Source organism: Cuculus canorus, chromosome 4, assembly GCF_017976375.1.
Source record: "Cuculus canorus isolate bCucCan1 chromosome 4, bCucCan1.pri, whole genome shotgun sequence".
Lineage (NCBI taxonomy): Eukaryota > Metazoa > Chordata > Aves > Cuculiformes > Cuculidae > Cuculus > Cuculus canorus.
Window position 1 is genome coordinate 20,682,721 of NC_071404.1, and position 144,179 is coordinate 20,826,899.

The 144,179-nt window shown below is 40.5% G+C and overlaps 2 protein-coding genes across 3 annotated transcripts; one reads left to right on the top strand and one right to left on the bottom strand.

The window, feature by feature from the left end:
* Positions 1-5,494: 5,494 nt before the first annotated feature.
* Positions 5,495-43,156, bottom strand: SEL1L3 (SEL1L family member 3). The gene is made up of 24 exons (XM_054066074.1): positions 42,971-43,156; positions 37,830-38,397; positions 35,935-36,061; positions 33,092-33,213; positions 31,506-31,621; positions 29,486-29,541; positions 28,382-28,514; positions 27,645-27,777; positions 26,760-26,906; positions 26,132-26,337; positions 24,397-24,576; positions 23,163-23,282; positions 22,390-22,530; positions 21,234-21,296; positions 19,885-20,061; positions 18,137-18,264; positions 17,413-17,496; positions 13,676-13,766; positions 13,482-13,566; positions 11,244-11,353; positions 10,457-10,584; positions 8,299-8,401; positions 8,131-8,203; positions 5,495-6,792 (listed from the first exon to the last, which is right to left on the bottom strand). The coding sequence occupies exons 1-24, from the start codon at positions 43,016-43,018 to the stop codon at positions 6,626-6,628; spliced, it is 3,306 nt and encodes a 1,101-aa protein (XP_053922049.1). The 5' UTR covers positions 43,019-43,156; the 3' UTR covers positions 5,495-6,625.
* A 359-nt stretch (positions 43,157-43,515) lies between these two features.
* Positions 43,516-80,433, top strand: SMIM20 (small integral membrane protein 20). Of its 2 annotated transcripts, XR_008449609.1 has the most exons (5): positions 43,516-43,700; positions 47,433-47,489; positions 56,092-56,225; positions 57,736-58,432; positions 75,008-80,433. XR_008449609.1 is itself a non-coding variant. In XM_054064977.1 (3 exons), the coding sequence occupies exons 1-3, from the start codon at positions 43,592-43,594 to the stop codon at positions 48,817-48,819; spliced, it is 204 nt and encodes a 67-aa protein (XP_053920952.1). In that variant the 5' UTR covers positions 43,526-43,591; the 3' UTR covers positions 48,820-50,457. The 2 variants fall into 2 exon arrangements, 1 of the variants encoding a protein (XP_053920952.1); XM_054064977.1 differs by lacking the exons at positions 56,092-56,225; positions 57,736-58,432; positions 75,008-80,433 and adding an exon at positions 48,782-50,457 and having other exon boundaries at positions 43,526-43,700.
* Positions 80,434-144,179: the final 63,746 nt, after the last annotated feature.

The window sequence follows — 144,179 nt, forward strand, 5'->3', positions numbered from 1 at the left end:
TCAGCCGCTCCTCGTTAGACTTGTTCCCCAGCCCCCTCACCAGCTTCGTTGCTCTTCTCTGGACACACTCCAGAGCCTCAACATCCTTCTTGTGGTGAGGGGCCCAGAACTGAACACAGTGTTCAAGGTGCGGTCTCACCAGTGCCGAGTAGAGAGAGAGAATAACCTCCCTGGACCTGCTGGTCACACTGTTTCTGATACAAGCCAAGATGCCATTGGCCACCTGGGCACACTGCTGGCTCATGTTCAGTCGGCTGTCAACCATTACCCCCAGGTCCTTCTCCTCTGTGCAGCTCTCCAGCCACTCTTCCCCCAGTCTGTAGCACGGCATAGGGTTGTTGTGCCCCAAGTACAGGACCCGGCATTGGAGAAAGAGAGGCTGAGGAGAAACCCTATCACTGTTTACAATTACCTGAGAGGAGGTTGTAGTGAGGTGTGTGTTGTTCTCTTCTCCCAAGTAACAAGTGGCAGGATGAGACGAAGTGGCCTCAAGTTGCTCCCCTGGCACAGATTAGATATTAAGAAAAAATTCTTCACTGAAAGGGTCATCAGGCCCTGGAACAGGCTGCCCAGGGATGTGGTTGAGTCATCATCCCTAAAGGTATTTAAAAGACAACTAGATGAGATGCTCAGAGATATGGTTTAATAGTGGACAGGTACAGTTGGACTTCATGATCCCAAAGGTCTTCTCGAACCAAATGATTCTTTGAAGAACTGCAGCACGTGGAGAGTTTGTGGAGGACTGCCTCCCACTGGAGGACCTCTGTGCTGGAGCAGTGGAAGAGTGTGAGAAGCCCTCACCCTGAGGAGGAAGGAGCAGATGAAACAATGTGTGATGAGCTGACTGCAACCCCCATTTCTTGTACACCTGCGCTGCTGTGGCAGGGAGTTAGAGAAAATTAGATGTATAGTTAGTCCCAGGAAGAAGGGAGAGGTAGGGAAGCATGTTTTAAGACGTAGTTTTTATTTCCCATTATCCTGCTCTGACTGGTAAATTAAACTGATTTCCCCAAGTTGAGTCTGTTTCTTACCTTGATCTGTGAGCACTGCATAATATTTTCTCTCCCCTGCCTAGCTGAGAAGGGAGAGTGATAGAGGGGCTTTGTTGGGCACCTGGCATCCACCTGGGGTCAAACCATGACACAGGTATACTCCTGAAGAGACTGTAGCTGACAGAAAAGGCTCCGCTTGGAGCAGGAACACTAAGGAACTGCAGCTGGGAGAAGGAGGAGGAAAGGGAGATGTACAGAGTATGGTGTTTGTCTTCTCAAGTAACAGTTACTTATGATGGATCCCTGCTTTCCCAGAGACGACTGAACATCTGCCTGCCAATAGGAAGCAGTGAATGAATTCCTTGTTTTGTTTTGCCTGTGCACATGGCTTTTGCTTTACCTCTTAATCTGTATTTATTTCAACCCACAATTTTTTCTCACTTTTACCCTTCTGATTCTCTCCCTTATCCCACTGTGGGGAGTCAGCGAGTGGCTTTGTGGTGCTTAGTGGCCAGCTGGGGCTGAACTATAACATATGCAGAGGAGATCGAGGGTGAGGCAAACACTTAAGAGTTTTTAAATTAATTATTCTTCAGTTAAGTAGCATTAACATTGTATGTCTTCAAAAGTTCCATCTTGTAAGCCGTATTTCTCACTGTCCTAGGTGTGCAGTTGCTAACATAACATGTCTTTTACACAACATGTCTTTTTACATGTTTCAAAGAAAATCCTTTTACCTCACTCATAAGAGCTGATCGTATATATAGTTACATACTTGCAGAAGGGGCTTTTATTAAATCCAACCTCCCATCTGCAGCCCTTCAAACAGTTCTGAATTATATGAGGCAGGTACAAAAAGTGGTGGGTAGATATCTAAATTTCTGCTTTCATATACAAACGGTAGTGGGGTAGGTGGATGCCTGGGGAATTTACCCTTTATGATTTTTATAGGTGGACTTACGACCACAAAATTATTCCAGCTGAAAAAGGGCTTGTATTTTATGTATGTACCCTTTACGCATTTAATGCGTCACAAGAGAATCTAAACATTCCCAGGATAATGGTATTGAGACACAAGGTACAAATAGGCACAAAGAAGGCATTTGGTAAATAGCCTGTTTTTTCATATTTTTTTTTTTTCCTTCTTGCTATCTGAATTAGTACATGGGGTAATAAAGCCTTCTTGGAAACATACATAGGTATTTCATTACTCAAGATGCTGAACAAGGTGTTTCCTATCACTGTTATCAGCATCAGCGTAACTGACTCTGTCATATGCTCCTCCTCTGTGCAAACCTGTGTGGTGCTGATAGTACCCACGCACCAAAGATCTCCTCTGTGTTCTCACCGGATATGCCAGTTTATGAAAGTGAACCTTATTATCTCCTTTTAATACCGGAAAGGCACAGAGGCTATGTTTACACAGTGCAATAATGCAGTGCCACACAAGACAGAAGAGTTTACCCTAGGAGAAACAGGCACTGCTGCCAGACTGCCTCTGGATCCAGCCCAAGAGCCTCTTAGGTTGCATCCGCGCTAGTCATGGTTATCTCTGCATGGCTGTCACGTCCATTGTGGATTTTACCTTCTCTAAGGATATCTACATACTTTCAATGAGTGTAGGAGATCACTTTTAATACTGTTAGTCCAAGTTGGGTACCTGAAGAAGCTGGCCAGAATTTCTCTAGGCTATGGAATATTTGGATTCATGTCTCTATTTTATTGCTGCTTTCCAGGTCAGTAAATTAACTCCTAAATCTTGGCCTATTACTGCTTCTGAAGGTTGCTAGTGACTTTAATATGTAACTTAGTACATATCACAGCTAAGCAGTAAAGGTTTTAAAATATCTAGAGATAATACTTCTGATTCTCCACAGTTCCTCATATTTGTTTTATGTAGACAACTCCAGCTATTTTCATTAGATTAAGCGTATCTAGGTTTCCCCTACTGGTGGTGTAACCAACTGAATTGAAATGGTTAACTTGTTTTCTGGGACTAGCAAGCTGTTGGTGACGTGAAAATGAAATCGGAGAGCTGTCTGCATACAAGTGGAGCTGGCTTGGAAGAGCTGGAAGAGCAATGCAACAGTGATGAACAGATGTGAATCTCTAAACCTTGGCAACAGGGAAAGATGGCAGACAAGGAGGTAGGGAGGGTGTTATTGCTCCTTACCAATTCTGCAGACCAAAGGGGCAAAACTACATTTTGATCTTCCTGAAACAAGGTAAAGCATGAGTGGAGATTTGGATTTATCATTCCAGTCAGTCAGTACTGGTGCGTTTAGAAAAGTCTGTCCCGTGCTCTGCAAACACCTGCTGAGCACGCTGCTCCCAAGAAAGCAAGCCTTCAAGCCAACTCTGAATATATTTGGATAGCTGGAAGGCACACATTGATAAACAGGCTGGTGAAATCAAAGGCACTAACTTTACAGCAGTTGCTTGGGGGTGGAATGGAGCAAAGGCCAGCAGTCTTGGTTCATCTGCACAATTAATCTAAATAAGGCCTGAAGGATATGCTCGAGCACTGGCTTGTGATCATCTCAGATATTTGGTGATGTCCTTTCTGACCCAACGTGAAGCAGTTTTGAGTAGAATCCTCTTGGAAAACAGCTGGGCACCATTAAAGGAGTTTTATGGGCTAGGGCTGTTCTCCAAAAGCAGTACACAAGGCAACCAGATTTTCAGGAAGAGTTTAATTAATCACAGCCAGATAACGGAGCCCAGCCTTCATTAGTTTATTAATACAAATCTAGCCAGGGAGATTTGCTTATAACACACAATTAAAGATACTTGCTTTGTAAATCCACGAACTGGGCCATGCCATAATGAACAGATGGAAAACACCAGTCAGGTATCTTGGTTTCTGCTTGTTGGACTGTCATAAACCAATGCTTGGCTGTGCTAATGGACTTGTTCACCTGGCAGAACTGATAAGAGCAATTAGCAGTGCTGAATATTGGGAGCTATTTAGAAGGCTGATGAGTGATTAAGGAGAGGTCAATGTGGAGAAATGAAGGAAAACAACAGGAATCAGAAAATGTGAACCAGGGAGGGAAACAAGGTCAACAGGTACATTAGCAGAGATGAAAGTTCACTGAGCGGTTATAAACGAACGTGTTGCAGCCAGTTTTCTTCCAAGGGACTTTAAAGATACCCAAAGGTGGATGGGCATCTGATAGCACTTACCAAACAACCCAAGTCTCTTAAGTCAATGGCCACAAAGCACTGGTGCAATTCAAGTTTGAAACCTCAATACTTCAGAATATCTAATTTACAGCAAGTGGTTGGGGGGGTTGTTTGTTTTGGGTGGTTGGTTTTGGGTTTTTTGTGTTTATTTTATTCTTTTTTCTCCAAACACAACCAATGTTTACAGTAATGTAAGCACATACTGCAATTATGCATGGGATTTCTTCCTTTCCATTTCGGTCACTTGTTACTCCCAATCTTTTCTTGTTTTGTTGCTCACATACCTGTATGCAGCTGCTTTTAACACACATACCTTGTATATAGGTATAGACTCACTGTTACATTTTTTACTGTAATTAATAATTTGCCCTTCTGGCATAGGAATTAGGTGTCTTTATAAACATCCAAGCTCTGAGTCCCATGCCCCCAACCTCAGTGCAATGTTTTTTGCCTCAGTCTTTCCTGGCAACCACTGTCCTCACCCCTCCTGGGTCAATGAACAACAGGATGGAAACCAGGGGGGTAAAGCCTCTCCCACTATAGGGGAAGATCAGGTTCGTGACCACCTGAGGAATCCGAAGATATAGAAGTCCTGGAGCTGGAGCACCTCTGCTCCGAGGACAGGCTGAGAGAGTTGGGGTTGTTCAGCCTGGAGAAGAGAAGGCTCCGGGGTGACCTTACAGCAGCTTTCCAGTACCTGGAGGGGCTACAAGAAAGCTGGGGAGGGACTTTTTACAAGGGCAAGTAATAATAGGAACCAGAAGGCAGAGAGGAGATTTAGACTGGACATTAGAAAGAAATTCTTCACAATGAGGATGTTGAGACATTGGCTGGCACAGGTTGCCCAGGGAACTGTGGATGCCTCATCCCTGGAGGTGTTTGGGCCTTGAACAACCTTATCTAGTGGGATGTGTCCCAGCCCATGGCAGAGGGGTTGATCTTCTTTAAGGTCCCTTGCAATTCAAATCACTGTAGGATTCTATCATTTCAACACACAAGTTGCAGTCATGCTGTGCGATTAATATTTCACTAAGGGCTTCAATTTTACTACATATGTAGTACACTATGAGCAAGATTTACCATATGCATGTCCTGATAGTTTTATGTCACCATCAGATCGCAGATGCCATTTGATACCCAACATCATGACTATGTTGCAACAACTATTTGTCTTCAAAGGCTACACCTGACTTTCTGCAAAGAACGATCGTCCCGTTTGATAAGAAAACAGACATCTAAATCATGTCCTTGGGAATTTGCAAGAAGATACTATTTCACCTGACAAATGTTTTTAAAAAAATCCTTCACATACAGGCTGAATTAGAAAAATATTTTTATTTACAAGAGTAAATAATGTAGTGCAAGGAGAGTGGCTTTAACCCTCAATAATGCATAGATTGATGCAATTTATAAGCTGTGATCTACATCATTTTGCAGAGGTGCATGCACAACTGCTATAAAGGTCAGATCATTCCTACAGTCACTTACTAGACAGCTTTAAATCACACAGAAGGCATCTGCACTCCATATTTGTTATCCACATATCCCACCTAAAATTTATCAAATAAACTGTTCACTTAAAGAGGTGTCTTATTAAGAGTTACTGAAGAACATGAAATAAATATCTGACAATGTTATAAATGGAAAAATCAAAAAATAAACCGTTCATTCACTTTGTGTCACCTGTTCAACTTAAAATATTCTTTTATTTATTCATTAGGGAAGCTATTTTATATAACCAGTGGCTCTTGGCAGGGCAGGAACCATTTTGTTGTGTCTACCAGTGAACTGCTGACACTTGTGAAACTTTGACATTTCAAGGCTTAACCAGCAGAACCACTGTTATAATCACATTGCAAATCTTCCTGGTGTTCTTCTTTCAAAATAGAACACTTTTTACATCAAAAGAGTTAGGATGGAATATAAAATGCCAAAACAGTAGTTGTTATCACTGCACATACCAAAGCCCTGACGAGTGTGCCATGATGGAACCTGGAAAGAGTTAGTGGCTGGTTTTCATTTTTATGTAATTTCCATGCTTCCAAATCAGAAAACTCTATCTTCACCAGTAAATTAAGCTCAAATGCAGTAAAGGCAATTTAATAAGGTATGTGAGTAAAACTTCTCCATCAAAACTGGTGGGTGGTTTGCTCATTCTTTGATTATACAAAGACTTTGCATGTTGTCTTCCATTACTTCAACAAAATACAGTATGATCCTGCATTGGGTATAGTGAGATAACCAGTATTATCTGTCTGGAGTGTTAGATAAATTACAAGGAGGGTTTTCTTCAATAGTGGAGAAATCAGATCAGTGAATTTCCCTACAATTTTGGCTGTTGGATTGCATTACTAACGATAGTAATAGAGTTCATTGCCTGTTCTTACATTCATAGTTGCTCATATCCCATCTTCCCAATGGGTTGTCAACCATAAGGAAACTACACTTCAGCTCATAATGAGAGGATTCTGAGGGTTTGACTCCTGCTGTGCTAAATCATCTGAAAAAGTAGATTCATTTTGCTCTACTAGTCTGGTAGCATCCTCATTGCTATTCCCTAAGGAAGAAGGTTCATCTGACAATGGTTCTGATCTTGTTTCAGAAGAATTATGGCCTTTGGGAAAACATCAAAAGAAATGATTAGAAAAGACCCTACTGCACTTAGGAAGTCTATTCATCAATACTTTCGTATTATGTGGATATAAAAATCACAATATAAACATAATAATCAAAGGTTAGGAAATATTGAAAGAAGAATATCTGTAACTATATACTTCGTACACATGTAGTATGATTCCCAAGTTAAATAAACTATAGCTACTAAAAAAAAGAAAGCAGGGTTTCAAAGTTATTTCCATAATCAGCATATTCGTCACAGTTACCTGTCTTAAATGACAAATAGAAATTTCAAGAATTGAAATAAACTTTTTACATTTAATGCTATTTTGTTGAGTTTTAAATACTGGTCCTTAAAGGTATAGGCTGTCAGTATGGAAAGCAGCTTTTTCTGTATTTTACTACATAAATATGTCAAAACCCAGTATTTCCTGACATAGCCTTAAGCTGTCTACTGGGGTTAAACCACAACATAAGAAAATGTATTTAGTGGAAGAAATTCTTTTCATAACTGGTAATATGAATTTCACAACTTCCTGATCAAGATCCTGTCTTGTGATTTGAAGTTAAATACTTGGCTGAAGCTGGCAATGGTTTTTAAAGGATGACTCATTATTTTTGCATGTGATAGTAGGGTTTTTCTTCCCTTTCCTGAGCAATGTAATTTTGATATTGAAAGATATCTCTTTCAATATGGTGAGAAAGTTATTGGAGTTTTAAGGTGCTGAAGTCAGGCATTTGGTTTTCTGTCCCTTAATATTCTCTGTCCCATTGGAACAGAGAACATACAGCAAACTTTTCTACCTTAGTACAGGAGCCATCTCCAAGCACTGACTGAATGTATTTATTGATTCTGTTACTGGTCTGAAGAGGCTGAACTGCCTCCTTCTAAGTTACACCCATGTAGCAGCAATCTGCACCTCACTTCTCCCACCTTCTATCTGAATGGATCCGGTCATATGAAATGGGGAACACAGTCTGTGTTCCACCACTGTGGAAGCAATATATGAACTCAAAGTCATATAACTACTCTAACAATGTCACATGTTGAGAGATCGGAAATAATCTCTTATTTCCAGTCATAATCTCCTGCAGTTAATGTTCTTCTTAACGATGTCCTTTATAAAGGGAAACTCTCAAAAAACCAACAGGTTTAAACTGATGCCTCGCTTCATCCAGCCCTTTTTCAATGACCAAAAAATGACTTGTGTGTCAAAGAAGTTGCTGTTCAGAGGTAGCTCTACGAAATCTAGAATTCCTGCTTTTATTTCTGAAGTTTTTACTGAAACAAAAAGAGCACCCCTCCTTCTTCAGTTTTACTATGACAAATACTTACCAGATAAAGACTGAAAATACTGCACTGCAAATGCAACCAGAACTGATAAAAGAAAGGTTCCCATGAAGTAGATCTGTGACAGTAAGTTTAAAAACATATATTAGAGCAATGCAAGGCCAAGGTAGCGTTCCAAATGGACCGTGCATGTCACAAAGGAGCAATACATACCAGAGTAGATTGTAAAATATTGTTCCAGAAAACTCTCATGTAAAAATAAAGCAAAGCTAAGGAGCATGGACTAATTGATTCTTGATTGCTATTATTCCAGCACCTACAACAAGAAGATGAAAACAACTAATTAGTCCTCATCTACAATTTTGTGACATCTGTCATCTGGGAATCTCAAGTGGGCTTGCAGCAAACCTTAGTAGTCCAGAAAAACAAGCATATTATCATCACTATCTCACAGATGGTGAAGCGAAAACTCATGAAATATCAGATTAACCTCATTAAGCACAGAATACCTTACCCTAGCAGTGTAGTATTTTATTTTCTTATTAGTCAACAATGCATCCAGGCTACCCTTGCCAAGCAGTCACAGCATAAAGTTGTACCCAAGATAATTTTAACTAATCTGAGTTAAACGACTAGGACTTGATTCAAAGCTAGATTTACAATATTTAGTTGCCTGTGCAGGACAAAGGTGCCTAAACTCCCTTTAGAAACAACTTAGCACTACACAGTGTAGTCAAGAGTTTGAAGAGTGCTATATCAGACTAGCTACAAAGTATCTGTTGTGGGGTAAGCTGAGATTTCTCACTTCCATCTAAATCACAGGCATCTATTTTAAGCTACAGTTGATCTTTTTCTACCAAGATGAGGAGGGAAGGATGAGTGGAGGTGTGGTGTATATACATATCTATATATTTTAAAAATTAGATATAAAAATTGTATATAATTTATACAAATATATAATGTATTTATATAAAGTACTTGCCCTTCTGAACAAAAGGGTATGATGATGACCACCTGAGGAACCAGAACATGTATAAATCTATAGGACCTGATGAGATGCATCCCAGAGTGCTGAGGGAATTGGCTGATGTGGTTGCCAAGCCACTCTCCATGATATTTGAAAAGTCATGGCAGTCAGGAGAAGTCCCTGGTGACTGGAAGAAGGGCTACATTGCGCCCATTTTTAAAAAGGGTAGAAAAGATGCCTGGGAACTACAGACCTGTCAGCCTCACCTCTGTGCTGGGAAGATCATGGAACAGATCCTTCTATAAGCTATGCTAAAGCACATGGAGGACAGGGAGGTGATTCAAGACAGCCAGCATGGCTTTACCAAGGGCAAGTCCTGCCTGATCAACTTAGTGGCTTCCTATAATGAGGTGAACACATCAATGGACATAGGAAAAGCAATGGATGTGATGTATTTGGACTTCAGTAAAGCCTCTGACACCAACCCCCACAACATCCTTCTCTCTAAATTGGAGAGATATGGATTTGATAGGTGGACTGCTCAGTAGATAATAAATTGGTTGGATGGTCATATTTAGAGAGTAGTGGTCAGTGGCTTGGCGTCCAGATGGAGATCCGTGACAAGTGGTGTCCCTCAGGCGTCCGTACTGGGACCAGTGCTGTTTAATGTCTTCATCAATGATATAGACAGCGAGATTGAGTGCACGCTCAGCAAGTTTGCAGATGACACCATGCTGGCATTAACTGTCAACTCCTTACATATTGGAAAAGCAATTCCACAAATCCACCAAAACTGTGTAAGTTTTCCATTCCATCTGTACTTTTTCCAACATGCATTGCTTTACTCAGGTAAAGGAAACTTAAGTTCTGTACTAGAACTAGAAGACTGCAGGTCGTTTGTGCATGAACACTGCTGGCACAGGCAGTTCAGGCAGCAGGCATGTAACCTTCTCACATATTTAATATTCTGTGCCAGGCTAGAATGTCTTTGCAGACTAAATAGAAAGGTCTGCTGTTATCCAGTTTACATATTTTTAAGTTCTGTATTATATTATCCTGTATTTATCATTAAAAGATTGCTTTGGACTGTATACACATCGTCAGTGCCTAACTTAGGATATACCTATCACTGACTATATATTAATATACCAAATAGCAAAAGACCTCCTGGATCATTAAATCCAATCCCTGCTACTTTGGGTAACCACATATAACAAGGTCTCTTTAATAGGCATAGAATGACACATATTTAGGCAATTTAAGCATTTCAAGCATGTTGACCTTGTCTTGCCTTAAAACATACAACTGAACAAAGTTAATAATTGTAGGAGTTACTGTTCTCCAGAGTAAATGCTACTTGCACGGAAAAATAGAAGATGCTGATTAAAGGGAAAAAAGACTCACCTGTAATAGAGTTCCTGAAGAAGTGATGTATTACTAGAATGCAGTGCCTGATCAATTTCCAAGTGATCCAAAATGTAGGAAGGTATGGAGTTGCCCTCTTCTACGACAAGGGCCAAATTAAAGAAACCCTAGAGATAAAAAAACCCACATACTTTCTAACTATCCAATTTTCATATATATATTTCATAGAATCATAGAACGGTTTGTGTTGGAAGGGACTTTAGAGATCATCTAGTTGCAACCTCCCACTAGATCAGGCTGCTCAAGGCCCCTTCAACCCGGCCTTGAACAGTTCCAGGGATGGGGCATCCAAAACTTCCCTGGGCAACCTGTTCCAGTGCCTCACCACCCTCATTGTGAATTCAACCTAGAAATCACTCAACACCGGAAATGGGCCAGTCTTCTTATTTATATCCTAAAACAGCAGAGGATAGGACTGAAATACAACTTATCAGGCTATCAATTTTTCCCCTTGCAGTAGCGAAATACCAAGGTCACAACAGAATCAATTGTGTCAACGTAGGGTAATGCTGAATTAGGCCATTCACCTTTAGCTTTCAAAACGGCCCAATTCTAGGACTGTCCATCTATGCTAGGTTTACCTTCTATTGCCACGAAACAGCAACCTACTGACTTGACAAGGTATTTTGAAATAATTATCACTTATTCTAGCAGGTTTCTTCAATGCAGATGTAGCCAAGCAAAATAATCTAATATGAATCCTCAGAGTGTTCTAAACTGCAATGTTTTATAACCACATTACAACTACCTGTTCTAATTCACCTACCTGTGAATCTCCCTCTAACGCAGCCCGTGCGTACATACGCATTGACAGCTCAAGGTCTTTAGATTGGTTCTGGTAACCATAGTAGTAGAAATCACCCATCTTCAAATAAGCTGTAGAAAGAAAACAGTAGCAAACCACTTAGAGTATTTGCAGAAAGAGAATAAACCAACTCTTAATGTGATGGAGAATTTGGTAATAGTAATTCTATTTAAAGTAGTATATTGTAAAAGAAAAGGTACTCTTTCTCTCTGGTTTACTCATTGGCTACTTTAAATGAGCCTGCTCACTGAAAATATTTATATTCAATGATATTTCTCATGGTTTCTCTTCAAGTGATTTAGTAAATGATATTGCTACTTTAAAAAACCCTGAGACTTAAGTGACATACTGCATTCCTTCTTCACTTGCCGAATCTGTCTTTGGACAACCTGTAGCTGTATTATCCAGGTTAGCCCTACTAACTTGATAAGACTTAAATACGTGCTGAGTATTTGTTCTGCACCTGTTGCTACGGTTAGCTGAACCTACCTCAAAAGTTACAAAACATTGCTGACTATAATTTCATTAGTTCCAAACTCAACTCAACCCATGACAACGGTAGATATAGAATTTTCCTGTTCCAGCAAATATTTTCCAAACATCTTATGGTACTGCAAAGTAATAAGATGTGTCAACAGACTGGGCATAGACCCAGACAGGAATAAGCACGACATGGCACTAATCTCTGCTAAAGAGTTTAAAAACTCCCATGACAATGTCTATACTTAATGACCCAAGCTTTCCCCAAATGGTTTGAAACACTTCTACACCTTGCCTGGCATGTCTGTGGCAGCTACCTAGAAATTCCACCTGCTTTTAGAATGGACTGTAGCAGAGTTCTTTCTGGAAGCAAGTCAGTCACTGCCAATAAAGGCAGAAAGACTATGTGGACAGACTGGCACAGATGTGGAGTGGAAGGCCATGAACGCTGTAGTAAATCACGAAGAAGAGAGCTCTCCTCAGCCATGACAACTGCATCATACCAGCCCTGGCCTAAAGAGCAGTCCTGCAACAGGCAGTGGCCTTGAGTTCACCCTGTGTCACGCTGATAATGTAGCCCTTGGAATCTCTGCTACCAGGGTTAGACTCTTGGTCTCAGGCCTTACAGTAGGGCATTTGATCCTCCACTACTGCAGAGAGGGGTCTAAGAAAAAAAACCTCCCCTCTATTACTCATGTGAGGAGGAGATAAAGTAATACAATTGTTCCCCTCCTAAAGTCAGCAAGTTTTCTCTCCTTCACTTAAAAGGATCACAGTTGCATCCCATGAGTCTGACCTTCAGAAGCTTCTCTAATGTAAGATTGTACCAGTGCATCTGCCAAAGGTTCATCCAAACTGCACCTTGTTAAAACAGCTACAAAATCCTCACAAAACCTAACATGGTTTGTCAGCTCCCGTGGCTTCAGGCTGTATCAATGTAGTATTCAGTTTCCACATTGTTGTGTATTTAAATGAATACCTCGAACTACTTTTACATTTCATGTTTCCACACGCTTATTACAAAGCACTTAAACCTTCTTGTAAGACAATCAGATCAATTTTTTCAAATACTGAAAAACTCTTTCAAAGGCACCAAAATGACTTTGTGACTAAAGTTACAGATGTAGTAAAATTTAAGGCTGGAGGAATGTAACTTGTAAGTAAATAAACCTTCTCAATTTTTTTTTTTTTTAAAGAGAGAATCCTTTAGTTGCCCGAGGCAAGCCGTGCCAATGTTGATAAACTCTGTACCCTAACAGCAAAACTAATAATAAATTAGATAAGGAATCCTTTAGCCTTTGTTAGTTTCTCATGACTCAATTACTATATAGAAGTATATTTGCTTTTGGATTTTCTCTTTGATAAACTAAACAGCATGAGCTCCTAAGGTCTACTGCTACTTTTTTTTCTTGAACCTTGAGTCAATTGCTCAGGCTCCTAAATATCTAGCCAATTCTCAGAGTTCTGCTTTTTTATTTTATTCAAATTTTATCCATTTGATTCCATAGAAAGGAAATTATTAGAAAAGCTGTACTGAAACATAGCACTTAAATTCCTTTTCCTTCCAATATTCCTATCAAAACACTAAAAAGGAAATTTATGATAAGCAGGGATTACTCTTTCCTTAACTTGCTCACTTGCACAGAAGTTGTAACAAACAGTTCTTGAACTTTTTAAAAAAGGTAAAATTAAAATTCAGAAAGTATTCTTTATACATACCAAATGAAGGTGCATTGACTTGAGAAACAGAGAAATTGTAGTATCTCCAAACACAATCAGTTGCTAGGTACTTCCTTGCTAGGCCCTGGAAAGAAAATAATTCATCCATTCATATCACAGATAAGAGATTAGGATCACATTATTATTAACAAGTGTTCCTTTTAGGATAATGAGTTGCGAATACATTTACTTACTGGTCTTTCTTCACAGATGTGTGCCAAATTTGACTGTGACACTTCAATCCCAGTTTCAGCTGCTAAAACGTAATGCAGCAGAGCTTCATGCCTAATATTAGACAAAATACGTCAATGAAAACCCTAACAAAAATAACACATATTTTAATTAACTTTGAAAAAAACCAACTAAATAAATCACCTGACAGCAAAACTGTGGTTCAAGGTTTAAAAGCAAAAGGCTGGCAAACCCATGCAACAGCTACATCTCCTGGCAATGCATGGCATAACAAGCCATGTTGGATCTTGAGATTTTGCAGCATTTTCTCTCTTACACTGAAGCCAGATTGGCTCCAGAGTGCATTTACTCTATGTGCAAGACTGATGATAAGGTTGAATTGATGTTAAGCCAAATTATCTATTTAAATGTTCCAGATACAACAAGCTTAAAAGATGTACTGCTTTCACTTAAAATCATCCTTAATTAACTCACCTGTACATCTATCCATCAAACATTGATCTGAGTACTCTTCAGTATGCCTTACTCTCTTATTTTTATGACTTGTTTGTCTTGTCTTTTTTGACTATGCATTCTTTGGAACAGGAATTGTTTCATGACATTTGAATGTGTGAATAAAAAAGCCAGTCTCAGTCCCTCTATGGACTCTAGGCACCTCACTTACAAAGCAAGTAATAAAAGCTAATTTTACATTTGCAGTACAGTAATTCAGTATTGCAGTATAGAGGTACAGCACTGCTCATGATTCCAGAGGAGACCATCCCTCATGTTCTCTGTCACTCATCTACTCAATATCATGAAGCCTAAGCATTCAAAATTAAGAGGAAGCTTCCTATTAAAGGGTCACACAACCAGTAATTTTCTCCACAACACAAAGTTAAACCCATGCAAGTTTCAGGGTCCAATGGTTTGTTTAACTGGAAGCAAATATGGTTAAATAAGCATTTCCCATCTACAAGAAGGGTTGCAGGGAGGATCCGGGGAACTACAGGCCTGTCAGTCTGACCTCAGTGCTGGGGAAAGTCATGGAACAGGTAATCTTGAGTGCTATCATGAAGCACATACAAGAGAACCGGGTGATCAGGCCCAGTCAACATGGGTTTACAAAAGGCAGATCTTGCCAAACTAACCTGATCGCCTTCTATGACAAAATGACTCGACTACTGGATGGGGGAAAGGCTGTGAATGTAGTCTTCTTGGACTTCAGTAAAGCCTTTGACACAGTTTCTCACAGCATTCTGCTTCAGAAACTGTCAGTCTCTGTCCTGGACGGGCACACACTCCTGGGTCGAAAACTAGTTGGATGGCCGGGCCCAGAGAGTGGTGGTAAATGGAGTTAACTCCAGCTGGAGGCTAATCACAAGTGGGGTTCCTCAGGGCTCGGTACTGGGTCCAGCCCTGTTCAATGTCTTTATCAATGACCTGGATGAAGGCATTGAGTGCACCCTCAGCAAGTTTGCGGATGACACTAAGCTGGGTGGAAGTGTGGATCTGCTGGAGGGTAGGGAGGCTCTGCGAAGGGATCTGAACAGGCTGGACCGCTGGGCTGAGGCCAATGGCATGAGGTTCAACAAGGCCAAATGCCGGGTCCTGCACTTGGGGCAAAACAACCCTATGCAGTGCTACAGACTGGGGGAAGAGTGGCTGGAGAGCTGCACGGAGGAGAGGGATCTGGGGGTAATGGTTGACAGCCAACTGAACATGAGCCAGCAGTGTGCCCAGGTGGCCAAGAAGGCCAATGGCATCTTGGCTTGTATCAGAAACAGTGTGACCAGCAGGTCCAGGGAGGTTATTCTCCCTCTGTACTCGGCACTGGTGAGACCGCACCTTGAATACTGTGTTCAGTTCTGGACCCCTCACCACAAGAAGGATGTTGAGGCTCTGGAGTGTGTCCAGAGAAGAGCAACAGAGCTGGTGAGGGGGCTGGGGAACAAGTCTTACAAGGAGTGGCTGAGAGAGCTGGGGTTGTTTAGCCTGGAGAAGAGGAGGCTGAGGGGTGACCTTATTACTCTCTACAACTACCTGAAAGGAGGTTGTGAAGGGAGCTGGCCTCTTCTCACAAGTGACAGAGGACAGGACAAGGGAGAATGGCCTCAAACTCTACCAGGGGAGGTTCAGGCTGGATATCAGAAAAAAATTCTTCACAGAAAGAGTCATCAGGCACTGGAACAGGCTGCCCAGGGAGGTGGTCGAGTCACCTTCCCTGGAGGTGTTTAAGAGACGGGTTGATGAAGTGCTTAGGGACATGGTTTAAGGGAGTGATAGGAACGGTTGGACTTGATGATCCAGTGGGTCCATAGTGATTCTATGATTTCATCTCAAGAGCAGGTGCTTAAGCAAAGAAACTTTAAAAGAAATTGTGAAAGCAGTTGCCCTTACAGAATTAGCAGGTGTAACCTCCTATTTCCCAACAGCTTCTGCAAGTTTACAAATTCTTCCTTGTACCTGTGACAATGGAGACCTAGCACCAGAGAAGGAATCCAGGACACAGAACCTGGGAAGTTACTTCATTTGATCCTTAAATCTCAAAGGGCAATTCGAAAAAGAAACTACTTTTAAGGCCTTTAAATCAGCCTCTGAAGATCAAACTACCATAAAACTAACAAATGTGTAGAACATGCAGCTGCTAACACCTATGCCTGAGGAACATGTTACTTGGTCTGTTTGGCAGCGTAACAATTTACACCTGTGCAAGATACATGAAGAAATATTCAGAAGCAAAGACTTCAATGTGAACATACTCCTAAACCCAGAGGTGACTAGGACCAGTATTTCTAAGTAACTACCCCTACACTCCCAGTAACTGGCATCTCAGGCGGGACTCCAGCAGTGTCCTCCTCCTACCCATTGAGGACAGACCTTCTGGATTCTTTAAGTTCTACCTGTCGAGTGCACAGGACTTTCATGCAACTGTATGCAGAGTGAGCTGGACAGAGTCACAGGCTTGTACATCAGAAGATGCTACAAAAATATTAACTGAGAGTTTTTCAGTGTTGAAAAGTAAGGCCAAGTCTCAGGAGAAATGTCTGTGAGGGACTGAAAATAAAGAAACTTCTTCTAGAAATGAGTTACTCCAGAACAGTCCACTGAGTTTCCTGTAGATCTCCTAAGCCTGAAGCACTAATTAAATACTAGCCCGGTGAGGCTGCAGGATAAAGCAAACCCTTGCCTTAAACACATATGACAGCCTCATGCCTGCACGAACAGAATCTGATGCTCATGGCTACAGGTCACTGAAAAATGGAGCATTAACTTGGAGGCTATTTTGAAACCTCTTGGTTCACTCATTGGACGCCGTAACCTCCTATTATACTTTACAGAAAAAATAATATTTATCATATACAATAAAGAACAAATCTAATCCAGCAGTCTGAGTTTTCATGACATGTAATTACCAAGTTAAGAAAGCCAAGTATGGTTTTTGGAACAGGGAGAATATTAGAAGTGAAAGATGTTTGTTCCTCTGGCTAATCTAGTGCACACTACACGCTACACTACTATGGGATGAAAATCACAGGGAGCAGATACCCCACCATTTCACTGAAAGAACTCCCTCTTTTCCTCTTGATTCTATCAAAACTCTTGAATGATGCCTCGGATCAACTCCTCCATCCCTTTATGTCAATGGGTATTTTGCTACTGATTTCAGCAGTGCTGCTACTTGTGGGGTGTTTTTTTATCAAGCTATAAAGTAAGTGAAAAATACAAAATGAGATTGAAGAGAACAAAACAAACATACCATGAAAGTTCCAGATAAGCATTGAGAGCTTTTCTGATGACATGACCTAAGTATCCATTCTTTTCTGCAATGTGTTTTGCCCAGCTGTAGAGAAGAACAAACAGTAAAAAATAAACAGCTGTGCTCCAGCAATGTTATCCCAACTCACACCGACTCAAGGGACACAAAAGGATATGGGATCACTTCCTGACTTCTTTTATAAGGCAAACCATGGGATCTCAGAGTAGTTGTTGGATTAGTCTTGTAACTGTTCACTAGATGAGAACATTTTGCCCACTCATCTCTAAGCATATCAAAGACACCCTATGTTTTGCTTGGCAAAGCTATTTTCTTTTTGTTTAAAAAAAAAAACCAAACACAATCATACCTTAATAAGTGCTACAACTAATTATCTGTCTTTTTCTTGATGCAAAATATCAGGAGCTTGATATTTCTTGAAATCAAATAAGCATGGCTTTGTTAGCTACAACCTCTCAGAGTTGTTTGACACAATCTCTTCGAGTTCTTCCAGAAAAAAGTACTAAAAATACTTAGCATCTCTCAAAACCTACCGGTCATTTAAATAATGTATTCAGTTCGATCAAATTTCACTGCAGAAGAGCTTTCTGTTGAGGTAAGCACCATGAAGCACAAGATATTTGGGCTATGGACTTAAAAATAACCAATAATCAAAATAATCCCATCAGAAATACATTCTGCTTTAACAAATGGTTTAATTTCTTACATTACAGCTTTTTCTGGATCTCTAGGGAAGTCTTCCATATTTCCTGTGATGTAGTACAGAGAACATCGTAAAGTTCCTTCTATATGTCCTCCTTGGGCAGCTTTATAGAAATAACGTGCAGCAACTGTCTGTGAAGAAACATGAAACAATTAGCAACTCTGTATTATTGTTTACTGAGTTTTGTTTCCCGGGATTCATCTAATAAAATTTAATTGAAAGAGGCAATTGACTAATGACAGCAAACCAGTTTATCTACTTTTAATGTATTAAGGTCAACTGAATTATTTTCTTCTAACTTCTCGATAGTTAAGGCTGGAAAAAGTTTTTTAAAAACCTAAATTCTGATAATACATTGAACGTCACACAGAGAATTGTCTAAATGTGTAAATAACACCTAGTAGAATACCAATCTTGCATGCACAAAAGTAAAATGAGCTATTCACTAGTATAGAGATTAATAAGAGATCCCTGGAGTAGAGACAGAACAGGACTTTTGCACTGGCAATGCTGGGGAGCAGTGGCAACACTCAGAATGTCCAACAGGGCACAACCACAGCACTCAAGCCTTTGAAACTGGCTTATAAAAAATAACACAGGCAGGATAGGCAGGGCCAGAGCCACAGAAGCAGGAGGGCTGTGTGACTCCAGTTTTACACTCAGAAACAGTAATCTGAAATGTAAATGAAAGCAGCATACAGCCTGAAATAATTTATTTCAGGAAATTTTTAATCATAGATATATGCTCTCTGCGAGTCAGCATGGACTTCAGAACACCGATCACAGCCGTAACACAGTATTTCTTTCCTATGGCTTTGGTAAATAAAGAAACCTGGGTACTTTTAGGGGTAACTCTTCTAATCAGTCCACTTGAAATGTGTATTTTTGGTCCCCAGGGAAGTGAAAATGTGTGTCAAATGCAAGTGTTGGTGATATGTTGGTGACTACCGCTGCTGTTGTCAGCACAAATGCTTGCTCTCTGCAGTATATCCAGACTTCAAAACTCAAAGGCCACACTGGAAACATCTAGTTCCAAGCACAAGGTCTGCTTCCATTTACTACTATCCCACCATGTTTGCACTGTCGGTCATGAACTACTGCAAAGCATTTTTTGTAAAGTTAATTAAAAGAAATATAACCAAAGTAGACCTTTCCTGTTAAGTGAAAATAACTCTTCTCATTGTGCAAAATTAAATAATTGAACCATGCCACAGAAAGACAAATCAAAATAATGCAGTCTGTCGGAACTATATTAAGCAGTTACACATGCAAGTCTGGTCTGAAGGTGTTTTTCTGCAGTTCTGAGGTTCACAGAAGCTATGTGAATGAAGCATGGCTGTTCCTGAGTTTAGGGACAAGGTTCTGCTGTTTTCATCTATTGTGGAACCTTTCCCTATATCCCTTCCAATCTAAAATTTAGGGAAATGGAAAGGATCACATGATGTGAGAACACACACTATCCTGGCTGGTGTCACTGGAAGGAGCTAAACCAGAGGCAGTCTCTGGAGCTAAACCTGCACCTGCTTCATTTCTATATTAAAGGGAGACAAACACACACACATAAGTACGACTAAGATATCTGAGTGACACAACTCTCTAAGTAATTTAACTGAATACCCCAGCAGCACTCTTTTTTGTGGTAAAAGGTATCAAAATCTGACTTAGAGTGAACACAACAGTCTCCAGAGTGAAGCAAAAGCTCCTAAACTGGGCCCTAATATAAGAAATAGTACTATTAAATATTTACTCACTTGATTTCTATCAGGTACTCCAGGGTAAATCCCATCTAAATAAAGGACACCAAGATTGTATGATGCATCTGGATTTCCCAGTTCTTCCGCAAGTAACCAGTGTTCGGCTGCTTTTCTGTAGTCTCTTTTAAAATTGTGGTAATACCATCCTAATCCATTCACTGCCTGCGGCAAGCCCTTATGGAAGGAAAAGAGCAGACTCGGGTCACACATTTAATTCTGCTTTGGTTCACTTCACAATTCCAATCTGCTGCCCAGCTTTGGGTGCTGTTCTGAGCTTGCTGTCTAGATGCCTGGCACATGGGTTCAGCCAAAATTATGCTGCTCTGTGATGAAGGGATAAAAAGGTTTGCTGGCTTTTTCATGCTTTTCTTCCTTGTGGCATCATATTGAGAACAAGAAGTAAGACTCCAGCGTCGTCTTAGTCCACAGAGTCTTAGCTGTCTCTGCATTCAGATTTGTACTTTCTGACACGAACAAACTTCAACTGTCTTATTAGCCATCATGTCTGCAAAGCTGAAATGTGATACCTATTCCTGTGCATCTGCATTGGAACTGAGGATATGCTAAAGGCAAGAAGAAACTGGGGAAATAACTGCACTCCCAGAACCTGGCCAACAGGACTAGCAATCAAAAAACCCCACTTTTAAACTAGAACATCTAAACATCTCCCTTAGAATAAACAGGAAGCAACGAACACGGAACTTCACAATGCTGTTTTCAAAATGTATTTGACCAACACTATACAGATCTGCTTAAGACAGCACTACGTATTATAAGTTGCATCTTTGCCTCAATAATTATGGATTAAAAGGACAAAAATCTTCCCGGGACATAGTTTTTATTTTGGCTGCAATGAGTCATTGTCTCGTTCGCTAAACCAGTGGCTCACATGATGGTTGTAAGGATGCCAGCAGTTCAAATTACTCTATACCAATAAATCATCTCTACCTGACTCTGGAGAGATAACTTCATCAAAAGCTCAAACTTGACAGGCACTCCTGTGAAAAAATACACCTAGTGTGGTCTAGAAGAAAATGCTTAGGAAAATGAGGCAAAAACATATTCTGAATCAACTACTCACTCTAAGTCACTTAACTACTAACAAGCTCCAGAAGACATAAGTAGAGAGAATTTGTTTTTCTCTTCCATAGAAACTTTGGCTGATTTTGAGTAGTTTGGTCTCCCAGCTTGGGAAAATAAGGCTTTTACCACTCATGGTGAAGATACTGGGAGAACCTACTAGTATTTACACAAATTACAGTAATATGTATTTTATATAAATCAGAGTTCATTACTATTGGCACCTGGTATGGGACTTCTACGACAAAACACTCACTACATTTTACCTTGGCTGCTGCTTTCTTCATCAGTTCCAAGGCAAGTTTTGTATTCTTTTTCACACCTTGGCCCTAGAAAATGTATATGTGAAACATCCTTCATTTATAAACACAGAATACAGGCTGATAAAAATTTGCATATACACATTCAAAATGCATTTTAACATTGAGCCTATTTATCACATGTTTTTCAGCTTTAAACAGCAACAACAAAAATAAAGCAGCTTTGTGTTTACCCTTCATTCACAGCTTTACAAAATCTCAATGATTCAGTTTAGGAAAAAAACATTTCACCAGTAAATCCAAGTGATTTTTATGGTAAATAATATTACAGATCCTTAATTTTCAGCAACTAAGGCAGAATGAATAGCATGTAAAAGTGCATCGACTAGTCACAATTTGGCAATGAGCAAGAGCTCTCAGCTTTCCTAAAAAGGATGTCAGAGTGCCTCCTGAGGAAATACACAGACGTTAAGCTGATCACGTCCATATTATTTAATTCCAGAAACAGGTCAAACAGACTATGTGTTGTCAAAATTAATACAAGCAAAACCTAAGAAAGCATTTTGGGAACAGCCCTCCACTGTGAAAGCAAGAAGAAGATGACTTACTAGTTCTTCACTAGTATCTCTAACCTTTAGTACTGTTGAATGTCTTACAGGTGACACTGCTTAGCTGATATAACTTAATTTGACTCAGGTAGGGGTTATACATGAGTTTAGCATCTGCTGTCTACTGCTTCTAGCCGGGAAAAACTAATTGCATGCAGAGATTATTAATTCCTCCCCCCAAAAAAAAATTCTCAAGAGATCTCATACAGTTCATTCTAAAAAGAATCGAACTTTCACCTGCATCTCTACACCAAGGCCTATGCTTATTAGCTGGTTAGATATTTGAGGGGACAAGAAGTTAGGAAAAATTAGGATCCACAGTTTATTTTGATGCTGGACCTGGCTAGGAACACAGTGACTAAACTGCTTTTAACTTGCTCTTTAAAATTTTGTGCATATCTGGTAAAAATCAACATTAGCTTCATAACTATCGATTAATTTTCAGAGTAATAAATTTACTTGTATACACTCTCACGATGTGTCATTGCAGATAACTTATAAACATACATGTCACAGGAATGACTCTTTAAGTGAAAATATGAAACATGACTTACCTTAAATAACACAATGGCATAATCATAAATTAATACTGGATCTTCTGTTTCTATTGCACCCTTTGCATACCATTCTATTGCAGCTTCAGGATTTTTTGCTACTCCTTGTTGGCCCCAAAACAGCATCTGAGCCAATCGTTGCTGAAAGAAAACAATATAATGATGTTATAAATGCTAGTATTGAATCTGGAATTGCAGGAGCAAACTTTTGCAAGCTTAAAGGGACTTTAAATAAGTGAAGAAATTATGTGACCAGAACGGTCTGAAAACCACTGGTTATCAGAAATATTCACAGGACTTCTCAATGGTGAAATGTATTGTTATTATCTACAGCAGGGTTATAACTTACCACTGTCAGTACCACAAAAATCTGGCTTGATTTAAATACAGAGGTCAGTGATAAAGGCAGATCTGATGCATGGAAACAGCTCAGTATGACAACACATCACTGCTGGTCTCAGATCAGCAGCAGTAACTGCACTATGTCAAGTACAAACCCAGGGAAAACGACCAGAGAAGACAGTTGATGAGCCTTGATTACTCTTCCCTTTTGCCTTGCATCGCTGTTACGGCTTTTTGCGTGATGACTGGATATTATCAAATAGAAACATGGCAAATAGTTCAAGCTCATAAAAAAAAAAAAAGCAATTCTGGGTTGAATAAGGAAACAACCGTCTGCTTTGCTCTCCTTCACAACTTCCCTACACAGTCTTTATATGTATGTACCTGACGTGCGTATAAAACCAATAAAGGAGAAATGTGTTACTTTATACCTGTGCAGCTGCATTTCCTCTTGTTGCTTCATGTTTTAACCACATAAAGACATCACCATTTTCTTTTGTTTGAGATTTTAGCAGTTCATCATCCATCAGCCTTATAGTTTCAACAAATGCCTGAAGAGTAGGTGAATAAAAAAATTATTACACAATAAACTCATACATCTGTCAACAAAATGAAAATGTTCCCCATTCCCTGTTTATACCTAAAAATAAGCAATCAGTTCTGGGTATTAATATTCTCATCACCCCGCTGCTGGCCACTGCATAACAAACATCCTTATATCAGTGTAAAAAACACTTACTGCTTTGTTACAAAACTTTGAGTCCACTCTGCACTGGGAAGATATGCCAAGATGTCAACAACTGAAAAAAAAATCTCACCTTTGTACTTTTAAATGCACTTAATGGCAAAGAAAAGTGCTTTTAAGACTTTTTAGACTCTTTAGTTTTTATTGAAATCTGCCTTATAAGATAAAAAAGGCTGGCAGAAAGCTTGAAGATGACCTGCCTTATAGCACACTTATCTAGGTGGCTGCCTGCTGGGTTTTACTTCTTCAGCAATCAAAACCTCTCTATTTTTTGTATAGTAACCATTCTTTCTGACAACCTAAGATCCTAGTACCAGCCTAATTTAAGTATTCTTTACCAATAAACCTGTGTTACCTCCTGTTTAGCAGCTCATTCTAAAATAATTTTACTGAAACTTTATCTCATCAAATAGTTATTTAACAGCCAAATATTTATGTTTAATTATAGAAAAAGTGTAAGTATGGAGAGAAGAATTAATCTTTTGCATGAATTTCATGATGCTTGGCTATTGAAACAGCAGATCAGTTGCCCAATAAACATAACCAACTATATTAATAATTGAAAGTCTGAGTGAGGACTATGGTCAAGAATAAGACTTAGACTTCACTTAAAGATGTGTTGCGGACAATTCTGAGGATTTGAGCCTATCTTTGATTTGGTAACCCCCTTGCTAAGAAATGAAGTAATGATACCTACATATAATTTGGGGGATTCTGTTAACAATCATAGAATGGTTTGGGTGGAAAGGACCTTTAAAGATCATTTAGTTCAACACTCCTGTCATGGGCGGGGACATCAATCAGATAAGCTACTATTTGTGAATCAAGACAAAAATGTTCTGGACACAGAATTATTATAATATGAATATACAAAAAGTCATTTGCACACAAAAACTCAGATACTCTTAAAACTCTTTTACCTGTTCCCCTGTTATAGTGTGTTGATCCAATGACGTCTTTATTGCAATATTACTATAATAAGCATACGACAGCTCCAAATCAAGAGGATAGTTATTAATGCCTTGGTAATGTTTATAGCCAAGATTCATCACAGCAAGTCTCTCGTTCCCCTGAGCGCCAACCAAACTATACAGTAGTCCCTGGAAAACAATCAACAGACATAAACAAAAGTGAATTCACTGCATATCTCACAAGTTCAGTACTTTGGTTAAGATTTACAGGGAAAAAAATGTTCCTTCTGGTAGCTGATATACTAGCCATACCACATAAATACAGTTACAGAATCAAGCACAGTCCAAAGTAGTTAAAATGTCTTCTATATTTATATAAAAAACTTGAAAGCAAAACTAGACTCTGAATACCTTTCGAGTATTGCACTTAGTCTACCACCACTAACTGTGCAACAATTTTTCATGCCACTTTATTATAGTGTTAATTGTACTCTGATACTGTTCACACTCAGCAGTGACTTAACTACTCTCACTGATGTCAAGTAGAGTTTTTGCACTGAATGCAGTGGAAACATATGGAAGCTAACAAACAGCACTTGCAAATTTTGCCCTAAGGATCTGACAGGACTAGAAGGATGGGACTTGTGGGTAACAAGGTTTCAACAAAAATCTCCTGTGAGCTGCACCTTAATTGGTGCTAGGGATAGTCTAAGTACCACACATTTGCCAAAATCCATTTTCAGCACTACTGTTATTTTTCACTTGAACAGTAATGAAAACAGTGGGGGCCCACCTGCAGTGGATATTAAATTATTTCCTACACTATCTGAAGTGGATCCAATAAATAAATTAGCTAGCCTCCATAATTAGCAGTAGGTATATTCCATAATTAGGATATAAAAAAGGCTCCTGTTTAAGATTCCTTATGTCTGAGAAACTGGACTGAGCTCTTTCTCAGATTAGTCTCTCAGGGGTTCTTCTGATTTACTACCCTGTAACAACATTAGGAAGACCTGCTACTCTTTATGAGCATTTACACCACTACTAAATATCTGTTGGCAATTTCAGTGTAGCCCTCTTCCAGTGATATATAAACACCTCCCCTTTATTTGACTCAGCAATGCAATCACATGGAAACATTTCAGTTACTTGCAACCTGCCTGAAAGGTCAGGAGTTCACGTGTTGTGCAGTTGCTCAGCTGAATCACTGTCAGTCTTTTTTTCCAAAAGAAAACTGCTCTACTTTGGCGATCTTTAATCATAAGTATTATAGCACAATATACTCAGTGTCACTTTTTTGCACATTCTACCATTGGACTTCTCTCCTGACTTTATTTTGCAAACTTTCCACTTCAGATCTGCCTGATGTGAGACATTTTTCATGTTGATCTACAAATGACTGTGTGACTCAAGGGTTATTCCCTCATCCTACCTTCTCAGTGACTGGGAAATGCAGTATGGCCCATACTGTTTACTTTATAACCATTTTCAGGTCTTACCAAATCATTGATTTCCTTGTTCTGGATAAGCGGGATAAAGATTCCTGCCATCAGGACTTCATAAAGACTTCACTGCCATCAGCTATTTAGGAGTAGCTGTATTGGGGAATCTCTTCAACTGCAGCCCGGATCTGGGGGCCATTTCACATCTTTTATTTCTAATGATCATAAATTCATCACATTTCTGAATTGCCTTTGAAGGTAATTAATTTCACAGACATAACCAAACATATTAAATATACTACCTTTTTACTGTCCATAGGCACACCAAGCCCTGTTTCAAACATAACTGCAAGGAAGTAGGAAGACTTATGGTATCCACAGCAACTGGAATCCATTAAGAGAGGGACAGAGGAGCCCATATTGCTGAGGCCATTAGCACTGGATATATCCTTTGCAACCTTCTCAAATATCCTGCGGCCAACTTCTATAACTGTATCACTTCCATCTTCTATAAGAATAAAACATAGGGCACACAGTTATTCCAAGAGTTAAAATTAGGAACTGATTTCCTTTCCTTAACTTACTGGGACTGAATCAGACTCTGTTCTTTCTCATGTCAAGTGGTATTCTCAATGCAGACAATGAAAATTCCTAGAGAAACAAGGTACTATTGAATAGGAAAGGTGAATAAAAATCCAAAAAGACCATCTCAAACTAACTAAACACTACAAATGTAAGAATATCTCTATTTCCTTGTACATAATAAACCATTCTTCACTTGCAACACAACATATAAGCCAGATGACATGCCTTTACCAAGTTAGCTGATACGAAAAAAATGTATAAAACAGGTACTGAAGTCAAAGCATACTAACTTACACAGCAAATATTGTGGACTTACTTAAGAACAATAAAATAAAATGTGATTACCATCTGGAGCACTAAAATCCATCTCTTGCAATAGTTTGAATAAAGTGTGGTACTTTTTCCTGAGCTCTTTTTCCCACATGAAGGCATCACATTTGGATTTTTCTCCGTATTTGTGAATCTGCTCCAAATAATAGTTTTCATAGTAACCTGGTGAAAACAATGTATTAAGAGATGAAAGCTGGTTTAGCTGGTCTTTAAAACAAGCTTCTGGTAGGAAAAAAGTATTTCTAGGGTAAACCAAAAATTCATGGACAAGATGAGCACATCCCTAACACAAAGTAGTGATAAAAACTCATACAGCTAGCGCAGGCCAGTTACAAATGCACAAGATTTCTTCCACTCTCTTCCACAGCCTGGTCACACATGCGATTGAATTCTAACTGGAAACATAAGCTAGTCTTCAGCACATATTTAAGCTATGTTACTCTTCTTTCATCAAAGGGGTTGCTTTGGTATGTACTTGCCAATCACTGCACAATACGCAACTGTGGCAGAGAAATTTTGGCAAAACCCACCTATTTTTGGGGAAGGGCTTAAAATGCATGTGCCTTCAGAGTCCCTTGGGGATGAAATGGAAAAAAAGGTAACTAAAGAGCCGACATGTAAGCCTGAAGGTGTTTCTTTGTCTCTTTATGCACCTGTCTTATTAGAGTATCAAGAACATGATTTATGTTTTTTTTTCCATGGCACTAAAGTCTTTGCAGGGACAAACCCACAGTTTTAACTACCAGTAACAAGGCTAAATTCTTCAAATTGCCTTTTTCCTAGTTGTGGATGAATTTAAATTTACTTTTGATGATTGTTAGGCAGATTCTGGTAAAAGGAAAGAAAACAGGTCTCCAAAGACAACAGTTTAAAATTCATATCTCATATATCAACACTTACAATTTCTTTGTGCTCTTTCGCCTTGCTTTATGATATATCTGTACTCATAAACTATTTCTTGAATGTCCATGCATCTCTTGTAGTAGAGCTCTATTTCTTCCACTGTTTCTTTGTCATGAAGAGGGTTAGAAATCTATAAAAAGGCAAATGATAGATAAATGGCATTTATAGCATTTGTTGTCATCTGTGCTTTGCTAGAAAGGAGTGTTGTAGGCAAATAACAAAAGGAAACAGACTGTTTCAAAAAAGCTGTTCACAATCATCTTATCTAGTACATCATGCTAATATGCTAGACACCATGATGCTGGCCACAACAGACCATGACTTTAAACAGTCAGCATAATCCAAGAAACCATGTATGAACTTCCAGGACTGACCAAGCCTATCTGCCTTTTTACCACCAATTTAAACAAAAACATAAATCAATCAAATGCATTCAACAATGTATCATCAAAAACTCTGGGAAACAAAGCAATATTGTAAACAAGTCTTTACTTAAGTATAGATTTAGGAACACTGTTTTACATAGCCACATCTGAAAGTCTTATCTTGTAGCATATGAATTGGTAACTAACATTCCCAGATTTCAACAGAAAGTGAACACATTTTGGCCACGTATTGCCAGGTATCATTACGCTTCACAGAAGTTTATCACTTGGTAAGAGATTCAGTTAAGAAAAAACAAAATAGAGCTACTATAGCACATTAAAACATTTCCAAATACTGCTTTTATTTACCTGTTCTGTTTCCAACACATTAAGACGATAGTATTTCACAGGTCCAAAGAATGCTTCAATACCATTTACATATCCACTGCCTCCAAGGACAAAGTACCCAGCAGTGTCATCGTAATAGAAATCTTCCCTAAAACTTGAGAATGTGAAAGAGAATTAAGTTAGCTACTAAGAGGTGCTATGAAAATAAAAAAGAATTTCATATCTCAGAATTTCAGTAACTGACAGCCTTAAACTCATTGCCAGTATCTTTTCATTTTCTCACCTGCTTACTCTCAAAATCTACTCTGCAATTCAGTGTGATAAATTCTGGAGTATATTTAACAAATCCCTTGTTAATAGTGATTTAAACCAGCAGAGTGTTTTATTTTTCTGAACTGTAAGTATCTTCCAGAGTTCTATGCATTATTACAAAACTTCAGAGATTTCAGTTCCATCTTTCTCCTGTACTTTTCTAAAATTGGCATGTGAAAATTTAAGTTAGCTTTCTCCTGTACTTACTATCTATAAATTCACAGTTCCTGCTTTGTAAACCATAGCAGAAAAAGAACAACACTGAAGCCTGCCATGCAATTTATTGTTATATAGTTCCATATTAAAAGGGTTTTTAAAAAATAGTTGCACAAGAAAGAGCCCATCTTAAATTAGAGGGAAAGAGAATAATTAATGATTTATTTAAAAAAAAAGGCTACACGATTCAATTGCTTAGAATAATGGATTGGGCAAGAACATTTTTGGTAGAATTTCGCTCTGCCTAAGCAAAGCAGGTGACAGTTTCACTGGTGAAATCCTAGCTCCAGCAACAGCAAAACTTCCCTTGACCTCAGTAAGGCCGAGACTTCATTGGAAGACTGATCCTAATGCCACTGACCTTCCAATCAGTTTCTAGTAGGGGTTATCAAACTCCAGTACTAGATTGTGCAGCGCATATGCTCAATGTAAACACAGTAATGCAAACTGGTCTTGAGAGTGTGGAGTGGAAAGAGAACACAGACATTTTGAAAATCATTTGGAATCTCGGATAAAAACTTGTGTCCTCCTTCTCACTTTTTCTATATCCAAACACATACACACATATTACTTGGCAAAGGGGAAAATGCTGCTTACGTAAAAGACTGATGATGATGTCTTTTCAAATTCTTCCCAACACTGCTCACTTCTATCTAAAAGAACACAAAATATTAATTATAATAGATTAAAAATTACAAAGTACGTTTATTAAGCTACTTCAACTTATGGTTCAGGAGACTACAGCTTCTGCACTGAAGAAGATGATGTCACGTATCTGAGTTTTGTCTGGAGAGTTTCATGGTACACATTGGCAATGGTCTGTCCTGGTCAACCACCAGAGGTGAAAAGTAGCAAAAATAGCAGAGGTGTTGCCTACTTCATCTATTTCACTCCTGCGTTCAGCTATAACACATTTGTACTTTGCTGAAGCTCTCATTCTTCTGGTGTGAAAGGCTGTTTTGCTTTCATATAGCAGAGCACTAAGTGAAGAGAATATTGATCTTAAGAAACTGTTTCTTACTGGTGAAGAACAGACACAAACCTTCCCTTATTTACCTAGTCTGCCTAAGATAGCACTGGACTAAATTTAAGTAACCAATGGAAGTGAAATAAGTGCCTAAATAAGGAGATTCTTCTATTTCTTTTAAGAATCATAGCATTTAAAAACTTAAGACAGGTCAATGAGAAGAGACTGAACTACAGGGTTTAACTATCCCAGAGAATGACTCCAAGTACCACATTTTTAAGTTTAGTCCTACCTCCTCTTCCTTCCACAAGAGCGCTAATTAAACTCTTCCTGACTCCCTTACTTTGTCCAGGTGTAAAAATTCATTGACCTGACCACAGGTTCTATCTCATACCTGAATAATTTCACTCTGTTCTCTGATGAAAGAATATTTTTTCTTAATCTAATCACACAAGCAAGCCTCACATTTCCAACAACACAAGGCTCATACACGCTGTATCAATATTGATAGTAACTTTTACATTTGGACTGGAAGCTGAGCTTCCAAATCCATAGGCTTTTCACGTTCTCATGAACTTAAATAATCACTACAATTTAAACAAGCAGAAAAAGATAGTTTTGACTGTATAAAACACATTTTTTCCACTTGTCCTTTAAACAACATATTTAAAAGCATATTGGAAAGTAAATACGTTTCTACCTGATTTTCTTGCAAGGTAATCAGTCTGCTCACCACTTATTTACTCAAATAAGGGTGGGGTGCAAAAGGAACAGCAGTAGTTTACCCTGTACATTGCTCTCAAAGTACAGCATTGTTTCAGCTTTATTAGCCATTTAAGTCACACTTTAAATTTGCTTAGTTGTTCTTGCAATTAATGAGCAATTACTTTTACAATTCAGAATGTAACCTATTCAACTGCTTTCAAGCAGAAAGACGTTGAGAAAAAGATTTTTTTATTATTTTCACATATATCTTAACAGCTGGAGGTACAGACAAGAACTTGGGCAGGGAGACTGACTTGTTTACACAGCTGCTTTTGGAAGGTTCTTGTGAAAAAACAATTGCTATCTGTTAAAATGTAAATTATATGTATTTCATCTACTACAGAGGGATAGTGTAAGATATACTCGTCTTTTAATGGTAGTCAATATTATCCTGCTTGGTCAAATATGCAAAACTTGGAAATGACACATGCTTCCTGTTGGCTTATATATCTAGGCAAGTGGCATGCTACTGTACGGAAGCCCAGACACTTATATTTTCCTATCAGAATGTTAAAACACCTGACTCTCTATATGTGAAGTCCCTAGGGCGCACCATGTAACTTAAAGTATCTAGATAGGGTATCTAGGTCAGGAGTCCTGGTTGCCTGTACAGTCAATAAAGTCTCTGGAGAGCAGCTGTGCACCAGGATATGCACTGAATACACAGTAATTCTAGACTCTCATTTTAAGCATTGAAGTTGACTTCCTGAAGTTGGACATTCTGAATATCTCTGGCCAATTTCTGATTTTCGATTTTTCATTCTTTTGATAAGTGAGCATGTACAAACTACATCATTTCTCTCAGCCTCAGCTGCTAAAGGGTTTGTCAGAGGCACCATCAAATTAGACAAATCTCAGTCTTGATCCTGTAAATAGCATGCATACCTGTCCACCCTTAAAAGAGAGATCCAGTCGAAACCACTGTTTCAGAGGAAGGCTGAAGCTAGTTTTCACTGCAAGGTCATCTCCTCTCATGAGGTGCATCTGAATATGGACATAACCTAACAGAGCAACAAAGGATGAAAAGGGAAATAACCACCACAGAAATATCAACGTTAAGAATGGGTTTCCTAATACATTATTCATAGTGATTCTGTTTTCTTCATCCTTTTCATCACCAACAGAGATCTGGGGACTCACCAAGCCGTACATCAGCTCTCACAGAATCCTAGGAAAAGTGCTCCACATTTCAGATGCTAATGCCCAGGCTCCCACATGAAACCACAGACTCAAACACGCTAAACATAAGGCAAATAAGGAGGGCGCCACAGTTGATCTCAAACACCAGAAAGCAGATGAGACTTGCAGCAAACAGCAGAGGGGAACAGCAGGCAGTGGTATCTACACAACACTTGACTGCTAGTATGTGAAAGTGCAATGAACAAGTACAGAACGAATTTACCCTCCACTACTTGGACCTGCAGAAGCTAGACTCACGATCTGAGCTCTTAAGAGCAGAACAGGCTATTATTATAATCTAGTATAACACTGAGAATAAAACTGGCCTTAGAACCTCTACAAGAAAATCTCAGAACAAGCCAATAACTTCCAGCTGAACTGCCATTTTTGTTTGTTCTTCAAAGAAAAGCATCCAGTTTATAACAGACAGATTAATTATCTAGATGGGTTACAAGACAGAGAAAAGAGAAATAGCAAAAATAACAGAGAGGAAAAGATTAGTTGTGAAACTTGCAAAGGGGAAAAAACGTAATGTCTTATGAGAAAGCCAGGTGTGCACTTCTAAAACTCTGCACGCTTATGTCCTCTGTGAGCCCGCTGGGCAGCCCCAAGCTGCTGAATTTCATTCTCTATTAGAGGCTGAAGAGCTGAAAAGCCTAGCACGGGCTCTCCTTCTGAAAAAAAAAAAAAAAAGCTTTCCCCAGTAAAAAAAAAAGTTCTCCCCAGCAGAGTCCACACTTTAAATAGCTACTTCCTTTGGGAGGAATGCTCCTCTACTGCAAGTGTTGTGAGACTAATAAAGTGCTCTCTCTCAGTTATTTTTTGATCATGGAAAGAGACTGTGCTTCTTAAACATTGGAATACAGGCAAGACCGTGAATCATTTGAACTTTTTCTGAGGCTATCCCAAATTAAAAAAAAATTTCATGTAGTATGTATATGAGAACAATGTTCAAAAAATACTTCAGTAATAATAATGGAACTGGTTCATTGAGATAAGACTCTTTAATCCCAGTGTATGTTCCTGACCTGTAAGATTCAGTCTATTCTCCCGACAAAGCACGTTTGCTGATGTTGTCCAACATTAGATGCTATGCAACTATTTCTCCATCTCACGGTATTAATGTACCCTATTAATGCCCTTTTCAGACACTAGAATCAAAAAGAAGCATTTTGCAAGGGATCAGTTTCACAAAATAGGTCCAATAAAACGCTTAAAAATGTTATTCCTAAGCACATATATATAAAGACTACATTATACCCCTTCCGAACGCTGTTGAGAATATCTCTTACCTTCCTCATTTAGAAATACAGCAGGAGTACTATACATTTCTTTCCGGTCAATAAAATAGAGTATACCACACAGATCCATTTCACAGTGATGGAGTAAATATAGCCAGATTGAAACGGTGAATCTGTATGAGCAAAAATAAATAGAAATTCCACTCCTGATGAAAAATGTCCCTATATAATTTGCAAAGCAGGCATTTCACTCTAAGTTAGCAAACCTGTTTCACATGTCATCTGCAGAACAAAACACATCCTCCACAGTGAAAACCACTGTGCACTTTTGTGGTATTGACATGAAAGGGAAGTAAGAGAATGCTATCTGAATCAATTCCAGAATGCTGGGTCAGAGCTACTGCCAGATCCCACATCAACAGTGAACTGAAAACACAACTGAGACAACTTGGAGCCAACTTCCAGCATGCAGGCTACCATACAAAATTCCAAATGCTGGTCTTGTAATCTTGATTGTGGAAGCCAGCAAAAATTAAGCTGTGTCTTCTATACCAAATGGCAGTTGTGAAAACGTGCTTGGGAGAAGCAGTCAAAAATGAAGCCAGCCTCTGGGTAGTACAGACATGTACAAATATCTGCAACAGAGCTCTGACAGAATAAATAAAGGTGGAGTCTGTGCAAACCATGGAGCAGTGCAAAATAAAAACCCTAAGACCTGGTAACATTATCTGCTGAGAAATTTCTGTACAAAGATGGCTGAGGCAGTAAAAGCAGAATTTATACCACAGTATTTAAGAAGTGTGCCAATCTGTTTTGTTGCTGTTAACAGGAACATGACCACTCATTTCCATAACATCTTCATAGCAGTTAAGCCAATGCTGAATGCCTTTGGAAACTCTACCTCCAATGCACAACTCAGCAAACATGACAAGTATTACAATCTCTCATAATTAAGTTCGCGTTTCCTAGTGACTTTCACAAGGAGATATTATTCAAATTTTCTATTTCTATAATTAAGAAAAAACGTAAATATTTGCTTATAATACTGTAGAATTGGGTCAGCTTGCCTTGCTTCACTCTCAAGAAGTTGCTAAACATACAGTGTCTTCTGTCTTATCATAAACTAAACCAGTGTAGGCCTGGAAGCCTAACACTTTCCCTCTTGCTTAAAAAAAATGTAAGAATGGTGACGTTTTACCTAATATAGTCTACACCTTAAATAGCTAATAACACCTTATTTTCCACAGATGGTACATGAGTGAGGTAGAAGGGTTTGTAAATCATTATAACTTGTAAATTGATTATTATGGCCTATAGGCAAACACTGTGCTTCCAGAAACACTCCTTATGCTTATATATTGCTCTTTTCATCTGTCATCTCTGGTAATATAGCAAACATATGCTGCAGTCTCCATTTAATCCTTGATTGCCAGTCTGAGTACATAACTGTTCTGTACAAATTTCTTAGGACAGTTTGGAACAATGCTGACTCATTTCACATCCCCCACTACTGCAGAATGCCATACAGCACGCGTCATCCCTTACTGTCCCACTCTGTCTTTGCTGCAGGCTGTCCACAGCCTCAAATGACAGTTGTCTATCCCCAGGCCTCTTTCTCTACAAATCCCTGACTGAAGCCAAACAAGCAATTTTGGTTAGATCAGACTGCTTCTATTGGCCTTTTGGTGCAGTGGGGAATCACTGCTCATGTATGGACAGCTGAAGCAAAGCTCTCTTCTTCTTCTTAACAGAGCTACCTGAGGGTGTCACACAACCACAACACACAGGCAAAGCTTGATGTTAACACTGGAGACACGACCCGAAGGCAAGAGAGGGTGGCACTGTGTGGAGCAGGTAGACAGCTGCAAAAATTCATGTCATATATTCTCAACCAGAGCTCCAGTGTCTCATGCCAGAAGCAAAATAAAACCATGCTGGTGAGCAAAGGATACCCATCCTGAACAGGAAAGGAACTAAAAATTGCTCTATATTTATGTCTTCAGAGCTAAAGATTGAAGGCTAGTAATTTTTATGCAACTGGTGCTATCTGGCAAGTCTTTGGCATTCTGCTTGTGGTCACAGGCCAAACAAACCAGCAGGCAAGTTCCAGTTCCTGCGATCATTTCCCATTTCTGTAGCAGTGTTGCTGGGGTAACAGCATCTGGTGGAAGGGAGATATATAAATACATATCTCTACATATACTTTTTCCTCTAAAGTTGCAAAATAAGAGCGAAGAGTTATGACTATTTTGGGAAGAGGCAGAAGAGCAGAGAAAGATGATCTCCCCAGAGTGATTTCTCTGTAACTGAATAGCATGCAGGAGCTAAGGGGCTTTACTCCTCTCCAGCGAGGAGAATTTACATAGGGATAATGAAAAAAAATAGTACAAGCTCTAGCTGGAGGACTTATCTAGGCAGGGGGTATCACTAAGGGCTTGCCAGCTGCAAAATGAACTAGAGTGTGAATTCATAGGTAAAAAGCTGCTTCACACAACCTGCCCTTGCAGGTAACCCTACTTGGCACTTATTCTGCAAATGATATTTGAAATGTAGATCTCTTTGTAATGCAGAAAACCTCCATCTAACTAGTCACAATACAGCAGTCTGGTCATGACAGCATGTATAGGCTAACTTACCCTCCTAACTGTACCCAACCAGTCCAGTTACATCTACTATTGGTACTTCTTAGATATTATCTTTCTGAGGCTTAGTTTAACACCCTTCAAAACTGAAGTCAGAAAACAGAAGGAATAGCAAACTAGTTTCCTTTTAAGCCTTTTCTCAAACTAGTAGGCAGTATTCATTTAATTTGTGGTATAATCTAAGGGTTTAAGTACATTCCATAGCCTTCAATAATCAGTTACAGCCCACTTCAATTATTTACCTATACTTACAAGGGATAATCAATCTGATGTTGCCTGACCATCTCAAGTTCTCGGTTTTCAAATTGTTCGAATTTCTTTATGATTCCTGTTTTCTCCCCACTGGAAGCGTATATGAAGTTGAGAATCTGGACATCATCTGCAAAATACAATCTCTCTTAATCTGCTAAAGAATAAGCATTAATAACTAGTTAATTAGTTCACCAAACCCCAAACAATTTGTTAGCAGCTTATTTTTAAAAATAAAATTTGAATAAAATGTTATTTCCTGCTGTTTCATTTTCCCTATAACACAATCAGATAATGCATAAGAGGTTTCACACTGTTGTCAGAGATCACATTGACCAACCTAGTAGTCAATGATGGGGTGACCACAGCAGTGGACACAGCAAAACCAACAGATGTGATCTATCTGGATTTCTATAAAGGCTTTGACATAGTCCCCCACAACACCCTTCTCTCTAAATTGGAAAGATATGGATTTGATGGGTGGACTGTTCAGTGGATAAGGAATTGTTTGGATAGTCACATTCGGAGAGTACTAGTCAATGGTTCTATGTCTAGACGGAGACCTGTGACAAGTGGTGTCCCTAAGGAGTGCAGTGCTGTTTTAATATTTTCATCAATGATACAGACAGTAAGATCGAGTGCACCCTCAGCAACTTTGCAGATGACACCAGGCTGAGTGGTGCAGTTGTCACACCAGAAGGACGGGATGTCATGCAGAGGGACCTGGACAAGCTGGAGAAGTGGGCCTCTATGAACCTCATGAGGTTCAACAAGACCGAGTACAAGGTCCTACACTTGGGTCGGGACAATCTGAGACCTGAAGTCTACAGGCTGGGGGGATGACGTGACTGAGAGCAGCCCTGCAGAGAAGGACCTGGGAGTGCTTGATGAGAAGCTTGATACGAGCCCGCAATGTGCTCTCGCAGCCCAGAAGGCCAACCATATCCTGGGCTGCATCAAAAGAAACATAGCCAGCAGGTCGAGGGTGGTGATTCTGCCCCTCTACTCTGCTCTTGTACCTGGAGTATCATGTCCAGTTTTGAAATCCCCAACATAAGAGGGATATGGAACTGTTGGAACAGATCCAGAGGAGGGCCACAAAGACAAGCAGAGGGCTGGAGCCTCTCTCTATGAGGAAAGGCTGAGAGAGTTGAGGTTGCTCAGTCTGGAGAAGAAGAGGCTCTGGGAAGACCTTATAGGAGCCTTCCAGTATCTGAGGGAGGCCTACAAGAAAGCTAGGGAAGGACTTTTTACAAGGGCATATACTATTAGGACCAGGGGGAATGGCTATAAATTGGAAAGGGGAAGATTTAGATTGGATATTAGGCAGAAATTCTTCACTATGAGGATGGTGAAGCACTGGAACAGGTCACCCAGGGAAGTCGTGAATGCCCCATCCCTGGAAGTGTTCAAGGCCAAGCTGGATGGGGCCTTGAGCAGCCTAGTCTAGAGGGATGTATCCCTGCCCATGGCAGGGGGTTTGGAACTGGGTGATATTTAAGGTCCCTTTCAACCCAAACCATTCTATGATATGCAGGACCAACCCTGAAATAATGCATTAGGGGACTGAACAACTCACTCTGAAGACAAAGGAATGACATCCACTGACATTGGTAGGGTTCAAACAAAGTTGTTTGAATACACTTAGTAAATAGAAAGCAATGTTGCTACAAATCTCCAGGCTGGCTGTGATAAAACAAGCCAACTCTGAAGGACATCACAACTTCAGACACTTGCAGCTCTAACTCCAGTTATGAAGTTTACACAATGTTGGCCAAGTAAATCACTCTACATAACCTTTACTGTTTACTACAATTACGTACTTTCTAACAGCTAACCAAAGATGTTATTGGGATTCCATTAGTTTCCTTGGGGGGAAAAAGTGACATCACACCTACCGCTTTCATGAGGACACTGAGGTATCTTGTTTGCCCGGAGCATCCACAAATAGTCAGCACCCCACTGAAGACAAACTTTGTGGTCCTTATATGGGCGTTCAAAAGGTGGAACTGCTTCTAAAAAAGCGTAGTTCTTGGCAACTGCATCCTGGTAGTCTTCATTCTGCTCGATATCATAGCTGCTGGCTGCTTTGTGACTAATCCATGCATATAATATCACACTGTGCACTATTACTGAGTTTCTGATGATATAATCATCTCTGTAAACCATGGTGCTTGGAAATTTCAAATGTACTTGCCGGGTTCTGCTAACATAAAGGTTGTTCTCATCCTTCCATCTCCTTCTATACACTGGTATACCAGTCCTGAACTCAGAGGAAGCTACTGCTTCCAAGTTGATGACACAAGGCTTAGAACATAAGTACTGAACTGAAACCTCAGAATTGTTAAGAACTTTCTTTTGTAAAATGTTTAAATGAATAAAGTCTACATAATCCATGTTATGTTCAAGCTGGGGAGTAATTAATGTTGTCCGTAATGTCTCCTTTCCAAATGATGGCACGAAATTCTGAAAAAAACCCCAAACAAAACACGTTAACCAGAGAATCTAAGATTACGTGATTGCTAATGTACTCACAGCAATATCAGAACACTGCACAAGCAGAATGTTTATAAACCACAATCAAACTCCAGAATACCAGTATCCTTTCACAGTGCAAGCAGATGTGGATTACTGGAGATCTACCATCAGGTTTTGGTGGTAACAACTCCCTACATCAAGTCCTCAAAGTTGTGCATGCTTGTACAAACAAAACTGTATTTGCAGGGTGTATCCCTCAGCCCTTCCGCAAGCGGAATCCAGTCTAATACACTGACTTGCACGTCATGTTATTTACATACACTCCTACGACCAGGCCTAAAGAGTATATACTAAAATGCACCGGCATTTAGTCATCGTATCCTCGTTGACTTGAGCTGGCACAGCCTGATGGTTCTATATCTCTTTTTTAGAGTTACCTAATTTTGTTACCTCCCATGCAGGTACTGGAAGAGCCGAATAACAATGAAGGCAGCTTGCAGTGGTTTCCTGAGGATTAATTCATGTTCATAAGACATTTAGGAGTTTATTACATTCCTGTCCTGAAGACAGACTTCCAGATCTGAGCAGCAAGACCAGGAGGCAGCATTTGCTTAGTTTTTACTCTCAATAGCTAAGTACACTATAATATACTTCAAGAGTGAGTGCTTGGATATAACACCAGGATTATCCCCCATGCATAAGTTTTTGTCTTTAAGGGTACAAACAGGTTCTTTTCTTTCTGCTCTGCGGTCAATGTCCGGCTTGATGCACGGCCAAGGATACTGATGATTACTCAGCTCAGAAGCCCAGCCACCAGCACAACACTACTGCCAGGTCCCCTGATCCATCTAAAATACTCAGAATTGTCACTAAGGATTACCAGGGAACCTGGTGGTTAAGACTGCTTAAAATAAGAAGATCTGTCCTGGATGACTTTCAACTTTGCTAAACTTAAACAATTGGAACTGAAATTTATCTTGGATATCTACCTTGGACTGATGGCTCTTTCACTGTGATTCTCATAATATTTAAAAGCTTCAGCCAAGTTGTTAGCACATTTCTACCTATCATAATTACGTGTTATGCAACTGCAGGACAAGACCTTGCCCATGATCCAATATGGGGAATCAGTAAAAGTCCCAAATGCTAAACTATTTGCTTTTTATTTCTTAAGAATATGTTGGCACTTCTTGAGAACTACACTGAAAAAGCATCAAGCCAGCAAAAACTTGTGGAGGAGAAAATATTAGGAAAAGTCAAAACTAAGTTTACCTATATTACTTCCTTGTTCCTATAGATGAGAATTTTGGATTATATATGTGATGAAATGCTACTTTTCCGCTGGATCTCTGCCTCCTTAAAAGCACAAAAGAGCTGTAGGGTTGCAAGTGGAACACAACTGTCCATAGAAGAGACTATTCACCACAAGACCTTGACTTTAAGCTGAAAGACATAACTGAATGAGGGAACTTTCAGATAAGAAAGCTGGATATAATTGCTGGTAACTGGGTAACTCTAGAGAATTAGATTTCTTTATTGTTTCTAGGTCTTTCTGAACTTGTCGCTTAAGCCACTTTCCACAAGAACAACCAAGTACTCTTTCTCTTCTTATGTCTGACAACAGACAGTGGAAAGCAGATGTGCAGTGATGCTGAACACCGATAAACACGTGTGAGCACTCAGATATGCACTCTGAACACATAAAATACTATAAAAACGAAAACACTCCACAATGTCAGTATCTAGGCATTCCACAAGAGATAATCTCTTCAAAGCGACAGCCTTCCTGTCTGCCTCATTTCGCATTCTATAAAAGATACTGTAAAAACAATGGGTACTGAAGGGGCTAAAAAAGGAATAGCAATAGGAGGCTGGTGTCCATTGGAAAAGTTGCCAACATAACATGTAACAACACACATGCACAAATATCGATATAAAAGTCAGTGAGAGAATCTTAATTTTAATACTAATCTTTAAGAGCTTGACTTGTCAAAGATACTATTATTTTATATTCCCTAAATAATGCTTCTTTGGCTATAGACACCTCTAAAAGCATTAAAAAGCATACAGCAGCAACCACAAACTATTCTAAACCTCTTCTGCTTGACAGTTATCACTCATCTTCCTTAAATATTATTTTACCTTAAAATAAAGAGCACTTGTAACAACTTAATCCTTGCAATATGGGAGCTGTGTCACGAGGAAGATGGTTATTAAAGTTACCACAAAACGAATAAGTCTAAGAGGGAGGCACTATGAAGTGTTGTGGTGTCATTATGTGCTTACTACGTACACACGTTTACTGTCAAACTACACTAAGCCAGCTCTCAATTTTCTCAAAAGTTTATCCAACACAGAGATATGGGAGCTGACCTCCAGCAAAGACAGCTTGGGTCTGGCACAGTTTGTTAACGAAGCAGCAGTGTATGAATGTGGCCACCCAACTTCCAGGGAATGGCAGAAATTTTGTGGTGGGGATCCCACGGTGGTAAGCTCTGCAACCCAAATCCAGTTCGTTGTAAAACAAACGCCATGATGTTCCTAGGGCACTTAAGCACAATGTGCCGTGACTGCTGATGCATTAGGTAAGCTTCAGTTGTGATGGTCTTACTGCTTTTCCCTTAGATCCCATCCTGCTAAGTGGCTCCCACAGAGTTATTCCAGAAACATTTCTTTTTATTCTTTGGTGTCTGGGTATTAGCTGAGACATGAGCTCCAAAACCGCATGAAGCATGTTTGCGTCTGCTGCTACATCCCAACCAACAGACACTTTAGTGAAGCTCCTCCAATAAGGAGCAAAGACCATGCAAAGGCAGAGCAAGCCCACAATGATAAAGCCCTGACTGCTGCCAGTAAACTCTTTCAGATCATATCTGAGCCTGTTACCAGCTGGTTGCCTCTACACAGTGCTCTCAGTGCACTGGACAGGGTGTGTATTATCTAAATGTTTCTACTTGGTAAGGAACTGAAGTTCTGCCCTCCGCGTTATCTCAGACAAGGCAGTTAATTGTACATAATCTTGGACTACAGAGAGAAAGGATGAAAGGATTGTATGAGTGTGATTATGAGATTTAAATACAAAAGTTTCCCAGCACAGTAAAGAGGCCAGCTATGCTAGATTCAAAATGTTAACATAAACCAGGCAGAATTCAACAGGACAGACAAAGAGGTTATGTTGTTTGGAGGCAGCTGTCCCATTTAAACAGGTGAGATTCTGACAGGTGGCTAAGAAGATCCTCCCATCGAGTCATGAGGTTGAAAATGGACCCCTCCTGCTTTCTCAGCATCCCCTCAAAGAGGAGCCCAAGTGTGGCTGGATCCATTTCTAGTCTCAGACTTGGTCGATGGTTTATGACTAAACAATTATGTGTGTGCTTATATGTGTTTTTGTCACAAGTCAGAATCTCATTACCTGTGAGAATCTCCTTAGAGTCTGGTAATCACAGGGTTAATAAGCATGTCTGTTGCCAGCTGCTCCCTTTGCCAACCACTCTCTTCTGCAAAAAACAAGCCTATTTTGCCATTCACAGGGCCTAATAAATCTGTTGCACCACAATAACATAGCCACAAAAGCTGTCAAAAGTTCTTTTCTTGTTCTTTTTCTTAAGACCTGTGGAACCCGAAGGAGTTGGCCCAAGTCATAGAATGGTTAGAGTTGGAAGGGGCCTTAAAGATCATCTTGTTCCAACCCCCCTGCCACGGGCAGGGACACCTCCCAGGCTGCCCAAGGCCCCATCTGACCTGGCCTTGAACACCTCCAGGGATGAGGCAGCCACAATTTCCCAGGGAAACCTGTGCCAGCACCTCACCACTCTCATGGTGAAGGTCTTCCTTATGTCTAGTCTAAATGTGTTCCTCTCCAGATTATACCCATTGCCCCTAGTCCTATCACCACAAGCCTTTGTAAAACGTCCTTCCCCAGCTTTCTTGTGGCCCCTTCAGCTACTGGAAGGTCGCTATAAGATCTCCTCTGAGCCTTCTCTTCTCCAGGCTGAAGAAGCCCAACTCTCTCAGCTTGTCCTCGTATGGGAGGTGCTCCAGCCCTCTGACCATCCTTGTGCCCCTCCTCTGGACCCATTCCAACAGTTTAGTATCCTTCTTTACGTTGAGGATTGCAGAACTGGACACAATACTCCAGGTAGGGCCTCACAAGAGAGGAACAGAGGGGCAGAACCCCTCTCTCGCCCTGCTGGCCACGCTTCTGTTGATGCAGCCCAGGATACGATTAGGAAAAAAAACCCAAACCCATTAGAAGCAAATGCAACTGGTGGGGAAGTAACAATTTTCAGGATAACGCTATTGCAGAAGCAATGAGGAGCCGCTCTCGCACTCGCCTGGGGCTCCAGGCAGGGCTCTTCCCGAGCTCCCCCAGCTGCAACCATGGAATGGTTTGGGTTGGAAGGGACCTTAAGGATGATCCAGTTCCAACCGCGCTGCCGTGGGCAGGCACAGCAGCCCCTCCCGGGCGCCCTCACGCCTGTGCGGGAGCGGAGGGGCCCCTCTAGAAGCCGTTTAACGCGTCGCCGCCTCGGGCCCAGCCGGCCGCGGGGCCGCCACTCACCGTGAGGAGGAACAGGAGGAGTGCGGGGCTCACGGCCGCGGCCCGCATGCTGTCGCCGGGTGGACGCGGCGGACCCGGGTTCCTGGGGGCGGCACCGGGCAGGTGCGGGGGGCGGGGCCGCCGCGGCCCTCCCCGCCCCGGCTGAGCCGCGAGGGGCCCACGGCCGCGGGACCCGCCGCGCCGCGAGGGGGCGCTGCGAGCGGGCCGGGCCGTGGGAGCGCTGAGCCGGAGGAGGCGGGGTCAAAAGGGGAGGGGTCTTCATTGGGCGGTACGAGAAGGGGAGGAGTCAGAAGGGGCAGAGTCAATAGAGGGGCGGAGTCCGAAAGGGGGCGGGGGCTCAGAAAGGGGCGAGGCCAGAAGGGGACGGAGCCAAGAGGGGCGGAGTCAGTAAGGGGCGGGGACAGATGGTGGGGCGGGGCCACAGGGGCAGAGTCAGAAGGGGCGAAGCCAGAAAGGGGCGGAGCTCAAAGGGGCGGAACCAGAAGGAGGCGGGGTCCTCATTAAGCAGGATCAGAAGGGGCGGTGTCAGAAGGGGCGGGGTCCACAGGTGCCGTACTGTTCTGCTTCCGGCGTCTCCCGGAAGCGCTGCGCGTAACTTCCGGGTGGTGGCGGGTGGCGGCGATGGCGGGTTTGTCCCGCACGCTCGGCATCTTCGGCGGCTTCGTGGCTGTGGTGGGGGCGGCCTTTTACCCCATCTATTTCCGGCCGCTGCTGCTCCCGGAGCAATACAGTGAGTCCGTGCGCGGTGGGGCGGGGAGCGGGTCTGTGATTCGGCCTGGCTGGGTGTGCTGGGGGGTGGGTGACGGATTCCGAGAGGCTTTCTCCTCCGCTAAGGGCTACTTAAAGCATCAGTAATAATACTCGTAGTACTCTTATTTCAAGTTGCTGGCTGGCAAGTGGTTATGAACAGCCTTTAGCTGTTCTCAAAAGTAATTAAGGGAGTTTAGCTGCTGCTAAAGAAGTTACAATCGGGGGACTGCACCACCTCTCTTATAAGAAAGGCTGAGGGAGCTGGGGTTGTTTAGCCTGGAGAAGAGAAGAGGCTGGTGAGGCCTTATTTCAGCCTTCGGTATGTAAGGAGGGTTTATGAGAAAGGTGGGGATAGACTTTTTAGTAGGGCCTGTTGTGATAGGTCAGGGAGTAATGGTTTTGAACTAGAGTTCAGACTAGATAGAGGGAAGAAATTTTTTATAATGAGCGTGGTGAAACACTGAAACAGGTTACTAAGAGGTGGTGAATGCCCTGTCCCTGGAAACATTCAAGGTCAGGTTGGATGGGCCTCTGAGCAACCTGATCTAGTGGAAGATGTTCTTGTTCACTGCAGTGGGGGGTTGGACTAGATAACCTTTAAAGGTTCCTTCCAAACTATTCTATGACTATATAACTTGTTTGAGAAGTTTTCCAGGCACAAATAAGAAGTTAAGCTTAAAACATGGTAATGGATTCTTTACTGATTGAAATGATTTGTTAGAGCTGGTCTTGGTCCACAGTTTTCTCTGAAACTGGCCGCTAAGGAAAACATTGCTTTCTTGCCAGAAACCCAGAAAACCCACCAAAGACTTTGACCAACTCTGTAGCGAGAGAGCTCTTGACTGCTCAAAGGCACCTGAAGCTTTGGGTGTGAAGGCTCATTGGCTCCAGGCAGGTGATCCCTGATGCAGGACTGGTAGGGACAGCACTCATTGCTCGTAGATTTTTGTTAAGTGCTGACAAAAGGAGTGGGGAAAAATTCTGGTGTAAAAGTTTTATCCCCTTGCTTTAACTTTTATAAAGCTAGGCAAGCCGTTGGTGTTAACCTGAAGATGCCTGTGGTTAATCTGCTGAGGTAGCTAAAGAGATTTCTAGCAAGAAAAAAAATAAAAGGAAAAGGTTAACAAACTTATTCATCTTCTTTGAGGGACTTTAGCCTTGAATTAAAGCTGAAGTAAAATTTAACTTTCAAGCAAGTTTTTATTTCAGGAAGCTATGTTTGTGAAGTTGGAAACTGCCCACAAAGTTAGATTTTTCTACTCAGTGTTCTCATTTAAAAACATTAATCGATTTTTGTGGCTTTTTTTACTCATTTTTGCTTATGATGCACTTTCCGAAAGTATAATATTAGAAGTGGGACTCGACATTAAGGAAAAAGCAGAACTAGTGGACAGTGTCCTCTTTTGTACTTGTGAATTACATGAGCAAATGTTCCCCAGCAGGCTAGATAAGATAAGATAAATGATGCACAGTTATTGTGTTCTTAAGCTTGCTGTTTAATACCAGATTCTAAATTTTACTTACTGCATGCTCTCCTTGACCACACCTTTATTACCTATGTGCTTTTTTTGATGTTCATCACTGCAGTATGAGAGAAGCACAGTCATTGTCGTAATACTTTTGACAAGAATATGAAATCTCTCACTTGTGGTACTTTGTTTTAAACTTTGGGATACAGTGGATTTGACTTTTCAGAGTGCAGTCTATTAAGCTGCATGACAACAACATTTCTGAAGAAGCTCACTCCTCCATTGACTTCAGCTCTGGTGAATGCTCAGTACTTCTGCGTTTTGGGAGGCTGGGTCTGAAGTTTTGGATGTTTGGATTAGCATCACATGGTAATCTTGCAAAAGGCAAGAATGGATTTTAGTTCTCTTCAGTGACATTCAGCTATGTAAAAATGAAATGCTCTCTTTTCTTTCTCTTTTCTTTCTTCAATCTTGTTTTTTCCTTTGTATGTCTCAAATTCTACAAAAATGAAGCACAATATATTAAGGAAGAAGACTTTTCTGCACAATTCTTACAAATATTCAGAGAATTCCTAGTAGTTTAACAAATAAAATGGGAGATGCTTCGAAAAACTGTATGTAATCAAGTTGTTATAGTGTACTTTAAATCATGGATGCAGGGGTTTGACTTAATTTCATACAGAAATGCTATCATTTTATAGGTTTTTAATATTTCATCTTGTGGCTTTCATGTTGCTAATAATTTCTTCTCTAGCTTTAAAAAAACCCGTTTCTTCATATGAAATATATAGTTTAGTGGCTGTGTTGAAACCTTCAGCGCAGACCTCTTCTGCTTGCAGGAATTAGAACAGTGGGTTGACAGCTGCTATTTGAATTGGGACATTTTCACAGTAGATTTTGTGATTTTGCTGAACTGCGAGACTTTGCTCCTTCTTGATTTTGTGAGATGGTTGTCCTCTCATCAAGATTGGGTCTTCCTTATTGTACTTTTTTTTTTTTCCCCCCAGGCTCCACCCGTCTCCCTATTGACTATTCTGTGTCATATTTCTCATATGCTGCTTCTCTGCGCTGGTTTCTTTGCTGACCAGTTAACAGTTCTTTCTGTTGACCCCACATGTATTTCCAAACTCCTCAGACTGATTCTCATTTTGATCTTTTCCTCTCTTCTGATCTTAGCTTCCACCAAAGACTTAATGTCTTTCTCCTTTGTGCCACAGAAGTAAGTCTGATTCCTTGCCCTAATTAATTCTGTTTCCTCTGTCTGGATTTTGTACTTTCTCCTTTGAAATTAGACAGTTCCCTGAGATTTTTGGCTGCTAAAAAGGATGGAATGGCAGTTACCGTGCTCAATTAACAGCACTGGAGAAGCTGGATCTATATTTAGTGCCTGCCCCCATGAAAGCAGAATCAGTTACTGTGATATGCCTGTTAGACTCCAGCAGCATTAGGCTTGTATGTAGAGACCTCTAGTGCCTGTGCTTTCTCAGTGGGAGAGGATGCTGATAAGTTTCAGCTTTAAGGTGAGCTTAGTTCTGAGTTTCCCTGTAAACATGTGCCCTGTGCTTTTTTTTGAGACTTAGAGTTCAGTGATATGGGCAAAAGGCTAATCCAGCTAAGCTTGCACTTCCTGCTTCAAAGTACCACACTGGTAAAGCACTGAATTGAAAGGTTTTGTCCATTTTTCTGCTTGGAAGTGATTGAATCTTTTCAACAAAATGAAAAGCCTGAAACAGGCCCATTGTATGGAAAAATATCCCTCTGCTCCTTAATTTCACAAAGTATACACGTACTAATTTTGTAGGTGCTGTCATGAAATCTGCTTGTGATAAGTAGCAAGTTCTTTCAGGGCCTGAAAGTGAGGATAACCGATTCTGGGAAGAATGAATCTTGTGAAGAGTAGTATGTTGAGCGTATGAGTGACATTTCCTGAAAGTGCTAGTCCTTCCTTAAGTTATGGGATTGTGGCGGGTAGTTTGGCATCTTTTATTTAACAGCAGTCATTACTTTAAGAAGATTATCTTCTTGTTCATAATCTCTCAAAACAGACTAGCTGTTAGTTTCTCAGTGAAGTGTGTGTACTAAATTCACATTGTATAGATGGATATTTGATACTTGTAGATGGACTTCTACTGCGTAGCATCCAGAATGAATAACATTTTCAGTATTATTTTATCGGGTGCAGTCAAGATGTCTGGTATTTACCTTTTTTTTTTCAGTAGTGCCCTTTCTGTTCTGTTTTCCAGAGAAAGAACAGTCAATAAACCGAGCTGGTATTATTCAAGAGGATATTCAGCCCGCAGGTATACTTGATTCATACGTTTGCTTTGATTTAAAGACTATTTTGAAGCATGACTCGAATATTTATATGGATTTAAATAATATAGTGAAGAATGCATTCAAAGAATACGTATATAATAAACTTACCATGGATTTTTTTTTCAGACTAGTTCTTCACTTGAAAGTAGTGGATTTAAATAACTTGTTTTAAATGGGCTTAACTGGCCAAATAAGTTGCAGAGATTCTGCTATCTTCACGCTTTCTTAATCAGATACCAGTTTCCACACCAGAAATTAACTTCTGAACCAGCTTGGAACAAACAACCACCATGGGTGGACTGGGCTTTAGCTGTAAAAAAATACCTTACTTCACCCTGTTTTTGTGGAATACTGCTTTACAACTCAGCTGAGACTCAATTTATGAGTGCTTTGTCAGTACCTTCCAGTCTCATGGCTGGAGATGTAAGGCAGAAATCCACTATGCATAAAGGAATTTGGAATGCAGTGGTAATGGCTTCTTAATCCCTGCTATAGCCAGTAAAAGGCGTAGAAAAGCATGAGGGAAATAAAATTGAAGTATGGTAGACCGTCCTTGATACTTCATTGTTTCATAGTGTCTGGCCATGTGTTATGCAAGGTTGGCACTTTCAAGGGTGTTGAAAGACACAAGAGTACTTGTCTTTATGAAACAATTCATATTTGAGTATATTAAAGGATATTGTATTCATATTTTTAGAAAAGCCTAGCATCAGCAGCAGGGGAAAACCAAACAGGATTAATGCCATGTCCTTATTACACGTATCAGTTAAATCATCAGTGCAGGACTTACTTTCGAGGAAATTGGTGAAATGCTGAAGAGGAGTAGGAGGGATATTGTGAAATAGGAGTCTGATAAACCTGCCTTTTAAATTAAACGTTAAAGAGGATTGGACTGGCTTATTCATCCAAGACACAGATACTTGATGACTAGTTCTCAGTACAATATTTTCATCTAAATTTAGCTGATGATGATAAGTTAAGAGATCCAGTAGTTGAAGTTGATATAAATTCAAATGCAAGGTGCGATTCTAGATTCCAACAATATTAGAGCACCTTACCTAGTGGTGAGACACATTTTTCCTTTATCTGAAACTTAAGATCCAGGTAAGGTTGCCTTTCAAAATATTTTTGCAAGCTTAAGCAGAGCTGCGAGTTCACTGCAGAAATTGTCAAGTTCTTCCATTGCTTCCAACACAAGGCTGGAGTAGCAGACCAATTTATTTATTTTTTTTTCCAACAGCCTAGTTATGAACTGCTGGTATTCTCTGATTTATAGGGTTAAAAGTGTGGTCTGATCCATTTGGAAGGAAGTAATGTTGGCGGCTGAGTGTATTGCAAAGCAGAACTGAAGATGGACATCTTCAGCAGTTTCTTCTTTCATTGAAGTGTGTCTTTGGGTGTCGCTGGAGAAGAATTCTGAATATGCTGTGTGGGCACATGAGGAGCGACAAATGCCACTGTTTGGAATCTAAAGAGATAAAATTGTGCTAGTCTTGGCAGAGGGTACTGGGATATAGTGCACAGACAGAGTCTAGAAGTGAAATATTTATTTCCTTGAGAAAAAGGAAGAGGAGTTATTTTTGTGGATGATCTGTAAACACTTGTAGAATAAATTATAATTAGAATAAATCACGCAGAGGGCTACTGTTTACTCCCTAGTTTGAGAGTTACTTTTTTGGGTTTTATTATGAAAACGTGGTAGAAATATTTACTGAGAGAGATCAATGCAGAAAATATAACATGGTGAGTGTAAATTTGTACATTAAAATTTTGTCCTTTTAAAACAGTGTGTTTCTTCATTTTTTTGCAAGTAGTTGTGGCTGGTTAACCTTGGCCAGCTGCCCACCCAGCCACTCTCGCATGCATGTTCCTCAACAGGGCGGGGGGAGAAAATAGGACAAAAAAGTTCCTGAGTCTGGATAAACACCAGGAGATTGCTTACCAGTTACTGTTGCAGGCAAAACAGACTTGACTTGGGGAAAATTAATGTAGTTTATTGCTGATTAAAATAGATTTGGGTATTGAGAAACAAAACCAAAAAGTAAAATTATGCCTTCCCACTGCTTCCCTTTTTCCAGGATCAACTTCACTCTTCAGTGCTGTCTTCCCTCCCTGCCCCTGTCCCCCCATCCCCTGAGTGATGAATGGGGGTTACATTCAGTCTCTAACAGTTCTGCTCCTTCCTTCTCAGACTTTTTCACTACTCCTATATGAGGTCTGCATGAGCTACAATTCCTTTAGGAAATACCCAACTACTGCAGAGTGGGCTCTTCCTTGGCTGTGGTGTAGACATGGCTCTAATGTGGTTTTTCTCCATAGGCTGCAGGGCAATATCTGCTCAGATGCCTGGAGCACATCCTTCTTCTTCTTTTCGAACTTTGGTCTTCATACAGCTATTCTTCACTTTGTTCCCCTAATTCTTTTGCTTGTCTGGTGTTTTCACAAAGGTACCACCCACTTGGCTGCATGGCTTGGGCTGTGTGTCGCAGTGGGTCCTTCGCAGAGCGAGCTGCAACTGTCCATGGCTGGCATGGGGCACCTTCTGCACCCTGCCTTCCAGAACATTAACACTAAATATTGGGGTAGAAAAACAGGTAATTTAAAGAATCTTTTTTTTTTGCAAAGCACTTTTTTGTAGTGAGCTTAATGATCATTAGAACAGGTGAGTTAAGGATTGCCCTACTGAAACTGTTTACCCAAACTGGGTATCTGTCTTAGTAATAGGTCCCGAATAAACTGTGTGTTTTCAAATTTCAAAAGAAACAGTCCATAAACTCTAGTTACAGTCTATAACCTGATACTATTCTTGTGTACAGGCCTAGCATGTACATTTATCTCAATATACACTCTTCTTTTCTTGATTAATTTTTAGCACTTCATTATAGTGCATAAGATTTTAAAGATCCTTGTGTGATTATATATGTTATGAAGACTGTATGCACAGTGAGTGTTATTTAGAAAATTATCAGCTGTTAGTTTGTTATATTTTTGGGGCAGTTTTGTTAAGATGACAGATGAAAGTAAACAAGTATTCTTCCCTGAGCTGCTCTTCTCTTAATTGCTCTTCCTTTCCTACCTGTTGTTGTCATTCCCCTCTCCCTCAGACACGTTTTATCGTCTGAGTTTATTTTTTTACAATTTTCTTCAGTTTGCTTGCTGGGAGAATGTGACCATAATTGATTCCTTTGAGTTCTTGGGTGATTTTGTATAATGGCTGACGTAGGAGTGAGTGCACATATTCACTGTAGGGATGATGGTGGAGTTTTCACTACATAGCGTAGAGCAACCCTGTTTGCTACAAAAAGAAGAATCAATTAAACTGAAGATCAAAGAGATTTTTATAACTTAAACCTTTCTTCAATGAGACTGCGGAAATGAGGGTACCTTATTTTTTGTTTTCTTGAACAATACATTATACTGATGCATCAGACAGTTTCAGACAAGTTGTTTTATCTAAAGTACCTTCCCAGTGGAAATGCAATGTTGTTTAAATGCAGATACTCCATCTATAAGTGACTAGTTACAGAACAGAGCTTTAGGAGAAACTAGGAATTGTTCAGTAACACTACTTCTGTCACTCGGTGACACAAATGCTTAAAACCCATACATTGTGGTAGTGTGAAATAATCATTAAACCACTCCTTCAGGATAAATGATAGGATATTAAATTACTTAGTTTGGAGTTAGGAGATAAGACAAGCTCTGCTACTCGTCTACTTTGTGAAGTTGAGCAATTTGGCGAGTCTGGATCTTGCCTAGAAAAATGTTAGTTTCAGAACAGTGACCATTGCTGGCAGATGCCTTGTTATTACTTAAATGTTGCAAATCATTTGAGTTCATTAACTCAGTTATTTGGCATTTGTAGAACTGTACGTGTCTGTTGGTTTGTTGTAGTGCAAAAAAGCTTCCTAAGTTTTATAATTGCCTGTACAGAATTTGCAACAAAATTGTTGAATACTTCTGAAGTGAATCTAAACTCTGAAAATGGAATGGATTGGTTTTAGTGATCATCACTTCTCCCGTGCTGTGTTCCACATAATAAAATGGGCTGATTGGCTGTGTCTTTCAAGTGGGGTTAGCAAATGTCTTCTTTAAATCCTTGGTATTCTGCCTGGATAAAACTGTTAAGTCAACAAGGAACATGCTGCAATAATTCTCCAGAATTCACACTGCGGTTTTCTATGTTTACTCTGGCATTTGCCAGTTGCCTGGAGATTTGTCTGAGACTCATATGGGAAGTCCTAATCCTGCAGCTGGCTTTCTGGGCTTTGTGACAATGCTTTGTTCTGCTCATGGACACTGGACATAAGCCTCTCTTCCTCCTGGCTGCCCAAGTAACAGGTGAAGTTGAGTACAGCAAATTGTGCTCCACATGACTCTTTCCCTCTTTCCCTCTTTCCTTATCTTGCTCTGGAAGTAAGAGGTTTTGCTACGCTTGTAGCCTTCAACAACTATTATTTTTCAACACAATCACACAAAGATTTTAGATGTGTTTATAATTATGCATATATGTAATTACCAGTTCTTGGGGGACTATTCCACGTTTTGCAGAGGAACTGATTTGCTAGTTTTGGTCTGCATGTTCTTATTGTTCTGATAGAAAGGTTGGGGTAAAACATTTGATCAAAACACCTTCTTAAAATGTTTTCTCAACAGTTACCTCTTCTGTAGTGTGAATGTGTTTTGCTTATTTATTCCAGTTGGAATATGAAGAGCGAATATAACTTCAGCCTTTGGAGGACTGGAGAAAACTTTTAGCTGGGGCTTTGACATCCCAACAGAAAGATCTGGTTTACTAAGTTTAGGCCTGCTGTTGTATACTGATAAGTTTTGAAATTATTAAAACTTGTGCCATGAAGAGCAAATCTGACATTTTTGTCTAAACACAGCTTAGTTTTGAAACATTATGGACTGTTGATGATGTAATGAAACCCTCAAGCACAAACACTTCAGGACGAGCGAGTATGGCAAAAGATATCGGGCAAGTTGCCAGGTTATACATGTGAGCAAGAAAAATTTCTCTTGCTGATTATTTTCCTTCATTTCTTGAGATTGTTCCCACTGATGGGGATTTTTTTTTCCTGTGATACTCAAAGTGCATTGAATAGCCTCAACTGACTGTTGCAAATTTTAATGTACATACGCCCTCCCACAAAAACCAGTCCAGAATAAGAGTCAGTTCTCATGATTTGGAGTTTTCTAAAGCAAAATAAATCCTGTATTTTTTCTTCTTGCAGTCTAGCAATAATTAACTACTCATTTTCTCAGTACTGTGTACATTCCTACTGACCTTCTTCATGTTAACATGCAGACACAGCAGTAAATGAAAAGCTGCATTTGCTTTTTCTGTGGTGCCATACAGCCCAAATAGTATGTTTGCTAGTGGGAGGAAATTATTTTCCAGCTTCTGAGAAAGTGTTTCAGAACATACACTGTTTCCATGCAGGCAGTGTATAACAGGAGAGAGAGGGGGAAAAAAAAAGTGCAGGTCAAAGCACATTAAAGCTCTCATTTTCACATATTAGCCTATGATCTGAGGTGTATTTGTGCATAGTACAGACTGTGTGGGCCTTGCAAGAAAAATGGTGCAGTGTATAAGACACTGTGTTGGAAATTTGGACTGTTGAGGGAATTTCCCTGTTCCACCACGCTTCTGTCTGGCAGCAGGTAAGTAATTTAGCCTTTGCGCTTCAATTCCATCTGTAAAAGAGTACTTCCCTTACTTCCAAGGCATGATGAAGGTAAATACAGGAGTGAGGGCTTTTTGATGCTTTAGAAAACATTTTGATTTCTTGTCTGAGCATTATTCTTTATAGTTAAGAAAAATAGGTCTATCTTTGTATGGGAATCAGATATTTTATTTCCAAGAACTTAAAATGTTCTGAAGAGTCATTTCTAAGAGGAAACAACTCTGGAATTTCCCAGGACTTTATACTGCTGAAATATGCTCTGGGTAGGGAAATTTTATATTTTGGGAGTCAAGCAGAAAATTTGCAATATTAATGTTTTTTCAGAAGATCTCCAAATTTGAGTGTAAACTTTTATGCATAAGTTGAAACGCAACACAATATTAATGTTACTACAGTTGCACAAAAAAAACCCAGAAAATTGGTCAGCTGTTGTTACTGGCCCAGATGCCTCAGCAATTTTCAATATTTTGACTTGCCACTTCCCTTGTTTTCTGTAACAGTGGGCCCTCCCTTTTGACCTTTGCATGCCAAAAAAAAATATCTAGAAGTCTTCTAAGAGAGCTACAAGTAGTGAGCAGGGGAAGCTGAGTGGCACTTAAAGGAGGTGAGGAAGAACTGGAGGTACTGCAGGGAAAAGAGTTTCTCCTATAGCCCTGGAGGAGCACCTTGAAGGTAGGGATGATGGATATGAAGAGGAGACAGGGTGTACTGGTCAACTGAACAGGCAAGAGTATGAGGACTGTATGATATAAATCTATTAGAATACAGTCTTCCTAGGCTCTGCAAATTGGAATACTTCTTTTCCTCTTTTCTGTTTCCTCCACAGCAGATCAGAGGTAAACATTTCTGAAAAAAAAAAAAGTTCCTAGTCAAGACGAAGAGGTTATCGTGAGAATAGGGCATCTAAGAAGTGATAGAATTATACTTTGCTCTATCCTACCTTGAGAGGGCAGAAATCGTAGAATAACCTTGGTTGAAATGGACTTCATGCTGGTAAGTGTATGTTGGACTCCAGATCCAGGGAAGTGTGCCTCCTTTCCTATCAACTTCTTCCTGTGATTCAATACAGTGACTATCAGCAATACCAGTCAGGGTTGAGAAGGAAGGTACTCCCATTGCTTCAGCAGAGATTCCTTTAGGAAGGGTCCTCCTCAGCTACTCATTCACTTCTAGAACTGGATGGCTCAGGCACAGTTTAAGAATGTGTTTATTCTTCCACCCTGAATGAAGAGAAACCACTGTGGATATTAACCAGAAGCATTTGCTACCTGATTTATTATCTATTACTTTTGGGGTGTCTGTGATTGTGGCGGGCCAGCTCTAGTTCCAGATCTCCTCCCACCTACAGATAAGAGATGGGTTTACACAGGAACTCTAATGTGCCATTACTGGCAGAACAGCACCATCATGAGTCCTCTGAAGCCTGGAAAGCAGATAATCTTGGTAACAGAATCTTCACCATCTGCTTGTAGCTTCCTCTGAAATGAGCTCCATTCCCCTGGTCCTTCTTACAGTTATCCTGTGTGTGTGTATGCTAACGCAGGCTTGCTGAATGTCCCACGTAGCAATGAATTTCTCATAGTTCAGTCCAAAATCCCATGTCCCACATCCCACATTAAAAACTTGTGGGGGTATTATTTCTCCCTGCTTTTTCTGTGTGTTTTTAATATGGGTTATGTGGTTTTGTGGCCTCTGCTGCCCATACCCTGCCTACCTCTTTCTGCCTCTGAATCAGAGTGATGATGCCAGCAGCACCACTACCTGAGGGAGCCTGTAAGGACATGTGAGGATCTAAGGGAGGCATTCCCATACATGAAGTCTGTCAGTCCTACTAGTGTGTGTCAGAATTTCTAGTAGCTGTTTTCAGCTGACAAGATTTTGGTTCATTGCAAAAACTCTTGTTATTATTCCCTATTGCACTTAGCACCGTTAAATTTTGTCCCATAGATACCATTCCAGCTATTCTTTTGCACTGATATTCCCTCCCAAGTTGTTGAATCAGAACATTTAATTAGTATACTGATGTTTATGTGCCAAACAATTACATTAAATTTGTCCCATGACAATTTTTTGAGGAATGCCACCAGTAAAATTCCTTCTGGCCAATAACTTCCCATTTGTCATTTCCGCTTTAGCTACTTCCATACTTGGTTTACAGTTCCTGCAGCTGCTAATTTCTTCCCATGTCACATTATTCTAAATGCTTTGCTGAAGTCCAGGTGGAATGTATCCCTTGAATTTCTGTCATGTTGACAAGATGGTTACCTGATTAAGTAGCAAGAGTAATACTCTGACATGTTCTGCTTTGGGAATTTTCATTTGTGTCTCCACTTTTCATGACTTCAGAGTTTGCTGTGGTTCTTGCGTGCTCTTCTGGAAAGAATAACAGCTAGATAGATGTTTTTCAAGAGACACAAATGTATTCAGACATTCTTATATTCTAATACTCATTCTTATAGTCTTTCTTATACTCATTCTGTCTGGATGCATTGTAATGTATATAAAATTAAAGACTGGGTCTGTTTGGACCACCTAAACATCATGAGAGTAACCTGTCTCTCCAGCCTAGGCAGAAAGGAGAGATCTTTGCTGCTGTTGGTTCCTTTCAAAAGCTTAGAAGGTTATATTCATCCTGACTCTCTGTCATTGATTATTGGCTATTATATTGATGATTAACCAGCCCTGGCTAATAGAAAATTCCTGTAAGCAGTGAAAGAACACAAGGCTGGTTTTATTTAGTCAGAAAAACCATCACTCAACAAACTCACAGAAGAGTGAGGGTGCTTAGCAAGCCTTATTGACAAAATATGATTAAACAAATTGTTATATCTGCATTCGTTAGCAAAATTATTCAGAGGAATGCAAAAGAATTTACTTCTGGTTCTTGTTTCTACAGGCCACTGGATGCATATTACTTAGAATGGCTCCTGATAAGGCAGGTATGACATCTGGATAATGACCACTTTCAAGAAGATAAGAACTTTTCCTCTGCATCAGTCCTTTGGAATCACAGAAGACATACAGATAAAGGTAAAAATATAATGTTTCAACTGTGTCAGTAGTTTTAGTGGAAAGATACTGATGACACATTGTGATTAATTTGTGAACTGTCACATCCTTTGAGAACTACCTGGAATATGATCTGTATGATCTGTTGGATCCTAAAAATTCTAAAGATGACTTACTTTATCCAATTTCATGCCCTATTTACAGTCAGTCATGTCACCCCACCCTTTTCTAGGTAGCTTCCTATGATGGCATCTTCTAGCTAAAGTTCTGGTCACCTCTAAGTCTCAGAAGAGTGAAAGATACTTTCTTCCTGTTATTTTCTTCCAAGATAAAACAAGTTTGCATGCTACTCTCTATTGAGACTATCATGAATCTTCAAGTCCAGATTCTAACCCTAGCCCTAAATCTATGGAAAATATCTAATTTTCTAGATTATTTTTCTTATCTATGCTTGCAGCCAGCCAGTTCCAATACTAGAAGTGGCCATACTGAGTATTCTGCTGGTAGTACAGAAATGCTTAGTTGCAAGCACAGTTTTGTTCTGAAGAAGCATTTAGGATTACCTTGATTAGGAACTTGGCTCTTGGAGCAAATACTTATAAAAGGTATGAGACTCCTTACCACTTAATTCTTTCAGGGTTCAGCAATTTAGTCTTCTCTGCAGTTTTTAAGATAAATCAAGGGAAATACTGTAGTTGCTGCTTATGGTATAGGGACCTTCCTCAATTATGGTCTGTCTGTCCTGAAATAGATCCTGAGTGGGATTTTCAGATCCCAACTGTCTGAAAATATCTTCTGATATTTTCCAACCTGCCTTCTATGTGAATATCCTTTTCTGTGTATGAAACAGCTTATGAAATGTTATGTCTACTGCATACAAGGAGTATGGTAATATTTATTTCGCCTTTGCTGATAATACCTGGAAGGGAGAGAAGTTGTACCCTCTCTTCTCTTGTGTTACTTAATGTGGTTGACTATCTTGTTACCATTAAAATTTTCTCTCAGAAACGTGGCAGAGAAGAGCCCTTAAAACTATCTGCATATTCTAAGTGTGTATTCTTTCTGGTCAGCTTCATATGAGTATTTCTGAGTTGAATGCCAGCTGTTATTGAGATGGTCTTCCTCATAAAGCTAATGGATTTACCATTTTGTATCAGAGAAAATATCACACCAATCCTCTATATAACTTAATGAAGGAAGGGTCACATCCACTTAAATTTGCGGAGTCTGGGGATCTGGGGACGTAGATGTTGCTTCGCGTATTTGCTGTTGTAGGAAGCAGCAGGGAGGTTTTGAAGAGGAGTTATGCATAGGAAAGGACATAAGGCATTCCTTGGGCAGGGATATGTGCCATTGACTGGGTTTATCTGTCTTGCCAGGAGGCTCTGGTAAGCCTGCAGTATTTCTAGGGAAGTGGAGGGTCAGTGTGAAGTCTCAGTCTTTGAGTAGTGACCTTTTCAATGGACACACTTATTACATACTGATAGTGCAAAGAAAAGCTAGAGAGCTGTATTTGCTTTTTCCTCCACAGATGAGCCAACAGCAAGTGACTGTTACTGCCTAGTGAGAGTATGGATGGAACAGGCTTTCGAAGAGGTGTTTGCACTGCCAGAAGAGGTGAGGAGCTGTTTATGGGTGAACTGGCCAGCTATGCTCCCTTTTGAAGCCACGCTGGCAGGATGACTTCAGCAGCAGAATGGCAGCCATGCAGTGGGGCACAAGTGATTATCACACCTCTCTCCACCCCGCAAAGTGAGAACCACAGTCACTTTTGTGCAAACTCCTTTTACTCAGAAGCAAAAGAATGGGGGCTGCTCAGCCCTGTCCAGGAAGAGACAAGAACTGTCCCTCCAACACACCTCAAACAGTGCAAACTGTCTATTGATCTTCAGCCTAGGCAGTATTCCTGTTTCTCTAAAGGAGGGCTACTACCATTTGGAAGCCTTCCATGCAAGCTCTTTCCAAACACTCCTTTCTCATTTCCCTTGGGTTGAAAGGCATTTTAGATTTGCCAGCTGGGACTCAGCCCCTGGGCTGATTCCAGCACCTGAGCCTAGCTTTATGTCAGAGTGAGCTGGCTGATCCCGTGGGACGTTACAGTGTGCCCTGACGCAGGTGGTAGTTGGAAAGGTGCTGCCAGACTTCTGCAGCCGAGTGACAGAACGTGACAGCCTCAAAGCCGAGTGGTGGCAAAGCAACGATTTCCAGCTCGTGATGTTTATTAACTGGTGAGTGGCATGTTTAAGAATATTCTTAATGCTTGTGGTGGTAGCTGAAAGTGATATACTAGCTGCTTTGCCTGTTCCTTTTGTTCTGAATTTTAGAATATCTGTGCCTAAAGATTTAATTACCCCTGCACCTCATTAGAACCCCCCAAAAAGGGACATCAACTGGATAATTGTGCACTCCTAAGTGTCTGAATGTAAAATGAAGCTTCTGGTTTAGTATTTTCTGTGCTGCTTATTTTCAAGTGAAAGCAAATTGCCTTTTAGTATAAAATACATGATTCAGTCTGTAGGGAATCCTGTCTTTGTATCCTTCTTGTGCATTATTTTTTAAAAAAAAAAACAACACCCAACGAGTAGCCTGAGTGATCACAACTGAAGAATATAGACTTTGTTCCTGGAAGAAAGGCAAAAGAGAAGAAAAATGGCGTTCAATTCTGTTATGTAACCAAGAAAATAAATTATTTCAGAGAAGAACAGTGCTAGATTTTCCCCCTCAAAGACATTGTGTATAATTAACACAATTAATTATAGAATTATTCACAACCAGGAAGAAGCATCTTTGATTCACCTTGTTTTACTAACAAAAGGAGTCCTCAGTCTGTCAAGTGCCATGCAAATAGCAATTGAAGATTGTTTCTGAACATGGATAATGGGGCAGAAGCTGTGGATTTATGGGATGAGGAGAATTGTGTCATATACATTGACAGCAATGGAAAAAGAACAACTGAATGGTTTTATCTGCAGTTGTGGCCATAGCTCTCAGTTAAAATCTGGTTTATATTCAAAGCTCTCACCAAGCATTTGCTTTTGCCAGTTGCTGGATTATTTGTCAGCTCAGATTGATATAATAAGCTTTGAGCCTGTGATATAAGTCAGATGTCTAAATCTGGCCTCATATAGGATGTGTTTTCCCAGCCTAACAAGCCAGAACTTGGCCTGTTAAAGGTGTCTGCCATGAAGGACTAGAGAATTAATGATATCTGACCCTTTTTCTATGGAGCCTGCTTTTGAGAGCGATAGTACCCTGTGGCTAGTAAAACTGGGCCAGCATCCTTTCAGCCTCTTTCTTCAGCAGCGTCACCTCTTTCATGACTACCTGTTAGGGCTCCTTTTCCAGCAGCTTCCACCTGACCAGCTGGTCTTAGTGGATCCCCCAGGACAACAAGGTTGAAGCTTTTGCTCTGGGGTGGCTGCCTGGGGAGCTAGGTGCCATGCATCCTTGCAGGAGAGAGGAACACACCTCTTGGGAGGTGTGTTCTCTGGGTGGGTCTTCATGTGCGGGGTGTTGTGCTTGAATTCACAAGCCTAGGCACAGATGATACCTGTTTTCTTAGGTGTAAATTTTGACCCCTCTTCCATCATTCAGTATTTTATAAGCTAAAGAATTTAAATACTCATTAAGTTGTGCTAATGGTCCTGTGCGGTTGAGGAATTACCAAGGAAGTGAGGTGTGCTTAGCTGTAGGTATCCCAAAGCACCCATCCTGGAGGAAGTCAGCTTACGCTGCAAGCAGTTCTGGTGACTACCAGACATCTCTCACTGTGCACTGTCCTGGGTGACAGCTGTAAGCTGTTTGCTTCCCCCGCTCTCTAATGCAAGTATGCCAGATAGTTGTGTGCCTGGGGAATCTCTCAGCAGGGTGGTGATGTTCAGAGAACTTGGGGAGGTAGCCCTCAGGTCTTGTCTTCAACCTTGCAGACACTTTTGAACTTGGATCGTGTTTTCTCTACTTGTCCTTGCATAACTGAGGGGGCTAGCTGTTATGTGCTTCATGTAAGAAATATTTTGGTCATTTTTGTGACCTCTCTAGGGATGTCAGCTAGAAATGCTGGATCCCAGCTTACACTGCAGTTGTGAGGCTGTGCAAGCATTTGCTCCAAGACATTATCATCCATTGTTTATTCCATTATAGAGTCTTAGACTCTAGCAGTTTCAGAAGTATTTTACCATACCCTTAAGACAAATAACTCAGCCCAAAATATGGTTCTGATGATCTTCGGTGTTTTGCCTGTGCTTTATGAACTAACTAAGGTACAACATATAACTTAGCATCCAGGAGGTCTAGATCTACTGCCGCTTCTTTCCTTGTCTGCTATAGGAATGATATATTTTAAAGTAGTCATAATTGCTTCTTGGGTTTATCACCTGAGATGTATGAGCCTCAGTCGGGCTGCTGTTCCTCCTTTACAATCTCTTCTCTGCTGTGGCCAGTTTATTCTCACAGAGTTTTCTGGTAGCTAGTCATAAGTCCTTAAGATAGGTGGTGGCGCTTGTGCCTTGCCACCTGTGCTTTCTGAAGACAGTTTCGGGTGCCGCTTGCTAAGAATGATACTTCATCATTCTCTGTTGTGGTTGTGACAATAACTCCTCTGGGAACTTCTTGTCTGGACCTAGATAGACACGCTGATAGTTTAGTCCCATCTCTGCTTAGACTTTTCAAGGCACAGCAGTCCTTTGGGCAGGAGACCTTTGTGTCTTGCAGGAAGTGTAGTTACTTGCACAGTGAGTATCTGCCCAAGAAAACTGTCATAGGTGTGCTTATGGAGAGAGCCTGGCTGAGTGTAAGAGCTCATGGTGAATCAGATTGCAGATATATTGGGTTACCTGGTAGGAAGCTTGCTGCCAGGCTTTTTGGTGGCCTTTCTGTTGGCTGCAACTTCTCTCTAGGTACATCTGATTGGACCTCCAACCAGCCTGAGGGTCGCGGGGGCATGTTACAGTATGAATGCAGGTGCTGTCCTCAAAGATTGTGGATGTAAGGCATGTGCTCAAAGCAAGACATTCAACAAGTTTTCCTGCCTGAGGTAGGGTCAAAGGCTTCTTCAAGTTAACCGGAACTTCACATTTTCGCTCTAGACTCCAGCCTGCCCTCTGAAGGAACAGATCCACTTCAGAGGGACACTGCATACAGTGATGGGAAATATAAGGTCATCAGGCCTTTAGGAAATTGGACTTGCTATTTAGTAAATAAATGCTTCTAATAAAAGAAATCCCTAAGATGCTGTGCTAACGTTGTGATGATTTTCCTGATCTGCAATGTGTAGGGCTGCTTTGCAACAAGGCTTCTGCAGGCTGCATTTTACAGTGTTAAATGACCTTAGACCACTTCAGAACAAAAGAAGGATATTTATTTAATTTTTCATTGTTAACAAGCCAGTGGTACTGAACAGGCTGTCTTATGATTTTCTTTGGAAATAATACATTTTCAGAATGAAAGAAGTCATTACCCTATTTCTGCCATGATAAACAAGCAGCCTTAGGCTTCAGTTTGTCAAAGCACTTATGTCCTTGCTGAAATACTGCTGTCAATGGCACTTAGACAAATGTTTTAAGTTGGAAATGAGAATTTGACTGGATTGGCCTTTTGTCATGTAACTCCAGTCTTCCCACTGACCAGTAGATGGGGCAAGCTATCCTCCTTACACTTACAGTCTAGCTTTTTCTGCACGAGGTTAAAATGTAGCCCTCGTTGGCTCTTAGTTCAACAGCCTAGTTTGAAGGCTCTTTACCTTTGTACTGTAAAGGTAAATTACGTACTTTGACGCAACTGGACTATTTTCTTTACAAACATATGTCGTAAACAGTTGTTCTCTTCCTTGAAATTCTGAGATTCTGAGATTTAAAATGATGTTCTTTTCTTTACATAAGGATGGAAACAAATCTTTTGAAGGTTTTGTTGTGCGAAGATATGGGGATGTGTGTTCCCTCCCCAAAACTAGCCAATAGTTAGGTGTTTATAACACTCACAGGGATGCAAAGGATCCAAGTTTTTGTCTCTGATTGTCTTCCATGTGCCTGTAGGACAAGATCACCCTACATGCCTTTGGGTCTTCTCCAATTCTCTCTTCCAAAAGCTATTGTCACTTTTATACATTTATTGGGGTACCAGACTTGTAGAGAATACATCAGTGGCCATACAGTTGTTGGCCACAGTTCTTTCTGCCCATGCTTCTGTCTTCCTCCTTGTACTTCATGTGATGTACTTATCAAAGAGGCCAACTCCCAAAATAAGTCAGTCTATGAATACTGCCTGTAGTGAGGAGCAAGAAGGTGGGGTTTTATTTTGAACATGTAGGAATATAGGATCCTCAGTTTCCCTTTAGCCACAATCACACTTGTGCATGTGCTGCTACACATTAGATCCCCAAGAACGCTCTGCATTGTCCCTACTCCTTGAAGCTTAGCTTTGTAGTGTGAGTGCTGGAGCTGGTTGTGTTCTTGCAGGCAATGTGGTGGAGGTGCAAGAGCCATTTGCTGCTTTACAATGAGGCAAACAACTCCCGTGAAGTCGGCCTTGTGTCAGGTAGGAGCCTCTGCAGGTGCAGAGCCAGGAGGTGATGAGGAGCTTCTGCCTGTCCCGTAGATGAGACATCATTGTTTGGCTAGTTGGGTGTGTCTTGCCCTTATGGAAGCAGGTCCCAGTGTTCAGCCTTGTTTTATTTTAGAGTGAGGCAAGCTTCCTGAGGTAGTTGGGTGGAGGGGTGAAGAAACCTATGTCTATATTTACGTGGATAGGCCAGACAAGTACAATATGGTAAGTGAGAACAAAACAACTTGGCTAAAGATTTAAAAAAAAAAAACAAACAACCAGACTCCTCCCTCCCCGCCCCAAACCACACAACTCTCCCCTCAGACTTACAAAACATGAAATGGGGGATAGATATGAGGTTACCTTCTCAGATATGTAGGGAAAGCCTCAGCTGCTGGGCTTTGACTAGTTTAGCACATGGGTCTATGTGCCATCCTATGTCATTATCCATTTGTGATATCCAAAACTTTTCTCAGGGTGGGAGGGAGCGCTGAGGAATTCTTGGGTGGATTAGCATGACTTTGTGTTCTTGCTTGAAGCCATTACATGGTTAAAACTGAGATGAATAACACTGAGTATAGAGGGGGACAAAGTTTGAACTGGTGTAAACTGAGAGCAACTCCTTTGCAGGCAGTGAAAGGAGCCAGACTCTACAGAGATCTAAACTGGTAAGAGTCTGACTCACCTTCTCCTAAAGTATATTGTACAGCATCTGGGCACTACCTTAACCTATTCCGTATTTTGGAGGAGCAATTCATGTTGCCTTTTCCTCGTGTTACTCAAAGGTTGCTCTAGTTTCTCTCCCTTTTGCAGCCTTGTGATGACTTCAAACCTCATCTCTAACACTGCCTCCTCTGTGGTGAGCAGACTGACTCAGACTGGGCTTCTTGCGCTTCTTGCAGCCACATTCCTACAGCTTGCCACAGTTCTGCTTTTTTTACTTTCCATTCAGTCTACTGACAATCCTATGGCAAAAATTTCTTTGGCTCTGTCATATCTACTTTTGCCTTTGAATGTTTTCATTGGCTCATTATGTTTTAAATAGAATTTAAATTATTCAGTGCATTTCCAGCCAGCGTTTGCATTTTGTCCGTAGTGTGTGTCATGACCATCCAACATCCTATGACTTCACCCCTATCCTCATGGCCTTCCTCTTTTTATTTTCTCCATATCCTTCCCTGTTCCTGAAGAGATGTTCTCCTAATAAGATGAGCAGTGTTACTAGCACTCAAGCCCTGTACTTTCACTCTCCACTCCTGACTTTCTCTCAAGTGCCAGTGATTTATCTCTTAATTTTCGGCTTTGTGGATGGAAAGTACTGCTTTATAAGGAACGCATTGATCCCAGGGTAGGTATAAAGGATGGTTTACACTGTACAGGTTCTTCGGGAACGTGGGTTGTGACACAGATGCAGTGTGAGGCAGCTGGAAACACCTACAGCATGCAGCAGTTTATAGTAAGCCAACTGTTCGGTGACATACTGGCCTCTGAGGAAAGCTATATGTGCATTAGCCAGAGATATCTCGGGAGGGTTGCGAGTCTGTCAGCTATTTGGCTCCTCACAGACAGCAGATGTTCACAAGAAGGTGAAACATGCAATAAATGACTGTATTTACTTGAAGCAAATCAGAACTCAAGAAAAGGCAATCGTCCAGCCAAGTGTGTTTACTGCTGCGGGAATGCTTTTCTGCTGATGCAGTATCTTTCACCAAAAATCTCTGAACATTTTGAAAGCATTAACAAAGGTAGGCTAATGCCAGTGTTTGCAGACATATTAGAGCCAGCTTTTTACTGCCTGTTTTGGATACTACCATCTATATAGCCTACACTGAGTTTGGTACTGCCATGGCTACTTGGCTGAGTGTTTCCTGAGTGTAGCTGCATGGATGCTTTCTGCAGCTGGTGCTGAGCTCATGCTGACACAGCTACAGTTGTAAACAGGACCTGAGTGGGCCGCTGCACGGCTAGCTCAGGGAAGTGTACATGAGCTGTGGTCACTTTAGTGTAAAGATATATTTGTCTTATTTTTAGGAGGGAAAAACTTCTAAGACCTAGACTGAAGTCAAATTGTAAGTCACAAAGATACATCTCTCTTTTTTACTGCATCTTCTGAAGGGAAGGAAATGAAGAAAATGAAATACTGAGCAGAGTATCACTAGTGAAAATGGGTTCAGGCTAGATTGTGCCATTTCTACCTGCTGAGTGAGTGTTCAGCTGCTGTCTAATGCAGAGGAATGTTCAGTGGCCCAGAAGGGAGAGAAGTAGTCTCTTCATGAGAATGCATATTTTCCTCATGGACAGATACCTCTTCGGATGGTTATTTTGAGATCCAGAGGCCACTTGTTATCTTCAATGGCATGAAGGCCAGGTTGGATGGGGCCTTGGGCAGCCTGATCTCGTGGGAGGTGTCCCTGCCCATTGCAGGGAGGTTGGAACTAAATGATCTTTAAGGTCCCTTCCAACCCAAACTGTTCCATGATTCTGTGATTCTATGAAGAAGAGGCCTGTATCTTTAGCTGACAGCAGGGTGTTAATGCAGGAGTTTCAGATTATTTTTCCCCTAAAGAACGTACTGCGAAGTAAATATCACCTGGTTCTGGGTATGTGCCAGGGGTTAGGTGATGACTTAGGTCAGCAGAATTGCCATGAACAGTTTCTGGCAAAGCTCTGGAGGCCAATAGCTGCAGGGTGATTGGGGGATGGCCGTTCCTGTCCAATGTGTCCTCAGATAATTGTGGTGGGTGGCTCCTCTGCGATGGTTTAGTGGTCCTCTACTCACTTTTCCACAACATGCAAAAGAGGACAATCTTTAAAAATTCTTGGAATGAAAAACAGCTCATGTCCTTCCAACTTGTGTACTTTTTTACTGAGAAACTTGCATTATTCCCCTCTCCCCCTTTGCTCAGCTCACTCCCGGTGGTTTTCTGCAGACATTTCCCCCAAATGACCTTGCTACAACCAAAATGGAACAAAAGGCCCTACCCATGTTCTGCTCTGAGTCCCTTAACTACAGCATGTTTTCAGTCTGTGGAGAGGGGTTTTTTTTTTTCTCTCTCATTCTCTTTGCTCTCTGGCTGCCCACAGTGACAGCCGTATCTGTTTGATTTGATTTGAGGGAAGCCTTGCATGTGCTGTGCCTGGCTCCTTCTGCTAATAATTTGTTCTCTGGAGCCTGTTGCCGCATAGTATAAATAAATTTCACTGTTTAGTACTTTCCCGTTTTGTTCCTTTGCTGCTGGCAGTGAGTTAACCCACCCCGTTTTGGTTTTCAAATTTATTTTTCTTTGCCTTTCTTATATGAGACAAAATCACAAGATTAAATTAACAAATGTGCGTTATTGGTGCATACTTTTGTGGTTGTCATGTATTGCACTAGAAGTTCTGTAGAAAACAGGAATTAAAATGCAGCTGACATCCTGGAACAATAATTAGTTTGGTCCTGGGACAGGGAATATGATTTTATCCTGCTTCAAAGGCTCTAATGGTGTGTACTGACTAGATATTATAGTCTTGTCTAAAAAGCACTTTTCAGCCATCCTGCCATGTAAACTCAGTCTTTTTATAAACAGTTTTAATTTGACCCTTTCCATGCGTCTATACTGCTAGAATGACCAGGATGTTTAGCACATCAAACGTAGCTTTGCAGTGCTGAATGTAGGTACTGGAAGTTCTCCAGTTGTGGTAGTATGCATGCCTCTGCAAACTCCCGCTCTGCATAGGGTAAATATTTAGAGTGGATGAGCCCAATCTGGGCTCTGTGCTGTTTTAACTAGATTGTTCTTGCCTAATTTAAAGCTGGCTTAGGCATTTCTCCACCACACCAGAATCCCTACTGAGTACATGTACTCCTAATTGGGTATGATGAAGGCCACAGTCATGTTTTTCATGGTTCCAAGCCTGATGCTTAGAGCACTTGAAGTTGTTTTTACTGTGTGAATGTGACTACATGTGCATTTTAATATAGGGGAAAACAGACTGTGATAGCATTAATGAAGTCAGTAGAGTGGTTACATTTGCCTACTTTCTTGGAAATCTTCATCATTCCCATCTTCCTTGGGATGAATAAAAGGAATCTATCAACTTAGGCAACATTCTTTCTGTATATTTTTGAATCTTTTACAGGATAAATAGGTTTCAAATAACATAAATCAAATGGTTTTTACTTTCTCTTCCTCTGATTTTCTCCAGGCAAAGGAGAACATCTTGCCCAGAGTAAAGAAGGCAAAGAGAAACTAGCCCTTTGGCATTTGCATTTTACAAACCAGATCTTGAAAAAAATTACTTGAAGGAGGGGAAATTTGTCACCTTAATGTTGCAAATGATGTGAAACCAGAATATCCTCCCACTGCAGCATGTGTTTGTGGTGGGTAGGCGGGGGAGATGCAGGGAAGAGGTGATGATATAAAAATACCTTGTTAAAACAAATGTTTGGCTAGGGGAGAGAGTTTGTCACTTCAGCCAGACTGGGGGGGGAAACCAGACAGACAGGGGGTGGATAGGGCTGGGAGAGAACTTAAGTCACTTCAGCAAGGTAAAAAAGTTGACGAAGTGTCTCAGATATATCAGTCAAATAATAAGCATGAGAAGATCAGATATTGAACAAGCAGGTGGCTTAGAAAGTTAAGAGGAAGGAGTAAAAGCTATTTAAACAGAACAATGAAGATTGTAAGAAACAGTTAAACATGTGGCAACTACCAAGCAGAATTGTGGCAGGCGAAACCCTGCAATAAAGTGTATGGACTTGGTAGTAGTCACTCTTCCTGCATTTTCATGAACTGAGAAGTATTACTTTTCTCACTTATCCTTATAATAATAATAATTGAGATGTGCCAAGTTGAATGCAGACCAGGGACTCTATACAGTAATGACTGCTAAATGTGGCTTCATACTGTATTGCTAGTGTGGTGCTCTCTCTGAGCAGCGTGTTTCCATCCACCATGAGGAACAGTTTGTACACTCCACATCATCCAGTACCGCACAAATGCAAGCAGACACCAACATGACCACCTACAACATTAACCAGGGCAGAAAATGAGGCTACCTTGTCATGCTCAGGGGTAGTTTGTATGCTGTAGTGGGGGGTTGACATCTCCACATCTTGGGAGCTGATGGGTGAGGGAGCTGGTGGGAGAGGAGGTCAGGAGGGACAACACTCGGAACCCCTGTGCAGTTCAGGTTGGCAGTAGCAGCTGTCAGCATCGGGAGGGCAGTCTTCTTCCTCTCTCTGGTTTTTATTTGGTTTTAATTGACTTGCCTCAGTGCTCAAGAAGCCGCCCAGCCCAAGGAAGAATGGGTGAATGGGTGAGAAAAAGAGAAACAGACAGAAGAGGTGGGGAGACAGTAGGCTGGTGAGGTGCCTTTTACGTCTGGTAATCTGTTATCCAGGTATATAATGCCCTGTTTTACAGACAGCCTCATATGCTGCTTTTCCTTCTACTTCTCTTCATTCCCAGTTGCTTTAATCTCTGGAAATTTGAAAGTGACTTGAATGGATCTCTCCATGAAGAGAAGGTGCTTTGCTAAGTCAAAGAAAACTTGCCCTTCTGCTTTGCTCTCTTATTTTGTTAGGAAGAATGTCATTCTCCTGCCTTGGTGGTGACTTTTGGTGATGGGTCATTCTCCCTTCGCCGTGGTGTGGGACCTGCAGGGTATTTCAGCTGAGGTGGACAAGCAGCATGCTGGTGCTGTGCGCAATGGGTCTGTAAATCTTGCAGGGGGGCTTGTGGCAACCCACCCCTTGTTCTGACAGATTGGCTGGTGGGGCTCCAGAGAGTGGTGGAACTGCCTTTAGCGCAGGCCAGGTTTCAAAGGTGGCATATGCTATGGAAGTTCATTGGTGCCCAATTTGCAATCAAGGATGGAAGAAGATTCAGCACTCTCCTCCTCCTCTGACCTAAAGCGTGTTGCTGCGGTCTACTGCACAGGGTGGGACTTTCCATTAGTAGGTGTTCATACAAATTTGCCTATATCTGGGTATCTTCTTATACTGGTATGCAGTCATTTCATACTTGCATTCCACTGAAAAGCAATGGGTATTTTCCCTCTTCAAGAAATTTCAAAGAAAATACACTAGCAAAATATTGTCTGAGGAGTTGTGCACACTCTGATCAGTGAACTGAAAACTAAAATACCTTCTGAGACACTATCTGTGCAGCTGCGTCGTTGTTTTGTCCTCCAGGGCTGACTTAGGGTAGCTGTAGGGATTAGTAGTCTGAGTTCTCTGACTTACATGCATGTAATATTAATGAAATATTTTGGTGGAAATCTAGCTTTTACATTTCAGATTTGTTTCGTTGCGCCAGTTGGTGGATTGAAACTCCCGTCACAGCAGCTGCCTGAATATCATGTAACGCAACGTGCCTTGATGCCTTGTCATATTTCAGTATTTGCTCACAGCATGAATAGTCTCGAGCATTGTGTTGGGTTTTTTTTATGAGAGTCCAGAGTTAGTGAAATAGAGAGGATCTTTTTCCCTCTGCTTTCTCACAAATCCACAAGTTCTCATGCCTTTCCACTATGCTTTCCTTCCACTGATTTAATGATTCACCCTTTACTGTGCAAGTGCTTAGGGGTACAAGAAATGCAGTATAGAAAATCTATGTAGATGCTCCTGCTTTAATATCTTACTGAATATACTGAGTATATAATACTACAATAACTGAAGAATGGATGCTTTAATAGTGAAAGCTAGGGTGTGTACAATTAGTCAAGAACTTTTTTGCTGGAGAAGTTAAAACTAAAACTTAAAACTTTTCATGGAAATTCACTACTTGTAGTGAAACTCTTAGGAGAGTTTCTCATGTGTTGCATGCAATTTCTGATAAAAAAAGAGAAGGAGAGTTTCTCATGTGTTGCATGCAATTTCTGATAAAAAAAGAGAAAGATAGAGTAGTTCATCACAGAGCATTCAATAGTCTGGTAGCTGTGTGGTCTTTGACATGTGCAAGACCAACTTTTAAATTCTCAGAATGAATTAGAATAAAATAGGAATAGAAATCCATCTCTCTGTTATGGTAGATAAGTGTCTTAATTGTTGGGCTTTTGAAGAGGATGCATGAGACTGAATTCTGTGGTTTCTTTGCGTGAAAACTCTCAGGGTCTTAGTTAAATTCTAAAATGCTTCCCCTTTTTTTCAAAATGGAAACCTTGTTATCCAGCCAGCTAGAATAATAAAAGTTGTAGGTGTCTTGTGAATGTAAGGCAAAGTAAAAGAAGAAAATGTGTTTTATTGGCTCTGAGTGAGAGGAAAGTCTGGGCTTCATTTGAAAGTCAAATGTAAATATATTTTTGCTAACTTTGGCTTGTGAAAGATCAAGATTTGACATATTCTCATTTCTCCCTGGGAGCTGTTAAGGATCCAGACCAACTTGATAGAAATTTACCTTTGACAGATGACAGCAGGATTTCATGAGTGATTTCTGTCTCAAGGCAACTGCGCGTTCTGGACGACCAGCAAGTGGCAAAAGCATTTTAAAGGAAGGATGTCAGAGAGCAGCTTGGTTTTCTCACTTGTCATTGTTTTTTCTCTCCTGGCTGAACCACCAGAAGCAGGTTAAGGATGAGACAAACTAGGAACAAATCACAGGGTGGAGGACAGAGCATGCGACAATGCCCTGGCTATGGTGCAAGCATTTGAGCTACGTTTCGAAAGCCTGGGTTTGTGTTCAGCAGAGTCCATGAGTGAAAAATAAAAGTCTTTGACGATAACGATCAACAAGCTCAATCTCATTAGCGTCTTCAGAGAAGAGGCTGGAGCGGATCCCATCAAGCTGTGATTTCGTTCAGTGCACTGGGGAAGGTTCCTAGAAGCATTCCCCCAGCTTCTTCACACTGTGCACTGAGGGGAAAAAAACAACATTTGGCAATTTGTTGTCAATATTTGTATAACTCCTGATGCCACTAAAACTGCATATGCAGGCTTTAAACTAACAAAAACAAAGCCATGGCCAAGCTGGAGAGCTGGATTTGTTTCCATGCACAATTAGGTTTATTTGTTTAGGTCTCATTTTATTTGCTTTCAGATGACTCAGATAGGAGTATTGCAATCCTTTCAAAGTGAAGTAGTGTTCTGTGTATTTTGGGCATTGGGCTTAGCCAAATGTGGAAAGAATTGGCTGCTCAGTAGTATTTTCCTATCCAGAGGTTTTTCAAACTTTTGAGAGGAACTGAAGGAATGTCCCTTCCACGCCAGGTTTTTTTTTCCCCAGTTTCACAGCGTCTCTCCACATTATTGTTAAAGAGCACAGGAATTTTAGAACACTCCTCCGTTGAACAACTGTTAGCAACTGCTCTTATTAATTACTTTACCATTATGCTGCATGCTTAAATTCTCACTGGTGTCACCCACAACTTGCTCCTGTGAGCGCCTTTTAACCCATTCCAATGAGAATATATGGGTGGTGCACTGCTCAGAATCTTGCATCCTGCTAGACCAGCTCTGGGTTTGCTAAAAATGATTTCCTGCATACATGAAGGGATATTTACAGTTTGGCAAGTAGTCAAGTTTTCTGCTGGGAGTTAGTCACCAAGGGCAGATTATTTTCCAATGGATATGCCTGCACGCTATCAGTGTTAAGAGAATTGTCTCAAGTCTCAGTACCATGGTGTGGATTTTTTGGGTTGTTTTTTTTTCCTTATTCATGCCCTCCCACCCTCCCAAAAAACAGGAGGTTTTGGTCTTGTCGTCTTGTCTTATATGAGTAGGAGACAATGGTTTTTAGTTGGTGCTTTAGGCAACGCTGTTTTGGGGGGATTTTTTTTTTGTTTTGTTTTCTTTGTTTTCTTCTTCTGATCATTTTACTTCTGGAAACGCCTCCTTGGGTGATGTTTTGGAAAATGTCAACAATCTGAATAAATCTGCATTTATTCTTATTTCTATGAAGTATAAAGGTTAAAGGATTTCCTGCACTCGCCAGAAGTATGCGTCTGATTTATGGCCTTCCTTAATGCTCTTCCCACTCGCACTCATAAAAGAAATATAGTAACAAAGGCTAATAGACAATCTATTTTAAAGTTTGCCCTGATAAAACCAAACTGGAACTTTATTCAGTCTTAAATGTCAATTCTAAAATATGGAATGTTTTTCTAATCAAGAACAATAAACGTGGCAAGTGTCACCATGGAACAGAACTTCAGCTTAGCATGCTGCTGGCCCAGTTCTGCACACATACTTCAGGGGCAGATGGAGTCTGCACATCACGTAATCCTCCCTGTGCAATAGCTTGCTCTGCGAGGCTGCTTGACCTCAGGAGGGACTGAACAATGCTTAAGATATGTGATTTGTTGTTTTATTTTGCTTTTAAGAGGATAGGAGCCTAAAATATACTTGTGACAAATGACCAAGCTGGGGAGGGATGTAGATCTTCAAATACAATAATGAAGAAAGAAATAATATAAATTTCCAAGCATGTGTTAAAAACTAGAAGAAGATGGGCAGATAGATTGGATAGTGCCTAGAGACCTTTTTCATGCCTACGATGCTTTGTTTTCCTTCTTCTAGCTTTGGAGAACTGAGACTGTCAAACCCATTTAGTGACTCTGCTTAACATGGTATCACTTTATAACACCTTCAGGACGTTTCAACGTTGTCCTTTCAAAATCCTCAGCTTCCCTCACAACACAGTCTGGTACACAGGCTGCAGCTCTCCTGCCTTCTCTTTGCATGTACCATTTTGCTATGTGCAGTTCTTCAAGTCTAATCCAAGACTGAATGAGACTGTTGACTTCACTGGTGGCTGAGCAAAGAGACTGGACCTGTCAGAGCTTGTCTTTTGTGGACTAATATTAAATTCATAATTTGATGATCAAAGTATATTGTTGATGCAGGACACTGAATTAACTCGGTTTCTGTTGAATAGTAAATATAAAATTAAAGTTTATACACTGAAAATGTGGAGCCATTCCAGATGCATATGCTTCAAGTATGTAGAAAAATGTAAAGACAGTACAGTATGTTATAGCTCCCTTGTCGCATGAGAGACTTCCTACGTTAAACTGATTTTTGCCATGTATGGTCTCCCTTACTTGCCATGAACAACTAAGTGGTAAGACAGAGACTTTGTTGGCACGTTCTATGTACCTTTTGCCTTTTTACTTACAGCACCGCTGTGAGCTACAGCTGGGCAGGTGGTGATTTCAGTCTAACATGGTTTTACCCCTTCCTTCCTGCAGACAAGTAGTTGTGTGTAGGCAGATACTTGCTGATGCCTGGCTAGTAATTCAAGTATTGAGACTCGTGGGCTGATGACTACTTCCTGATGTGCATTGCAGGTAGACCTGTGAGGGGAAGGAGACCCTGGGGAAGAAAACCAGGAGAAAAGGACTTTAAGATTTAAAAGCATCAGCCTTGGAGCTGTGAGACAGATTCAGGACATGGAAGGAAGGTAGATTGTGCTTACTTTTCCAGGTGATGAGGGATCTGAAAAAGATTAGGACTAGTTAAATCTTAATGGTGCTGCCAAGCACGGATAAGATGGTACACACTTTAGTGTTCTGTTATCCTGTTTCTCTGTTCTGTTTCCTGAGACGTAATGAGATAAGTTTGTAGTAGTTCATTATGAAACTACTCTGCAGGGGTATAAGTAAATCTCATAGTCCAGATGATACATGCACACTTTTAATCTGTTGTGAAGTATTCCATTTTAGTTGAGGGTGGGCAGTATGTGGCTTCCAGCCATGCAGGAGCAACTTGGATCCTTTGAAAATGAAATATATCCTAATCAGTAATGACAGCACCAAATGCTGGGGAGCATAAGGGGGAAGGTGAAGGAAGGTGAATCACCGGTGATGCTCTGAGGACTGAGTGTAGCAGTTGCCAGGAAGTCTCTGAGGCCGCAGAAGATACTTTGCCCTGGTGTCCTCTGGCACTGGATTTTTTTTCGTATCTGGGGCTTGTGGCATGTAATTTGACTCAATCTCATAAGACAGAGGATAAACATTTTTCTTTCAAACTACAGGTGCTACTGTCAAACCCCACTTTTTTCCCCCCCACTAATACAGATCAAGCTGTCATCCAAAAATCTATTATTTGATTACCCATTTGATTGATTGCTTCTTTGTGATGTTTCAGTTTCCACAGATATTCTTTATTATCTTATCCTGTTCATTTTAAACAGGACCTTTGATCCAGCTATGATTAAAAACCTCGTTATGTATGGTGATGCATGTTTACATGTTCATTGCTGGATTTTGTAAAGTTAAAGTTGCCATTTTTCAACTTTATACACCTCAACCAAGTAAAATATTTCAGATAGCTGCACTCCAGCAGATTTTTGTATGTATCCTCTTATTATTCACTTCACTATACCTATATTTTTAGCAATGTGATCACTCACCAGCAGATAAGAGCTCCCTCTGCTTGTGCTTTGAGCTGTGACTTGTTAGCAGAGCACAGAGACCAGCTCATAAACCTGCAGCTGTGGCTTAACACTTCTCTAACGTGGCTACACAGCTTCCAGTCAGCCCTGAGTACCGAAACATCTGTCTGCAATGTACCTTGTAAATAAACCCTATGTGAGTCAGTGTAGTGGCTTCCTAGACAGAGGACTATTAGAGTGCAGTTAAGCAGCACATGGAAGTAGCCTGTTTATGCCACAGATCGCACAGGTTCAAATTAGAAGTCCAGTAGAGCTAAATGAAGTCATGTATGCAGGTGAAGTGAAGAAGATTTTGTTTACAATATTGAACAATAAGGCACACGTGAAGGTAAAACTGCAGGTTGTGAGATGATGGGATTGTAACTTGAGACAAACCTTCAGATATGGATGAGAGAAGATGGTACCGCGCAGGAGAGGAAAACCTCTCCTGACCCTTTCGAGCTGACATGCAAGCAGAATTGCTGGAGAAGGCTCTGATTCATGGTATTTGCCTGTTGTTCTCTCCATGACTCTGTACCATCACTTTGAAAGGTGGGGGTGGGGGACAAAATACAGTGTGAAAGTAGGTGGCACCTGTGGTATTACATTATCTGCCAGCTGCGTGGAGGAAAGACGATGTGCCAGAGAGCAACATGGGTCTGTAGTACAAAACATGCTCATATGAGAGGATGAATCTGAGGGATATGAATCTCTATGCCAATATCTGGCCACATATTGGCTAAGCTCTTACTTCCACGTGAAAGGGGGAAATCCCTGTGTTTGTACATCAGGTCAAAAATCTGTCATTTCTACCCTGCTTTCATTCCCCCTTTGCTAGCATTATGACTAAGAGTCTGTCACTCTGTTGTGTCTCCTGCTTCCTCTGTCTCACGCTTCATTTCTTCTTCCCAGGCATCCCACTGAGGAACCGTGCGGACTCTGCACACCCCTGCCAGAAGCTGCAGTACTCCTTGGGAGCAGGTGCTGTGTCTCTCTTGCCTGCCTGCTCTACACACAGTCACCTGTAAATACCATCTAAACCCTCTCTTGCACCTGCTTAAAACACCTGTGTGCTTGCTAAGGGCTCAGTTTTCCAGAGAGGCACACGTAGCAGCTTTGTCTTGCTCTTGGGAGTCAGATGTTCTCTCACGGTCTCCCTATGTCTCAGAGAGCCAGTCATCCCAAGAGCTGTTATTCTCAAATTGACCCTTTACTGCAGGGTGTCCACTGGGATGACACCTGCCGATCTTTTGCAGGGATGCTGGCCCAGGCACAGTGGACCATGACCACTGGAACGGCTGGTTCCAGCAAGCCATAGTTCACCAGCCACTCCAAAATCACCCTTACCATCCAACAAATTTCTAGCTAAAAGCAAAACCTGAGCTGTCTGCAATGAACTGTACCACTTGCATAGCAATTGCTGCATGTAAGGATATTCACAGAAATAAAAAAAAAGCCATCCTGGTAGCTGTCGACACTTTACAGCAGCTTCAAGAGCTCTTTCTGTTCTCCTCAGCTAAAATGGTGCCAGGATGTTTTTGTTGCCTGATGAGCTCCTGGCAAGAGCTCGTCTTTTGGATACTGCTGATTGTGGTACTGCTTATTGCTGCTGGGCCTGGCAGCCAGCATCCGTCCCACCACCCTAGCCGGGAGCAGGCACCCGGGGGGCACGAAGACAGCAGCAGATTGGGGCATCCGACTCCTTCCTGGGCCACAGCATGGGCCACATGGCTGTGGGGAGCTGGAGACTGCTGTGGCGCTGCTGGGGTAGAGGCTGACAGCACTGGAGGGACTGAAATGGCTTCCCAGGCAAAGTAGGGGAGCCCTGGGGGCTGGCGGGGACCCAAGGGCTGCTTTGGCTTTCCAGCACTACCCTACGCAGCAGCCCTGCTGGCCCCAGCATGTGCAGGTCATGGGCTTGATGATGAACGCACCGCCTGCTTTATGCCAAAGCTGTCCCTGGGTGCCTTCTGCAAGTCATAAACACGAAACTTAAATCAAATACCAGATTTTAATGCTTCTGCAAGAAGAAGGTGTCTGCAAGAGTCTGGCTTTTTTCCTGGATAGCTAGAGATGCCTTAGAAATGCTGATGTCTCTTGGGTGTAGCCGGACAAAATTATCATCTGGCCAGGCAGTAAACAAAACCATTTGTTAAAGGTGAGCACAAAACCTCAGCACCAGCCTGGCCTTCTGACTGTAATCAAAATGCTTATGCCCATTTGAATTAAAGTCTCCCTGCAAACTGGAGCAAGTTTATGCCATTTTTAAATGGAAACTCAAGGAGAACGTCAAGCACTCAGCATCTCAAAAGTATCTAACAGAGAGAAAAACATCTTTCAGCGGGTAAAAGGATCACAATACCAGGGTTAATTTCCAACAGATAAATAGGAGCTGAGAATAACCTGCTGCTTAACAACCACTAAGGAAAAGGTGGCATGATGGGAGAGGCTTCAGTCTATTTTGGAGGCCTTGCTTTTGCCTCCCTGCTCATGGCAATATTCTTTGTTTGTGCAATGTTTTCCACCCAAGCAACAATGCTGTTAAAGAAAAAATGATACTGTTGATGAATTATTTGGTGTTAGCTTTCCAGTCAGAAAAGTGAAAGGAGATGCATTTCTCATACTGAAATGATGTCACTTTGGGAAGGGAATAATGTTTTTGGACTACAAGATAATTAATGTCTGCTACCCCTGAGGGTTTGATTAAACTATCAAGTACCAAGTGACATCTTTGCCACATGACACTTCTTTGGAAACCATAAGAACCAGAACAGCATTTCAGTGTATACTTTGGCTAACGTGGAGCCACTGCTCCTCTCCGGGGCTCAATTTGTCATGACTCCTAGGCGGGGAGGAATCTTTGGTCTCTCGAAATAGGTTATTTCCTTTTTTGGAGAGAAATAAGAAGACACAAGCAAGGGATTAATAAATTTTTGGGTAGGATTCCTGCAGCAAGGCATTGAGATGAATATGAAAAGTGGTAGAACTGAGACCTGGGGCTGTGTTTCTTGGGAGGAATACTTTGCATTTCACAATCAGCACAGAGGGAGAAACTATTATTTTTTTTTTCCTGTAGGTGTTTTAAACACAAATAACTAATGCTGGAACCAATAGTTCCTTGTATTGAAGGAAGTGCCCTCATAAAGAGTGAGGAATACCCATCTGAAATGAGAGAGATGGTGAAGAAAAACAAAGAATAGGCAGCAAAAAGAGGAGGGAAATACAGATGACATAAGAAAGTGACATAAATATGGAAGAAAAGGAGAAAAAGCAATTGTTAGGAAATTAATCAGGGAATTACGCTAACACATTGGAATTACATCAGGTCAGTTCCACAGCCAAATGGGCCTTGCTGTGGTAGATAACACTGTCCTAGCTTCTACCACTTCACTTTTAAAAGGTAAAATCTGTCCTGATCCTCAAACACCTTCAGCCACTCTGTCCGACTTCCTGTAAGTGCTGTGCAAGAAAACCCCATGCGTACATGCTCTGGTAGAGCAGTGAATACAGCAGGTGAAAAAATGGAATGATAATTAAAACTAAATATTAGAATGCTGTTGTAATCCTATCACGGGGCTTGACATGAAATGAATTTTCATTTAAAAATAAGGGGACAATAGTTCGTTTTATGTTCTTAATTCCTATTTTTTCCCCTCCTTTTAAGAAAGACTACCACAAAATTTTATAATGTCCAGCTATCTCCACATACAAAGAACTAATTTCCTGTTCTGTACCTTCATAACTTTTAAGGGCACCACAGTCATGATGCTTTGTTGCTCCCTAAGTTTCCCAGTTGGAGGGAAGTATGTTGAGTAAGTGAAACAATAGACATGAAAATAGTAAAGGAAGAAATATCTCCGTAACTCTGCTAAACCTGTTACATGCCATAGCTGGGTAAGGTGAGCAAAAAAACCCAAACAAAATTAAATTTGAAATCTTTTGTGGGATTTTGTTTTTAAACTTTTTGTGAAAAGATTAGAATTTTCTTTTTTTTTCCCAGTCCCTAAGTGTGTTTTAGATGAAACTCAGTTTTTAGGATCCAGACCTTCTACTGGCCGTAACGTTTGGTTACAGGCTTGGATTCCTCAAACTGTTTCATTCATCTATGTCAGCCAAAATGCCAGAGAAACAATTTGGGCATGCAGGCCCAAACAGGAAGCTTTTAAAGTGTTGCCCCATCATTCAGAAACTGAAGGATTTATTTCCTTCTTTTTCACATGCTGCAGCAGAAATTGTCTCCAATTTCAATGATCTTGAGTAAAAATAATTTTGCTGGCACAATGTGGAGAACAGAAAATATGAAATAAAAGGTGTTGAGTCAAAAGCTATAGTCAACTGACCAAGTTTTTATAAAATTGTCCCTAGTATTCTCAACTTTTATTTGTTTTATTAAATAATTATGTAAGATGATACCTCTTGTTTTATTTGTTCTAAGGATTTGTGTATTTCTTAGCTTGCTAGGCTAGGGCATGGGATTGGAAAATCTCATGAAATCTCTCATGGCTTCAAGAAAGGAAGTAATTTTTTTCTGGAGTAAATTTCCATGCTTGATAGAAAGTATTTATATATTCTCTACCTAAGTGAACTTTTTTGTGTTGAAAAAGAAATGAAATAACTGTTGTGGCTTTGGCTAGAGATGTGAACTCATACTATTAGTCCGAGGAGCAATAGTGAACAAGAGCCATCTTTATTCAGTTGTCTGTGTACTTTATGTCCCTGCGCCAGTCCCTTTGCCACTATATTGCGTTATTCTCTAGCAACCTGTTTCATACTTCTTGGAACACCTCCCTGAAGCAACAGTGTGTGCTAGGTCATGGAAGACTTCAGGAAATACAATAAAGTTTGAAGTCCTACCATTTTCTGGGGGTAGACTGAGTATAATAAAATTTCTGGAGTTTTTTCACTAAAAAAAGGCTAAACCTCAAGTTCAGTGTTGACAGAAGAAGTTGCTGCTAAAGTTCTTGCAAGATAGCTGTGATTGAAGGAAGTTTTTATGCAGTACCTGTGAAGACTCAGCAATACAACGGAGGAAGCGATGGCACCACTTTGGTAGCAATGGAGTTCTAAGTCATCCAAAGAACAAGAAGACACTTGTAGCACCTGCAGAAGGAAAAATTAAAGCTCACCTGAGGAAGCACACCTTTTCACTTTCTCTTACAACTGCTCTCAGATAGGAGTGAGTTGTTTGGGGGCTTTGAAGAGTAATTTGGATTCAAGACATCGAATATACAGGGATTTGTTTAGGTACTTGCATGGCAGACTAGTCCTGTTATCGCTGTGAGCAAGTTGTCATGGCTTTTCATAAAGAAAAGAGAGTGATGGTTTGTTTTGTGGAGACTTATTTCTATTCACTGTTAAGGATGAACTGTTAAGCTAAGGATGGCAATTCCCACCTCTGGGTATCTTACCAACAGGAGGAAGAATGTGACAATATGCAAAGCTTTGTAGGAGTCCCTGTGATCATCTCTTGGCAGCCTGTTAGAGACCATTTTGAATTATTAGAATTCTTGAAGTATGAAGGAATTATTTGAGGTAGTGAGATTTCACTTTTGTACTTTGCCTGTGAAATGTATGCCTACCTTAGTAAAGCAGAAGTGAAATGCATGTTGCCGAAGTTTTTAAGAGCTCTGAATTTTACAGAATCAAACAGATGCTTGTTCTGCACGTATGGTAGACCTGAGGTGTGTCTGTGTGTCTGCTTTTGCACTACAGAAAACATTCCCAGACTTCACAAACAGAGACAATCACCTGGTCAATAATATTCTCAGCAGAAGGCAGACGGTGGGATCTGACACTGTACAGTCTAGTTGCTATGAACTGTTACTGCTGGCGACTGCGTATGTGGGATTTATAGGTGAACGTCCTCCCCACAGCTTTGGGGATTAATTCTTCTCATGCTTTATTAATAAACTGTCTTAGTTTTGCCGAAATAATTTACAGCAGTATGGATTGTTATTATTGGTACATTGAAGAACATGCAGACTTTTGAAAAGGACCTTCATCTTTTAGTAAGTGATAAAGAAGGGAATGTATGTAGAGCTGGAGTGGAAAGTAAGGCTACAAAGTATTGCATGTCTGGCTTTTGTTTTGTTATTTTTGTGACTCTTGTTGAGCTCTTTGCTGAAATATTTCCTACTAGACACTTAAATGGAAGCACTCTGGTCTAAACGGACATAGTATCTGAGTGGATCTGGCAGTTCCTATGTTAAATGTTAAGCTATTTCTAGAATATACAAATAAAGGAGCAGATATATTATAGATTATGGAATGCAATTAAAAGGATATAAATTTCTTTCTTGTAATCCTTTATAGTCATGAAGTGAAGGTACAGATATTCACAAACTTAATAGTTTATTTAATTCTGATTTGTACTTATATTGGAAAGACAAGTTGCTAGGTCAGCATTCTAATAATGCCCCCCCACCCCCCACCCCATCTGTTGATAATTCTTGATTGTGTTGCCTTTAGAAGCTTTTATTCTTTATTCTCACAATCTGGAAATTGTTTTCAGTTTCTAGACTTTGGTCTCAGATCATCTTGTTTCTGTGCAGTGGTACCTTGCTTTGATTTGTTCGTCAGACTGATAGGTTACATCAAAGTTCCCCTTGCATGGCATCTCACCGCTGCCCTGGTGTGTCCATATTCTTGGAGTGACCATCACGTTGGAATATAAGCATAAGTGAAGCTTTTGTGCCTTGCATATTGAAATACTAAAGAATATCCTGAAGAAACCGTTTCAGCTCCTTTTTGTAAAGTTCAGTGATCCTAGCCAGCCATGTCCTACTCAGACTAGACTTAGATCATAAGATACCATAAGACTAGATTTTTCAGTTGACTTGAAGACGCTTATGTTGGTACTTCATTTTTAAACAGTTTGGTTTAGTCTATTTTTGCTTTATTAGTATGTCACAACAAAATATACAAAGTGTTCATCAGAGAGCAACCAGAAACCAGGGACAGAGGGTCAGGAAGAACAGATGTGCCTTAGTAGATGCAGGTTAGAAGTTCATTCAAGTGGGAGGCAAAATACTCATGTATCTCAATAGGAGAGAGCAAAATAGGGAAGGGGCAGCAAGTCATACATGTCTCCAGAATGCCTTGCATCTATAGGATGCATCTCTTTCTGAAAGGTGGGGTTTCTGCTATTCTAAATTTCCAAAAGGCACAGAATGTGTTAATCTGAAACATGAAACCAGGCCCAAGGTCCTAAGCCACACTAAAATAGCAGCGTTGTTTCATTTTCCAGCTGAGTAATTGCTCCTTGGAGCTAGGGAGAAGGAGGGGCTTCGAATTTCAGTTAGAAATTACTTCCCACACACACACCTCCACATTTTTTAAAGACTTCCCATGCAATGAAGTCAGTGCTTAATTCTGAGGAGCACACAAATGGTGGTTAGTATCCAGTATGCAAGAGGAATACCTCTTCAGAATTGCTGGGGGACTATGTAAAAGAGAATGGAAAGGGGAGAAGCCAGTTTACATTCCAGGTTGTCACATCATGGAGACATATTTGAGGTCCATTCCAGTTGTTATGTATCACTGGAATGGCACAAAATTGTCTCATTCACTCTGGCCTAGGTACACAAGTCGTTACTCTTGTATTATTACTCTTAGAAGGGTTCATGTTCAAAGTGATAGGTTATTATCCAAAACTATGAAATTTAAATTTCATTATATCTACTCTCAAAACTGAGCAGTGTTTAGGGTACTGAGCAGAGAAACACATCTTCATAAGCTTGTGCCTCTGCCTTTGTGTTCTCACCTTCTTCTTTCCACAAGAGTAAACGTAAGCCTTCCTTTTCCTTCAGCTTCTCGTATTCTAGTTACCATTACTGTTTCATCTGACTGCTTATGTTCATGTTTTTCTTCCTTCTCAGTATCGAATTTACCTAGTTATGGGATCAGTATCACCGTCTATCACCATGATGTGCAAATGCTAGCTCTAAAAATTAGCTACATGCCCAGTAGATTTCATACTGTCTCAGGTGCATTGCCCATACTAAATTTTTTAGAAGTGCTTAGTGTAGAGTTCTTCCAGGGCAGGAAAGTTCTTGAGGTTTACTTGAGACAAGGGCCATTATGTGGTGGAAGGCTTTGCTGCATTGTGACTGTGTTGTCCCAGAGGAGAAAGCAGCTGCAGAGGCTGTTGATCAGAAGTCTTTTTACTTTCTGGGGTTTAGTCCATCAACTGCTTCAGAAATTCAAAGCAAGTTTCAAACTAGCTTCCAAAGCTTCTGGAAGGGCATCTTGACACAGTGATCTGAGTCCATGAGAAAGAGGACAGAGAAAGTCTGTTAATGCTTAAAAGTTGTTTAGCTACAGAAAACAGATCTGCCTAAATTTGGGTCTGACCAAGGCACTGGTTGATCCTCACTAAAGAGCAAGGAAGAGGTTTTCTAGCAGAGCAAGAGAGGGAAGAGATGTCCTCTGGCCATTCACACCTATCAGGTCTTCAGGCACATGACTGTGACAGCTCAACTTTAAAGATTTTGGGAGTATTTTCAGGCAGTTCAAAGTATTTTCCCCAGTCTGAACAACACAGACTCGGTCATGCCTAAGTTCAACCTGAGGCAGCCAGCTATACTTTATCTAAGACCTGAATTCCTGTATGTGTTCTGTCTTTTTGATATTAATAATAACTGTGGCTGTTGAGATTAAGTGTCCTTGCAGTTTTATCAGCTATGCTTCTGCCACCTTGGAGTATCCATCAGCAATCTTGTGTAGCTATTAAAGAAAAAGGATAATATGTGACCCTGCAGGTGAAGGCCTGGACAGAAGATAAAATTACATGCCATTCCAAGCTCTGCTTCAAACAAGACGTTACTGGTACCGCAGTGCAGGGTCACCTCTTTCAGTATCTGGCATTTTGTGACTTATTGCACCCCTATATATGGCTCTATATGGGAGTATCAGGCTTTTCCCTATGTTCCCATTCATTGGTAGCCTGAATGGCAGTAAAGGCAGTTCCTATTCTGTGTCCTCATATGAACCGTAACTGCAAGGTCTCCAGAAAGCTGGCAGTTGTATGCTGTTGGCACTTTCTGGTTACTGAGTTTTTATTAGTTTTCTCCAGAAATTAGATGGCAATTACAGAGGTCTTCAGGGGATGGTGTTTCCTTCCTGAGGAGTGGAGAAATTACTTATTTTTCAAGGAGCTTGATAGGTGAATCTCTCCAGCTGAGACACTGGCTATTTCTGTCTTTGGCAGGCAAACTTCTTCTGCATTATTACCAATACAGAAAGCTACAGAACTGTTTCATAGGTTATAGCTCTACTTTTTCACTATTTTGCTTGAGCTTTGCCATGTAGATATGGAATGATCCAGAAGTCATGAAACAGGTAATAGTATCTGTTGAAAGACAGAGCCATTTGTGAACCACGATCAACTTCCTATCAGTATGGGCAGTCTGGAATTTCTGTGTTGATGATGATTAACATCAAGCAGTTAGGCTGCTGGCTAAGGCATTAGTGAATGAGTATTTCTGTTCTTTTAAGGTAAGTGAACTATCCAGAGAGGAGTTTCTTTTTAGAGGCAGACCTGTTCTGTGAGAAAGCTCCAAAGCACTGAAAAGGCAGTGGTGAAAGGAGGAACTTAAGCTTGATAATGTCCTGATCAAACCAGAAAAATAGTATCATAGTATCATAGTATAGTTTGGGTTGGAAGGGACCTTAAAGATCACCTAGTTCCAACCCCCTGCCATGGGCAGGGACACCTCCCACTAGATCAGGCTGCCTAACCCCCCTTCCAACCTGGCCTTGAACACCTCCAGGGATGGGGCAGCCATGACCTCCCTGGGTAACCTGTTCCAATGTCTCACCACTTCATGGTGAAGAAATTCTTCCTAATGTCCAGTCTAAATCTGCCCCTCTCCAGTTTATGTTGGTTTCACTCCATCAGTCCACTCCTAAGTGTTCAATCCTATGCATAGGATCTGTAGGGCATGTACCTTGTTCAGCCAGTGTGCTTTCTCTGTTTGACCATTTTCAGTGAAAACCTTGTAGGTATTACTTTCCTATTGATTTCCTGTCCAGTAGAAGTTACTGTTTTAAAATGGCTCTGCAGCCACCCTCTATTTTCTATTTGTTCCTTCTGTGAATTGTTCTCACAGACAAAGAATTCTGTAGATTAAAGAACGGTGAGAAATTTATCCTGGACAAGGCTGGCTAGTCCTTACTCAACACTCAACCTGCCACCATATTTAAGACAATTTTTAGCGCAATAATAAGGAATTAGTTCTTGTTCTTCATAGCTTTAGGTTGGGGGACTGGTTCGCTCTATTTGTTGGTTTGTTGTTTGATTTTTTTTTATTTTTTTTTTTTTTTAGTTAGAGCAGTGACTGATTCTGGAGTGTCTAAAGCTCAGTTCTGTTTCTCATCACTCCTAATCAATTCCAGTTCTATCAAGTATTTCATAAGACGATAGCCATGCATTTTTTCCTACATCAACCACTGGAACTAAAAAATAAATAGGCGTAATAGGGCCTCAAGACACGTGTGACACTTTGTTAAGCCTATGAGTATCACAATTCACAGTGTCTGAAAGTTCTTGTTCTTTTCGCTGATTGTATTCTCAGCCACTGTTCTATTCAAGTTTAGCCCAAACCATGTAATTCTTGTTCTAGTTCTCACTAACAAAGCACATAGCTTTTAATTTTCATTCTTGTCCTTGTTAATGATGATAATGCAAAGTTACAAACCAAATATAAACAGTGAAGAACCTCTAGCTGATTGTCAAGTTCTACTGGAGTATACAGGCTTTGGGAGTCCCGTGTAGGCAGCTTATCTGACAATCAACCAGTTCTTTAATGGCTCATTTCAAACTGCTGGAAATGATAGTAACAAGAAGCATTTCCCAAATAAATTGAGAAAAATAATGTTTCACCTACCAAAAATTCATAAACTCTTGTTACTCAATACCCATGATCAGAGGAATGTGGCTGTGTATCTGCCTCTAAAATATGTGTGCCTCAGAAAGGAGTCAACTCTTCCAGAAGAAGTTGAAGACACACTGGTTCTGAAGCCCACATCCTTTCTTCCTTTTCCTTCTGTCATCTTTTTGTGTATATAAAACCAGAATGCTGTTAGTACTGCTTCCAGAGTCAGCTCTTTTATTAGTGAAGGAATGCCCACTACAAACTAGTTTGCTTACCTCCAGTGTGAGCTTGTAGATGTGGGAAAAAGATATGAATAGAAAATGCCGTCCCGACTATTGAACTCAATTTTTATTGTATTTTGGAATATTTACATATGAGACTTTAAACATAAATATTGTGAGCAATGGAATCAGAGAGTTGTTCCTTCTTATGGCCTAATTCTTGTTGTCACTACTGTACATATTATCTTATAAAACTGGACATAATCTGTGGTTTGGATTTGTGGGTGCTGCTTCTTTGGCTTTGTTATGTAACCACACTTAAAACTGTGCCAAATAGCCTGCTTGTTTCCATAAGATGATTACTTGTGAGAGGAGGAGGCCAGAGAGAAAGGGACTGAAGTGCTACGTCTGCTTGGTTTTGCAAATATGGCACCTTATACCCACAAAGCATTTGCAAACGTATAGCTAGCAGTGTAGGTGGAAGTTGTGTAGCATACTTTAGAAATAAATTCTTTTCAAAGCCTCAGAAATCTTATGGGCTCAAAAACTTCATCAGCATACTGATGTTTAGTAAGTTATCATCTATCAGCTGAGGCATGGTAAATCCAATGTGAATGCTTTTATCCCACGGAAAATGTAAGGCAATTTGACATAGCTTTGCCTGCAGGGAAAGATGGCTAAATGGAGCCTTACTACCCTGTGTCTGGCAAAATTAAAAATGTGCAGCCATGTATTTCCTGGGCCTCAACTGATTTACTATAACCTGACCCACGACTGTGAGTGCACCTTCATCTCCAGCTAAATGTTACTCAGAAACTGAAATCTGGAGGGACGGCTAAATATAGCCTTTTATTAATTTAATTCAACTGCTTTGGCATCAGAAAGCCTTTCAGAAAGCCTTTTGCTCTTGCCAGGATGCATGGAAAGAATGCTTCCCTAACGATGTAACAGTGATTATTTTATGTATTTCTACACTTTGTTGTAGCAAGCATACATGCAGTATCCCCCAAAAATCTTTCTAGTTGTCTTGTGGAGAGGAGTTTCAGAGAATAACTCAGGAAAAAGGAGTCATGCTTTTTTTTTTTGCTACCTGCCATTGAGTATTCTTGAAAAACTGCAGGGGATATTTCTGAGTTAGAAGTGTACAACTCATACTACACCCTGTGTTACTAAGTACAGTACAGTCTTGCAGGAAGTAAAGTTTGAATGTCACTCTTGGGACTTGACATTGTGGTGTGAAATGAACAAGAATTACCGTTTCATCATGTATCAAGTAACATTTTCCTTTGAAAATTTAACTTCTACTCAATTGACATATTCTTAAGGCTAGAACAGGCATGATCTCCTGTCTTGTCCTTCCATGTGACATAGCTTGCATAAACTAATTTTACAACTCGCCATTGAACCAAGCCTGGAACCCAAGCAAGCTCAACATTGCAAGTTTGTACAAGTCCAGTTTTAAGAAGAGTCAATTGGAAACCTCAGGCTGCAACACACTAACTTTAGAGGAACGTGAATTTGATTTAGATCTGACCTTTGTGCCCTGGCCTTAACTCAATTTTTTCCAAGTAAAATTAGTATCTGGCAACAATACCCCAACCCCCTTGCTTATTGGGTAACATAGTTTATTAGTCATTTAAAGAAGTGTAAGAAGATATACTTGGGAGACTGCATTCCTTTGGAAGGGTGCAGAGTACCTCATATGCACAACAGCCCCTGCTAGAGTATGAAGGGCAGCAACGTTATTTTGAAAAAAACAACCAATTACAAAGAGTTCTGATCAAAACCAAGATACAAGTAGTCCTCATCTATTCTATCTTCACTGAGGCAATGACCCATTTAGAAAAGAGAAGTTTGGATTTCACTTCTATTTTTTTCTTAATGACGAAGTGTAGACACCAAAGAAGGGAATTGCCTGTTTTTACTAGCTGATTCCCTTTCCTTCCTCCTTGGCTCATGTGTCTCTCTGGTGAGTAATGGGGAGGTTGCTCCTCTAGAACACAAGGGGAAAGTTTCAGTAAATTGCAAAAGCATGTTTGTTACTTGGAAGTCTTTTGGCACAGTTTTAAGCAAAGTTCATGGAAACCTTAAAAATGTTCTGAAGAGAAACTTAGAGGCTACATTATCAAAAAAATAAGCATCTACGCACAGGGACCTGCTTATGAAGAGTTCATTGCAAGATCAAGAATCTAAGCTGTTGCACAGTCAAACAGATGTGCATAAAATACACTGCTGCATCTGCAGATGAGACGGTTTTCCTATCATGGAAATAGAGAACTGTCGAATTTGCATGGATGTCTCTATGTTTTATACAGGTGACTTAAATACACAGCTTTATCTGAGAATTAAACTATTTCCTAACTTCTTTTCCTGACTGTTCTGTTTTTCATGTGCATAAGATAAAAGTTCTCCCTGCAGAGCAATGTAATGTTTCTAAAATACTCTGCCCTCAGAGACAGCACAATGTCAAGCAAGATTACTAATAAGCTCGTATTGGAGACTGGTATGTATATTCATACAGAATGTTGATCTCAATAGGACTTCTAAGTCCTGCCACCAGTAATGTGTCTTATTTCAGGAAAACCCATTAGAACCTAGGGATTTGTAGGGAAAATAAACAGATCCACAAGATGGCAAAGGCGGCTTGAAAGGGAGGAGAGGTTGGATGTCCTCTGGCAGGCTTTGAGGTCTAGAAGAATATGCTCACACTAGTCTTTTGGCTGCCTGGATTACATCTGCAGCTGCACATGTGCTCTCTGTTTTATATGTCTGCTTGCTGTCTTTAGTAGTCATATTCAAAAACACAGTTGATTTTTCTTTCCTTAAAATGACCATTAAAAGTGGATATTGCACTTGTTAAAGGTGTTAACTAACCATGCTGAGACACCAGGGAGACGTATGTAGGACAGAAATAAGTTTTGTGTTTCACCACCAATATCTTTCCAGCTCAGACTGGAGAAAACAACTCTAATAGGAAAAGGAAGCTTCATTTTCCATAGACCTTCAGGTCCTGGCATCCTCAACAAAGAAGTCATATTAACATCTTCTCTGATGATGACTTATGTGATCCAAATAGGCCTTTGCTGTGAGTGGAACTGAAACTATGTCTTCTTTTCATACAACCCATAAAAATAGATAGAGGTTATCATTGTCAAGTTTTTAAGTGGAGTCTTGATAGGAAAACTAGTTCATATGCCAGCATCATTTTCTTGAGCTACTCATAATTCTTTGAACCTGCATGTTTTTATTAGTCCTGTACCCGTCTCATCTTGGAGAAGTTTGCAGCACATTCAACAGGCATTTGTCTGCATGTTTGCAGTTGACTTAAAAATACTGTGCAGGTATGGCTGTTGTCAGCAGTTGGCCCTGCTGTCCTTTATCCTTTTCTGCAATATTCACATAACCTCCAACATCCTGGGAGGTTTTTCTTTTCATTGTTATTTACCTAGAATTCTTTACTTTGGCTTTGACAAGTCTTGTCAGATGTGTCAACATGGAGTTTACCTTCTGCAACACACTGTCTCAAAAAGTGAGGGAGATGACACACAAACAAACAGGGAAGCTACTGAAAAATCAATAGATGTGATTTAAATGTCCTGTACTGCGAGTGTATAAGAACATAAACCACAATGTATCATGCGGAATAAATGATATTAGCAAATGAGAGCCTTGAGAAGAGCTGACATAAGCAATCTGCCTAACATACAAAGTGTTAATTTTCTAGAAATGCCCCATACATGCTGACATAACTACCTAACCCTAAAAACATTCATACACATGATTTTAAACAACAATTCATAAGAGTAGCAGCTCTGACACTGGGTGTTGCCTTAGAATTAATGACTGCCCATGATTAATGGCCCTCAACTGCATTTAAGCCATCAGCTCCTTCCAGCTAGTCATTAATCCCTACAAACAGTTCTCAAACTCCTGTTGTCCATTTGGTATTGGACAAGTTGAAAATGCATTGTTTTCAAACACTGGAAAAGTTTGCAGTACTATAAATTTACAGTAACTCTACTATTTGCTTGAGGTTTGTGCTAGGGATATTTATATGTTGAGTTTGGCCCTGAATTACGTCTTTTACATACCTTTTGATTCCTACAATCACTGCACAGGACCGCAGGCAACAAGGACTTCCATATGCTGCAATAATGAGAAGCCTCTAAGAATGTGACTAATAGAGGAAATGTGCAGCTTAAGCTGTGAATTAATAATTTATGTGAATTGCAAACAGGGCTTTGCATATGGTGCATGTATGATTACAGATGGAGCTGTGCATGCAAATAAAAGGATCTGCAAAATAGTTGCACAACTCAGGACCCAGCTCCCTTCAAGACCAGGTAATAACAAGTCCTATGATCTGGAAAATGCAGGGCTTGGTCACGCACAACATATATTTAATCTGGGGCTGCGACTTTGTTTTAAACCATGATTCTGTTCTGAAGAGAAATACCTCATTTCATGAAGTCTTCTTTGTAGATCTTTAGTCAGAATCATGCCTGCTAACCTTGGAGACATAAATCCTGAGCAACAGTAAGTAATGAAGCAAGTGACAGGATTGGCATCAGGGCCGGGACTGAGATGGAAGGAGTCACCCACACAGTTCCTTGCTTTGGGACAGGAATGAGTTAAAAACTGGGATTTCTGTGTCATGGAATATATCATCACTTTGCAAATTGCTCTCCTTCAGAATTAAAGCTGTCTGAAATTTCCTGTGGAATGGAAATTCTGTTGAAATATTCTGTAAAAAATGTGTCACAGTACAAACAGAAGACCTCCCAATCTATAAAATAAGAAGTTTTGCCTTGACTAAGATGCAGCTGTCCATACATAAAATAAAACATGAGAAACAGCTCATAGAATATTGAAGGTTTTGTACAACATTACATGTTCTGTAAGACAGCATTGCTACACTGCTGCATGACATGGTAATAATAATATTTTTAAACCCCCTAAAAATAAATAACTTTTCATAACAGATTTCTTTTCAAAATGCTCATAGATTGTCTGGTTTTGGTTTCAGGGCAATTTGAAGTCTTGTCAAAATCAAGTTATTTTGACTTTAGATTAAAAAAAAATCTTTTTTAATCTCTTAAAGACCAGTGCTTAGAAAAGATAAAGCTATGTCAATCCAGTATGGAGTTGCAGAACTAGTACTTCACATGAACCGGTGTACCCACGTTACCGAACAAAGTGCCGTGTATCTGTTTTGAATTGGATCCTGTTGGGGCATCCATCATAATGGTGTCTGCAAGTCTGAGAATGTAAAGCTACTTGCTTTGTGGCCAACCTCTAAACACTAATGAGGGTTAGAGAGAAAGTTTTCTTGGAAGGCGGTTCATCCCTTAATTGCTTGCACAGATTTTCTGTAGCTCTTCTCAGATGAAGCTGGCATTAAGTCCTGTCAGACACAAAGGTTTAGACCACAAGGACAACAGCAGCTCCTTCTCCCACAGCCACGGCTGCTTCCAGAGCCCACACTCAAGGGAGCTGGGGGGAGCAGGCTTCAGTCAGGGCCAGCTGCTGGCAGAGGCAAAGCAGAGTGTTACTGAGGGTGGCAGATGTCTAGTGTCAGCAAAACGGCTCTGCAGCTTGCTGGGTCTGCTGGAGGTCCTGCTCCCTGCCTTGTCATCATGGTCTCTGGCAGGGATGAGCAGGAGGGCAGGAGCTGCTAAGCTTAGGGCCTCTTTCAATGGCAGGATGAGTAATGAGGGCTCTCCCCTCAGTCTTTGTCTTACCTCTGCCTTTTGCCCTCCCCTTCAATGACAGAAAGAGTCTGACCTCTCATCTACAGGGAGTCAAAATGCATTTTTGTCTTCTCTGTTGAGAATCCATGAGTCCCTTCTGATGCAGCGACCTGTAATTCCCTTTCCTAAAGAGCAAGGGCTGTGGGGAAGCGAGTTTGTGAACAGAGGTAAAAAGGGACTAGTATTTGTGAGATGCAAAATTATTACAGTGAGAGGTTTAACAATAACCATCCCTGTCAGAGATAGAGAATATACTGAATATGGCCAGGTGTGCTTGTGCTGGTGTAGACAGCCCAAGAGTCCTTTGAGCTAACTGAATATGGCCAAGCTCTGCCTGAAAGCCCTCATCCATGCTGACACAGAGTATCTCAGCATGGTTACCTGGCTTGCAGACCACAGCTGGCTCACAGCTGCTGAGGCTGGAGTACGGGCAGGATGGGCTCGGGTTCTCCTGAGTCCAGTTACCCTGGGCATGAGTCTAGCACATCTCTGGGACAGTAAACAAAAGCCTCGTGAATGCCAGGTAGCACAGCTGTTTTAGACATCTTTTGTTTACAATCATGCCTACAGTCTGGGGCTTCTCTTTCCCTGTGATCAGGCCGTTTAGAGTTGGATCTGCTGATCGCATAGATTCTAGGTGAGACACAATTAAACAAACAAAGCTCCTAACTTTACCTCGGGTTTCAGTAGCATCTTTTAAACCCAGTATTTCAAAGCTTTTCACAAACATTATACAGAAGGTCTACAAAGGTGCCATTGTCTCTGTTTCACAAACAGTGAAACTGAAGGACACTGATGTTTGAAGAAAAGCCTAAGACAGCAGAGCAGGCATGAGCATGAGAATACAGGTATGACTGCCTCAGGGTCTGGGTCCTGACCAGGGGATCATAGGGAAATGCTGTAACCACTTTAGGCAGTGATATTAGATTTATTTATATTTGTATACCAGAACTGTTACTATCACGATATAGGCTGGGACTACTGCAAGAGTATTTTAGTAGTAACTGTAATAATAGAGTTTATTAATAAAAAGCTACCATTCTGGAGATCTGAATGGCAGCCTTTCTGAACATTTTGGATAATAGGGTGGTGACAGTGGTTGAGAATTGGCAGTGTTGGGCCAAGAAAGTGATAGGGAACTTTTAAGAGCTGAATGCCTGAACTGGCAGTAAGGGTATATAAGATAAACAAGAAAAAATACTTTTGCAGTGAGGGAATGTAATGATTCCCATAAGATCTTTAGTGCTCACTGTAAGCACAGTTAAATGAAGTAACTGGCAGCAACATTCAGCATAAAATCATTCACTGTTTATTAACAGAAGTTCTAATTAATCTAAAGTCAGGTCAATCTAAACAAAAAAAATATTTGCAATCAATCTTTGAAGTATTCTGGAGCATCTGGTAGGCGTTCCCTCCTGCAATATTCTTATCTGATTACCAGGACAGAAGTAGTTGTGAGCTCCCTGGAAGAGCTACATTTTCTGTAATAACACCCAAATATGGGTAGAAACTTACAAGGTGACATGAAAACATTACAAAGTAGGAAGAAAATATTTCCCTCCTGCCCTTTGAATCGTGATCAATAAATCAAGCCAAATGTGAAACAGGTGCAAATAGGGTGAAACGATGTCTTTAAGGAGAGTGTAGGCTGAAACAACATCACCAATCACCAAGGTGGTGTTGGTTTGCTGGGGTTGCTGCTTGAGCCCAAGGGCATGATGACACCTTGATGTGCCACCAACCACTGCCCTGTGCTAACACAAGGTCAGGTACCCATAAACATTTTTAACTTGTCATTATAAAACTCATGTGAAAGAGATTTTACATTTTTTCCAGGAGTTTATTACAGTCTTCAGCTGAAACCTGTGCATGATAGCTTGCACCCAACAGTGTAAAAATGCAGCAGAACTGCTCTGGGGATCAAAAGTAGTAACTGCCCAGACCTGGTCCTGCCCACTCGCTTGACTCTTGCCTGGAACATGCTGCACTGTTCTGTTCCCCATGTTGTAGAGATGTGGCCCAGGACAGGCAGAGGAGGAGGCTGACCCTGACCTGCTACCCTTTCCCTGAGGATGGAAGAGAGCGGAGATCCGACAACAGAGCAGATCTCAAATGGCTCTACGCTTATGGTGCCTGCAAACCCTGGGAAGCAAGTTGCAGATCTGCAGGTGTTTGTGCCACAGATGGGAAGAGCAGGGTGGGAAGGTGCCTCTCCATGCATGTGCCCAGCACAGCAGGCACACATCACGAGCCACCCCTGCACGGGAGAACAAAACTGGGACCTACCAGGCTGCATCAGGTGCCAGTGCCTCAGATGAAAGCAAGGTCAATAAGCCAAGTTAAGTTTGCCAAATTATTTGAAAGTTCAGAAAAGCTTATTTGATCACAATGAAGTCCATTCAGCTCCGAAATTAGCTCATTTTCCCTCTACAAAACATCCAGAGTGTGCAAGCTGGAAGACAGGAGATTCAGAGTGCACCATACATTACAAGAACAAAGTTATGACAACTCCTTAGATAAGGCTGGTGTTGGCCAACGCTTCTTCCTTGGAAAGCTAGAAATAAATACCGTCCTTCCTCAGCATGGCCAATTATTAGGAGGTTTATTGTAAAACTTCTGCTGGAAAGAGTCCGGTGAAGGACCATGAATTTAGTGAAGGGGCTAGAGCATCTCTTCTATGAGGAAAGGCTAAGAGAGCTGGGACTGTTTAGCTTGGATCTCATCAATGTATATAAATACCTGAAAGAAGGGTGCCAAGAGGATGGAGCACAGTGGTGCCCACTGACAGGACTAAAGACAGGCACAAACAATTACAAACCCTCTGAATGTCAGGGAACTCTTTCACTGTGAGGGTGACCAAGTGCCAGCACAGGTTGCCCAGAGAGAGTGTGGAGTCTCCGTCCTTGGAGATGTTCAAAAGTTGCCTAGACATAGCCTGGGTAACTGGTGGCCCATCTAGAGCAGAGGATGTTGGACCAGATGACCTCTGGAAGTCCCTTCCAACCTCAACCATTCTGTAATTGATTCTGTTATTCTGTAAATTTTGCTTTACAGGCTTTGACAAAAGAACAGCGTTTCAGGAAATGAGCTGCTCATATTGCCTTGAGCAGATGAAAGCAAATTTCTGCAATAAGGCTGATGACTCCAGTGGAGAATTTAAGTGATTTATAGTCTTTGAGACCTCAGTGAGAGGATTCAGACAGGCCCTCTCCTAGCAATTTCAAGGATGTGAATACCCTATCCAATACAGAAAGATCTACAACATTGAGACACAGCAGGAAAACATTTTTTGGGTGTTTGATGCACTGTCTTGTACTGTTTTATTCAGCACTTCATTTATCCTAGTAACTGAGCAGACAACTGCACCAACTCCATACAACGAACACCTCAAATCCCAGTGTCATGTCAGGGTACATTCCTTGGCATCACCTTCAGTCTAAATCAAACCAAAAAAAGTAGCAGCTATAAAAGTACAAAGAAGTTTCTTGCGTAGCTGCTCAGAACTGACTCAGCCTGCGAGGTGTGGGGCCACTGCCCTCTGGAAAGGGCTTTCTGAGCCATGTTGAGATATGGGCTAGCATGAAGTGACATAAGGGCCTTTTGGTTGGTTTTGAGATGAATGACATTGAGGATCTTTTTTGGTTTTCTTCTGTGATTTACTGTCCCCTGAAGCACTTTGTTAAATTCAAACAGCAGCTGTGATTGTGGTAGCTCCATGTCAATTTCCCCTCCCTTTAAATAACTGGTTAGAAAAAGACCTTCAGCAAATTTGCTGCTTTTAGTTGCATGGCTTTCTTTGTTATTTCTTTAGCATTGAAAGATCTCTTGCCCTGCCTAAATGAAATATTTTTCTCCAATAAAGTGGAAACTCATTTTACAGGCTACTGTGTTCCTCCTATGACCCATCTATACTCATAATGCATAAGCCCCACCGATTTCTTTTTATTATGCATGAGAATGAGTATTTTACTGTTTTTTCTGTTCTTTCATTTTCTATTGAATCAATAATAAGTATTTTCTACCACTAGAAAGGATATTTCAGTAAGGCAATAACTACACTGGGTCTTGGTTTTAGGAGCACCTTGCCTTTAGGAGCTCCTTCTTGCCTAGAGCTGAGAGGGGAGGGGAAATTAAGGACATGCTTTATGCTGCCAATGGCTCCTATTTTTCCATCTGTACGTATGCTTATTTTAAAGGAGTCATGTAGAAAGCTTACTGAACTAAAAGACAACAAAGATGGTCCAGAGTGTATTTTTTCAATGCTATTTTAAACATGTGGTTATGCCTCTGAGAGACACTGTTTCACCGGCCACACCCTTCTCCTTTTCCCAGCTTCCTCAAATGGTTCCACAGTGCTAGAGCAGATTCACTCCACGTGGAGCAATTGTGCAATCTTACATCATCCTTCACTCTTTGACTCTCCATTTCCCTAACACACCATGAAACAGTTGCTCCAATATATTCAAGACATAACCAGAGCATTTTTTAATCAAAAGTCCTAAAGTAGGCATTGCTATACTCTATTTGCATTTTTCTAGCTATGGTATTACCTACAGTTTCTTTTCTAACCCATCTGCATTTCACATTGGACAAATTTTTAATACTTCTATCACTGGCAAAAAATGTAGAAGGAGGCAAAGTTTTGTGGGATTATGTACTCATACAGTATTTAATTTCTCATGTAAGTAGTTTTTGATGATCTTCTACTTTGATTTTTTCATGTATTTTAACCACAACGTGTTGAAAGAAATAATAAAAGCCATTATTCTAATAGAACGCTATCGATCTAAACACTGTATTTTTGCAATTTCCTCTAGAGAATTATGCAGAAAATTAAAAAAAACCCCTACCAGTGGGGTATTGGCATAGGTCTGCAGAAATAGTAGAGTGATCTTATGTTAGGAAGAAATTACAGGTATGAATACAGAGAGCTTTCACTGTTTGTTTCAATTAATACTGACATTTTCCTAAGTGCCATTTTATATAGCTTGTATCATCATTGTACCTGCTCATTAATGCATGTATTTTAATACTCATTCCTATGGCACAAGGAATAATAATTCTGTTTCATGGATGAGGAGTTGAGAAACAGGGATTAAGCAATATATACAAAGTCACACAGGAAACATGTGGCTAACTCTAAGTCTCTTGGATGCCACTCTGGTGGTGCAACTACAGCAGCAGCTCTCTGTTTGCCAGAAAAAAAACAACCCGAGAGTACAAGTTGTGCTAAAGCCTGGCATTTGATAGTGTAAAAAATCAAGATTACTTTAGTATATTAAGAATGATGGTATGTATGGCCCTGTATCTATCAGTTATGCATTCTAATTTACTTAAGTTCTACCAGTCATGTTACTGCAAATTCCTGAAGCTCAGACCACAGGATTTTGAAGCGAGGTCTACGAGTGTTGACACACCATTATGGCAAGAAGTGAATGAATAGTACTTGTTCCATTTATGAGATTAAGATTATTTCCTTCCTACCATTGTAAATGCAATCCTGTAGAAAACTGCTTAATTCTAAACTAACTCTAGTCATGGACTATGGTTAGAGTGTGTTTTATAACTGCTACTCATGTGAAGAGTCTTGATTACCTTACAATACCTCATATTTCTGTAACATCCTTGGATGTGTTTCAGAAACAGGCTGGTAGAATATAGATGGTGATTGTTATTAAAATGTGATTTTCAATGGCTGCAGACAGAATGCGTTGCTAAATTCAGTTGAGAAAATACAGATACTTATACAACTTATTTAGATTTAGCCTGTATGTTTCATATTACGTGGAATTGCTCATATAATAAGGACATGAGCTACTTTGCAAATTGTGTGTCCCTTGATGCATCCTTTCTGTGGCAGCATGATGTACAAGCATATTAAGTTCACCACGTGGTAGTCCCTCTGAAGACTCCTCCAAAATGTCTTAATCACTTTTGATTTCAGTTTTCTCCTTGCCTTTTTGTATGACCCAACCCAAGACCCACCAGACTGCAGGACACCTACCCATCAGTTTCTTCTGCTGTGCTTCAGCCGCTCTGTCACAGCCTCTGGATGGGATGCCTGATGGTCATCTGTCCGTCTTGACAGAGCACTGCTGCACAGCATCCACCAGCAACTGGGGTGGTTTCAGGGATCCTTGGAAGGGCCCTCTGTTTGTGGTCTCCCTCTATCTCCAAATACTGTATTTTCATTTCTAGCCTATGACCATGAAGTCTCTCCCTTTATTTCATTTGTTGCCCATTTTTGTTTTCTCCCCAGTTTTCCTTTCCTCACATACTTTGTTGGGAGGTTATGAGGAGGGGACATTCAGCTTTGTTAGGGATTGGCTAAGGTCCATTGCTTTTGGAGGAAAATCCACTAGGAACAGTGATCAACTTCAGGCACTCTGGGAAAAGTGCAGGAGCAGAGCAGGCCACCAGCAGTATTTCCCAGATAACTTTCATGCACACTCAATGATCAGTAGCCTTCTGAGGTAGGTGCAGTCCTTGTTCTCCTTTGAATGTAATGAACTTTCTTAATACTGTTTTCAGGTAAAGGTCATTCTGAAGGGATTTAGTGGGAAGGGATTTAGTGGGAAGGTATTTTGTGGATTTAGGTATGGGAATTACTGTAAGCCTGATGCTGGACAAAAGCATCAGAAGATCTTCTGAAGGGAACCTTCCTAGCAGAAAACAAACAACTTTTTCTTCAGAAGTTCTAGCTGTGTTAATGAATGTTTACCTGGTATTCTCTACAGTATGGTCCACATAAATTAGGTTTAAGGGACTTGCACAAACATCCTGTATTTAACTTTCATGCCCCAAATGAGTATTCATACAGATTTTTAAAACCCATTAGTCACCCCAAATAATTTCAAATCTAGGAAAAAAGGCTGAGGAACTCAGCAGTAAGGCATCCAATCTGAGTGTTGTTAAGCGGATAATGTCTTACTCCTTGATTCCTTAGTTAACTGCTAGGAGAATTCTTACCGTGGGTTCTTGAATATATAGGAATAGGGGACCAGTGAAAAAAAGAAAAATTATTAGGGACTTGAGAAGCTTAAAAAGTGAGGCTGCCAGCAAACAGACAGAGCGAGAAGTAGTCAGGAAGTAACTGAACAAATATGAAATAAGCAGTGCTTAAAGTGCATGGATGTCCAGCATAGGTAAGCAAGGTTGGGGAAAGAATTTGAGTACTGGAACAACTTTTTCATCCTATGTTGTTGTTCAGAGGAAGTGCTGGGGGAGTCCCTGTTCCTTCCTAGCTCTGCTAGAGAGCTGGCTAATTAAATGTTTACTACACAGGAATAAGAGAAACGAAACTAGAACTTGCAGACTATCAGATTTGCATTGGAAGCTTTGGTAATAATAATAATAATAATAATAATAATAATAATAACTATTATTATTATTATTATTTTAGTAAAGTGTGCAATATTTCCCAGCTGTAACCTGTATTCTTAAGGAGGTTCTAGGAAAACATGTTGGTAAGAAATGATTCAACACTGGATTGCTAATCTGTGAGGGTGTTCCTATCAGTTGCTGATAAATAGCATTGGAAATATGTCCTTATCAGCTAGTCACAAATCCATCTTCTCTTTCTCCTCTTCAAGTGTGTGTTCATGAGGTCTGACTAACCTTGGTAAATGATGCAAAGTAAAGCTGCAATATCTGATTTCATGACAAGAAGGGAGAAGCCAAGGTTAAAGTTAGTCTGAAGTAAAATCCTACCAGACCTGAAACAGTTTTCAGATGAGATAAGCCAAGCCAAGCAAGGATTAATTAAGCTCCTTATTTGAAACACAGATCTTGAGTCTCTTAATCAGTCTACCTCTGCTAGTCTTCTACAGCAATAATAATGTCTTCTTTTGTTATTTTAATGGCCCTGAATTTCTTCTGAGCATTTCCATGTTATCTTTTGTCTGTAGAGTTACTTCTTGCCTTCAAGATTTCAGTTAAATACCCAATTTCTTATGTTGCTTGGGTACTCTGTTTGTTAGACATCTCTGTTAACTCAAAGAGAGGAGAGGTTCCAGCTTTCCTGTGAGTTACCCAGATGGACCTGGCTGTGGAGTAAACTATTTCAGCTGGATTCTGTTGGTGGCCTTGTGTATGTATGTACAGATGCTGAAATGAGACTAAATTTCTGATGACTTCACAGGGTAGATGTTCAGCGCCTTTTCTCTAATGCAAGTGACTATCAATGGCAGGGGACTAATGACCTGGCCACTGTCCACCTGAAAAGTTCTTCTACTGATTGTCACCTAAGACATAAGATAGACTAAAAGACTAGATCCATTGCTGGTCAGTGATGAAATTGCATTATTTTGGGGTATGGAAAACTTGGTAAATTTAGCACTTTCTTAGTTTTCTTTTTCAGAAATAAACGTATGCAAGATAGCAGAAATGGAACTGATATTGTCCTATGTCTTATTGTGATGGGCAGCTGGCGGTTGTGCATCATTTCAAATGTGGATTTCTAAGAAGAAGATGCATGGCTGTGTCTTAGACTGAGCAGGTTATTTAGACCTGCATAATGGAGAAAGAAGGAACATGTAAATGTTGGAGATAAGGTAGTGGCAATCTGAAGACTTATGACCTTGACAGGGCTAGCTTGAAGATTCCAATACCTTTCTGTAAATAATTCCTTAAGAAAAATATTGGTGTTCTGGTTTTGGTTGTTTTTTGTTTTTACAGTTTTGTAGTTGCTTTGAATTTTCAGGATGAGAAAAAGCAGCTTACAACATTCCAGATATTATTTTTTTTAACAGGGGATTTCTGGGTTCTCTCTACTTCTTAGAACTTGAGAATAGTCTAAAGCTAACATCCCTTTATGCTGTTAAAAGAGGAATTAAAAACATCTACACTTTTCTTCTAAATGAAAAAAAAGTGGGAGTATAGCAACACAGAACTGGAAGTTAATTTTTGTTGGTTTCTTAAAATTTACTGATGAAAGAATACAAAGACTGGGGAACTCCTGACTAAGAAGAGACCAAAGTCTAGTCCTTGAGTACAATACTCTGGATGTTGGAGTACTTTGAATTTTCTGTTACCTCTGACGGGGCTGAGGCTTAAACTGGCATAAAGGTGCAGGAGTTGTAAACTAGCCTGGCTTTAGTTTGTCTCTTTGTTTAATAAAATGTTAAAGAGGCACTGGGAACATACACTGGATTCCAGACTTGCAGATTCCTCTTTCCCACTGAAAGAATCTTTCTTACTTGGTATGCTCTTCTTATGGAGCTTCCAGCCTAGAATTGTCCTGTATCCAATGGTGGAGGAATAAGAAGAGATAAAATGGAGTTGAACAACTGAGTAGCTGACTTTACAGCAAAGACATGTAGAAATGTGATAGATCCTACAGAATCAGTATTAATATTTTGTTGTCCAGCCCAAGAATATGATTAAAATTGTGACATCTCTATGAATTCTATCTGTGGAAGGCAATTTAGTATTTATAGAATTTATCCATGTGCAGCAAAGATATGGCTAGTATTTCAGTTGGTGCTATGATAATTGACTACTTTATGTGAGTACATTATTATATATCTCATTTCCAATTTATCTAGCTTATTAAAGAAATATTTTAAAAATGTATCAATTATATTAACTCAGTGCCTCGATCAGCAGCATTCAAGATTATGCTGACTTCAGGTTTTGTGGTGTCTTCTTTGCAGTATTGTTGCTCTTGCAAAAATTGTTTCTGTGGTCCTTTCAGGTTTCCAAAGTCAGCTGCATCCAAAATTATTCTAGCAGTGGACATTTTGGATAGTTAGGAATAACGATTTCCAAACCCACATTTAATTTATTTATTACCTCATCCTAGAATTTATTTTACCCTAGGGCACAAGCAAAGCATGTGTAACTAATTATCCTGAGAATGTCCACAGCTCCAGTAAGTACGATACTTTTTTTTCCTTCCTTTTTTTTTTTTTTTTTTAATTCCCACTGTTTTTCATTCTTTCTGGTGTCCATTAAGTCCTACAGATAAATTTCTGCTGGATAAATTCAGCTTTGAGTTCATGTGCAAATTCAATTATGTTTCAGAATATTCTGTTTCATCTTTTGCCATTCAAGTAATAATCTAGATCTTGGTCCACAAACTCTTAAGACTTTGTAAAGCATTTAAAGGATATAAAAAAAAAGGAAAGTCACAAAATGAAGGCACCAAGGCCCAGATGTAGTCAATTAAAATTCCACCAGTGTCCCCATGCTTGGTGATTCCTCTTGACTACACACAGCTGAAGATGCAGGGCCAGCCAGGAGAAAACATTAGGCAAGAGGAATAAATTGGAATTTAACCAATACAAATTATATCTCGTGTCTCTGATTTTGATTAAAAAAGCAAACCACAAGACCTCCAAATTCTTCAGGATAGAAAACTGTCTTATGAGCCTGAAGTTTATTTAAATGCAGCTATTTTTACTCTCATCCTTCCAAAAGAGGGAAAGAGTAAATACAAAAACTTTACTGAACTGCAGTGGAGTCATGGGAGGAATAAACTCAGACCATTCTGATTAGAAATCTTTTTGTTTGAATTTCTGTGGTGTTGGATGCTCTATGATGTCCTGCATGATGTCCTTTATTCTAGCTTTGTGGTAGGACATGTTAAAAAACAACAACCAAACACGCCCTTCCCCCGGCCCCAAACAAATACCACCAAAACAAACAACCAATAAAAACCTATAGCAGCGTTCGGAGAAAGTTTCAGGCAGGTGGATGCTAAATCTCTGTCATAAAGACAGATTTTCTGTTCTTTGTTGCCACGGAATCTTCACACTGCTCATGGGAGTCAGGAGAACTGAACACTAAGTATGCTGGATCCAGTTCAATGCAGTGCAAAGAACCAAACCTGTTCGGTTTAAATATTAGAAGCAGCCTAATTCTCACAGAGAGAGGTTCCACCTATGCTAATTTATCTTATCAAGAAACCTGGTAAATTAGCCTGAAGCAGCCGTCGCCAGACTGTCTAAAAATTGGATGTGCATAATGTAGAAACTATACTAAGTACTTTCAGGTCTCATTTACTTTGATGAAGATTTGGGAGCTCAATGCATTTCATTTTCAGTCTGTTGACTAAAGGTAAAATTCTAGCACTAGTGAAGTCTCCCAAATTTAGTGAGTCAAAATTAGCCTGACTGGGTTAATAAAGGACAGGTACTTCTTCAACACAAGAGCAGTTTCACTACAGCATTCAGTGTACCTGACAACAGAAGATGACTCTGCAGCTGAAACACATGTAGCTCCTGGTAGCACTGCTGTGTGGGAGAAAGTTCTCATTGCATCCATTTGGTTTTAAGGCTATAAAGAAGAGGACTTAATATCTGTAAACTCCCCTCATAATTTTTCCAGAACTATGAAAAGGAATAATTTAGATGCCTGATTTTTTTTAATTAGTCGAACAATGGAATGCTTGGTTCTATAAAAGACTTACAAGTCAGCATCCCACCAGAAATATTAATCTCCCAGACAAACAGAGCAAAAGCAGGTTTAATGGAAGGCTTAGAAAAAAAAGAGCTGCTCCAAATTTCCTAATTAATGTTGATGCTTAGTTTCCAATCATTGTGTTTCCTGTAATTTTGGGGGACAAATGTCTTTGGGAATGCAAACTACTTTTGAGAGATTTTATACAGCAATTTATGCAGCCTGGTCTTGCTCTGTGTGTGCGTGTCATTTATTTTACTTGCTGTCCATTGGAAATAATGAGCCTATCCACAAGAGGAAACAACGTGATGAAAATTTCCCTGCTCAGACCCTAACTCACATCTCAAGATGTGTGACCAAATGTTGGGCATTCCACTTAGAAGTCCAGATGAGCTCATCTCAGATAACTCGCTGTGTCTCCATCTGGTTCAGATTTGAACAAAACTATTTAGTTGGAAGAAGAAAAATACATTTTGTATCATTTTAATGCTGAACAGATTCAGTGACATTCTTGCTTATTTAATCTGCAGCATTGGAGAGTTTAATGAACTGAGTAAGATACATATCTTGGCTTCGTTTCTGTTCTAGGATACACCAATGAAACCCCAATTGACTTAAATAGAATAACAGATTTATTAATGAATGCAAAATGTATTTGATGAAAAATGTACATGCATGGTATGAATATACGTATTTCAAAATATTGGAAATTACTTAACAGTTCATCTGCATTTATGCCTTGTGTGTGTGTTGTTGGTTTTTTTTGTTTGTTTGTTTGGTTGTTTTTTTTGAGGAACAATACCATTTAGTAAATAAATTAGTCTTTTTTTTTCAGCTGAGGAATTTAAGCATGTAATTCCCACTCTCGATAGCTGGAAAAATAATAGGTATGTGAATCTTCCAAATTCTGATGGGAGAATGAAATCCAGTGTTATGCTGTACATCACACACTGCTGTTGTGAGTGCCAGACAGGTTACCTTTGATATAATACAGCCTGGGCCTGGGGAATGCCAAGCACCTATTAAAGGGTTCGTGACCGTCTGCTACAGTTCAGGAAAATGGGTTTTCTAAAGATGGTCCAAATACACTTCCTTTCTGTTGTACGGAAAACACAGAAGGACAGTTGATGTAAAATATTGGTCTTCCCATACCCAGCTTTTACAGGGAAATTTGCAGCTTCTGGTGACCTTATCTGGAGAAACTACCAGGTAGCAGCAAATGCCATTATTCTTCTTAAATTGGCTTTGTCACTGGAATTAAAAATCCTGTGTTGTCTATCTCCAGCTGCTTCTTCATTCCCAGTTCTGCTCCATTCTTTTTTCCTGTTGCACGTACTTGGGAGGCCTCATGATGAACAAGATCAAGGAAGAAGCTCAGCTAAAGCTGTCCTGTTATTTGTGTAGGAAGGAACCGTATAGACAAGAGAGGTAGGTGGTAAAGAGAAGTACAAATTGCACCAAGGGTGCCATCCATTTTTTTAATGGCAGTTCCATTTTCTGCTGCTAAAGTATATCAGAATACACTCAAGGGTAGATTTTCAGCTCTCAAAGGTGAATGGGCTACTTTGCCAATTCAACTACAATAATAACGACTCATTTTATTGTCTCTGGCTCAAGCTTCACATACCAATTGTTTGCAATAATGTTGTGCTGTCAATTTATTTCTCTACAGTTGTGTTGTCGTCAAAGTTGTGGGATAAAAGACTTGTTTCTTAAATGTCGTGACTAGAGCGCTGTTTTCAGTGCAACTGATGAGAGACAAAATCAGAGAGCTGCTTCTTTTCGAAAAAGATTATCCAATAATGAATTGTACACAGAACATTATTTTGGCACTCAAGTATAAAACATTAGGAGGCTTTTGACAAATCTTTTTTTGTCAGAAAATGTCATTTTATTGCAGCATTCAAACATTCAAATGTCAGTTCACCAAAATTTGGCAAAATAACGTCTCCAGATGATATACAGAGGGAAGGAGAGATCAAGCCAAGGGAAAGGCTCTGGCTTTCTCCTAGGCATGGAAAACCAACTTTCCAATACCAGTCTAGTTAGCAAAAGCTCTCCATAGAGCTCTCACCTTTTCCTGGGGAGTGCAGGCACTGTCAACCTTCTTGGGGAGCTTTGTCTCAGAGTTGGGCTTTGTTTTCAGTGAAAAGGTCATGGATTGCATTTGCACGCATACAGAAGAAATTTTGGAACTAGATGCAGTTTAATGAAACAGAATTCCAGTTTTCCAGTCAGCTTTCCTTGCTATGCTTTGTCATTAGCTGAACTCAGTGAAACGGGAAGTTAGATGTAGCATTCTCTAAAAAGAAACAGACTCAAGGGAAGATACTTGAAACAGGTATAAATGCCAAATTTCCATTGCCAGAAAATGATTAAGGAGAAGAACTTAGTAAATATGCCAGAGCATTTAACTGCTTTTCTAATTTCATACTAAGGCTGAAGTGTGCACTGTGCCATGTCCACTGATTACACCAGTGGCACAAACAGACGGTCAATAAAGAAGGCAGAAGCAGAGGAGACACATTTGCTCCAAGTTAAATTAAACTATTGGGCATGGAGATTCACAGGTGTTAATATGATCTTCTTTTTATGATAACATGACAAACAGTCAGTGTTAATAATCACTTGGAGACCTGGGCAAATAAAGAAAGGAAGTTAACCCTCCTTCTTTTTCCCTTTCCATTTAGCTGCAGCAAGTTCTTATGAAGATTTCTTCTGTCCCTTCTTCTGAATCTTCTATGACGTTAACTGTCCATTTAGTAGAACAGAAAAAAAGGTGATTTTTGTTATTCTTACTTAAAACTGACTCCTAGGTTCTTGAGGGCAACATAAGAGGAAAAAAATTCAGAACAGAAGGAGAAAAGCAGAAGAGTCCTTTTCTCATTCTATTTCTTTCAAGCTTGCTGCTACAGAAAGCAAAAAAAAAAAGGAGCATAAAGCCTTATCAGGCACTATGAGACCTGGCAAATTTACACTACTATTGGGCTGTTAAAGGCAGCAGTCTCGGTTATCTTGCTAGTTGTAAGCTTGCTGCATTGTTGCAAAGGAAACAGTTAAAGGCAGATTTACTAAACAGATGGCAAGAATAGAGAAAGACTGAACTGGAGAAGGAAAAGGATATAGGAAGGAGAGGCTGGGATCAGGAACCTGAGCTTCATAGGCTGGATATAATTCAGAAGTTGACAGAATCTAGTAGAAAAGGGGTTATCTTTCGGATCCTTCCCATTTACTCTTGCCTGCAAACGTCATCGCTTAACATTAGGAAAATTAAGGCCAAACGATATGATAGAGAACCTTCAAATCCCAGCAGACAGTGGGCATTCTGTGCCATAAAGGTAAATCTCACTTCTTTCAGCCTTCTCGGCACCAAACTATGGACATAAGGGCAATGAGCGAAAAAGGAGTATCCTTTTGTTGTTTGCCAAGTAATCCAAATTTCCTGCTCATCAGTTTTGGACTATTTCTCTCATTTCTCAGATGTAACCTCACCCACCACTTCTTTCAGCAAGCATTTTTCTCTGAACTTGAGTGCTTTTATCTATAATCTTTCCCGAGCTTATAAACTCTTCTATATAATAGGCAAAGGGAGACTTTTGTGATCTGAATGTTGATGTGTCCATGCAATGCAACATATCTATTTAGTTTTGGATTAGCTGTTTTGGTCCAGTGACTTGGACACTATTAGTTTCCTTTAAAAATAAATAAATAATTATTTTACCTGGATTTTTTTTTCATTGTCTTCTATAACATCTGTATGCTCTTCTTTCAGAAAGGGCCGTTGAATGCTTATTCACCAGCAGTGTTATGGCTTCTAGGATAGTGGACTGTTTCTAAGGGTGTATTCCTCTGATAAATGTGCCTTGCGAAATATCTTGAGACCACCTGATGGAAATCACTGTGGAATTGTCATTATGCTATGTGCCTGTCTCCTTAAAGATTCATAATAAACAGAAATAATTTAAGGATGTATTCTATCTCAACTGAATCAGTTATAAGGTGCTAGCTATGCCCTAGGTATACTCAGTATTCACAGAAGTGATTGTGCAACAGCACAAGTTTCAGCCTGAGCACTGGGAGCTGCCTGGGACCCTGGCTAAGAGCCATGCAGTTGGGTCCTTAGCCCTGACATTGGCATTGCTCTCTGGATGAAAGTTAACATGGGTGCACCATTTCTTGTAGCGACCATTTTTTCCTACTGTCATGTACAAATGGAGTAAGAAAAGAGAACATTATGCAAAGAACACTGCAGGGAACACTAAGCAAAAATTGTTCTACAATTGGAAAAATGTCATCATCAGATTTCCTCTTTTTACTTCTGTACATTGCAGCACTAGGATAAGGGAGAAGGGAGAGGGAAGGAAGTGGGCTGATGGCCAAATTTTTATTAGCCATTCAAATGATAGTCCAAACATAACAAGAAAGTGTTCTGTTAAGATATTACTTTTTTCATTGTCTAAAGTTCAGTGTTTAATGCTCGGTTATATTATACTGTTTGATTCAATAACACAATCAACGCTGAAATGGAAGTAGTGACCCTCTAGTGCATATTAGCTCTTCATAGTGCAAAAGACTGCCCTGTTACAAATGATCATAGAACCATAGAATTACAGTATAGTTAGGGCTGGAAGGGACCTTAAAGATCATCTTGTTCCAACCGCCCTGCTGTGGGCAGGGACACCTCCCACTAGATCAGGCTTCCCAAGGCCCCATCCAACCTGGCCTTGAACACCTCCAGGGATGGGGCAGCCACAACTTCCCTGGGCAACCTCTGCCAGTGCCTCACCACTCTCATAGTAAAGAAATGATATTTTATTCCGAGATACAGAAAACTAATATTTTGCAATGTGTACATTTTGTAGTTCATCTGGTGTTCCATGGAGGTGATGGAGAAGCTACCATAAAAAATGGCCCAAAGAAAGACAAAATAAAGAGGCAGATGGAAAAGCCAGTAGACCTTTCATACTGAGTTTTAGATGCTAGAACTCTGAGCATTCAGGGTCCTGTGACTCTGAGTCATGCCTGTGTTCTCCGAGATATGTTGGCTTCCCTTCGAGCTCTGCTTCTCTGCATCGTTCCCTGGTTCAGTTACTCATATTAAACCATTTCAAAAACCTGCTTTCTTCCTCTACTGGGTGCTACCCTGTGTGCCACTAATAAAATCCAATTAGTGTGGCTGCAGTGCCATGAGGTGGGTCTCATGAGTATCTGTGTAGCAGTTTGGTCCAGGCAGGTGAAGCAGGGCGAGGATGTGCTGCATGTTGTGGTGGGCACAGCCCAATCTGCTAGCACTGAAGAGATATGGCGAGCACCGAGCCTTACCTATGCACGCAGCTCACGTCTGTGAAATTTGGGAAGAGGAACCAGTGACTACTTTTTACAGACCGCCTAGCGATTTTATGCAGCTGCCTTGGATATCTATTTGGTAGTATTAAGACAAAGAAAAAAACTCTTGTGTGGCTTGAATTTGGATTTGCTAGGTATCTAAAGCTGAACTCTTAAAGAGACTCTAAAAATAAGAACCAGCTTTTAAATACAGAAAGCTTTGCTCTTGGTGTGGGTAACTTAGGAGCTCAGTCTAACAGATGGAGTGCTCTATGATTTTGTTATCTTATGCAATCAGAATATGGCATGAAACGACTAAAAGAAAAGAGCAAGGCAGGTTGCTAAAGCCTAAAGAAGCCTGGGCATAGTTAATTAGAAACTTGACATAAGAACTATTATTGAAAATTGGGAACTGTTCAGGGGGATCTGCTGCTGCTTTGTCTATGCACAACATTAAGGAAACAAGACTAAGTTACAAGTCTCAGTGATAAATGGCAGTCAAAACAATAAATGGACTGTCTATAGACAGTTCTGTTCTGTGTTCACAATGGAGCACTAATACTCATTTTCTTGGATGGGCAGCAAATAGTGTCACCCTGTGCCACTAGGTACCTAATGTATGACTGCCTAACGCCTCCAGCATGGCAAGCCACTCACTGGCACTGAAGCACAAGTCTGATGCATGCAGGGCACCTGGGAAGAAATCTTTGAAAATTAAACTTCAGTTCCACAGGCCTGATTACCTCAAGGCATATTTACTGCCTTGCCACTGCAAGATACCTACTTGTGTATCTAACTAGCTAGGTCACTTACCACCTTTCTGTTCTCTTTTCTTTCACCAGTATAAGTGAAATGGAAGGAGAGCAAGAGAAAAGAACTAAACTAGAAAAACTTTGAATCCAAAAACTGTTGCAGAAGTGAGACTATTTTGAAATGTTTTCTATGAAAACATTAATGTTTTCCCCTGGCTCTAGTCAGGAACAGACCTGTTATGTTCTGGTGCTTCCCACCCCATTCAGGTTGCAGCCAAGGGGAAGTATGGGTGGCTTTTTTCACTTGCAGTTTTTTTTGACAGGATTGTTCAATCTTCATCTTTTTAGTTCAAATAGAACTTCTCACAGAGCAAACCTTAATATTGCCAAGCATCTCCTTAGTAACTAACACTTAAAATAGAAAAATCTCAACACTGACCTCACTCCTTGCTCTCTGCCCTCCAAAACTGCCAATGATATGGAGGATTCTAAGAAAAGGAAGTGGGATGTGCAGGCATGGTCCAAGAGAGGGATCAGCTCTGAAAAGACCTGAATCCAGAAAAGAGCAAATGAAGGTCCAGCAGTGGAGCCGTCTCCTAATTATTGCTGTATTCATGCTATTGTGAACACCACTTTTTCTTTCTTTGCAACAAAGCTCTAATAACAGTACTATCTAACTTCCACTTTTTGTGTTTTCTTTGGAAAGAAAATCTGCCAAAAGGAAATTCTTTTGCCTATAGCCAAGTAATGTTATTCAAAATTTCTGTGTTAGACAGAGGTTGTTAAAATCCCTTTGGAATCTCCCTTGTGCAGTGTTTCTGTAAAAAGACAGCATGGCACTATGTTAAATCACCACGGCTGAATGATCTCTGCAATCCATGACATAAGGAATATAAGTTGATCATATGGATTGAATCACAATAGTTAGAAAAGACTAATACAGAATATATCTTCTTTAATTAGGAAATCATTCTGTCCCAAGTATTCAAAACATGAAGTTAATTCGTGTAAACATTTTACATCTGGGCAGACTTAAAAATGCATCAACACAGAATATTTTGAAGTTGCAGCTTCCTAGGGGGAATTCTATAATTTTTTAGGGCCAGACATTGAAGCCAATAGGATTTTCCTCTGTAGAATCAGAATAAAACAAAACAGCCCCAATTGCTCCTCTTGACTATTGATGACAGGCACCAGAGCTTTGCAAAGGAATAGAGAAAAGGAGCACTAATGAATTTTGAAGTGAACTTGCCAAGTTAAAGTGCTGTCTTCATTTAAGTCTCTTATAAGATTTTTTCCAAGGTATTCACAGGAAATAAATAGCTTATGAAAACAGCAGTATAATTTCAATGGAACTATTGGCATACCCAGGAGCCCAAGTTAAAGCTTTTTCATGTGAGTGAGAGTCTCCATGTCCATTGACAGAACCGCACGTTTCATTGGTTTCCTGGTTAGTTTGGGAAATAGATGTGGGTACAGATTCCTGTTCTATCCCGACTTCCTCTGAAAGTCTTCAGTACTTTTACTGTGATCCAGTCAGTTCCTTTGTGTACCTTTCCATGCAGAGATGACCAAGCTGACTCTGAACCTTTTCATATAAAGATAATTTCTAAAGCCAAATTTCAGAGACTAAAAGATAGTCCCTGAATGAGCAGTCCTGGTTTCTGGAAGCAGGGTAATCTTATTAGCAAGGCACAGGTCATTTTCCAGCAGGGCTGACTAGCCAAGCAAGTATGGCTGTTGGTTTCCCAGTGCCTGTTTTGCTGCTTCATGATTAAGTCGTTTAGAACTATGTATCCCTGTGCTGAGCTATTTAGTTATAACCACTGGGTCTCAGTTCTTTAGGTGTAAAATGAAAGCAGTAATGGCTTTCTTCTGCCTTGCAAACATGTAAAAGGGAAAAAGTTAGAAGACGGAAAAGCATGTGGGTGTGTTTCTTGTAAGGGGCATTAGACCTTTATAGCATCTCAGATCTCTCTTTCTGACAACTTTGTGAATTTTGAACATGCTCAATGCCAACTGGCCATGTGGTTTCATAATTTTATTCAGTCTTGCTTTTATCCTGTTTCCCTCCTATTAGTCACATCCATGTTTGGAGAGTGCAACATTCCAGAGGGGTAGTTAAAGAGGGAAGAGACAGAGTTATCGCAGAGCAGCTGATGCAGGGGCTCTGGAATTACAGAAGGCTTCAGATGTAGTGGAAAGCTGGCTAGGTCAGAAGCTTTCCAGCCACATCCTTATTCTGCTGCTACTGCAGCAGGATGTGAGATGAGAGGCACCCTAGGTTAAAACCTGTCCCGAAACTTAGATGATTCTCCCTTGACCACTAAATATGTTTCTATTGGTAGATCACTCTGGCAATGCCACTCAAAGTAGTCGCACTAGATAGAAGGATGTCATTGAGCAGTCTGCTCAGTTAGAAGATTCAATACACACAATGATTGCTTTTATAAATGAACAAAGAAATACACTGTCCTGCAAGGTAAGGAGAAAGAAGTTTTCTGTGGATGTTAGAAGTGCAGGCAAAACTCCTCTCTGTATCCCCTCTCCCCTTGCATGGGTAAGATGTCTCACACATAATATATGTTCCACATGTTACTGACTCATTTTCCTTCTCTTACTATGATCACTTTTTAAGCAAAATTTCAGTCTTTAAAAGCAGGTCCCTGCCCTTTTATATTTAGCAAAAGTAAATGACTTCTCTAAAAGCTGTCTGAATTTCTCTGCAGTGGGTTTGAGGAGGGTATATCACAGATCTGACAGTCATAGCAAAAGAGGAATATGACCTGCTCCAAATACAAACCAGGAAGTCTACTCTTTTACATAGAGTCAGTTGATTTCAGATGAAAGATCTGAATAACCTCCTTTTTCTACTTCAAGCTAAAAATAAGAGCCCAGCCCAGAGGTCAGAGGGAGATAGATGGGTGGGGAAATAGTAGGAGACTGTCAGTCCTGTGGCTCAGGAGGTCAAAGTGCTGCAAAAACATCACATGCTGATACTGTAAACCAGACCCAAAGAAAGTCTTGCAAGTGCTTATCACACTATTTAAACGTAGTCTTAAACCTTTCCACCCTTTTACTCTGCCTCTGTACGACTTTGTATTAGCTCTTTTAGCCATACTTTTTCCAGAAAAGAACACCTGATGTAAGAATGGTTAATTAAATGATGACTGTCTGGTGCTATAAAGGAGCAGAACTATGTCATTTTTATTGAAATCAGTTACATTTTGCCTGCCTTTCATGCCTAGTTTTGAGAAATCTCATATCGGACTGTGAACAAACTGGTTTTACTCTGTATTTCTAGCTTTCTCTCTGAAAATCTGGCCACAATTTTTGGCCTCTAAACAGTCTTGAGTGTCTCTCTGGATATATTTAAATTTTACAGCAGGTATGTGCTGTGAAGCACCTCATGCTGGCCATTTCCTAGTTGCCTGATACAAGCACATGGCTGAAGTGTGTGGGTGTTGGCTCTGCCTGACCACAAGTCCCTTCCAGTGGCTACTGGGGAGACAGCGAGCATCCAAATCTCACTGAACTATGACCTGGCATGTGGGTATGTGGGTCGATGTGCATTTTGCACAGCTGAGGAACCTATGTCTCATACTTATGGGCTCTTGATGAGGATCTTGGAGATGACGGATAATCTCATTGAATATTCTCTGCCTCTTAGCAGGAGGGTGGACCTAAGTGGCGGAATTCAGTGTGTAAAACACCAACCTGAGAAGACAAGCAATTGAGTTCTCTAAGAGTTTTCTGCACTTGGCGTTGCTTCAACAGATTTTAGAATAGTGCAGTCCTTGTTTTTCCATTTGAGAATGACCTCAAAAAATTGGAGAGAAGTCAAATAGGATCCACAGCAATGGTTAAAGAACTGGAGGATGTACGAAGACTCAAAGGTAGTTGATAGGTAGGTGATAAAGTTAAAGGAGAGTCTGCAAGTCATGCTTGTTGAGAAAGAAACAATTTGATGATGAAGGGCTTTCCAATCCAATGAACAAAATTTCAAGACCTAGTAGATGTGATCTGAGGCCTCCCCTAGAAGCTCAACAGAAGCAAAAATCTTTCCCAACGGCTACAATTCGGTCCAAGCGAGATGGTCATGGTGAGAACTGTTTCTTCTGCTGAATCCAGTGCAGGCACCACCTCCAGCAAGATAAGCTGTGGCCATGGCCCTTGTATGGCCTATATATATCTTCAAAAAGTATATATTACTTTGTCCATCCTTAGTAGTAGGGACTATTTTGTCTCCTTTGTATTGCCTCAGGAAATAATTAATTTGGGTGCTAAAAATTAAGAAAATATCCTTGATTCTGAGTAGGAGTAGGCAAGGCATGACTCCCAGACATCACAAATGTATTAATTATGACTTTACTTATCTATATATAAAATCAAGGGCCAAAAGTAATGACATGACCAAAGAGGACCACAAACTATGTATTTAGCCATTATTAGATTAAGATTAGAAATCATGTGGAAAATCTTGAAGTGTTCAGTAAGTGGTTTTGTTCTTCTCTAGGGAAGGGGGAACGCAATACTGTATTCACATAATCTGTTGATGAAATACTTTCCACTACAGCAGCCTTCAAGGTGTCTCTATTCAACATATAGAAATGGGAGATTTTTCCTGCTCATTTATCTCACCTGTCTTGGGCTCCCCTCTCAGGACAAACTAAATCACTTTCTGAATGTGCCTAAAGAGAGAGGAGATGAATTCCATCCTCTGGATCAAAGAACACAAATTTCTGTTGTAAAGTGGTGTTCCTCATCAGGGCACAATAGAAAAAAAAAAAAACAAAACAACCTGAAAAGGCTAGTCAGCCACAGGATGTAGTCAAAGGAACAAAGTGACCTGAATGCAAAAAGGGATAAGTAATCTCAGGATAAAGCAGATGAGGGAATTTCTTTTTTAAAATGGGAAAATGCTAATGCTATTTGCCAAGACTATTGGTAAGATGTTATCTAGAAACTCTGTTCACTCATGTTTGAGTATTCAAACTTGTACACGGGTAGAACAGGCACCTGGATGAAATGGGGAAAATTGCTCTTGTAGAGCAGGCATGAAGGGGCTTGTCTTGTTTATCACAGGAAAAGTAAGGCTGGGATGCGATATGATTACTTTCTGGAAATAAATCAGATGGCTAGACACCACAGGAAGCAAAAGACGTGAACTAACAGCATAAACAGCAAATGGGAGATGGATAGGTAGATAGATGTATAGGTAGATAGATGGTCCCATTCAAAGTGCCTCTTTGCTGTAGCAGTTGCATCAGAGGCTCAAACAGCTAGAAGGGGAAATGAGAAAAACTCAAATCAAAACGAGATGAAACTTTTAATTGTTATGCTAATTGTAGCAATTTATCAGTTTGCAGTAGATTCTACCTCAGTGGAAAGTTTGAAATGAAACTGGCACATTTTCTCTAAAATATATATTTTTTCATTCATAGCATTAGTCTTGAATCAGGAACTGATTCATGGAAATCATATGGTTCCATATGTCTGTGTGTCAACTGGATAATTCCCATAGTGCCTAAAATCTTGTTGCTATCATTCTACTTATTTACTTTACAGCTCCTTTTAGTTTGCAAGAACGGTGTAAATCAGACTCAGTGGAAATGAGAATTGGGTCCTACACTTTAGCACTTCTGTGAAACAAAAATCCATTGTTTTATATGTCTTTAATCTTTCTTCTTGTATGGTTTTATTTCATACATGGTGATAGGTCAGAAGAAGGCTGTTGCTAGCTGACAATAATAGATTATATTCCAGTATTTTTGGTGTAGCTTCCTTTGCTGAGGAGGCCAGCCTCTAGGTTAACTTCTGGAAGTAACTTTGGAAACTAATTTTCAGGCAATGCTCCAAGAAAAAGAGGCACATGTTGAGGAACTGACATAACTTTTTAACACCACAAGCAGCATATTTCTTCAAGCAAACCCAGCCAAAACAAGTTGCCAAAATCAATATTGATCTAGTCCTTCATCCAATCAACAAACACCATTGTTTATAAGATATAACTTTTCTTGGTTAAAGTTCAAAGCTAAAAGCCAAGGATTTTCAAAACTATTAAAAAGAGAGGATTTGAGTTTCCAGAAACTCTGGCTCGCTCCCAGCCTCAGTGGGCACACTGAGCCATCTGAAACTATCCAAAGAACTTCCTCAGTTTTTATATAGAACCTAGAGGTGAAATGACAGCAAAGAGAATGTGGGCGCAGGCAGACGTGCATGTGGTATATATCACTAAATGATACTTTACATATCTTATATCAAAAAATGACACTGCAAATTTTTCTCATTCACTGAAATTTAATTTGAGGCTAAGAAATAGAATTATGCAGTATGATTAAATGAGATTTGCAGGATCTCCTGTGTGTGTTGACAAAATGTCTGGTCTTCCAATAGAGCAAAATAACAATTGTGTTGGGTTCAAAATTCCATGAGCTAGGGTTTTATAATCGTAAATCCATTGAAATCACTGCATAGGCATGAGATTTATTTAACCTTTTCCTTAGTGTTGTTCTTTAACAGAACCGGTCAAATATTCCTGAATTTTCCATGGTAGTAAAACATACTTCTAGAACTACATAAACCTGGAACAGGTAATGCAAAGGTTTCTCTCACGTAGCAAGAGATTGGCACAATTCCAGTCAAGGATGATTTTCCAAAACCTGGGAAAATCATCCTTTCATTTTGTGAGACATCATATAGGAGCTTTAGATAACACACAGTTAGGCCATATGGCAACAGCCAAGTTTTCTACTAATCTTCAGCAAACTCAACAAGTGGGGTCTGCATTTTCAAAAGTTTTGAGTAATACTATATGTTCTAAGTAGTGCTATCAAGGTGTTCTTAAAATATTAGTGTGTACTGCTATCTAGCATTGGCAGGCCATTTAGGTCATGATGAAGATTATTCCTTAGATATTGAACGATAAAATTGAGTTTATTTTCATAGTTTTTAATTCATGGAACCATAGGGTAGACATTTGATTTTTAACAGGGTTATATGGTACTCTGAGGCTTCTGCTTTGCTTTTTCCTTAGAATTAGGATTTTTGCTTTCCTGGCTTGAAAGTGTAGTGGTTGGAACTGATGACAATTTCCAGTGTTAACTTGCTCATAAAGAAACCTGAAAATTCTGGTTATTCATTGCACTGAATGGAGATAGTGCTGCCTTCTCCTCACTTTTACCACTTCAGTGGCCCAGGACAGTCTAAAGGATCGTAGCAGTTCCTCTTTGTGCCTCCACATGCAAGGGACTTAAAAATTTCTATCTTGTGACACAACATACAGCAGTGTCTTAAATTCCCCTTTACTGTGTTATACGGTAATCCTGGATACAACTGAGAACTGTGCCATTTTCTTACTGTCTTCTTAAAAATCAGAGGATGGTTTTTGTAAACGGGAATGCCTTTGTACATAAACACAAATTGTATTAGTTTCACCTAGCTTTTTGAAGTTTTCTTTCTAAAAATTAATATGACAGATTATATAGTCCCGTATCTACTAATCAGGTTATAAGATGAATATGTCAGAGTGGGAACTTGGTACAAAGATAGAAAAAGAGGGCATTGTCTTTTTAGGTATTCTAAGAGTCCTTTAGATCTTTTACTAAGCAGAAAAAGTAAGAAGCCGTGCTGCTTGGTGATGAACACTCATAGAGGATAGGTCTAGTTCTTCCAGCAATTATGCATTGCTGTGGTCTTAAGCTATGCCATGCTTTAACTTTTGAGTTTCACAGTCCTGGCATAGACTGTGGTTAGATATACATTTCACACAGCTAGTGTCACATTTTACAAAAAAACTGCAAACCCAAACCCCAAAACATTTTCTCAAAGAACCCCCCCTGTCCCTAGGTGTTGGGTTATTAAACTCCGTCAAATTAACTTTTACATGTAGCTTCAAAATGGGCTTCCCACTTGGATGCTAGTAGGCACAGTAATACCTACTTACCTCTAGTCTTTACCTGCAGCTTTTTTCTTTACTAGGTGTGCCTTGTTCTGGTTTTACAGAAAGCAAAGATAAAGACCTCTTCCCCTAACACACCAGCAGAGCCAGCCCTTCCTCCGTCCGACAACGCAGGCTCTTTCTATCAAGCTCAGCCCAGAACTCCGACTCACCCCACAAAACAAGGAGTAGGGTGTGGTACCACAAAAATCTCCCAGCAGCACCTTGGATACACCACCACCAAGTATTCGGTGGGGAAGAGACAGGAGGACAAGTTCCTACTCTGAACTGGTCAGAAGGGGCATTTCATAGCAGGTGAGGGCTCTAATAGCCAGCCTGGTTGATAGGTAGCAATCCAGTTGCCTGCTCCGGTTAGATATGTTGCCTTAAAGATTGACTGTTTTGCACTGTGGTGGCCTTGTCTGAAAGTTTCATACTCTTGAAGGTGATGGGGAAACACTGTTGTCATTTTTCAGCCCTTACGGTTATAAGGTGCTATGAGCCAGTTGGATCTCTGGGTCCTGGGAAACGGAGGACTGAATACATACCAGAGTGGGGCTACACTTGCCACATTTATCTGCTAATAACCTAATATTAATTTTTCTCTACCTCTTCTTATTTGACTCGTGTGTTTTTAAAGCACTCCTGCTAACTGAGTCACTGTTTCTAAGGCTACATTTGGTTCATTTGTTCAGCATTTTAGGGTCGACGTTGTACTGCAAAACCAGAACACCCTGCACTCCTAAGGCTTTGCTTCTTTGAAAGTCTTCCTGGATCTTGCTTAAAAGTATGTGTACTGTTCACTATTTTCTCCTCTCAGACACAGCAAGGCACTCAGGAGTGCATATCCAATGACAGATTTTGTTTTCAGAGAGATGTTTAAAAATATTTGAAATCTATTGCCAGTAAATATGCATAATATTCCCTGCAGAAAATCTTGTTGCCATAGGTGACATGGAAGTTCAGGAACGATAAATGTTTCTTTTTGTTGATGATTTCAGTTTTTCTTCTTGCTGCCGACATTTAGACAAAGTTTTCTGCTGACATTAGAAAAAAAAAATATTTTCCTTGTCCAGACGTTCCTGGCCAAAACATCTCTTTTGTGCTTACTTTTACATTCTTAAGTTCCCAGTTGTCTTAAACAAATTCTTTTTTATTGATCTAATCATTGCTAGGTTCAAATTCTCCCTGATTATTGTTTCACTTTATGCCTTGTATCTGTAGCTGTAATAGGAAAGCTCAGCTGTTTCATTTTAATACTTTTAGTAATCTTCCTTTCTGTTTGCCTAGCCAGACCAAAACTTTCACTTGACTTTAGGTTAGTTAATGGCAGGTGGCTGCACAAATTCACACAGGGCTTTTTTCCATCTCTTCTGCAATCCAAATTAGCCATACTTTTCTTCACACACGATTCTACAAAATGCATCTGCTCCATCTGTTTGGTGCTTTCGTTTATGTGTTGTTTTACAGCAATATGGTTGCAATTTCTTCACCACTCTTACAGATCAAGCATCTCTGTTTCCTCGATCACAACTAGCATTGTCTCTCCTCTTGAGTTCTTTCTTAACATCATACATAATGTCCCTCAGTTCTGTACAAACTCCACTTAGGCCAAAATGTAAGGTTACAATGGCCACAAATGAAAATATTTTGAAATGGCCTTAGTTTCTAGAATTATAGAATCATAGAATGATTTGAGTTGGAAGGAACATTAATCATCTAATTCTCTAATTCTAACACCTCCCACTCTCTCAAGCTGCTGAAGGCTCCATCCAACCTGGTCTTGAACACCTCCAGAGATGGGGCATCCACAACTTCCCTGGGCAACCTGTGCCAGTGCCTCACCACCCTCATTGTGAAGAAAGTCCACCTGATGTCTAGTCTAAATCTTCCCTTCTCCAATTTATAGCCATTCCCACTCATCCTATCAATACATTCCCCTGTAAAAAGTCCCTCCCCAGGTTTCTTGTAGCCCCTTCAGGTACTGGAAGGTCTCTATAAGGTCTCCCCAGAGCCTTCTCTTCTCCAGGCTGAACAACCTAATCTACTAATCTAATCGCCTTCTATGACAAGGTGACCCGCTTACTGGATGAGGGAAAGGCTGTGGATATAGTCTGATTGGACTTCAGTAAAGCTTTTGACACAGTTTCTCACAGCATTCTGCTTCAGAAACTGTTAGGCTCCAGCCTGGACAGGCGCACACTCTCCTGGGTGAAAAACTGGTTGGATGGCCCAGAGAGTGGTGGTAAATGGAGTTAACTCCAGCTGGAGGCCAGTTACAAGTGGTGTCCTCCAGGGCTCAGTGCTGGGTCCAGCCCTGTTCAATGTCTTTATCAATGACCTGGATGACGGGATCAAATGCACCCTTAGCAAGTTTGCGGATGACACTAAGCTGGGAGGAAGTGTTGATCTGCTGGAGCGTAGGGAGGCTCTGCAAAGGGATCTGAACAGGCCAGACTGATGGGCTGAGACCAATGGGATGAGGTTTAACAAGGCCAAATGCCGGGTCCTGCACTTGGTGCACAACAACCCTACGCAGTGCTACAGACTGGGGGAAGAGTGGCTGGAGAGCTGCACGGAGAAGAAGGAGCTGGGGGTGTTGATTGACAGAGACTGAACATGAGCCAGCAGTGTGCCCAGGTGGCCAAGAAGGCCAATGGCATGGTGTGACCATTGGCAGGTGTGACCAGCCAGGTCACACCAGAAACGGTGTGACCAGCAGGTCCAGGGAGGTTATTCTCCCTCTGTACTCGGCACTGGTGAGACCACACCTCGAATACTGTGTTCAGTTCTGGGCCCCTCACCACAAGAAGGATGTTGAGGCTCTGGAGTGTGTCCAGAGAAGAGCAATGAAGCTGGTGACGGGGCTGGAGAACAAGTCTAATGAGGAGCGGCTGAGGGAACTGGGGTTGCTTAGCCTGGAGAAGAGGAAGCTGAGGGGAGACCTTATTGCTCTCTACAACTACCTGAAAGGAGGTTGTGGAGAGAAGGGAGCTGGCCTCTTCTCCCAAGTGACAGGGGACAGGACAAGGGGGAATGGCCTCAAGCTCTGCCAGAGGAGGTTCAGGCTGGACATCAGAAAAAAAATTTTCACAGAAAGGTCATGGGGCACTGGCAGAGGCTGCCCAGGAACATGGTCAAGTCACCATCCCTGGAGGTATTTAAAAGACAGGTAGACGAGGTGCTCAGGGACATAGTTCCGTGGCAGATAGGAATGGTTGGACTCGATGATCCAAGAGGTCTTTTCCAACCTAGTGATTTTATGATTCTATAACCTCAAATCTCTCAGCCTGTCCTTAGACCAGAGGTGCTCCAGCCCTCTGATCATCTCTGTATCCCTCCTCTGGATCCATTCCAACAGTTCCATACCCTTCTTACTTTCTAGAACTGACATTCGGTACAAGCCTTATTAGTTCCAGATTTGCATAGATTTTTAAATGCTACTAATTCAAACCTTTTGAGTTTACTTTTATAACACTCAGACAATTAAAAACAGGCCAGACAACAACGAACAAATCTGGGACTTGTTATAACACCATTGTTGTTCTAACAATTCTGGTTGTTTGTATTTTAAAGTGAGAAAATTGAAAGTTATTCTGAATAAAACAAATGCTTGTGAATGCTAAACTTTTAAACTCAGTTTCACTGCCACTGTTTTTTCTGCCATGGAAAATAATAATTAAAAAATCACAAAAAAAATTAGTTCTGGAGTGTCACTATCTGGCTGCCAATCAATAAGTAAGCAAGAAGGGCACAAGTCTGCAATAACACAGGAAAAGGAAAAAAAAAACCATGCAGGCCAAATCCTACCAGATCTGAAAAATTAAACCAGTCTTACCTCAAAAGCCAAAACAGTTGGGGAGAGCAATGAAAACGATCTGCAGAAAAGCCTACTGCACCTCTGTAAGTTGGAAAGATTTATTCCATCTATTGCTGCCAAGGGAGAGGGAAGAGAGGACACAGAGAATTTTTCAGGAAACACATGCTTGTGTGTGGCTTTTTGGTACTTTATTTGTTCTTCTTTCACTTAAAAAACCAGAAACCTGTACACAGCTACTCCTGATGAGCAAATCTGTTATGGTGGTAGTGCAGACCAAGAAAATATCTTGGTTTTGGTTCATGCATTCATTCCCTAAAGAAAAGCCACAGCACAGACACCTGCAGGTTGCTGTTTCTTGGGGGTTCTAGATTCCTTGGAACCACACCAGTAAAACAGTACTTTGCCTTCCAAGTCAGATTTCCCATTTCCACGGTTGCACCTTTGTAAATTCAGATGCAGTCTGTGGCAATGAAATTGCTTTGCAGTGACAGGACCCACACTATACTTTCTGTCCCACTGTTCCAAATACTCTGCCACAGTCTTTATTCTAATGATGATACAGGGATGGGAGGTATAATATGTAGTGAAGACACACTTACCAAGAAAATTAAAATATTGAAGAGGCAGAAAAAAATCACAATGTCCTAGTGTTTAGCTCCATTGACTCACATTGCCAAATAACATTCTGCCATATCACACTGTTCTTTTCTACCTTAACACACAAAATAAATAATATTCTTCAGTGTCTTGTTTGCAGCCTTGAAGTTTTAAATATCTGCAAGGTTCAAGGCCCTGTTCCCGAAGGCTTGGCTGGAGGCAAAATAGAAAGCTAAAACCACATACAGCATGGTGAAATTGCATTACATAAGAGACTCTCTTCCCTCCTCACAAATCTCCTTCTAATATAAAAATGACAAGAACCCCTAGCAGAAAATAGTCATCCAAAATCTTCCTCATTTGCTTTTCTGTTCATGCCACTCCTAGTAGTGCCCATGAGAATGAAGCGACAGAAAGGAGAATTGGTTCAGTTTCATGGAAGTACAATACTCGACACATTGAATTGCAGCTAAAATCTTAACGTCTTGCTTTAGGTGACAGAGAGGACTATGTAAATAACAGGAAGTTTCCTGCTAGAGCAGAAAGCTATTTTTAACTTTTTTTTTCAGAAGCCCTGCAGAGAGAGATGGTAGTGACAAAACAGTGATGCTTTTCCCTCTTTTTCCTGCTCATCTGACCCACTGCAATCACTACAGGGGCTTCCCAGTTTGGAAACCATAAGACCCCAGAACCATCTGAAAACATACATTGTTAACTGCAGAAGGTAAATAAAGCCAGCAATGAAACTAGGGCAACGACAGGCATTCAGGCAAATGTCAGCTTTGGAGCACTCTAAAACTGCATTTAGGTGTCTCCTTAAATAACAGTGTAATCCCAAGATTAGACAGGTGCCACTAGGAACATACTTTCCTTTTCAACATAATTCTATATTGTTCAGCTGGAGGAGCACAGGAAGTCTATGAATTAAGAAGCTACGGACTTTTCCTTATGCACTGAGATTAACCTTTTTTTTGGATGAGCAATTAGGCACTTGTTTGTCAGCCTTGAAAGTAGACATTTTACAAAACAACCCACAAATAAGAGTATTAAAAATTACAGCTGCTGTCTTCACAAAGTTTAGCAAGGGTTCTACAACTGGGCAGAGACCTTACCAGAATTGCAGAGGGAGCAAAAAATATATTTTGAATTTTCAGTTCTTCTTCAGCATAAAGAATATGGAAACCCAAAGAACCCAGCTACAATCCCTTTGTGGGATGAACTTTCTTGGATTTCAAACATAAAGAAGCTGGACCTTGTCATCAGAGCTCTACTTTTCCTTCTGCTAGGGTAACTGTGTGAAATCTGTTACATTTTGAGAGTCTCTCCCTTTGAATCTATTAAATCTTTCCTGAGATTTAAATACCAACATTTACACTGGAAGTGGCCAAACCCCAAAATAGCTGAAGAAATGAAATTTTGACATTTTGAAATTTCTTTCTGTGCGGTTTAGAGAGAAAAAAAGCCTGGAAAAATTTCCATTGAGCAGGCAACATGAAAAAATATAATTCTGGAAATAACAACAAAAAATTTCCAGAAGCAAAGGTGCTCTCCAATGATCACAGCAGCAGTTTTGAGAAAGTGGTTGCTAGTCAGGGTAAGCAGTAGCAAAATCAACAGGAATCGTGTCTGCGTCTGCCACAGCTTTGAGACTCCAGGTGGGCTTAGAGAGCCCAGAAAGACAGCTGAACTGGGAACCTGGAAACCCTGGGACCCTCGGGTCTGGTCAGTCTGAATTAGCAATAAACCTCTGCAGCCTCCTCTGCGGCAGGATGCCTGGCAGGCAGGCAAATTTTGGCTTGAGCTGCTGTTGCAAGCTAACTGCTACAGAGATGGTGGTCAAAAAAAAGTTAAAACCAGAGCTTCTGAGGCTTCCTTGCTCTTGGCTTAAGTAGGATCTCAAACCCTGATGGCCCCTGGCCCCAGAACTGCTTGTGCAAGGGCTATTCTGAAACTGTGGGCTATAGGAGCATGGGCTCCTAGAAACCTTGCATCAATGCAACTGCAGCCAATCAGGACCAAGAGAGAGCACTTCAGGCTTGACAGATCTGTAGAAAAATTATGTAATTTTTTTCTTTTTTTAAACTGACAAGCTGCCCTGTGAACCAACGCTTCCATCCTGACCACAGGGATGCAGTGTGTAAGAGGAAAATACAAATGCCTCAGACTCAACAAAGACTGTACCATAATTTCACAGAGTTAGTAAATGTGTCCCTAAAATACCAGAAGAGTTGTTTGCTATCGTGCCATCATTCCTATGGTTTTTAATCCTACGAAATAGGATAAAGACTCTTCCTACTCATCTTAATAATCTCACTGAGGCCAAGATTTAGATTTTCTTTCTAATAACTGGGTCATAGTACTTTAACTTCTCTCTGAACATCATGTGTTAGCTGGAAGTGAACTGGTAGAAGGGTGACAATGTAAGAACTGCCTGAACCAGAAACTTCAGTGGGTCAATTTGCCTTTGACTTTGCTACCACTATAATTATTTTTTTGGTGTGCATTAGTATTCAAAGGACTAAATTAATGCAGATCTGGGAACTGAGTACTAACTGAAGAGCAATTGCACACCTGAATCTAAACTGTGAAGTAAGTTGGTGCACAGCACATCTATTTTTTTAAGATGATGCAGTTGTATCCTTAAACTAAGACAATGAAAGCTGTTTATCAAAAACATTATGAAACATCTTTTAAGCCCCAGACTGGCATAAATTGAAAACAGATGCTAAAATTGAATGCTTATGGATCTTGGTTGAAGGCAAAGCAAATAATCTTATCTCTGAAAGTAATCAATATCAGTTTTTCTGAAGGTATAATACTCTGCTGCTTCTGATTTCATACCTCTGTAAATTTTGTCTTCACTGAGCTAGCGAACAGCTTGTGATGCGGGACTGATGCTTCTAGCATCTCTCCCAGCTGGTAGTGTAGCAGTGGAGGCAGATGCAAAGACATTACAGAAGGTAACATCCACCAGCCTATTGACTCATCTTTATTCCTTCAGTAGGATATATGAACAAATATGCAAGAAACATTGCCTTAACAAACAGAATAAACAATTAGTAGGCAAGAAAAAAAGCTGAAGTTCCCGTGTAGTCATAGTTCTAGTTTTTCCCCTCTCCACAAGATAAACTTTTTTACAACTTTGACCAAGCTCATTATTCACGTGCAGCATGAACACTGTGCTGTAATCTATCCACCCCTTCTCCACATGCCTATAAAGCACAAAATGGTGGGAAAATACTGTGGCTGCTTCTTACTGATTACTGCACATTTTTGTGATAAAATGGTTTGCGCGACTATCAGAATGAACTCCATCTGACTGCTTTCAGTCCAGCAATACTCCATGTAGCCAGGAACTAATCCATGAAGCATTTCCTTCTTTCCTTGAGCTCTGCAGTGAGGAACACTGGCTAGTTATCTGTACATCTTGAGAGCTTCTCTGTATTTCTTTAAAGCAAGACAAAGAGGCATTCAATAGAAATTTGCCTGTATTATATAGCTTCTACTTCTGTTTTTGCCATTACCACGTATCAGCTCTGTTTTCGTTCCCCAGCCAAATTCTTTTCATATTTTCCAGATCATTCAAGTGCCTGCATCCAGTGCCCCAACAAGGTTTAATGAACAAGTCAGCATTACTTTTTAAGGAAGCAATTAATTTTTATTCATCTCTTTTCAGATCTGTAAAGAAAACAGTGAATTAAAGAAACTAATGGAAAGGAGTTCATGTTGCCATTACCATGAGTCAGAGCCCATCTAACATTTGCAGGAGTGTGAAATGAAGGTGGATGATGACTCTTCTGTAAAATGAATAACAGTATTGGTCCTTTTTCACTCTTCCTATGGAAAGAAGTCAGACAGTTCTTGTAGAAGATCTAAACTCAAAAATATTCCCAGTCAGCCTACAACAGGGAACCAGGATGCCCTCAGCCAGAATTAGTTCATCCAAGCTTTCTCCCTACTCCCAAAAGTTTGAAAAAGTTAATAGACAGGGTATGTTTGGGAGTCTGGCACCAGTGATTGTCGCCATCTGAAGTAGCTCAGATCAGGATTAGGTCTTCTAGATGAAGATTTGGACACCAAAGTCCATTTATTTCAAGGTTGTTTTCTTTTCCACTTCTGTTGGTCTGGAATACCTCCAGATATGAAACTTCTGCATGCCAATGTCCTACCATTGTCAGTCTTCAGGAGAAAACATATTTTTTCCCTCTCATAAGAAAAACATAGCAGAATCCGGTAATTTCCCACCACATTCTAACTGAATAGCATCATTTTCTTGTTTCCTTTTCAGCTGTGGTTTTCGTCATCCGTTTGACATCTCAGCCTACAAGCATTATTTTGTTTTTCCTGTATCATTGACCACTTTTTATGTTTTGCATTTGTGTACGTGACTGAACAGCCAGAATCTCTGACATAGCTATCCCTGTAGTGCCCATGGAGGGCAGAGAGAAGTAGCACATGCTGGAACCTGTAGGCAACTTCAGCATCTGATAGGTGCCCTTTGGTTTTCACTTATCTAAGGGTGACACCATAAAAGTAGGATCCTAACTTCAGTCTCCTGAGTGTATTTCATTTAGATGTCAAAAGCAGATAGCTTTTGTCTCTCTTCTACACGCTTATGATGACAGAAGATAATCCTTGCGTTTTGGCTTTCCATCTGGAATCTGACACTAGACATGAAGTGAATTTATCATTGATCTACTGCCACTGCAGCATGAGCTGCCATCCTTGTGCTCCTGATGACTAAGACGGCAAAAGAAATGCTGATTCAATAAGCCTGCATCTCCTCACACTGAATTTGTGTTAGGGCTCTTTAGCACTGTGGTTGCTTGTACTTGAACTTCACTTTTTTCCCTCTCTGGATGATGCCAGTATGAATGTCTAATACTTATGCTGATACTAAAATTTATATTTTATTTTTGCTTACGTTGTATGTTTTCAGGCTGAGTTAATATGGCTGTTATTAGAAACTGAATCAGCACTTTCAGAAACTGCAGTCTCGAGTGCTCAGATGCTTAACATTATAAGAATAGTTTTGTATTGATAGCCAACGACTGCCAAAGCTTGGGCCTGGACTGGCTGGGATTGTAGCACTTGAGATACTGCTGTGAGTTTGCAACTGTTATTTCACCCTGCTAGAATTGGAGCTAGCTAATCAAATTTGCTTTGGTATCTACTCCCTCTAATATTTTGGTTTCAGAAGAGCCATGAGAGCTGGTTTGGCTGACCAAGGTAACATTCCCTCTGGTACAGCCACTCCCTAGATGCAGGCAGCTGGAGTCCCAGTCTTCCAGCACTCATCTTTTTTAGCTCCTCTGCAGAGTTTGACCTGAAGATGACAAACATACCTGGGTCCTAAACTTCACCACATGTTGTTCCTTCTTCTTTTGACATCAACTTCTATTTGCATCACAAGTTTCTGGCTTCATTATCATTAAAATGCCTTTATCACAAAGAACGGTGATCACAGCTCCAGGCAGTGCTGCATATTTTGAACTTGTATACAGCACAGTATCTTAACACACCTTCCACTTTCTGTCTGGAATTATCTCCCAGCATTGCCTGCTTTGGTTGTAAGGACAGGAGTCAATGCAAATATTCCTCTGGACTGGTTGTAACAGAATAAAAATAACAGTGCGGCAACTTTCTAGGAAGGGTTTTTTTTAAAAAGAAAACAAAGCCTATTGACTGGAAATGATCTAAATGTAATTCTAGCCACTGCCAGGTCTCTTGGCAGCATGAGCTGCCAGCTTTCCTTTCCTGTTTTTTTTCCCCTCTGATAACATATGTAAACAATCAGTAGTACACATCAGAAGGTTTTTCTTAGGCTTACGTAGGACTTGCAGCATAAAGCACACACACAATACGGAATGGCGAAATCTACTCCATCAGAGGTAGGACTCATTCCGTCATAGGGCAAATTTGCATTCACAGGATGGTAAAACAGCATGATGGTAATGGAACTGTTTGTAATTCAGGGAAACAGATGCTGAGGACAGTCAGATGATTGCAAGGCTCTGCCGAAGGCACAGCATGACATAAAGATTGCGTGGTTCTGACTTCTCACGTCTGTGCCATGGTTCATTCCCATTTGCTACTCACAGGCTGACAAAGTCAAAAAGGTCATTACTGCAAAAGCCAAGGTTTTGGAGGATTTAACAGGGTTTTTACATTTTTCTCCTGTTGGCACATGGATTCATTTGATAAAGTAGTCAAGGAGCCCTGAAGCTGCTGAGCACTACTGAACTTCATGACGCAGACCAGCTTTGCTCACAGGTAGTGTTTCAGGCTGCACACACAGGCATCAGTATTTCTTCAGAGGGTCTTATTTTCAAATGAAAACTAAGACTGTGTTATAATCAAGCAAATTTCATGAGGTTTTGGCTTTAAACTATTAAAAGAAATCATATGTATACTGCCAGGTAGGCCTTTCCCACCTTCTCAACTTAAATTTTCTATCAGTTCTAAACACACTCTTAACTTGGTTGAAGTCCTTTAAACATCATTGTGCTTGCAGCCTAGCTGTTTGGAGCATGGAAGGAATATGATATAAAAAGACAGAAGAGACTGTGAAAATTGGAGGTGAAAACCAGAAAAGAATAAAAAAATTTAAAAATATGGGCAAAAGGAAACCTCAAATGTTTTTCTCCTGAAATGAAATCTCAGCAGCTGAGGCACAATGAAACCTAACTTGGGTAATTAAGCATTCTGCCTGGTAAGCTCTGACCTGCAAGGCTCCACAGTAGTCCTGGAACTTACTGGGTTTGAATACTAAAAGACTTCCTTGACAACAGACAATGTGAACCAAAATTTCTTGTACTGCCTTTTTTGTTTTCTCCACCAATGTCTATCACACAGAATTACGGCTATCAGAGTAATTTCTTGACTTTTCTGTTGTGCTATTGGAAGTGGGAAGCAGCTCTGCAGAGGACCTTTGAGTCCTGGTGGACAACAAGTTAACCATGAGCCAGCATGTGCCCTTATAGCCAAAAAGGCCAATGGTATCCCCGGGTGCATCAAGAAAAGGGTCATGAGCAAGCAGGTCAAGGGAGGTTATCCCTCCCCCTGTACTCCACTCTAGTGAGACTGCATCTGGAATACTGTGTCCCCGGTTCAAGAAAGCCAAGGAAATACTTGAGAGAGTTCAGCAGAGGGCCAAAAGGATGATTAGGGGAGTGGAGCATCTTCTGAGGAGAGGCTGAAAGACCTGGGTATTTTTAGCCTGGAGAAGAGAAGACTGACAGGTGATATTACCAATGCCTATAAATATCTGAAGGGGAGGATGGTGCCAGACTCTTTTCAATGGTGTCCAGTGACAGGATAAGGAGCAACAGGCACAAACTGGAACACAGGAAGTTCCATCTCAACATGAGAAAAAACTTCCTTAATGTGAAGGTGAAAGAACACTGGAACTGGCTGCCTGGGAAGGTTGTGGAATCTCCTGTGGAAATATTCAAAACCTGCTTGGACACATTCCTGTTCAAGCTGCTGTAGGTGAACCTGCTTCAGCAGGGGGGTTGGACAAGACAATCTCCAGAGGTCCCTTCCAACCCTGACCATTCTGTGATTCTGTGTGTATCTGTACCTTGCACAAAACAACACTGAAAACAACACTCCTGTGCTGCAAGGATTCCCAGACGCTGTAGCATGCACCAGCAGTGGAGTATATATCATAGCACAACAACAGAATAACAAGATAAACCTGGAAATTTATATGGGATAAAATAGAAGTTTAGTCTTTTCACTTAAAAATAAACATTTCTCCTATATACTTTAAAAATCCAGTTTCTTTTAACTAATGGTGACATATAATGGAGAAACATGATTTTTTTTTTCTTTCGCTGAAGGCACTGTGGATGCTAAAATTGGCTTCATGACTACCTTTGACTGTAGGCAGCAGTAAAAGCTATGTCGATAAGGCCATAATGCCCCACATTCAGATTCACTTTTCCTGGTCACCACATCTTTGTCACAAATTGTAAAGCCGAGCTATCCACATGCACACCTCTACTCCTATTTTAAAACTAGCAAGCAGTCAGACTTCGGCTGCTGGTTCTTAATGGCTCGCTTTACTCCATAAGGTAAGAACAAGGAAAAGTCACTAAAAGCTGGGCTGTTTTTATTTCATTTCTTCAGACTGACTCATACCCTCCAAACCCTTATCCTTAGGGAAGATACAAGGAAATGATGTAATTCTTTTTTCGGCTTTGGGGTTTTTTTTCTTGCTTTGGACTTCTTCTTCTGGCATCATCTACACTGGGCCTATTTTTTAAGTATTCTGTATGGACTGTGCTAAAGTAAAAGCGTGCACCGTCTGTCCCTGTGTACTCGCTTGTAATCGGGATATAACAGTTGAGCATAAGAAGTATTGATCTCCATGACTTATCAGGTGACCCATTAACAATTGCTTAGAAGTTCTGCAAGCTTTTCTTAGAGATGAAATTTTAAAAGGCTGACTAAATTTAAATTTAAAAGGCCTGGTCATATTTTTTTTTAAAAAAAAATCTGTTTGAGAGATGCGGTTCATATAACTCCTGCAACTCTAAACTTGTCGTAAACCTAGGGTGGAAATGAAGACACTTAACACTTAGGAGACATTCCAAATCTGAACGCTAGTTTTACAAACAGCCCTGTGGACCACCTCCAGTCCAGATTAAAAACTAAATTAAAGGCTATCTGTAGTGTCTGACAATGAGGAAACTTCTGGTTTTGCAAAAATGATATGCAAAACTACAAAAATATCTTCTGATCAGGAAACAAATACACTTGTGTTGTTCTAGAACCAGAACTAGAAAGGGAGATAAGGCGTGCTGAGGCAGAGGATGCCCAGGAGGTGGAAAAACATAGATTTGAGTTCTCTCAGACCCAGAAAGGAGCTGAGCATGGATGTCTCTGAAAGTTACCTAAAGCAGAATGACATTTCAAGGCATAAGCGCAAAAGACATTCTAGAAGCAAGTTTTAATTAGCATGTGATGTGCCAGGAGTTTGGAGCTCCCTGGGAAGCAGCATCTCACAGCTCTTTGGGCAAACTTATCCTCTTATCTAAGCTTAGGAAAATCACAATATCCTCAAAATATTATTGATGGGAATCTGGACCACACTGGATATTGCACAAAAGTGGATGGCAGCCATTCCTAAGGCAGCTTCTGCCTTTTACAAAGAGAAAACTTTCCTGTTTCTTTTGCTCAAAACAAATTCAGCCCTTGTGAGAGCTCTGGTGTTTTTGCACCCAAGCTGGTGTATAGGTCAGATGTGTATGGCAGTAAGCTGCAAGTTGACAGACACAGCTCTGAATATGTGCAAATGCACAACTGCGGGTGCTAAAGGAGCCTCCATGTCAAAATAAGGAGGCTCTCAGTGAACTTAGGCACCTCCATGGCACTGGAGCACATTTGCCTGAAATTCTTGCTGTGCTCATGGTTTTAGGTGCCACCACTCCCTTTGGCAGCTAGAAAAGCGACCTGGAAGAAACATACGTATAATTTGCAGCGGAAACATGGGTGCTCTCTATTAAGCTTAAACAGAAGCTGAGCTGAAATTCTAACAGCACATAATCTGAACTTTAGGACATAACTGTCATTGTAAGCAATCAAATCCCTTTGCAATGGATTGAGAGTAGCCCTGAAGAGAAGGACTTGAGGGTGCTGGTGGATGAGAAGCTCAATGTGAGATGGCAATGTGCACTTGCAGCACAGGAAGCCAACCATATCCTGGGCTGCATCAAAAGAAGTGTGACCAACAAGTTGAAGGAGGTGATTCTGCCTCTCTACTCTGCTCTTGTGGGACCTCACCTGGAGTACTGTGTCCAGTTCTGCAGTCCTCAGCACAGGAAGGACACAGATCTGTTAGAGCAAGTCCAAAGCAGGGCCATGTGGACAGGCTGAGAGAGTTGGGCTTGTTTAGACTACAGAAGAGAAGGCTCCAGGGAGACCTTCTAGCAGACTTCCAGTAATTAAAGGAGGCCTACAGGAAAGCCAGGGAGGGGCTTTTTATCAGGAAGTGCAGTGATAGTATGAGGGGTAATTGTTTTAAAATGAAAGAGGATAGATTTAGATTAGATATTGGGAAGAAATCTTTTACTGTTTGGGTGGTGAGGCACTAGAACAGGTTGTCCAGAGAAGTCATGGATGCCCGATCCCTGGAGGTGTCCAAGGCCAGGCTGGATGAGGCTTTAAGCAACTCAATCTAGTGGAAGGTGTCCCTACCCACGGCAGGGAAGTTGGATGATTTTTAAGGTTCCTTCCAACCCAAACCATTCTATGAGTCAATGATTCTTTATGGATCAGACCCCAGTGGAAGAAATTCCAGATTATTAGAACAATGCCAATGGAGTATGCTACTGTAGGAATCCTCTTTTTTAGCAGTCAAACGCTTTTTCATTGTTCACTTTACATTCCTTTCAATTGGCTTTCTGGAAACATGCATTTACTCAAAATGTGCCTGATCATTTCTTGAGAGCAAATGCAAAAATCATACACAGGAATTAACTGAAACTAGATTTTGTACTCGTACCAGCAGCTGCACTAGCAACTTGTCTGTGCTCTGGCAAACCATCCAAGGAATTGAAATTACACCAATGAATGTGACTAATCAAAATTAAAATGTTCAGTGCAAAGAGTTAGCATCTCAAGAACAAAGTAATGATTTATTCAAATAAACTAGAAATCAGAATGTTAAATTGTTAAGTGTTGAACTCCTTCTTCTCTTCAAGGTATTAATGGGCCTTTGCTTGGGTGGGAAACTTACAATAGTAATGACTTGACAAATGTTGAAAATCATTGACAAAGACAGAATAAGCATTCAAGAATTCTGACATCTGATCTCATGATCAATACATCGATGTACTATATTGTATCTGCATTTCTAATGTTACTCAGAATCACCTCTGGTAGAGAGGAATAAGAACAAATGAAAGCTAATTACTTTTTCCAGACTTCAGATCTGATTCTTTCCAGGTTCTGACTGCTGCTTTTGCTTAACTTTTTCCTTGAGAAATGTAGAAGCAGAAGACAGAAGTTGCTTTTCATGGAGCTTTCAAATGTATCAACTCGCTATTCAAAATTATCAAAATAAATGAGTTGGAAGAAACTGTTCTCTTTTGTTCAGATGCGGAAATCTATTTATGTGCTGCACTCATTGATTAAAACATAAGTGAAAAGAGAAGTCTATGATATGAGCTGAGACACAAAAGACTACAGTGATCCAAGCAGCAAAACCAAATTTCTAATATCAGCTGCTTAAAGACCCCAAGTACCATCATTTACAGTTATTACATCTATGTCCCTTTTCTGCAGACTGTCTGAAGTTCGTCAGCTAGAGGAAGTGATCAGTATTGTGGGGGTTTTTTTCCAAATGAGAAGACAGAAGGGACTTCCTAATTTATTGTACTATCCAACATTTAAGTGAATCAATTTTCAAGCACATTGCTTTAATTGAAGTATACATGATTCCAGACTTTTTCATTCCTTCACCCTTTTTGTGTTCTCATGAAATCCTTTATAGAGCAAGCAGGACCTCCTTCGATCACAGACATTTAAGTCTCTTTTCCCGATTTGGCAAACCCATCACTTTCTCTTTTTTGGAGAACTGGAGTAAAACTTCCTCAATTTACATCACAATTACTTCATCACACAGCTTGGAAACTAGTTTTTCATAGTTTATGTGAGGTCTACAATTGTTACCACTTGATAAAATAAAATGTGCTCTTCTGAGTTGCATGTGAAGTACATCTGTAAGGATTTCTCTGCTTACATGATTCAGTGTATCTGGTTTCAGTCTTTGCATCATTAAACATAGAGAACTTACCAGAGGTGGCTGACCAGAAAGGTATACAGGGAGCTACAGGAGCATTACCATGCAAAATTGGGAAAGGAGAAGTGAGCCAGCTCCATATCTTTTGTTCAGGCAGCATTTGTTTTCTTTGTCGGTGGTTCTGAGCAATAATAAGGCATAGCGTTCTCCTGGCTTCCAGGGCTCTTTCTTTCTGTATCTCTCTGAAATGGAGGACTTGGCTGTGAACTGCCCCATTTGCAGCACCATGTGGTCCCCAGTCTGGGACCTGGTGTCTTCCAGTCACTCTGGAAATAAAGTTATTTGTGAAAATGGGGGCTAACGTAAGCATGTCTGTATCTCAGAGAGGTGGTGAGAGCAAGCTTTAGTAAAGTTAGTAAAGTCTTACTTTCTTTTCTTGAGTCTTGCTATTGCAACTATATATATTTGCTATTCTTTGATAAATCAATGCACAAGTCTCAAATAGGACAATGATGATTAATTTTTATCACCCCTTTTGCAGTGATTAGCATATTTTTCTTTTGATTTTTGTCCTCCTGCCTTCAGCTTGCTCCCACATACCCATTTAGTTCTCCTCCCTCCCTCTCTTCTCCCCCTTCCTTGTTTTGTCTCCCTCAGGTTCTGTCATTGTCACATTGTGCTCCTTCAGATGCCGCACACATTTTGTCAATGGAGCCTCTGTAGTGGCTGGAAACTGAGAAGACCCTGTACTGCTGCTTGCCAGGCAGCGGGGGACCAGGGTTTTCTCAGTTTCCAGCTGCTTTTGAAGCAGCACTTGATTGGTTTCTCTCGCTGGTGCAGAAAAGGCTGGCACACAGGAGCAACAAATTCAGCATGTCCTTCTGGCCTGCTTTCAATAGACCCGCAAGTGCCAGAACAGAGATGAGGAGCAATTTGATGCTGTCTGCTCAGCCATCCCTCTCCCCATTTATCAGAGCAACAGTCTCTCCCTTTGCCTTTCTACCCCTTTTTCTTTCTTTTCTTCTGTGACTTCTCTCTCTGCCACATATCTTTCAAGGCCACTACTCCAGCTGAGTCAGAGTTTCTGTAGGACCTTAAAGAAAGCATTTTTTTCTTGTGTTACTTTTGCAGCAATATTTAAGCTGAGCAAGCAGAGATCCGTTGCTCAGTGAGGTGCTGCTAAGCCATTAACACACTGCAATGGCATGAAAGGTGCAAGTAAAATGGAGTAATGTCAGCCGCTTTTGTAATCAACATAAAGGACAAAACAAAAGTTTACTAAGTTGATTAAAGCAAGCCAACCCTTTCAATAATCCTTTCAGAATATTTCTATAACTATGAAAGGTAATACCATAAACAATGGGAAGAAATATATTTAAATGTTAAAAGCTTTGAATATATTTTTCTCCCTCCTGAAGTTTTAAGCATCTCCGGTATGACTGGGGAATCTCCTGTATTATATGCTTAGGAAATACCACTGCAAAGACTGAATAAATCTTTATCAGGCAAATTCAGTGAACTAAACCACAAAGCCGTAAGTGGGTAGAGCAAGCAGCGAGAAGGACAAAAGTAGCAGAAGTCCATAATAACCATATGTGTGCCTTAGGCCAGCTGCAAATCACTAAAATATTGCTTTCATAAAACTACATAATTGTATTTTATGAAGCCATTATTTCCTAATGGTCATTTATCTGGCTATTAGGCAGTAGAAACTTCTGGCAGACATTCAGAGAAAAGATCTAGAAGAAGATAGGTTAGTAGATTTGTAAATGAGTTCAAGGCAGATACGTTCAGAAACAGAATATAAGTGGTTTTGGGGTAAAAATCAGGCCAAGGGTCTGCCCGGCACTAAATCCAAAGTTACAGCAGTTAATCCCAGACCAAAAAATGTCACAGCCTCTTGATGCAATGTACTCAGCTGGTATAGCTTAAGGTAATCAAATGTGTTGAAAAAGACAAAACCTCACTTCTGTGCAACTCCAGTTTGATCAAATATCACCTTTTCTCCCACAGTTGTTACTAAGACAGCACAAAGAATAAAGCTGGTATAAACTGTCATTATGTGTATGTGTAATGTGCTCTGGCTGATTAAATGTATGTTTCATTGTGCCTGATCTGGACTGAATTTTTATTGCCCAGAGATCTGGTAACTTACAGAACTGGTCTTTACAAAAACATCACTACAGCCTCTGAGAGAAAGCGTTATGTTGATAGAGTAAAGAGGCAATACAAAAAATAAAACTGTTATTCTGGCCTAGATTTTCCCAACAGCTCATGTCCCGCTGGGGCACTATATAAATTCATTTCATCTAGGCAATTAAGAAAAATAAATGGAAATCTTTTGTTCACACAATGACAGATTTACAAAATAGAAGTTAAGAATACAGTTTATCCAGAGCATCATTTATTTTAGGTATGCCACAATATGGTTGAGAAGGAGGGAATATCCATAAAACAGCATGGTTTAGCAGGAACATGCCTTAGAACACAATCACCAACATGGTTATTCAATTTCTCATTTCATAAAAGCTTTATTTTTATTATATTGTATTAGACAGAATGTATCCTTGTAATCTGCACTCGTTAGTAAACATAGAATCATAGAATACTTAGGGTTGGAAGGGACCTTAAAGATCATCTAGTTTCAAACCCCCTGCCATGGGCAGGGACATCCCACTAAATCAGGCTGCCCAAGGCACCATCCAACCTAGCCTTGAACACCTCCAGGGATGGGGAAGCCACAACTTTCCTGGGCAACCTGTTCCAGTGTCTCACTAATCTCGTGGTAACTTGTACACAGCACTTGTAAAGTATTTCCTAGATACTGAAGTCTTTAGTTATTTGCAGAACATATGAAACTAGCCCTAAATTCCCACAGCATTATTTGAAGAACGTGCCTGAACTGTGTCTAAAAAGATGACTGAGAAATCCAATATGTTCCCTGTGCTAATCTAGTCACTGGATGCTAGAATAGATCTGCCAATATAGGTGCCAAAACGGATGATTTCCACTATGCAGCACCTGTCTACTGTGGACTAGACACATAGACAACATATCTCTTCTCTTGGACTACTGATGAGAATGACTTTCAGTCCCCACTCATTTGGGGTAGCTTTAACTTCAGGTTAGAGGATCTATATCCTCGCATTTTATTGCTAGTATCCTGACAGAGCCACTCTGCCAGTTTCCCATCCCCTGTCTTCCTCTCTCCAAAATTAGAGACATCGTTATTTACACTTTGCATACATCTTATCTAATGTATCTAAACTATACATTGACTACTCTTATGCAACTTTTTGCTTCAAACTCAGTTCCACAGCACTAGATTGTAAAAAAAAAAAAAAAATAAAAAATCCTTTTTAGTTGTGATAGACACTGAAAGGCTGCCTAATTGCAGTACAAACCTGTGCAGTTCAGCTCTCTGCTGAACAGCTCAGGGCAAGTGCCCTTCAAATACAAATATGTAACTGAGCCTAGTGATGTCTTCCAAGAGAACATGCAAAGGCTGCTCTGCATGCCCCCACAAGCTCCAGAACCAGCTCAGCGGCTCCAGCAGCTGGGGTATCCTGGTGCCAGCAAGGCCGGGGAGGTGGAGACTGGAAGGCATGTGGGTGCAGCTACCTGGAGGTCTCCTTGTCTGTATTATGTTTCAGGAAAAGCATCCAAGAAGGCTGTCAAACTTAATATGGACTGGACAGGCTTTATGCAAAAATGACCAGAGTGGGGTTTAGTAAAAAGCAACTGAGGATAGGACCTAACAAAATTGGCTTTGTTTGTGCCAAAACCACTAATTATCAGATGAATTGTCAGAGATTATGTCTGTGGTAGTGCTGTGACAGACACTGCAGCTATGTGAGGCAGGGAGTACAGCAGTTCTCTGTGTGTTTTTGCTAGTATAGCAAGATTTCTAGTTATTTGGCAATGAGCCTCACTTTAAAAATGTTCTAGGTCCAGCTCCACCTGCCCTTTTCATAGCTTTCCAGGGCTGCTGCCCATTCCTCTCACCCCATGCTGGCATTGCTGCCTGATTTAACAGTGTTGATGCTGACACCAAACTAATAAACTCAGTTGAATACTAACTGCTGAATTTGTCCTGAGCAAGGCAGATGTCTCAGCACTGAGCTCCATTGCTTCCCTGCTTCCATTCTGATGCAGCCCTGAAACATTGGACAGCCTTGCAGTGAGCTAGCTCAGATCAAAAAGAAAAATTGTGCTTTACCTCTATGCCGTAGAGTACAGAAGGAGACCCACTCCAGTTCTAGGCACCAAAGGTGTCATGTCTGTGTGCATATGTTCAGCCAAGAATGCAGGACAGCACTAAGTGAAAGGTTTGCAATACCCTGCAGTAATGCCTGGTGTGTCACACTGATGTTGTCGCAGCAGCCATTTTTTGCGGAAATGAATTACTCACTAGTTGTTGTTCGGGCCAAAGAGATGCTAAAACTACTCATTTGGTTTCAACACCGCAATGACATAGTTGTACTCGTCCTGTTTCCAGGAACTGTTCAGCTTACATCCATCAGGGCTCTCTGCACCTCTCTCCAACACATGGCATAAGCCCCATAAAAGCTTTTCCCATTTAACTGTCTTCTACAGAGGATTTTGCAAATAGGAAAGTGGGAAACATAGAGACCCAGGCACCCTTTTAGCGATGCTATGTCAATTACAAATACAATGATCACTAGGTCTAGGCTTATTGGTGACAGTTTTTCTTCCCTTCAATTTGTGTTATAGCCCAAAATCACAAAGCTGTGATCCCAGAGAACCTCCTTTGTAATGCATATCAACTCTCGTTGTGCGTCTTTGTTCCCAATGTGACAGAGCATTGTGGTGCCTGTGTCCAGGGAGCAGGTTTGCTTTATTGTTCTTGTAAATATGTACTGCTGGGCGCAGCTTGGTGGAAAGCATTGAGTTTGTGCATGACTGACGCCGACCCGGACAACTGCTCTGACCCCCAGCAGATGGTGGTGCAGGGGCTGCAATGATCTGGAAGTAATAGCATGTGCCATTTCTTTTTGTTTGGAACAGACAGCCAGACCCTGTGTTTCCCTCCCCTGTGCAGCAACAGCTGTATATACAGTACAAACTGGTGAAACCCTAACTGTCACTCTAGTCTTCCTCTTCTGCCATTAATCAGAAAACCTTGAGTAGTGAGACTTCATTGAGATTAAACACTGTATGAACACCACATGGCTCTTTCCAGCATTAATAAAATTGTGTGCATCAGGGCATAGATTAATTGCTTTCCTAGAAAAAAGTGAGTAATGGCTAAAAATATACACCGCCTCCAATATTAGACTCGGTAGTGGTGGATTTGCTGTTTTTTAATGTCTACGCAGAAAAACATAAAGTACAAGAGTCAGTATTAACTAAGAATTTTAACTTTTAGACTACCAATAGCCTCTACTATAGCTCTGACAAGTTTCCATTGCCATTTGTATTTGTTTTTACCAAGGACCAAAATAAGTGTTTGTTTTGAAAGGAAGGTATAAAATCGGTGAAAGTCCATGAGTGGTGTTTTGTTCCAAGGCCACAGGAGATTTATTGCTTCAGAATGATAGTGGAACAGTTGGTATTTGTTTTTGTAAGAGAGAGGCCAGATTTTTTATAATTCATTGCATATGCGATATCTCTTCAGAGGTCAAAAAATGACAAATAGGAGCATATAGGAGTTAATAATCATCCATAGTATATTTGGCCTGTGTTTCATATTGCCATAAAATTGTTGTGATGGTCTAGAAGGGAACTTCCTCAGGATGGACGGAGTAACTGCTCCCTGATCCTCCTCTTCCAGCCCCAGCTGAGATAGTTATCGAAGTAAGGGGGGGCTGAAAACCAGCTGCACTCTAAACACTGTATTTCTGGCTTCTATAATGCTTCTGCGTGGCTTTCAGCTGGCAGGTCAAAGGCAGATTTGCAGCACATGACATGAGGAACAAAGATAGGGCAGGAGCAATGGCAAGGAAATGCATTTCTTTTTCCACAAAACCTCCTTTGACTTCTTTCCTACTCTATACCAGCATAAACACCTTTTGAAGATTTCACATACAAGACCCTCCCTGAATCTCTAAGCCCAGGTCAGTGTCTCAGGCCATTCCTCTGAGAGAGCAGACACTTCTATGTTGTTTCATTCAGAGCAATATCCATCTTTCTGCACATGTGAAACCTGTCCTGTGTTTGCCTCTCTCAAGCTTCCTATGTTAATGAAATATTCCTGGGAGGACCTGAAGTGTCCCAGGTTGCAGCATCACAACATTACTATCAGGTTACAGTCAGTCCCTGCCACTGGGCTGTTGGCTAAGACGTATGTTTCTCATTACCTTTCATTTAGATATTTTGTCCTAGGCTTGAGAAATGACATGGTGAAGTTTGCTGAGACCAGCTTCAGTTCTGACAAGCCACTGTTTTCCGAAATAAAAACAATGTTAGAAAATCCCCGTTTGCCTCTGGTGTGAACTATTTTGTGTCCATCACCTATCAGAGTTGACTCAAGGGAAAATTGTTTCAATTTCTTGTTATATGACTTTTACTGGAAATTATTGTTCAGTCTGAATTCCTTCCAGACTTCCCTGATCTTGTTTCTAGTTACACTACCTCAAACGACAAACACTTAAACAGAAGTAGCTTTACTTTCTTGACTAATCTCATTAGCTTTAATGAGTCTAATCGCATGAGTAAAATTATGCATGTGCTTAGCTCTTGGCAAGGTCAGTGTAAGTAATAAGCAGAAAAACAAACTGATAAGAAGCCATGAGCAATAGAATGGCTGGATATCTGGATTTCTAGAAAAATAAATAGCTGTCTGGAACATTAAAAATGAAACACTGCTTGTTAAGATTAAAGCAGAGAAAGTGAATTCTGAACCAAGACTGACAATAAATGAAATTACACAGAAATTACACAGAAATTCTTTAATTAATTAGCATCCATGACACATCTTCAGTTACCTCCATAACAGTTATAAGCTCATTACCTTAGTTACGACTTATCTGTTCATCCATTCATTTATACAAAGCTCATCAATACGATATCCAAGCACTAATGAACTTAAGCATTGAAAGGTCACATGAAATCCCCAAAAAGGAAAAAAATTCAAAAGGTTATTTATTCCCAAGTGTCAGCCACCCTGGATCTGTGCAATAAAATATTCTCAGGCAATTTGTGTGGAATTTATTTTCATTTATTACTGCCAGAAACACTCCATCTTTCTTCATGATAAGTATTATGGAAAATACTCATAATGTATACATGAACAGAATGTATACAGAGCAGAAAAGGTTGAAAATGAGAGTGGTATGAAAGTCAGACAAAGTCCACAACAACTAGCAACTGTTGTGCAACTGTTCTTGACAACAGAAATAATTCAAATGGATGTCAACATGGCAGTATTACAAGATATTTATTTTTTAGGATTATATGTTCTTTGACCATGAGTTTAGACTACTTTTAAAAAACTTTTGCTTCAGGAGTGTATATCACTTCCTCAATGCTTTAAATAAAGAAACAACATCAAACCAAGTATTATCTTCATAGCCTGAGGCCATGGACAGTCTCTATAAGCAACCAAACACATAAAATTAGTTTAACTTCTTCATAGAAGACCAGCATGAGGCTTAGCCATCACTAAATTCTCCAAATAGTGTTTATGCAGTACCTAGCTTTATACCTCTGAAGCAATTAATTTCCCAACTCCTCTTTTTCAGCCATAACTAGGAAAATTCCAGAGTGCACATATTGATATGTAGAATTACAGGTTAAGGATTTCTATCTATGTTTCCTTCCATTTGACATAGTGTGTGGTTATGACTGGGACTTTGACTTTCATAGTACATAGTAAAATGGGCTGGTTTATAATGTCAAATAAGCTTTAGTGGTAGTTTTATCAAGAGGTTATGTGTAGTTTGTGGTTTTCTTTTAGAGTAGGCAGCTGAGCTCTTTTTTAGTACTTTGTTATAGTTAAGTCTGAAATTCCCTTAAGCACTATATCCGGCAGAAAAATGTGTATAATCAAAACTGTGGGTTTCTTTCATGTTTCACTGAATGAAATGAGTTTTCATTCTTCGGGGGCTTTTCCAAAAACACATTTTACTTGCAGGTAAAGGTGAAGCATGTCAGCATACATTTTTTCAGAAAGCCTCATAAATGGAGAGCAGACTAGCAGAAAAAATCAGCTGTAACTCAGTCACTGAATTACAGCCTTGGCTGTGAGCACATCTCTAGCAGTGTAGATGGTAAGCTAATATACATCACAAAAACAATAGAAGTGTGACGGCACCTCTAGTTAAAGAGCTTTCTGCACAAAAAGACATCTGCTTTCACATTGGTTAGGAACTGTACCACTGCAAATTCAATTTGTATTTATGTATGAATAAAATTGATAAAGTACCCATCACAAGTAGCCATATCACAATCTTTAAATTTTCCTTTTGCTTTGTTAATTATTTGTGGTAATTCACAGTCTAACTGACTAGTTCAGTCTTTCCTGTCCTCTTGACTTCAGTGGGGTGCAACTCATTTCCTTTGGTGTGCTCTGCTCAAAGTCAGTCCTACAGGGAGCAGACAGACTGAAAAGAAACTCTAGCCTCTAGCACATTTTGGAAGTGTGAAGATTTTTACACAGTTTATCTTGCTATACTCCTTGTAAGTAATGACTGTGTAAACCTGCATAACTGCAGCTTTATCTTAGAACTGGTTTGGTGGGTACACACACTAACTATGGCTCAAGGTCCGGGCGGTGTGGGAGCCATGGTCCCAGTAACACCAAGGTGGGGCCTGGAGAACCTCTGCTCCACCAGTGTTTATGGTTGCAAATTCTGGGGTGCAGGGGCCAGAGGTTCCTGGTGGACGGTAGGCAGGCACTGCCAGCCTCCAGGACATTTTACTCTCCAGCTGATTCACAGGTTTGCTGAAGTCTAGTGGTATCGCAGGAGCCCTCTGAGGACAGGGAGGCTGATGGCACCAGCCACTGCTGCAGAAGAGGGCTATGTGTGGAGAGCAGGTCTAAGGGAATAAGCTGATGCCACATGTAAATTGTGGACAGATGCATGGGTGCACAAGTGGAGAGGAGTGTTGTATAAGAGAAGTTCAGAGATGGATAGCTGTGTTTTGAAAAGCTCAACAGAACTAAGGAGAAGAGAGATGCAGGATGGTTTTCAAGGCAACAGAAAGAAAACTTCACTGAATGGAGAATAACTGAAAATACTTTTCTGGGTTAAGGTAAGGAGCAAAATTTAATATAGTGCAACGTTGTCTTATCTGTCTCCTAGAAAAGTATTTAAAAACAAAAGGTTACAGAAGTCAGTCATCAAGCTATTCACGCTGTTAACCTACATAACCACATGATATTATTACTGTTAACCTCATCTTCCCTCCCCCTGCCGCTTCCTTCCTATCATTTGGTATATTCACTTCTTGCTTCTTGCCTTTATATTATAAAAACGCTCTGAAGGGACTGTACTTGTTCTCAAAGCACACCAGAGTGAGGCTCAAGCCTGACTGGAGCTTTTGGGGACCACCATGCTAAGGCATACTTACACCTTAACTGGCATAGAGATGCGGATTCAGATTTTTCTTCGCACTACCACCCTCTCTGAGGTTATGACACACAAACAAAAACTATTTAACACCACCCCTGCTGCAGATTTCTAAATAGCCTATCCTTTATCCCTATCATCCTCAACGCAACATTGCAAATCCTCTGAGCTATGATGAACAATAGCTTCCATTCCAAACAGCAGAGGCACTTCTGACACCGAGTTGTCCAGCCAGTAGCTGAAGCGATAACTTTTGTTGGCATATACACTGAAGTTCAGATGTAAGATATGCTCTGTGGGCAACTGCCTGTTTATTTTCTTTCCTAGACACGCGGTTAAACCACATTGTACATCCTGTGCTTATAAAATTCCAGCAGGGTTGTATCACAGCACTACTACTAGAATGTGTGATTTACACGACCAGATACAAACTCCAACATCTTGAGATAAACCTGCTGCTTATAGTGAAGATTCAGATAATTGTGTGGTTCTACAACCTACCATGTTTTTCAAGGTCACTGGATTCTATAGGCTGCTAGGATTTTACAAGCCACACCATGAGTTATTTTTCATAAACAAACACCCAGTGGGGAAGGGGACGTTTGCCCCCTTCTGTGTTTCTTTCTTGCATGCTTGTGCTAAGCACATAAGAGGCATGGGATGCTGCTACACAAATAGGTGTAGGTCTCCCGTCTTCTCATATTTCTCCAAGCCAGTGAGGCAGGAGGCAGTTGCCAAACAAGAAGCCAGACAGCATGTTAGCTAGTGCTGTGCTTAAAGGAATGAGCTCAGGGGAAGCCCAGAGCCAAGGCTGAGCTGAAGAAAGTTTGGTCCAGACTGGTTGAACGAGCTGTTGAAATATTCAGCCCAGTTATCACCTCTTGCATCCAGCACTCCGTGCTCCTATCTGCCCTTCTGCTCCAGACCTGGGCTGCTCCTGCTCTGCTGGCCAGCATCTCCCTCAATATTACTAGTGAGACAAAACTGTGGGCCAAAAGATCTCCCTGCTATCCACTTAGAGGGCCTGATCCTTAATGACTTTCTGGCTTCTTGCTGGGCTCTCTGTCTTTTCTCCTCTTTCCATCTGAAGTAAAATCCTCAGAGGATGGGGGAATCATACGAATTCCCAAATGACGCTGCTGGCATCCACTTTGGACAGATATGTGGACATGACTGCGTCCACACCTGCACATGTCAGTGAATCCAAAGAAGAAGCAGGCAGTCCCGTCTCCCAGCTTACAAGTGAGAGTAAACTGGATTTCCTTCTTTAACAGTCTTCCATTTTCAAAGGCAGATAATGATTCTGAGCACCCAGCTGGAGTCACCTGGCGGAGTGTCTGCTTGGAAGAAGACTGAAGCCCAACACTTGTTGAAATCACATCCTTCAAAGGAACCCCCAAGCTGTGCTTTTCCAAATAATCTCTGAAGCGATGGGCCTGACTCAGAACCCTTCCAGGTTCTTCCAGGGCTGAAGTCAAAACGAAAAAAAAAAAAAGTCAAACTACCAATTTGCACAGCAAACACAAAATTTTAAATAGTGCAAACTCTGTATTTAAATTTGGTTTTCTACCTCAGCTCTGGAAGCATTTACATTCATTACAGACCAGAAAGCGGGGCCTAGTTCCCCAAGATAATAGATGGCCCTAGTTTCTAATAAAGTCAATGGCAACTGCTCACATTCTACTATATGAAATACAAACTTCTAGCAGCAAGAAGAAAATTCAAAGCATGAACAGTATTAAAAAAACCCTCTGTGGTTTTATTATCTTTCCTTCCACCAGCTACTCACATAATTTCAAGCTATTGTTTTTTATTTGAATGGTATTCCTGGCCTTTTGAACTACAGATTGTTTATACTCAAGAAGAAAAAAAAATATCAATGATTATTTGTTTTATAATGTGCCTCTGTCCGTGACGGAAAGGACTACAATAGTTTCTGTAATTATCAATTCTTCAAAATAATATACCTGCTCCAGTATCCAATTAATCTGGTTATTAATCAAAATGCTTTCTTTGTAAAATATTAAGAGTCTAGACACGGCAGATGACTATATCCTACTTTTTTAGATTTTCCAGTTTGATTCAAAACACACTAAAAGAGGGGCCCCAGAAAATGACCATCTA

Coding starts and splice junctions, on each gene's coding strand:
- SMIM20 (XM_054064977.1), top strand. CDS start 43,592: ATGGCGGGTTTGTCCCGCACGCTCGGCATCTTCGGCGGCTTCGTGGCT. Junction 43,701..47,432: donor GCTGCTCCCGGAGCAATACA/GTGAGTCCGTGC, acceptor TCTGTTTTCCAG/AGAAAGAACAGTCAATAAAC. Junction 47,490..48,781: donor AGAGGATATTCAGCCCGCAG/GTATACTTGATT, acceptor TCTGATTTATAG/GGTTAAAAGTGTGGTCTGAT.
- SEL1L3 (XM_054066074.1), bottom strand. CDS start 43,018: ATGCGGGCCGCGGCCGTGAGCCCCGCACTCCTCCTGTTCCTCCTCACG. Junction 21,297..22,389: donor ATGCCATTGTGTTATTTAAG/GTAAGTCATGTT, acceptor TACATTTTCTAG/GGCCAAGGTGTGAAAAAGAA. Junction 8,204..8,298: donor ATATTTTACAATCTACTCTG/GTATGTATTGCT, acceptor TTACTGTCACAG/ATCTACTTCATGGGAACCTT.